Source organism: Typopeltis vanoorti, chromosome 17, assembly GCF_054136105.1.
Source record: "Typopeltis vanoorti isolate ZY-2024b chromosome 17, IOZ_Tvanoo_1.0, whole genome shotgun sequence".
Lineage (NCBI taxonomy): Eukaryota > Metazoa > Arthropoda > Arachnida > Uropygi > Thelyphonidae > Typopeltis > Typopeltis vanoorti.
In genome coordinates, this window is record NC_143565.1 from 32108761 (window position 1) to 32252939 (window position 144179).

At 35.6% G+C, this 144179-nt stretch overlaps 2 protein-coding genes across 8 annotated transcripts; both read left to right on the forward strand.

Moving 5' to 3' along the window:
• Positions 1 to 12747: 12747 nt before the first annotated feature.
• On the forward strand, positions 12748 to 106155 carry Syx8 (syntaxin 8). Of its 4 annotated transcripts, none has more exons than XM_090407004.1 (9): positions 12748 to 12854; positions 24670 to 24769; positions 27336 to 27430; positions 42303 to 42419; positions 48194 to 48318; positions 66455 to 66547; positions 87949 to 88050; positions 99794 to 99869; positions 106011 to 106155. In XM_090407004.1, exons 1-8 carry the CDS (start codon positions 12820 to 12822, stop codon positions 99859 to 99861), a joined length of 735 nt encoding a protein of 244 aa, XP_090263130.1. In that variant the 5' UTR covers positions 12748 to 12819; the 3' UTR covers positions 99862 to 99869; positions 106011 to 106155. The 4 variants fall into 4 exon arrangements, with proteins under 4 accessions (XP_090263130.1, XP_090263131.1, XP_090263132.1 ...); XM_090407005.1 differs by having other exon boundaries at positions 12761 to 12854; positions 42303 to 42410; XM_090407006.1 differs by lacking the exon at positions 12748 to 12854 and adding an exon at positions 13211 to 13319.
• Positions 106156 to 119790: 13635 nt separating this feature from the next.
• LOC150097275 (transmembrane protein 186) lies at positions 119791 to 132539 on the forward strand. 4 transcript variants are annotated; one of them, XM_090407338.1, is made up of 2 exons: positions 119791 to 119810; positions 131744 to 132539. In XM_090407338.1, the coding sequence occupies exon 2, from the start codon at positions 131778 to 131780 to the stop codon at positions 132477 to 132479; it is 702 nt and encodes a 233-aa protein (XP_090263464.1). In that variant the 5' UTR covers positions 119791 to 119810; positions 131744 to 131777; the 3' UTR covers positions 132480 to 132539. The 4 variants fall into 4 exon arrangements, with proteins under 4 accessions (XP_090263464.1, XP_090263463.1, XP_090263462.1 ...); XM_090407337.1 differs by lacking the exon at positions 119791 to 119810 and adding an exon at positions 119932 to 120067; XM_090407336.1 differs by lacking the exon at positions 119791 to 119810 and adding an exon at positions 119950 to 120087.
• Positions 132540 to 144179: the final 11640 nt, after the last annotated feature.

Genomic DNA, 144179 nt, shown 5'->3' on the forward strand with positions numbered 1-144179 from the left:
AGTTTTACGACCGGATGCCCTTCCTGACATCAACCCTCGCATTTATCCGGGCTTGGGACCGGCACCTATTGAGGCTAGTTTGCCTCCTTTGGTGGCTGCATAAGACGAAATGACTTAGCAAGATAGGAAAGACTCACCCCTAGCCCTCGAATACTCTAATAGCATCAGGGGGAAGGAGCAAGGAGAGGAGAAAGAAGCAAAGAAAGAAGAGGAGGGACCAGTCTACAGAATAATATAACAGATATATATTACATGAAGTAAGGCATGGTCCAGCATCAGGTACCTCGGGTTTGCCATGCCCGTACTCACTAAAGTGAGCTCTTAAGTTAAGAATTTCATGGTCTAGAACAGATCATGAAATATGTCTAAGCGAGGACAAATTAGTTATAATATTGGAAAGAGATTTCAATGTAATACAGCAATTCACGATATGCAACGCCTGCAGGTTTTTGCACTTCATTATACATTCTTCTAAGACAGTAGGATTTACCCAGTGACATTTATTGAAATTAAGTGTCTTGATGCTAAGCACACTTACATTACCAGAAAAAATAGCCTTAATATTTGCCTCTGACATTACTTCATTACTGAGAAAAAAACTTCCTGTAGACAAATTTTGTTGTCAAAGAAGCTGGCAAACCATTGATTTAATTCTCTGACCTTCAAAAGTTCGTGTGGGGGCAAATATGACAATATTTTAGAAATTACATCGTCGAAGAAAATCATTAAAGATAAATCATTCTTACATTCCTCTTTTGTATTCTTACTTGTCTCTTTTTTATACTTACTTATCGCTGTTTTGTATTTACTTGCCATTATATTCTTAATACAAAATAATGATGATAACATAAAGGCTTAGTTACGTCGATAATAACTGCATTTTTAATATTTTTCAGTGTCAAGTACCTTTCGGACACAAAACGTTCAAGTAATAACAACTGAGTTTAGCTAATTTCTCACAATTTAAATATATCTAGCACAGCCCAAATTCCAATAAATAATCTTAATGCATTATAGGGTTTTTTTTTCTCCAGGAAACTCGGGTTTTTCATCACGCATACAGACAAATCGGCCCTTCAGAACACACGCAATTTACAGACAAAAAATACCAGCAGTGGTAGTGATGGAGGTGGGCGGTAGATGGCGTTGATGGAGATGATTCGTAGTAGAGGTTCGGTGTAGTGGTTGAGACAGTTGTAGGTGTCCTCCCGCGATGAGTCTTCGGACTCCTTGGAGGTGTCACGAATTACAATAATAATAATGATCCAACACTTTGAAACGTTCTGAATACATGGTTTCTTTGCTGCTCCAAATGCGCTCCCTGGTGATCAATAGTTATTAAAATATGATTACCAGGAATGCAAATGAAGGAATTCAATCATTGACCAAAAGATAGTCTCACATATAGACACCAGTGTTCCTTCCATAGTTACAAAATACACTTACGCTATTATAAAACACTAATTAACCACATTGACAAATATTTCGCATTAAGTCTCTTATGCTGAAGAACAATAATAGAAATTTCAATATAAAATAACACCTGGAACGTTTGCTTTATAACAGAATGCTTTTAGACGTGTAGTCAGGTACTGGACAGGATATAAAACACTGCTGGAAAATTAACAACCACCCACAGAGAGAGAGAGAGAGGCCTCTGTAGCCCTGTGGATATTCATCCATAGCGCAAAGCCTTCCGAAGTAAGATCATTCCTCGTGAATATCAGCACGTGTGCTACACTTTCAGCTGAAATGGCTTGGCTTTAATATTTCTGCATAACTAGATTCAAAGCTTAGGAAACATTCCACACGAATCGAAAGAATGCATGATCGTTCCGTTGTAGAAAGGGTGCTGCAAAAATTGATGTTTCTGACTACCGCAGCATATATGCATATCTGGAGTGGTAGTGAAGATTTTACAGAAATAATTGGTAAGTAGTCGCACACAGAAATGATTTGACCGATAAACTGTACTTTGCAAAGAACAACATCGGTTTATTAAAGGGAGGTCATATTTTAGCAATTTCTCGTACTTTATAATAATTTTCGAGCTAACTTAGATAAAGGGAATGGATGGATTCTGATACAGTAAAACTTTGTTAAGGCATTCGATAGGATAACACATGCAGGGTTGTTGCATAAACGGAAAATACAGGATTGCAATTAAATTGTATAGCTTGGCTGCTGACGGATAGGTATCCGAAAGTGGTGTGTTGTGGGTGTTCATGTAAAAGATTTAAGGTGACAGTGATGTACCCCAAGGTTCAGTCCTTGGACCGATGTTGATTCTGTACATTAATGTACATTAGGAAGGATCAAATAGTATATGTTCAATTGTTTGTTGATCGTGCAAGGATATGTAGGTTCATTCATAGATGCCACTGATATACAGCACATATAGAATGATTTAAATAATCTGGAAGAGAGAGGACAAATGATAACACTAGCCAATTCAGTGCTAGTACTGGTAAAGTTTTCGCAATGAGATTTTCAAGTTAATGAAGTTTGGGATTTTGGAATTATCATAGTGGCTAGGAAACTGACATTATAAAAATTTCAAATGCAGTCAAACTCAAAGGATACTTGCGATGTTGAAACAGACATTGATATATCAGGAGAAGGAAGTCATTTTCCTCTTCACAAGGCTGTAATAGGACCGCGCCAGGATTACTGTGCATATAATGGTGAAACGATGAGTAACAAATATAATATCGCGATTGTGGAATGCAGATTATGAGAACAGATTGAAAGTATGTAGATTGCAGAGAGTAGTAAACAGGAGAAAGAGGGTATATGATACAGGTCTGAAAATCTCTGAAATTTGCATACTTTTAATCTGTTTCAATATATCATTAGTGAATATACAGGTTATACACTAATGATAAATTTTGTTATGTGGAAAGTGGGGGTGAGGAAAATGGGTCATCCGTGGTCGCTAATTGTGAGTGCCGTTAAACACAAAGGGTGAGAGCAAGAGTCTTCTGACAGATCATTATGTGAGTGGCACAATTTGGCTGTTGAAGTAGTGGGTGCATCTTTTGTTAGCGAGTTTAAGAGATGATATCACAGCTGGTCTGGGTGATGTGCAATCTCTCCTGATGAGTCCTGGTCTTCCTAAAAGTCTGTGATGAGGATGAAGAGGGTGATGATAAATTTTCATTCCTCCGATCTCTCATCATTGCCGACGTTTAGTGCATTCTTCAGTGTTTTAGTAAAGAAACGGTCTTCGTAATACTCCCAAAGGATTTGGCTGTCCCAGAGGGCTACCAAGAATTTCTCGCGGAGCCATGTGAGAACAGATTAAAATGCATGTATCTGCCACTGAATTAAAAATTTTTATTTAATACTGGACCTTTTATTGGATCTTTTAGCCGAAATTACAGCACATATCGATTAGCATAAACTCCACAAGGTGTTGTATTGTATCTGCGTCTGCAACATACGTCGCATTCACCAGATAGTCATTTAACTGGCTCAGATTTGAGCTGAAGAGGACTTTGCTCATGTATCTATTTTTAACATATCCCACAAATTCATAATGGGACTCAGATATGAGTATTCTGGTTGCCAGGGAAGATGATGGAAATCGTAGTTATGCGCACTGAAACACTTCTGAATGCTAATCGTGCAATGGGGGCAGTACCATTGTCGTCCACGGAGCAACTGTCACCTTCTGGGGAAAAAGTCAACATTGCAGGATGGACTTGATTAGCAGTAATATTCAGATATTCTTCGGAGGACACCGATCTTCCAGTAATATCAGGGGAACTCGTTCCCTACCAATAGATCCTGCCCTACATCATGACACCGCCTCCACAAACTTGAATTGTGTTTACAACGCAAATTGGGTTCATGGCTTTATGAGGCTTCTGTCAAACTCTATGCCTACCATCAGTAAAGAACAAGGTGTATAATCATTTGCGACCATATGACTTTCTTTTTCAGTCTTTCGGTGTCCAGTCACGGACTTTTCGGTCCTTCGCAGAAATCACTGGTTTCCATATAGACATGCAGCTGCCAATACCGATCCAGTTCAATTTCCTGAGCACAGTTAGGTGGATATTGATCGGGAAAAACTTTCATTAACCACGCTACATGCCAAGACGTCTACAGACATGAAGGTTTATCATGGAGGCGAAGTGCATAATAAAATTGTAATACTATTGATATTACATTGAAATATATGATGGATACGAAGCGTATGATGATTTGATCCATAATTGCCGGATAGGTGGTGAAAGTATCAAAATGTACTTGAGTACATTCAAAGTATTTTTTTTATATTCATTGACGAGGAAGCTAAGATCTGAGGCGTTATTTTATTGTCTATCAGTTAGATTTATTTTGGGTACTTGGTCCGTTTGGTCAGGGGAGATCTGTATTTTGTATTGCAACTTATCACCTTCATATAGGAATCAATAATGAAAACTGTGTAGTGTGCATGATCGATACCTTTCATTTTGCATCTACAATGGGCACGAAATGGTATTGTTTTCATCTGTATTGGGTAATGCTCCTGATTTCAAATGATGAGTTCAACCTCGGCAGGAAAAAATATTTTCTCATATAATATCAAGAAGAAACTCAAGTTCTTTATCTAGCTTAATCGATCATTCAAAATTGGGTCATCAGGATAGACCAATCATTCATTTGACTGCTCAGTACTTATTAGTGAGTAATTTCGATCCATTATTTTAGCTATTTGCAGTTAAACGACATATTTCAAGTCCAGTCTATCTTCTGTAGAAACAAAAATATGAATTTCTGGCATTAATTCAAATGCATCAATAAATAAATAATCAGCTAACGCCTTTTATTCCCTTGTAGGGAGTGACGAGGCATTTTCACCTTATCTAGTTTTTGGTGACTGAGTGGGCAGTTTAATCTCCACGAGTAGCCAATCAGAAATAGCTGGCCAATGACTAATTGGCCAGCTTAAGCGGCAACCGATTAAGAGACGGGAAAACAATTGCTGGCATCTCTTGGAACCTAACCCTAACAGGATATGTTACTATCTGAAATGATGTGTGTGATAGGGTCGATTTTCTTGAGTTTACGGGACGTTCAACTCGAGTTTCCAGAAGAAAATATTTCGGGCGTTAATTCATTAAACAACAATCCTACATTTCTCTTATTAGAGACAGGATTTAACCGCAAGTGCTTTTTTCCCTCCAACTAAAGGATACTTTAGCGAAAGCTTTCAATGACTTGAAGCTGAGAAATTTATCTGGTAATTTTTAGGTTCAAAGTTGTGTTTCTGGTGCTCTGTGCATAACTCAGGTTATTTGTTCAGTGCGTTACTATTAAAATTCACGGATCTTTTTTATAGGTGGTCTTATATCTGCACTTCAGAAGTAGCGAATATCTTACATTAGGAAGCAACAGGTCTAGGGGTTGGTTTTGTCGATAACAAAATTCTGAGAAAATCCGATGTCTTGGAAGAATGACTTGGAACGAATTCTGAACAGGTAATGATACATACTTGATCAAAAATGAAATATATTACTGTTTGTTGCACTGGGTTCACTAATGCGTGGGAGCAGCAAATGAAATCTGAGCATTCAGATTCTGAGGAGTCTAGCCATTAAGGTAATAGTAATGTTTTCAAGAATTTCCATGATGTATTCAAACAAAGTCACCATTATTTTGGGAATCGTTAAGTAGGCTTCTTCTAATCTATAAACTGATATCTGTATTCCAGATATTAAAATAATAATAATGATGATTTTGATATATTGTTAGTTGCCGTCTTCTGGTAACTAACAATATATCAAAATCATCATTATTATTATTTTAATATCTGGAATACAGATATCAGTTTATAGATTAGAAGAAGCCTACTTAACGATTCCCAAAGTAATGGTGACTTTGGTGACGGAGAGAGAGAGTTTCTTTTCAAAGTATCCGTATAAAACTGCTAGAATTTTATTTTCACTCTGATATTAGTATACAGTAAGTAAAAGAAACTGTACAATGAAGGACAATGTGATATTACTGTATACACAGATACTGTTGATCATTTCGAGTATGTGCATGTAATAATTTTCATGCTCATTAATTTTGGTCAATGTTCGATATTAGTTTTATTCAGTGCAGATGTGGCTATAGGTGTAAGGAATTTTATAAATTCCAATTCTTCTAATAGAAAGGCTGTAGATCTTTTCCTAACATTACAATTGAATTTATTATTATTATTATTATTATTATTATTATTATTATTATTATTATTATTATTATTATTATTATTATTATTATTTCGTGACACCTCCAAGGAGTTCAAAGACTCATCAAGGGTGGGCACTTTCTCTACAACTCTACGTGCCCACCACTTAATCAATTACACCGAACTGCCACTCCCATCATCATCTACACTAACGCCATATACTGTGCACCAACACCACTAGTATTTTTTTTTGTCTATAAATCGCGTGTGTTCTGATGGCCAATTTGTCTGTATGCCAGATGAAAAACCCTGTTACCCCCGTATGAGATGAGCTAACTCACCTTCAGTTGAAGAAACCCATATAAAGAACCTCTCTTCACGATGAGAATGGAACTTAGGCCTTTTACAATCGAAGGGCGCAACGTACCGTCGTTCTCCCAATTGCCTTACTGAGGTGGTTTAAAAATTTGTTGAGAAGAAAAAAATTCCCATCTGGAACAATTTTAAGATTTTCAAAATATATCTTAGCATGCCAGATATATATGAAAGAAATTGTGTCCCGAAGATATATATACCGTTCTTTGATAAATACTGTCTTTCTTATCCAATTTAAAACATCTTCAAATAGTAACAATTATATCCCTTCTAGCACGACGATTAGCAACCCATCCATCTCAGGTGTTGATTTGGTCAATCTCTGGGTAAATGGTGGATTAGGCATGAAAGAATATTTATGCCAAGCAAATTTCTGCAAGCAATTTGACTAACTCGGGAACTGGTCAAAGAAAGGCTTAGAGAAAGATTTCTCTACTGAGCAACTAGAATCGTACTCAAAAACTCTTTCTGTAGGCAGATTAGCACTATAGATGCAAACTCATTTCTACAGGGCTACAAAGTCAGAAATTATGATAAAAAAAATTTCTCTAAGGTCGTTCATTCCATAAAGGGAGTAGACGAAGCCATTTAAGCCAACTGGTCAAGATCATCAATGATTTAAATTTACTTCCAGGTAGAAGAGTATGGCAGACAACTGCTGTTATCTCGTTAACAGTACACATTTTCTTGTATGAAACTGCGAGTTCTACACTGAACCATTTGAGATTATGGGGTGAAAAACTGAAGTTTCCGAATTACAAATCCTACTTCCTGGAGTCAGTCGAAGAAAGGTTTTTAGAAAAAGTTCTAGTTGTAGACTAGAATTGAATTTGAAATGGTTTCTTTATAGCAGCCTAGCACTATGAATGCAGATGCCTTTTCCACAGAGCAACACAGGCCTTGACCATCATGTAGTTATTAAATATTAATTTCATTTATACAACGTTATTCTTATTGCAATAACAATCAAGTTTAACAAAATCCGATTTTGAAGCTAATGGATGCTATGTTAACATGTGATTTAAACTCCTAAATTCAATATCTATGAATATCTGCCTTGAGCAGCTTCCGATTTTTTAGCGTGTATACATTACATGCTGAATATGTAAGGGGACAAGTCCTGTCTGTTATTTCTTTCACATGTTGCAATGATATGCAGTCTGTGTGCAATTGAATTTATTTTTAAATGAGAGCAAGAAAATATTTTCCTATTTTCCCAATATTATTTCTTTCCTCTGCCAGTCCATTTCAAAAGTTCCCCTCACATTCACTAAAAATCACTATGGAGAGGATTCCGCAATTGGTTATCGGGCTATTTTTCTTCGAAGAAATCCATATAATCACGGTCAGCTGCGCGTTATCAACACATGCTGAGAAGTTTCGTCATCCCGAAATTGCAGCAAAGAAGATGCTTGAAGACAACACTGTTAATAAAAGATAGATGACCTCCCCACATAGGATATCCAGTCAATAATTATTGCTTCAAAATTTCACAGAAGATAAAGTAATCATGCTCATTTTCTTTGAAATGGACACCACATTCAGCCGACCTTAACTGCTGTGACTCTTGGCTTGGGGTTACCTCAAAAGCATGGTGTATCAAGGAAAAATATTTTTCACTTGTCAGATGTGAAAACCAAAATCGCACATCATATACGCAGCCTTTCGACATATCAGTTGAATTGTTCTGTAGACATTATGGCAGTATTAGCTATTAATTGTGCACTAAGGCCAAGGCATTGATGTCAGCTCCCTTGATCATCGAACTTCTTGCAAGATATCAGCTGTATATGATGTTTTATATCACATTATTTATGAAATTAACGAAATAAACTTCATCGAACAACTTCTTTTATCGTTGTCTGAATCATTTCACAATCACATACCATCACGATCACGTTAATATAATATTTTCTCACTCAAAGCGCCATATTTTCCCTATCGGTCATTTTTAAACTATTTTTTTATGGTCGAAAACACTTCCCCGTGATCTGGTCAGGTCATCCACCAAGTGTTTTCGCATTTTTTTTTCTTCAAAAATCTGTGGACTAATTTCCCTTTTCTTTCGGTAATACTTTATTAGTAATACGTGTAGCTCGATATTTCAAGATTGCAAAATATTTCATTTAAATAATGAAATGTGTTGGCAAGAACTTTCGCTCTCTGTAAAAATATCTGCGAAACCGTATAAGTCCTGTCTAACTTTGGAGCCTGAGGAGTAGTACAACTCCACCGTTAGCCAATCAGAGATAGCTGGCCCAAGACAAACACCTCGACAAAGGTGTTTGTCTTGGGCTAGCTGTCTCTGTTATGGATATAGGTCCTTCTGATAATGTGTAGCATTATAGACATCCGCCGATAATTGTCTGGACACCCTGTTATTTGTAGATATGCAACATTCCAAGTTTGTTAAAACACAAAATCCGGTGTACAGATAGTAAGAAGCAGTATTTCATCTCAGCAGTTGAATGCAGGTGGTATGGCAACACGACATGAACTCAGTGACTTCAAAAGAGATTGTCACATTGGTGGCATATCCATGTGCCATTACATAAGAATATAATTTCTTATCAGTTATAGAATATAATTTTTTCAGAAAATAATATTTCTTTTCTGAGCAATTTGCTCTTATTTTATAATAATTAAGATTATGGCTAAATTGGAAAAATGGAATGGATACACCATAATACTCTTGGCCTTGACTAAGGCAATTGATAGGACATCACATTAATGGCTATTGCATAAATTGAAAAATATGGGAATGGAATGTATGCTATTGGCTTGAGTAAGTGAGTAGCTGACAGGCAAGTATCAGAAATAGTATATTGTGGTGTGAATTAGTCAGAATTAAGGTGACGATGGGTGTGTCCCAGGATCACTCTTTGGACTATTGTTGTTTAATCTACACATAAGTGATATTGGTAAGGGCCCGACAGCAGATATTCAGTTGTTTCCTGGTGAAGCAAAGGATAGTCAGGAGAAGGACAATCCAGATCTCTACTGACACACAGTGCATGCATAATGATTTGAATAATCCACACGTATGGGCAAATTGTCAATTCAGTGTTAGCAAGTATAACGTTAAGCACTTTGGCATGCTTAACGAGAAGATATCCAATGGATATTGGTCGGATTATGGAAAAAGTGTTGAGGAAGGGGGTATTGGAGTTACGGTAGATAGAAAGTTGATTTTCAGAGATCACATACCAAAAAATTGCAAATACATCTCAGAGGAAATTTGCGATGTTGAAACGAACATTGACATATAACTATATAGAAGTCTTTTTTTTGACTTTTTTCAAACCTTGATACAATCGAACCTAGACTACTAGACTAAGGATATCTTCATTGGGAATGAAGAGATCGAGATCACTGAGGAAGAGTTATAAAAACGATATTGAGACTTGGGAATATTAGATTACCAGGATAGATTGAGAGTATGTAGACTGTAGACACTAGCAGACATGAGAAAGTGGGTGTGATATTAAGTAGTCTATAAACTTTTGCGAGGGTGTGATAGGATGTCGGTTGATGAAAATTTTCATTATATGGAATATGAAAAGAATGTAAGGGGATATGAGTGGAAATTAAGGTTGGGTATTGATCCCCTAGTACGAATAAGTTTGATAGCTGAATGAATAAGGTATGACTATTATTGTAGGTGATGTATGACCATCCTCGATGACTCCTTGGCTTCCTGTAGGTATAATAATATTTTTCTTACTAAGCAAAAAACAGTTGATACAATGCTAAAAGAGATTTTATTTTATCTACCTTTTTGATAATTAAAACGTTTCTCTATTTTTGTTATTCACTGAAATACCCTTAGTGAAAAATAATAAAACAGAAGGTTTTTTCTATTAAAATTATACAATTGCCTATGTAGCTTAGTAGATGTGGCGTTTGCACACCATGACGCTTGACCGCACGAGGGAAGACTTTTTAGTTTCGAATCTAGTCGGCGACTAGAAGAAATTTTTCTAAACCTTTTTTTGACCGGTTCCCGAGTTAGTCGATCTCTGGCACGGGCAAGCGGTTTTTTTCTCCCGGAAACTCGGATTTTTCGTCCCGTAAACTGAAGAAAATCGACAGTAGAACCCACATTATTTCAAACATTAAATATGAGGGTTAGGATTAGGGTGGCACTTGTTGAGCCGTCTTTCTTCACTGCGTGCCGCTTAATTAGTGATAGCCTTGGGTCAGCAATTTCTGATTGCGTACTAATGGAGATTGAACTGCCCACTCAGTCTCCAAAAGTTAGATAGGGCTAAACGGTCTCACCTACTCCCTATATAAAAAGGAATATATAAAAAGGAATGAAAAGGCGTTAGCTGATTTTTTTTCTGAAATTATACAAGAAAAATCATTCACTCTCTTAAAAGTTTTCATTTGAACTCGTAATTTTCCTATAAAGGTATTTCTTCTTATTTCTCATCCGCCAGATGATGGGTTGAGTTTCCTGTGAACAAATCTTTGCCATCTCTGTGATCTCTTTCTGTGGCTGGATAATTGTGATCTTTCCTTCAAAAACTAAATTCTTTCTTCAAAGACCAAGAGCCAAGTTCTTTTTGGTCTGCCTCTTGATCTTCTTCCTCCAATGATTCCATTCAAGACTATATTTGGTAATCTCTGAACGAATATTCTACAGAGGTGTCCAAACCATCTTAATTGCTATTTAAGAATTATAGGTATAAACATAATAGAAACAGAGTAAAAGAAAATAACCTTTCACAATGTAGGAAATTAAAATACATGGAAAATACATGGTAAGTGCTGCAAAAGAAACATTTGGTACAACAATTAGAACAAATACTCGGTAAAAAATATATAAATTGGAGATGCCTTAGAATAAAAAAATAGCAGCCAAATTACTTTGAACAGATAGCTGTTGGAAGTTTTTCCACTTGGTTATGCTACAAATTAAAGATACCTAGAAATTATATACTTGGTTTAATCTTCATTCGAGTGTAAGCAAACAAGTTTGCGCCTGAACTATTTTCAGGACTGGGGCAAGTCGTATATAAAAGCTTGTAACTTCACATTACTTGCCTCAGCATCCCATAATGCAAAGCACATATGGGATAAGCAGGGATGTTAGAAATAGATTTTTTGCTTGGATAATGGTAAATGAGTGGAATAGGTTGCAGTCTGTTGTAGATGTCTGTGGATGAGTTCAAAGTAAAGTATGATAGATACTGTTTAAATGTTGGACAGTGCTTGGCATGATATTTAGGGCCTCTCTCGATGAGCGTAAGGATTCCATTGAGTACCTGTAATAATAGTAATAACAAATAATAATACCGAATAGTTTTCCAGAGGGAAGAAGATTGGAAAAACACAAACCAAGAGACAGAGAGAAGAAAGCACCATTATAATAAAAGAAGACATTTTGATTGCATCAAATGACTTTATTTAAGTCACTTGGTAATGATGAACTTCCTACTGCACTGTGTAAAAATGAATGACATAGCAGCCATCAATTTCATTTTTGAGCTTTATTACGAAATTCTGGGCAGTATTCGATTTAAAAATTTCATCTGTTAAAATTCCTGATCACTGGAAGACAGTCATCATAATATCAGTTTTGTAAAAAGGAGATAAACGAAAGTGTTTATCTCCTTTTTTATATCCCATACCGTTGCTAAGTAATTGCTACAAAATCTTCATACGTATTATTCAAAATAGAATCCAGACTTTAATGAATTAGACTCTTTGTAGAAGATCAAGCAAGCTACAGACCTGGAGGGTCTGAAGGTCTGGAAGATCTACTATCGACCATATTTTTAGAGTTAATAACCTGGCTGAAAAGTACTGGGCTATATACAGCTTACCTATATACTGCAGTAGTTTCATTGACTTCAAGCAAGCATTTGATTCCAGTGACAGGAAAGAAATAATAAATATCTTAAAATCTATGACCTTAGATTCGGAACCATAAGACTGTATTACTAATTATTATAAAGATACTAAATTTACTGTCAAATTTAAAAAGACATCAGCAAACGTCAAATTTAATAAAATAAAATAAGCGTAGGCTTTTATTCCCTTATACGGAGTAGGCGAGGTCTATTAACTCTATCTAACTTTTGGAGACTGAGTGTCCAAATTCAGTCCACCTGTAGTCAATCAGAGATAGCTGGCCCATGACTATTACTAATTATAAGTGGCAACCTATGAAGAGACGGGCAAAAAAGTGCTGTATTCTCTTTTTACCTAGTCCCAACATGTGGTTAGGGCTCTCTTGTTACCTAACCCTAACAGGATAGGTTACTGTCTGATAAATGTGGATTCTACGATCGATTTTCTTGAGTTTACGGTACGAAAAAACGAAAAACCCGCTTATGTGTGCCAGAGATCAGATTAATTCGGGAACCGGTCGAAAGTGGAATTCGAAATGAAATGTTCAAAAATAAAAAAATAAAACTCACTGGTCAGAGCATAAAACAAATGAGCATGTCAAAAACAAATTAAACTGTAGAGAAGATATCATAGCTAAAGGCATTTGGATTTATTATTATTATTCCAGTCAATTATTATTATTATTATTTATTTATTTATTTTTGTCTGTAATGAAAGGAATACAAATAATAAATAAGTCAGTTAATGCCTTTCATTTCCTTATAGGGAGTATTAATAATAAATTTTTTAATCAGTCACGAGGCTCGTATCCATCTAGCGTAGTATATGATTTCTGATATAAGCATGTCTGAATCTTTTCGTGATTGTTGATAAGTATCGTATATATTTTGACAGAAAGAATGGCTTTTAGTGGTGATCCTTGGTAAGTGTGTAGATTTTTGACACGGATAACAAATAAAAATACAGATTCTCCCAAGCACATGAAGTATACATAAAATGATATTAAATTGAAATATTAGTTTCTTGAGTTCTGTTTAGTAGTTTGTGGATCATGTGATGTGATGTCCTGAGCGATAATTGACTTGAATATACTTCAGTGGTCAACGGTATAATTTTATATCTCCTACCCGGAAATGGAAAGAGAAAAAAAATGTGTTATGACACGCACAGCACTGAAGGAAGGCTCGTGTTTTTCTTTGCATTGTGTTAATTCGAATTGAGAACTCTTAAGATTTTATAAAAATTGAGTAATAAAGCACTATCAGTAATAAGTGATGGAAAGAATTTTATAAGCATGTAGATGATAATTATCAGTCAGGAAGGTAGCAAAATGTTCTGGAATCTTTTGAAAAAGCTTAGAAATGGAGGAGAGAGGATCTTAAAAAGAATCGGAGATGCTAAAGGTAATGTGAAAACTGATATCTGAGATTATTATTACGTTATCCCACCAAGGAGTTAGTGCAGGAGGGCACTGCACTCCATAATCCACACTTTATCTTCTATGTACAAAAAACACTACTATCCATCTATATATAGTACCATCTACTCTTAATAATAGTTTTTTTTTGTTTTGTTTGTTTGTCTGTAAATTGCATGTATACTCTCCAATTTACTGGTTTGCAGGATAAAAAAACTCAGTAATCTGGAGAAACTTGAGTTTTTCATATGAAATTTGCTAACTCGCATTTGAAAACCCATATAAAGATCCCTCTCATCACAATGAGAATGGAACTCGTGTCTTTTCCAGTCAAAGGGCACAATGTTTCATTGTTCTTCCAGAGACACTGAATATTAACATTGTCAAGTTCCTTCATAACATCTTTAATATGATTCCCCAGAGGAAGACCAAGATCCAAGTGGATTGATGCAGCTAGAAGTGCCTTTAGGAGACCAAATATGAGATCTGATAATATTGGGGTTCTGACAGAGTAGTTTGGAGGAAAATATTTGATAGTAAATTAGTAGTAATGTGAACTTTTTTTTGTATACCAGTGGCAGCCCGTGAAGTTTTAAGTGGTGATTTATTTATTAATAAATTGGTTACTGATTAGGAAAAAAAAGAATGATTTTTTTATAATTTTGTATAGGCAGCACCCCCACTTAAAACTTCACGGGCTGCTACTGTTCATGATATCCTGTATACATTTTGAGGGTATACATATAAGGAATTTAATGCTGATGATAAATCAGCATCAGATAGTTTTAAATGTTTAAATGCACATTTCTCTATTTTACACTGGGTCACAAGAACAGTTTGGTATGACAGCTGCACTTTCGCTACCACATAATAATAATGCAGTATTGTCAAAAAGTTTGCATTTATGGACTGTGCTGTGAATGGAAGCAAATTTGTCATTGCAGGCACTCTACATAGCATTCATAAACAATTTTGAGTAAATTTAAACTATTTTAAAAATAACTGTATTATTATTACTTATTATTACTTCTTACCTTTCTGACAGTTATCCCTTTTTCTGTTCCCAACATGACATTGCTTCATTTTCAGCATCCATACTACTTGCTTCACTTGGAAGGACGTATACAAACAGAGCATAGTAATTGACCATTCTTGTACTCTATCTCCCTTAGCCAGTTTTTATAGGGAGCATTTTAAAAAACATGCTCTTGATTCCACCATCAGGATGCTGTTATAGTCCAGGGAATGCAGAGAATACTGATTGTGAAATGTTTAGGCAAATTAGTTTGGCATGTAAAAAGAAGGTGATCCTTATGGGAGACTTTAATTATAAGAATATAGACTGGAAGGAGGAGATGGTGTATAGGAACAAGGAGAGTGAGTTTATGGAATTTCTGAGAGATAAGTATCTTAAGCAGCATGTGATTGAAGCAACTAGAGGCTTTAATGTTTTGGATTTGGTGATAACATCACAAGATGTAGTTGTTAATGAAGTGTTGATACTGCCTATAAAGTAGGTGATTATAGGAAGCTCTGTAGTCAGTTAGCATCAGTATGTTGGGTAAATGAGCTGAGCAGAAAAGATGGTGACAATGCATGGAAACACAAAGCAGTATCTGATGAAAACAATGTATGATTGCATACCAAGGGTTAAGTGAGTAAATAGAGTAGGAGTGAAATGGATGAACAGTGAAATTAAGCAAGCTGTGCTGGAAAAGAAAATGTTATGGAGGAGATAAGGCGGTTTGTGGTGTTTGGACCCATGAAGAGTATAAAGTGCAGGCTGGAAAGGTGACGAGCATGGTAAAGAAAGAAAAGGTGCAGTATGAGAGGAGATTGGCTGGTCTCAAGGGAATTTTTCTGCTACATGGCAAGCAAGAGGAAGAATAATTATAGCAGATTAACATTGGTAGATAGTCATGACAGCAGACTAACAGCTGCAAAGGATATAGTGGAATTATTGAATGAGCACTTAATCAATGTATATCATATTGTAAGAGGCAAGTATTAGGAGAATTAGAAGTGAAACAGAGGTGTATCAGATGTTGGTTGGGTTAGATGCGAATAAGGCTGTGGGAATGGATGACATATCACCACCTATTCTTAAGGAATATGCACCATGGTTAACTATGCTCATGACCTAGTTATTTAATGAAAGTCTTGCAGTGGATATGATTCCTAAGGAGTGGAAAGAAGGCAAAATAGTACCACTTCACAAGCATTGTTCTAAGACAGAAGTCTCCAACTATAGACCAGTCTGTATAACTGTGGTTGTGGTCAAGGTGTTGGAGAGATTGGTAACGCATAGAATACAGGATTGGGTTGATGGACATAGCATTCTTTATGATGGCCAGCATGGATTTGTAAAGGGTAGGTCCTGTTTTAGTAATTTACTTGCATTTATGATAAGTGATACGTGTGTTAGATAAGGGAGAATCATATACAGTGATATTCTTAGACTTTGCAAAAGCATTTGATACATTACCACATGATAAGTTGGTGTGCATTTGTATTTATTCGTATGATGATATAACGGCCGTGAGGCCTTTTACAGGAAAGTATGGCACCTCTCAATTCCCCAAAATTTTATCCGGACCGGCATAGCTGATGAATCAGGCATATGGCTGGGTATTAAGTATTCCTGACTGTAATCCGTGTGTGTTCAAGGGGCCAGTTTGCCTGCTTGCCAGAAGAAAAACCCCAGATAAACCGGGGAGAAAAACCCTGCTGTCCATACCCAAGACCAGCTAACTTGGCTATTCTGAGAAAGATCCTTAAGCTCCTCATGTCGGTGACGAGAATTGAACCCAGGACACTCCTTTCCCAGGCACATGGTTGTAAAGTGCATAGCCACTCGGCTAACCGTGCAGACCAGTTGGTGTACAAGCTGCAGAGGATGGGAATAGATAGTATATTGGTTAGATGGATCAGAGATTGGCTCTCTGAACGATACCAGCAGGTTGTGTATGATGGAGTATTGTCTCAAAAAAGGAGGGTAACCAGTAGCATGCCCCAGGGTTCTATTCTTGGGCCCTTGCTGTTTAACTTATTTGTAAATGATATATCATGTGGACTGACTGGGTATCTTCAGTTATTTGCTGATGATGCAAAGTTAGGAAGAATTGTAAGTAGCACTGCTGATGTTAATTCCCTTCAGGAAGATCTGAATAGACTTTTGACTTAGACAAAGGCAGAATCAGCAAAATGCAACACCTTGCACTTAATGTTTTAATATCATTAAGTGCAAGGTGTTGCATTTTGGAGTGCAGAAGGCTGTGTACTAATATCGATGGTGTCATACTGCAGGAGATTAGATTAGAGATTTGTGAGTGATGGTTGACAGTAAAAGTTTAGAGGGCATATTGCTAGTGTTGCAAAGGCTGCACATTATATGCTGCCTATGATAAGAAGTACTCTAACATGGAAGGATAAGGAAGTGGTTGTGCCACTGTATAAGGCACTGGTCAGATCACGTTCGGATTGTGCTCAGATCTGGTCACCTGTTTTTCAATGTGATGTGGAGACATTGGAGAGGGTGCAGAGACGAGTGACTAAGACAATATTGGGACTTTGGAATGCTGGCTATTGTGAGAGAGGTTGAACAAATGTGGATTGCAGAGCTTGTTGGATAGGAGGAAGAGAGGTGATATGATAGAGACATTTAGTTAGTGAGAGGATTTTATCAGATTAATTCAGAGGGTATTATAAAACAAGTAGGTGGTGAGAAGGGAAGAACCAAAGATCATTCCTGGAAGTTCTGTAAAAGTGTGGTGAGGAGCAGATTTTTTACATGGAGAATTGTCAGGGAATGGAACACATTACCAGAACGTGTATTTTTAATTCAAGGAGTGTTAAGGATTTGAAGATTCTGTATGATAAATATGTTGTCAGTTGAATGAACCTTCCACGATGAGTCTGTCAACTCCATGGAAAGTGTAATAATAATAAGCTCTTCTTCATTTGGCTACATGGCTCATAGAGATCACATTAATTTCTCTCCACCTCAACAGCCAGTACATCTGAATCAAGTTCACTAGGGCTTCCCATAATGCATAGCAGTATGCACATCCAAAGACAGTTATGTGAAATCATCATCTGTACACAAGCAGCCTAGTTATGAAGATACTTCACCTGCAAACCATGTTTGCATCCACTTGGATAAAGGATTAAACAGGAATATAATTTCATGGCAAGTTTAATTTCAAAAAAGAAAATAGTCTGCCTTTTCTAGACACTTCGGCAACATGCTCCTAACAGTGTGTTTATACTGCAAAATAAAACCTACCCTCCCACCCCTTACGGTACTATGGTATTATAAACTCTTATAAACAGAACCATTAACCTCTGTTCCAACCAATCTTCTTTCACTACTGAATGTACTCTTTATTCATTGTACCTTATTTAATGACTACAATGACAATAAAATTTACAAAATACTTGTATTTCCCTCTTTCCCATTCACAACCTTCTCAATGTACAGATTAAAGTGATACTATTATTATACCTTACATCCAGGGTAACTAAAACTTTCAAATCTGATATGAGGTGGGCTGTCCCTATTTGCACTTCACAGGATCACTTTTCCCTCACTAGCCTGGTTGGCTGAGTGGTTAGCGCATCTGCTTTTCACCAGGCTGTGGCTTTGAATCCCATGAGGGGCATGGATATTTGTGACCATCCGATTAACCATTCACCATATGTACTGCTGTAACCCGTGTCCTGGCGCAGTATGACCTTTGGTGTCTTGCACCATAAAAATATAAAATAACTAATTTCTCTTCCCCCCCCCCCCACCTTCCATTTTCTTAGTTCCAGCTATATACAAGGTTCCTTATTCTTGCAGCTTGTTATATTATGGTAACAAACTGGAAGATATACCAACACACCTATCTTAAAAAACAAGAATATATTTGCCACCACAGTGTTTTGGTCAGTCAGGTCTACCAAACCATACCTTGAACACCTTTTACAGAATGAAATGAAAAAAAAAAAACAACTACTATGCTCCACTGGAGTAAATACAAATATGAAAGACTGTTTGTTTTGGGACAGCAGATCTGAAAAAACCAACTGAACCTCAGTAATTACGATTGTGTGAAACTTCTTCAGATATGGTAAACAATTTTTAGATCTCTACTCCAAAAATTAAGGCTGCTATCAGAGTCCATAGAGGATATTACACTTCTCTTAGGTCTAATCTTGTTCATCATCGTGTTCTTCATCATAATGATGCATCATCATCAAATTCCTGACATCATCCACATTAAGGAATATGGTATTAAACCTGATATCAAAATTGGAGATATTAATGTAAGCTCTTTGCTTTATGCAGATGATGTTATACTTCTAAAGAAATCCATTACAAGTCTGCAAGATTCCCTGACTAAATTGAGAAGGTCAGCAATAACAAGACAAAGACATTGAAAATAGGCAGAAGCATTGAAAATGTCAACTGCATTATGAATGGAGAACCTATAGAACAAGTAAAATCTTTCAGCTACTTAGGCACGTTTTTTTAGTGAAGATGGTAAATTAAATATGGAAATAGACAACAGAGGGACATCAACAAAACTGGTATGGTAGGAAGTCAATTGAATAAATTTATATGGAATAAGAGAGAAATTAGTCAAAACATTAAATTAGCTGTATACAAGACAGTGTTCAAACCAATTTTAACATACGGATCTGAGAGTGGGTTAGAAGTAAAACACTTGGCCATAGACTAGAGACTGCAGATACGAGAGTCCTGAGAAAGATTAGGGGTGTGAACAGATGGCATCAACGACAATATCATAATTAAAACGAGGATATTAGAAAAGAACTTGACATTGTTAGCATCCAGGAATCTGCTAGCAGAGCTAATCTCAGTTGGTATGGTCGCTTAAACAGAATGGGAGAGGAAAGATGATTAGTAAAACAAGTGTTCTCTGCCAGGTTGGCAGCAAAAAGACCCAGAGGAAGACCAAGATGTAGGTGGATTGATACAGTAAAAAGTACCTTAGAAAATAGAAATATAAGATCTGATAATTTGGAGTCTTGACAAATAGAAGATTGATTTGGAAGAAAATTGTAGATAGGAAATTACTAATGATGTAAATTTTTCACGTAGTACTATCATATCCTGTACACCCCTTGAGGGTACATGTCAGGAATTTGATGATGCTGACGACTCATCTACATAAAGCAAAGAGCTGACATTAACATCTCCAATTTTGATATTAGGTTTAATATCACTTTCCTTCATAATGGGATCGATATAGATAATAAATAACAGAGGGCATAATGAACATCCTTGTTTGACAACAGATTTAATATTAAACCATACTTCCTTCAGTTCTAATTGTTGACTTACAACTCAAATAAAGACTAAGTATTGTTTGATGTAATGCCTCACTGACACCATACAACTGTAACATTTTGAATAGCTTCTCTCTTGGCACCTTGTCATATGCCTTTTCGAGATCTACAAAACTTTAATACAGATCTTTGTTATATTCCCATGATTTCTCAATTATTGTCGTCAAATGAAAATCTGATCCTGATAGCCTCTATTTGGCTTGAATCCAGCTTGTTCTTCACCAAGCTTCTCTTCCACAATAATTCTCAACCATTTCTCAAATATAATTGCATAAATCTTACCAGGAACACTCAGTAGAGAAATACCTCTGTAGTTCTCACATTCAGTTTTATTTCCCTTTTTATATATGTGTACTATGAGAGCTTTACTCCAATTATCTGGTTTTTGTCCCTCTGTCCAGACCTCTCTGAACTATGCAGTGAAGCTGCTGTAAGACTTTTATACCTCCATACTTGAGCATTTCTGGTCGAATATCATCTAAACTGCTAAATGAAACAAACTTCACTGCTTGTTTCATTTAGCAGTTTTTCAAAGTAATTACTCCATACTTCAAGGATATCTTTTTCTACCATTTTCTTGTCACCTTTATCATCTCTAACTCCTTTTACAGCACTCTTTTCTCCATTCCTAAGCTTCTTCAACAACTTCTTCTTGATATTTATTTTCTGTTCTTGCCAAAGTCCTCCCATGACTTTTGTTTAGCTAGTTGTACAGTGTTTAGCTTTCTTACATTTGTCTCTGTATTCTCTAAGAGCACAAGCTGACTTATTTGCCAGGAACTTTTGATATGCTTTCTTCTTTTCCTTCACTGCCTTTTTAATTTCCTGTGTCCACCATGGAGTTTTGATTTTTCTATCCTTGCACACAACCTCACATGCCTCTCTGGCTGAATCAATCAGTGTTTCTTCAGGGCTTGCCACTGAATCTCCAAAGTTTGGTTCCTGCTCTCAAACTCTTTCATTTTTTCTTCAATAATGTTTGTGTATTTCATTCTACAGTTCACATCTGAGTGCTGATCAACTTTTATTCACTTTAAAATTTTCTTACATGTTCTCCTTTTCAGTATTAAATTCAATTTTATCCTGCTCAAGACTAAATGATGATCACTTCCAATTTCTGATCTTCTGTACACTGTAGTGTCCTGAACCAGGGAGAAAACATCACTATCAACAATAACATAGTCAACGAGACTTTTCTTATTCCTTTCCTCTTTTCTCCATGTGAATTTGTGCACATTTTTATGTTGATAATAATTGTGTTAGTAATAATCAGTGTGTCTTGAGCAGAAATCCAACAGGTATTTGCCATTATTATTAGCTTTTATCTTTTCTCCAAATTTTCCCAAAATATTTTTGTATGTCTGACAATCATTTCCTGCTCTGCTACTTAGATCCCGAACTCTTCATTGTGTCAGTTGCTTTCTCTAAAGCCTCAAAAAATTCCTCCACTTCTACCTTAGTAGAACCTTCTGTAGGACCATTATGTTATTATTATGTTGAATACTATGGCCACTCCTTCTTTTCCTTGGTTGTCATTGCCTGAATATAACAATTTGTATTTATTGCTCAGAAAGATCTCATTAGTTTTTTTTTTTTTTTTTTTTTGTTTCAGTCACCTGTATTATGTCATTCTTATCTAATTCATAAGCTTTCTTTGCTATTCAGGCTTCTTATATTGACAGTACCAATCTTGAACTCTGGTGATGTTGAGTTGGGGTGTGTTTTAGGATTTATTCTAGTAGCTGACTTTTTGCTGTTTTGCCCTTGTTCCCTGGCGAAAACAATGAGGGGGGGGGGTCTTGTTTAACCGGGTGATGTCCCGATCTGGCATGAAATTCTGTCCTGTTGTACCATCATTTTATATTGTGGTTTAATCCAATAAGAATACAATTTGGTCTGCTAAATCCCAAATTTCCAGTCCATCCTCGTTCGTTCATATCCAGGTGGATACCTAACAGGGTGCACCCTGAGTAGGTGAGGATTGGACATTAGGTCAGAAGCCCTGGTTGGTTCTCCTCATTCCTTTAAAGGCTATGTGGAGGTCTCCTCTCAGTTATAGTTATACAGCTTTGACCCGTAAGCACAGCACCCCAGTTTATATGCATTGTTATTATTATTTATACTGGTACTCCACCGAGGCTCATCAAAAGACTCTTCAAAGTAGACCTTCTATCCATTAACTGTCCATTAACACAATACCTATCATACATGTCCTTAAACTTGTTCACTGTTGAGGTACTCGCAACCACCTCTGGCAATCCATTCCACTCATTCACCACTCTCCAAGTAAAGAATCTAGTCTGCACACCCTTACTAACCACACTGTTAGACAACTACAACTTTTTAAAATTCTTATATTGCATCTCTGATGATGTCTCTGTGACAGATGCAATATTGGTAATATCAGAATCATTAACACTGTTTATTCATTTCTTGTGTTGTCTTCATTCCATTAAACCATAATATGAACTTTAACTTACACTTATGCCTGAATACATGATACATGAGCATACTTTTCATCTTCCAGTAGATGTAGGACTAATTGAGAGGCAATTTTATCCATTAAATTAATTTTTCTATGTTGACACAACCTGACTTGTCTGCTTTGAAGACAGAAATGCCTATTGAAAATCCCATCACTTCATTGCTTTTAGTTGACTAAACCTTTATAAACGTGTGAAGAACATCAGTGTGAAGAACAAAAGGTGTATATTACATCATTATTCCACCTCTGCTATGTTTGAATATTTATTTCAATAATTCTCATTTTCACAGTAGTTCTATGTAAATAATATAATATATTCTAGAATACATCAGCAGAGTTTTTCCTTCCAGAAAATTATCATATTATAGCTAATATTTCATAGTCTCAGATTTATTTTGGTTACTTACCATTGTCACTGTATGTGCATTATAGTAGTCTAAATTGGACTTTGTTTTCAAGGCATTATTTACTAGTAAAATTCTCTTCATCTCCGATAAGTGAGATAAAGACATTATTATAACAATCTTATACTGTGTTTAATACTTTTGTAGTTGTGCATTCTGAACTTCATTTCATTCACTTTCTTTCCTGATCTCTTACCTCTACTTCTTGGTATGGTCTCAGCAGTTTATCCCACAAATGTTCCATCGGGTTTTGGCTGGACTCTATGCTGGCCTTTTTTTAAATCATGTGTCTTCACTTTTTGCTTTGTTACATGGCATGTTATTGTTTTGGAAGATGTGAGGGCCTGTACTGTCAAATTGCTACAATGTAGGAAACAAACAATTATTCAGAGCATCACTGTAGGATCTGTCAGCCATGATTTTGTGTACCTTGACTAGTGGACCTAATCCATATCATGAGAAGCAATCCCCACATCATTATATTGTTATCTCTAAACTTCATGTTACAGCAACATGCTCAGGCCAAGCACATTTTTTCAGGCCTCCTCTGTACTCAAAAACATCCATAAAATTGGATGAACATGTAGCTTGACGTTTTGCAGGGGACTGATATCCATTGTCTCTGGTCCAGGTTTTGTGCATCTTGGTCTCTGTTAGTTGATGATATACATTTATTGTTGTGTGCAACTTTCTGGGCTGTAGTTCTACTATGAAAATTTATAACGCATAGTTCTGATTTTGTTGTGGAAGAACCTTATGGAATCACTATTGGCTGCTTGCTTCAGATTAGGTGTTAAGGCAAAATTGAGATAATTAGTTTTGTCAGGGAGTGTTGGTTCATATCATCATTATCTTTGGCACACCTGCAGACTTCCATTTCTTGAGTGTATTGCTAGCTGTCAACTTGGGAATTCTTAATTGTTGTGTAGTAGCACACACATTTTGAAAAAATTGACATATTGCTATCATTTTCCTGTGAAATTCTGTTAACTCTTTTTCATGTCATCAAAAAGTTTGACATGGTGGAACTAGATTTATAACATGAATTTTATATTAGACAGATTTTAGGATACCTATAACAGTACAATAAATTCAAGATGCCAAGAAATTATATTTGTGGAGTAATCCTTTATCTAAGTGTAAGCAAACAAAGTTTTTGCCTGACATATTTTCAGGACTGGGCAACTCGTATACATGGAAATATGACTTCTACATTACTTCAACTTGGGTATCACCTCTGGGTCTGGCTCCCACTGATGACACCTCAATAAAAGTCGAAACTGGTCTGGGTTGTGACCCTTCCCATGATGCATAGCATTATACATGTCCGTAAGGAGATGTGCTTTGCATTATGGGATACCAAGGCAAGTGATATGGAGGTATTAGCCTCTATATATGAGATTGCACCTGAAAATATTTCAGGTGCAAACTTTGTTTGCTTACACTTGGATAAAGGATTAAACCAAGAATATAATTTCTTGGCATTTTTAATTTATAGTATAACCAAGTAGCAAAACTGTCAGTAGCAGTACAATTTTTGGAATGTTAACTGTTGATAGCATGAAGATTTAATATTCATGCCTGAAATAATAACATATTTTTATTTCAGGCTTACTGCTTATGATGCCTGTGAAGGAAAGGTTCGGGAAATTATGGAGAAGATTGCTATTCGTAATCAACAACAGAGGAACAGTGCCCAGTATGCTAAGGTATTTAATAACGAAATTAATATGAAAAAATAAGTGTTTTTGCATGTGAACGTATACTCTTCACTCAAAAATATAATCATCATCCTTATAGCTAATAAGCTCTCTCTCTTACCAGGACTACTGCTGCACCATGGTGTGTTTACTAGATAATACTTTTGAACATTGCTGGATGTATGATGTACCATGTTGTCTGGATTGCCTCTTATAAATTTTTGAGTGTTTGGGTTAGAGGATTCAAATGCTGGATCTCTCAATCTACATAATCTCCGAGAGGTTCTTTAAAATTCACATCTGGCAAATTTGGTAGCAGTGACATCTCTCAGATGCAGATTGTAAACGTAGTTGATGAATTGCTTAAGCATGATATATCTCGACTGGGCTCCTACCACAGACTCACATGAAGGAGGAAATGTTAGATTGTGGTCAGTCATCACCCTGGTTCTTTTTCACAGTCAGCCATTCCAGTTTTTTGTCTAGAGGCTGGCACAAAGTGGAGCAACCTGCATTTTTCATGAGTGAGGTAAGGATGTCCATTATTGGGCCAGTGACTTGTTCTGCTAAAACACCTTAAATGCAACACTCTCTGAACATTCTACAATGCAGGGAGTTTCCTAGATAATGCCACTGTTCATCTATCCCCTACAGTCATGCCTTTTCCAATGCCTATCGATCACGTTCCTGAGCAACTTAGAATGATCAGTATATCATCTCCCCAGTATTGTGTAAAACGATTTTCGCCATGACACAAGCACCATCTGGTGGAGTGGAATGATTGCAAAATAAATGGAGATTATCATTACATATTACATTTGTCCTGTTTAGAAAAGAAATTTAGAAAGCTTAAGTAGTATGTCATTTATTCTTTCTTTTATTACTTTAACAAAAATGCTTGTGAAACAAAACACCTACAGCTTCCCCTTTTAGATCTTGAACATTTATCATCCCCAAGCTTGTGTAGTTGGAGTTTTAATGGATGTACACTTCTTTCCAAGCTTTTGAATAAAAATAAAACAAGATATGCATACTTATTTTTATTATTGAAATGTATATATACACTGGTGCTCAAATAATATGAAAAAATGTATTCAGAAACAAAAATTCCTGAATACTATTTCTGAAAATTACAACTGCAAATTCAGACAAATCAGCTTGTGGCTGATTTTTTATAACTGAGCAACAGGTGTTGGAAAAAAGGGAACATGACTGATGAACAGTATTGCAATGAAGATTTTCAACATCATGTTTGATTGTTCCATGGTGCTGTAGGCGATGAATTCATTTTTATGGATGATAACGCCACACCACATTGTACATGAGTAGTGAAGATACTTTTGGAGACAAGGATATTAATTAAGTCACCAGCACGCTCCTAAGATCTCAACCCCATAGAACATGTTTGGGATGCAATAGGGATATACACTGCTGCTTGAAATTCCCTCCAGCAAACAAGGCTTCATCCTTGCTCTGAAGAAGGAATGGGCCAGTTTGTCTCAAGAATTCCTGGTGCTAAGAATTGTATGACATCTTGTGAGAGCTGCATCGCAGTTCTTGGTGGACATATTCCATACTGAAGTGTATCTCCGTATAGTTTTCTGTAAACACTGTACATTAATTCCTTAACTACATTCTTAGGAAATTTATAACACATTTTTTATGTAATATACTTTATTAGTATGCTGGCAATAAAGTTATGTCCATATTTGGCTGTAGTCAAGAAAATTTTTGATATACAGGTAAAAATGTAGTTCGTCCTTAGTTTTGGACACCAGTGTATAAGAAATATTACAAAAATCATAAATAAGGTATAATGCATCTCTTTTCAGTTATACCAAGCAGATTGTTCACTATCGTTCTGAAAATCCCAGATATTTCATTTGTTTATAACCAACCCCTCCTTAACAAAAAGGATTGATATAAGTGACTGAAGTATTCCCCCCCCCTTCACATATAAAGTATGAAACAAGTACTGTGCTGTTTTTTTCTACATTATAAGAGGGTTGATTGAGATGATGATGATTTATAGTTTTAATGGTGCAAGGAAAGCAAAGGTCATACTGTGCCATACCAAAAGTTATAGCAGTTCACAAGGTAAGACAATCAGAAAATTAATTCCCTGCCTGCACTGTGATTCGAACCTGCAACCTGTTGTTTGGGGAGTTGCTTTGCTAACCTCTCAGCCAACCAGGCCAGCATTGATGGAGGAGAACTTATGTCCAACTGATTGAAATATCGCCCTACTTACCATTGGTCTAGGAAACTGAAGTTCTGCCTAGAGAGTATATTTTACAGCAAGAATCGATTATAAGAAATGAGAGTTTTTAATATAATTCCAGTATGTAAATTGTATAGAACAAATTGGTAGTAAAAATATATTTATTTATTACCATTTTGTTCTATGTGATTTATAAGCTGGCATTATATTAAAGTCTTCCTACCATGGAAGCCTTTAAAATGTGAATTTTTATTTTATCCATTAACTTATTTCACTGTGGAAATATTTTTAATTTTTCATTTTATAATATTTAAAAGTAATTCCATCTTGTTTTATATATTTACATTCTTTTAGCTTAATGCCACCTTGAGGCAACTGATAAAGCAGTTTTCTAATGATGTTTCCTTCTTACATGATGACCTTGTCAAATCTACAAACAAATACCATATGTATCCTTTATTGTGATGACCATTACAGAATGGTGTTATTTTCATGTAATTGTTATTGGTGCTGGATTAATGCATCACGATCAAGGCAAAGTGGTTGTTTTAGATTGCTATTGCATATTCATCTGTTTTGATTATTATCAGATGAAAATTACTATTTACAAATAATATTCACGAAAGCAGAAGTAACTTCAATATTTTAAAAACAGGAGAATTTTCCTTAATTTTTGAATGTTGATATCATTCAATGTTAATTATTGAATGTTGAGATTGATTTTAAAATTTTACTTCTTTGACCAGTTGTTATATTCTAATCTTTAAAGGTACCTGTGGAATAACTATAAATAAAAAATTACACGATAACCACAGTAATTAAGTTTAATGAAATAAAAGTACAAATATTTTGTACTGAAATTTTCTTAAAAACTATTTCTTTGACAGTTTCATAAGATAAGAATCTCCCAAACTTTTGGAAGAGAGAGAGAGACGATCATTTAGATTCAGATTTGGCCAATGTAAAAGAGCTTTGCAACTTTCTTTAAAAAGGCGTTTATATTTAAACTTGCACCTATGGGGAAGACTAGCTTTATCCCACTGGATATTGTGTTTAGTATCAATACTATGTTGTGCCAGAGCAGATTTTTGAGATTTCATGTATTCGATATAATATTGATGTTCATTAATTCTTTTTTTCCACAGAACAGCCTGTTTGTCCAAAATATGTTAGATTGCATACACATGGTATCTGGTAAACGCCAACTAATGATAGGGTTGCCAGTTTGTCTTTTGTAGATGGCAACAGATGAGAAATTTTGTTGATCAGAAAATGTGGGAATGAGATGATACTTCTTCAAAATTCTGCCAATCGGTTCCGAGATGCCAGAAATATAAGGGATTGAAACCCTGTGGTCTGTTGAAGAATCCTGAGGTGTTGGAACATAGGAATAAATTATCGGTTAGATTTGATTAGGGTTGTAACCATTAAATTCCATTAATTCTTGTTGTAAGCTTGAGGGAGAGCAGCACACTTTATGTGCTCTATTAATTAAACACTTGATAACACCAATTTTTTGAGAGTGTGATGAGCAGATTTTTGATGAATGTTTCTGCCAGTAAAGGTAGGTTTTCAATAAACACTGGTTGATAAATTACCAGAGGCTGTGTCCAAGGTAACAAGGATGTCCAAGAATGGTAAACTACCAGCCCTTTCTTTTTCCATGGTGAACTGAATGCATGGGTGAAGGCTATTGATCTGTTGTAGGAATGTAGTAAGTTCTTCAGAATGCGGCCAAATAGCAAAGACATTATCAACATAACGAAACCAAAGAGATGGTTGGGGATGAATGGATGAGAACAAGGTGTCTTCCAGGTGGTTCAAAAAATAGTCTGCGAAAGGTGGAGACAGAGGGCTACCCATTGCAGCATCTTCCACTTGTTTTTTCTAGCTGAAATATCCTGAATGAATAACGAATTCAAAAATCTTTGCAATATCGGGAAGGTAATCATCATATAGTAAATTAACAGTGTCAGATAATGGAATATTGGTAAAGAGGGAAACAATATCAAAGCTGACTAACAAGTCTGATTCTTTTATTTGAACATCCTTGATATGAATTTTTGATGAAAGATCTGGATTGTCCAGTATGGGCAGTTAATAAACATAACAGAAATTTAGCAATTCTATAAGTGGGAGAGTTCAATACAATTCACGATGGATCTTACTGGATAACCTTCTTTACGAATTTTTGGATATAAACGAGGAGTTCTTCCAAAATGAGTGCGTAACTTGTCCACAGTATTTTGATCCCAACTGACAACTTCATCAAGCAGCTTATTTAATTGTTTAATTTGCATTTTTGTAGGGTTATGATTCATTTCTTGATAGGTGGAGGTATCTTGCAGAAGGCAGTCTACTTTTCTCTCATAGTTAGCCTTATCCATTACCACTACCGCTTTATCAGCTTTCGAAATAGATATATTGCTATTTTTTCTTAATGAGGTTAGACGGGTTTCAGCACTCGATAAATTACATGGAGGTAATTTGCTTTTAAAAAGCAAATTAAAAACTTCAAAGCGTAGTTTATATCCTTGAAGTGTCCTTGAATCCAAATATCCTTGAAGTATGGAGTAATTACTTCGAAAAATTGCTAAATGAAACAAGCAGTGATAGCACAGTGGTAAAAAACACTCAACAGGCATACAGTCAGGAATACATATCCATATTTGAAGTAGAAAAAGCCATCAAAGGCTTGACATATGGAAAGGCAGCAGGAATAGATGATATTCAACCTGAAATGTGCTGAAGTATGGTGGTATAAAAGTCTTACAGTGGCTGCACTGCATAGCTCACAGAGCCTGGACAGAGTAAAGAATTCCCGATGATTGGAGTAGAGCTCTAATAGTACCCATATATAAAAAGGGAAATAAAATTGAATGTGAGAATTACAGAGGTATTTCCCTACTGAGTGTTCCTGGCAAGATCTATGCAAGTATACTTGAGAAACAGTTCAGAAGAATTGTGGAAGAAAAGCTTGGTGAAGAACAAGCTGGATTCAGGCCAAATAGAGGCTGTCAGGATCAGATCTTCACTTTACGACAAATGGTTGAGAAAGCATGGGAATATAACAAAGAGCTGTGTTTAAGTTTTGTCGATCTGGAAAAAGGACAAGGTGCCAAGAGAGAAGCTATTCAATATGCTACAGTTATATGGTGTCAATGGGACTTTATATCAAGCAATACTTAGTCTTCATTTGAGTTGTAAGTCAGCAGTTAAAATTGAAGGAAGTACAGGAAGATGGTTTAATGTTAAATCTGGTGTGAGACAAGGATGTTCATTATCCCCTCTGTTATTCATTATCTATATGGATCACATTATGAAGGAAGTGGTATTAAACATGATATCAGAATTGGAGATGTTAATGTCAGCTCTTTGCTTTATGCAGAGGATGTTATACTTCTAAATAAATCCGCTACAAGTTTGCAAAAGTCCCTGACTAAATTGAATAACTGTTGTAATAGATATGGTATGAAGGTCAGCATTAAAAAGACAATGAAAATAGGTAGAATTGTTGAAAATGTCAACTGTGTTGTGAACGGGGAACCTGTGGAACAAGTTAAACATTTCAGCTACTTAGGCACAATTTTTACTGAAGATGGTAAATTAAATATGGAAATGGAGAACAGAATCAACAAAGCTGGTATGGTAGGCAGTCAATTGAATAAATTCATATGGAATAAGAGAGAAATTATGGAACACTAAATTAGCTGTATACAAGACAGTGTTCAAACCAGTTTTAACTTATGGATCTGAGAGCTGGGTCAGAAATAAAACACTTGACCAAAGACTAGAGACCGCAGATATGAGAGTCCTGAGAAATATTAGAGGCGTGAACAGATGGCATCAATGGCAATATCATATTAAAAATGAGGATATTAGGAAAGAACTTGACATTGTCAGCATCCAGGAATGCATTAGCAGAGCTAATCTCAGGTGGTATGGTCACTTAAACAGAATGGGCAAGGAGAGATTAGCAAAACAAGTGTTCTCTGCAAGGTTGGCAGAAAAACGACCCAGGGGAAGACCAAGATATAGGTCGATTGATACAGTACAAAGTGCCTTAGACGATAGAAAAATAAGATCTAATAATGTTGGAGTCTTGACAAGTAACAGACTGATTTGGAGGAAAATTGTAGATAGGAAGTTAGTAATGATGTAAATTTTTCATGTGGTACTATCATATCCTGTACACCTTTTGAGGGTACATGTCAGGAATTTGATGGTGATGATGATGCGTAGTTTATTAGCATCTTCATTGGAAAGTTCTGACAGATTGTGTTTGATGTTATGCAAAAAAAAAAAAAAAATCAAGATATGGGATGCATTTAGGTTCTATGGCAAATCCAAGGCATTTGGCTAATGCACTAGTTTCAGCATCAGATAACAGTGTCCAAAAATATTCACAATCCATTTATTAATTGGAGTGTTGTCAGAGGTAATTTTTTGCTTACAGTATAAAGATTCATATTTTTGCATCAGTTTGCAAGAATGTCTTTCATAAGAATGGATTAAAGATTGTTTAGAAACACGAGAATGATATCCAGTAATTCGTCATCCAGGATAGCTGAAATTCTTCTTTCAAGATCTAAAATAGACTGAATATTAGATGCTAAATCTTTTTAGTTGCCCGAAGTTGGATATTGCAAAGATTTTTGAATTTTTTATACATTCAGGATATCTCAGCTGGAAAAAACAAGATCTATAAACAAGTTGAAGGTATGCCATGGGTAGCCCTCTGTCTCCACCTTTGCCAAATTATTTTTGAACCATCTGGAAGACACCTTGTTCTCATCCATTCATCCTTAACCCTCTCTTTGGTTTCATTATGTAGATGATGTCTTTGCTATTTGGCTACATTCTGAAGAGGAACTTACTACATTCCTACAACAGATCATAGCCTTCACCCACGCATTCAGTTCACCATGGAAAAAGAAAAGCCGGTAGTTTACCATTCTTGAACATCCTTGTTACATCCACAGCCTCTGGTAATTTATCAACCAGTGTTTATCGAAAACCTACCTTTACTGGCAGATACATTCATCAAAAATCTACTCATCACACCTCTCAAAAAATTGATGTTATCAAGTCTTTAATAAATAGAGCACATAAAGTGTGCTCCTCTCCCTCAAGCTTACAACAAGAACTTTTCAGTATCAGAAGTTAATGGAATTTAATGGTTACAATCCTAATCAAATCCAACCGATAATTGACTCCTATGTTCCAACACCTCAGGATTCTTCAAAAGACCACAGGGTTCCCATCCCTTATATTTCTGGCATCTCGGAACCGATTGGCAGAATTTTGAAGAAGTATCATCTCATTACCACATTTTCTGATCAACAAAATTTCTCACCTGTTGCCATCTACAAAAGACAAACTGGCACCTCTATCATTAGCTGGCGTTTACCAGATACCGTGTGAATGTAATCTAACATACTTTGGACAAACAGGCCATTCTGTGGAAAAAAGAATTAATGAACATCAATATTATATTGAATACATGAAACCTCAAAAGTCTGGTCTGGTCTGGCACAACATAGTATTGACACTAACCACAATATCCAGTGGGATAAAGCTCATCTTCTCCATAGATGCAAGTTTAAATATGAATGGCTTTTCAAAGAAAGTTGCGAAGCCCTTTTGTATAGCCAAATCTGAATTTAAAAGATTGTCTCTCTCTCCCAAAAGTTTGAAAGATTCTTATCTTATGTAACCATCAAAAGAAATAGTTTTTATGAATAATTTAATAATATTGTTTATTAATATTAATTTCTAGCATGCAGCAACAGTTTTTAATTGGTAATCCACCGTCTGTTATGTACTTTGTATTCCATTCCTTTGAATTGCTGGTTGTCTACACTGTTAATTTCAGTACGAAATATTTGTACTTTTATTTCATTAAAGTTAATTACTGTGGTTATTGTGTAATTTATTATTTACAGTCATTATATTATTCTTCCTATAATAATGCATTCATTGTCATAGTAATACTGCAACATATATATTCCTACTAAAAATCTTTCAACAAATGAAAAATGATAGCAAACAAGCCCAAAGCTGTTGTATAATGAATGGAAGAAAGAGGGAGATAAAAGCTGGACCTAAGTGTTTGCAGTAATCAGATACAAGCATGCTTGGCAGGTATTCAGGGTATTAGAAGGAAACTGGATTGTTGCACAAAATTGGACCATATAAGATGAAGACATCAGAAGACAGCTAAATATATACAATATAAATGAAAAGATCAATTAATATAAAGAGAAATGGAAAGAGCATCTCTTTAGGATGGAAAGATATCAGCTACCAAAAGAGATGGATAAATATTGACCAACTGAATTCATTCAAGAATTTAGTCATTGAAAACTATAGATCAGAGGCTTTTATCTATCTATCTGCTATCTCATGTACAGTACAGATTCCCTAAGCAGTTAAGTGCTGCCTATTCTCTGTGGGAAGTGTGGGTGGCATACTTTATATTTTTTTTATAATTTATCATACCATGATAGGCTGTTAACCTTTTATAAAATAGTATCATGTGCGGGTTAAGGATTAGATAATATGGAAAACTTTTTCTAAAGACCAAACATGGAACTTAACATTTCAAGCCACTTCAGACATTCAGTGAGCAACTGCTGGTCCCATATCTGCAATGAAATCAATCTACCACCTTTCATAGAACATCCACACTGTTGTGGGAAGTGAACTAACAATCTATTGGTTGCAAAGTGGTTATACTATCTCCTTGGATAGCCATTTATATATATATATATATACATACAGTAAAACCCTGTTTTTACGTTCCTGCAATTTATGTTTTCCTGCCATTTGCGTCATTTTCCGTTGGTCCCATCTTAAGGCCTATTCTTACGATATATTGTTTTCCCACCATTAACAACTTGATGTGGACGTTATTTCCCATGGTTTGCGTTTTTTTTTTGGGTGGCAATACTGATTTTCGAATCGATTTCTGCAGAAATCTGCACATTGCTGTTCCCAGATGGCGTTGCTTTCGGCTGTAGTTTCGTTTCCACCATCACGGTGACTTGCATGCTTGCAGCAGTAATGTAGTGATGAGCGATACCGTGATTTTTCAATCACAGTACGAATTGATATTGCAGAATTTCTGCTACGTAATTTAGCATGTGAAAGTTGCTTTCAAGTTGCGGTTGTGGATTATCCATGGAAAAAAAAGACAGAAAATGTATTTCGGCTGAAGAAAAGATGGCAATTCTGCTACGTGTAGATTGGCATGCTGGAACACATGTGCATTTAGCAAAAGATCTTGGATTGTCCGTGTCCACTTTGAACATGATAGTAAAAAACAGGTCAAGCATTGAACTCAATGCAAAGCAATCTGGCGCGTGTCAAGGAAAAAAAAAAACGAAAAGCAAAAACAATCGACAATTAAAGATTTTTTTAAATAGATAAATGTAAGTAATTGTAAATTCATTTATTTTCAGTTATTAAATTTTGTAATCGAGTATGTAGACTCAAATACTAGTGAAAAGTGTAAAAAAAAAAAAAAAAGGGGGGGGGGGGTTTACTGTATATATATATATATCACTGATTATGGTTAGTGCTCATTCAAGAATCAAGTGAAAAATGACCTGGACAAAGTCGATATTATTATCTGGGTACAAGGCAAAGTGTACCTCCATGAAGTCCATAGACTCATTGCAGGCATCCTGCTGCCATTTCACCATTAACCATCATTTGTACAATACCTGTCATATTTCTCTTTGGACTCATTTACTGACAAAGCACTCACAATTGACTGGCAACTCCTTCCATTCATTCGCCACTCTCCAAGCACCACTCCTCAGTTCTTCCCATAGTGCAAAAATTTTCTGTGTAATAATCATATAACCTTTTAAGTAACCTATATGTCTATCAAATCCCCCCTCCCCTTTCCTTTTTCTGAATTTCAACCAATTTCTGTAATACAAATCTTCAGGCTATCCTCATAAGGAGCATTCTATAGAGCTTCCACCTTCTTGGTCACTTGCCTCTGGATTCACCTTTTCCACTTCTCCCACAAAAAAAACCAGATGACCAGATTGGTACATAATAGTCCAGATGGAGCTATATCGAAGCCTTATAAACATGTATAATAACTTTCCTATCTCAGCTTATTAGTGTGTTTGAATAACCAGGTAATCCTATGAGCCACTTTTATAATATGCCCTCAGAATTTTAATACTCTGTCTCATCCAAAACTCCCAAATCCTTAGTCTCATTACTTTCCTATAGTCCATTTCCATCAGTGTTGTACACTGCTGGTAATTTGTTTGTCCCAAAATGCATAACCTTACACTTTACCAAATTAAACTGAACAACCATTCTCCATTGTCCATGCTGTTGAATTGTTTAAATCATCCTGCAAGATCTCTTCATTATTAACTATTTCTTTATTCCCATTTTGGGGTGCTTAAGGGTCAAAGCTGGATAACTGGGAGAAGACCTCCACTTAGCCTTTTAAGAATTGACCAGACCTTCTGACACTTAATGTCCAATACTCACCTTCTCATTGTGCACCTTGTTAGGTATTTACCTGGATACTGAATGAATGAGGATGGACTGGCAACTTGGGATTTAGCTGAAATAAATTTATTCTTATGGGCATCATAATGCAAAATGATGGTACAACATGACAGAACTTCATGCCACGTGGGGGGTGCCACCCAGTTAAACAAGGCTCTGTTATCATCATCATGGAACCAGGTTGAACAGCAAAAATTCAACTACTGGAACAAATTCCAATGTAACGTCAGCAGAGTTCAAGATGAGCACCATCAACATAATGGACATAGCAGAAGAATTGGATAAATACCAGATCGACATAATAGGTGTTACCGTAACAAAGAAGACAAACAACAGGTGAGATCTTTCTAAGCAACAAATACAAGATGTTATATTCAGGCGACAACAATCAGAGAAAAAGAGTAGCTGTAGTATTCAATACTAAATACAAAGATAATATTCTTGAATGGCAGGCAATATCAAAGAGTAATGTAGCCAAATATCAGAATGGGGGAACTATACAATGAAATATATTTGTATCTGTTATTCCACAGAAGGTTCTACTAAAGAAGTGGAGGAATGTTTGAGGCATTACAGAAAGCAGCTGACACAATTAAGGAAAGTTGGTCCTTGTTGGAGACCTAAACAGCAGAGTGGGAAATTATTACCATACATACAGAAATGTTTTGAGAAAATTTGGAGAAAAGAGCAAATCTAATAATAATGGTATCTGCTAGATTTCTGCTCAGGGCATGGACTAACATTGTTCTAGCATAAAAATAAGCACACAAATTCGCATGGAGAGAAGATGCAAGAAAAAAGAAGTCTCATTCACTGTGTTGTTATTGATAGCAATGTTTTCCCCCACTGGGTATACAGATGATTTAAAATTGGAAGTGATCACCATTTATTCTTGAGCGGGCTTGAAATTGAATTTCATATTGAAAAGAAGGGTGTGTAAGAAAATTTTAAACTAATCAAAGTTGAACAGCTGTCAGAGTTGAACTATAGACTCAAATACACAAACATTATTCATGAAAAAATTTTTGAAAACCAGAACCAAATCTTGGAGATTCAGTAGAAAAACCTCCAAAGAAAACATTGATTGATTCAGGCAAGTGGCATGTTGAGGTAATTTGCAAGAATAAAAAAAGGTGGACTCAAGAAGTTAGAGACAGTTAAAGAAAAGAAGAAAGCATATTGCATGTTCCTTGCAAGTAGGTAAACTTGTGTTCTTAGAGGATACAGAGAAAAATATAAGAAAGCAAAGTATCCTATAGATCAGCGTTTCTCAACCTTTCTATGCCCAAGGACCAGTAAAATGCCTAAAACAATTCTACGGACCACTAAGTTACAGAGGCGTAGTTGGGGGGCAGGGGGGAGATCTTCCCCGGGCAGCACTTTTTTGGCGTTTAAGAAATCTTGCCATACTGTCTATAAAACAGCAACTGAGTGATGAAATAGACTTCGAGAATGTGATTGACGATTTTGCGAACAGAAAAGCAAGAAAAATAATTAGAATGTTGGAATTAAAGTTTTACTTCAAAAATAAACATACTATTTTTTTAATTTATTTCCCTATACATGGTTTTGATTTTTTGTATTTTTTTTAAAAACCTATGTAGAAATTACCAACATTTCGGAAAAACTGTGCCATTTATAACATAATAAATGTAAAGCATGTTTTGAAAGATATGGCAACATAATTAATTAAATTGGAAGTAAACGATTAAAAGTGTATCATCATTGAACAAAGTTTTAATTTTTATTAAACAAATAAATAAGATGATATAATTATGTTACTACTTACTTTTAATGAGATGGTTGAGCTTCTCGGCCCTTTCAGAGCTGCTGGGTATCTGGCTCAATATTGGTCAACTTCAGTCAAAGATCGGCACACACACACTAAGACAATTTCTGTATTTTATTTTTATTTGAAGGAGCGATGAAAATCCTTTCTCACAAAGATAGGTTGTAGAAAACTGCATGACAATTTTTAATGCTTCTTCCGATGATTCAGGAAATTTCATTCTCACTGAAGGTGAGATCCAAAATCGAGCCAAACCAAGATCACGGAATTGCATTTTAAGTCCACTGTCACTTGAAAGCTCAATTAACTGTTCTTTTTTCGATAACAAAAGGTCGTTCTCGTGACTGCAAGCCTGAAATGGATCGCAAACCCACAGAAATTTCTTATAAAAGTTATTCGGTAAATATGTTTCAAAATTCCGTTTCAGATTTTTGAGGTGGTCACAAACCCTTTCCAGAAACTCAGAATCAACAAAAATATCATTTTCCACTAAAAAGGATTCCAATGTTGGAAAGGGTGCAAATTGTCTATCTTGTACATAATTAATCCATAAAACCAGTTTTTTCTTGAATGCCTTTATTTTGTCGTAGGCATCAAGAACGGTTAAAGAATTTTCCTGAAGGGAGGGATTTGGTTCATTTAATTTCAAAAAATGTCTGAAAGATAGGACAGTGTTGATAACCAAACTTCGTCAACAAGGAGTGATGCAAAATCAGAATTACGTTCATTTACAATGATAAAACTTCATGCCTTAATTGAAATAACCTTGTTAGTACTTTGCCACTGGAAAGCCAGTGAATTTCAGAAAGAAGCAAAAGTTGCATATATTCACTGCCCATTTCATTGCAGAGTACTGAAAATAACCTGTTATTTAACGGTCGAGCTTTAATAAAACTAACTAACTTTACAGCGTTGTATACCTCAGTTTTAAATTCTGGTGGCATTCCTTTGGAGGCTAACGCTTTCCTATGTATGAAACAATATATCCGATTCATATCCAGAGCTATTTCCTTGACCATAGAAACAACCCTACTATTCCGGCCTGTAAGGGTGCGAGCTCCATCCGAACAGAAGCCTATGTGTTTTTCCCACTGGATCCCTTTGTGTGTTATGTACTTATTGAGAGTGTGAAATATTTCTTCTCCAGTTGTTCAGGATGACAAAGTTCTACAAATCAGAATATCATCATGAATGTTGTTATCATGCATATATCTTACGTAGCATATTAACTGTGCATCATCTGTAACATCAGTAGTCTCGTCTATTTGTAACGCATAAGGGCTCTTCCTAACTCTTTCGATTAACTGAGATTCTACGTCACCTGTCATATCATTAATTCTGAGACCGACAGTGTCATTTGAAAGATTAATCAAATCAACATCTTTTAGTAACTTCTTGCCAAATATAGCTTTTACCACATCTTTTATAGCTGGAAGTAGTAAATTTTCCCCGATAGAATGAGGGTTCCCTGTTTTCGCTATGCACAAACTTAAGAGATAGGATGCTTCCAGTGCCTTGCTATTAATGGAACCCATGGCCGAAATGATATCTTTTCTATGATTTAATGTCCCTAAGCGTCACTGAAAAAATTCATTTGGCTTATTTTTCACATCACAATGTTTAGTTTTTAAATGTCATCAGAGTTTCGCAGGTTTCATGCACTCGTTTGACAACACTTCATAACACAAAACACATTGAGGTTTCTGTTCACTTTCATCTCCACACCAAGTAAACCCGAATTCCAAATATGAACTGTTATATTTCCTACTGTATTTTTTCTTTGAACTTCTTGTTTCGCCTAAGCCTAATATGTCAAGCCTAATTTTGATACACAGATTTATTCGCCGTTACAATATGTGTATCAAAATTAGGCTTAACGTCACCTGCTTCATTTGCTTTGCTTTTCAAAGTCATAGTTCTAAGCCACTTTTTCATTATTAAAAAAAGTTTCTGAAAAATATATTAATACTGGGGTTAACTCACGACACACTTTATCCAAGTATCACTTAGCACTTCTGAAGATATACTGAGCCTTGGTTGAAGGAGGGAAACCTTCAGTAATAAAAATCAATAAACAACAAGCAATTGGTTGAAGTGTGGATAACACATGTTCACTTCAAATCTGATAAAACAGCAAGGGAAGGCAGAAGCAATAAAACTATATTTTTGTTCACTTCACCATCTTTTGGTATTCGTCATTCTACCGCTAAATTTGTAATGGCAGAATAACAAATAATAAAAGAGGGATAAATCAAACAACAATATTGTTTTATTGCTTCTGCCTTTGAACATTCTGATGCTATTTGTTGGTTTTTTAAGTCTCCATCTCATTTGATTTTAATTTGATTTCAATAACTTTTACTTACTTATTCAATTTTAATTTATCTTGTTTGGATAATTAAAAAATATATATTTATTTAATTAATTTAAGCATGCCTGCGGACCACCTGTCGTCCCATCGTCATGGACCACAGGTTGAGAAACACTGCTTTAGATCATTTCTCATACTATGAACCTTTCCCCTGCAATTTTGTATGCCATGGTATCATCCCAAGCAGTCTCCTGAGTTCATCAAAATTATCAGCTCAGTAATTCTATATATACCCTTCCTTATCTGAAAATTTCATTTTTAGCCACCTCCCAAGTCAAAATTGCAGATTTGTCCTAACCAGTTGGTGACAGTGTGGACACCTTGGTTATAGACAGATTCTTTGATGCATTCACAAGAACCAGCAATCCTAGTATCTTGGTACCTTCCATCACATTCTGCCTCTGGAAATTATTCCTTAGTAGTTATATAAATTCCATTTCCTCCAACCCATATGACCTTTCTTCCAATCTGTGTCATTGTAGTTGAAGTTCCCCAGCAAGTATTCCTGCTATAAAGGGATACATTCCTGGTTGGAGGAAATGCTAACTAGACCACTAGGTGATAGATGATCTTCATCTTCAACTCTTTACAATATACAAATCCACTTATACTTAGAATATTGCTCACATGTTTGGGTGGAGCACCTGAAGCTTTTCTAAAAATTCTTGATGCTCTCCAGAGGAGAGCAGTTTGACTCATAGATGATTCCTCTCTCTTACAGATTCATTTTGACCTCAGTCTTACAGAGGTTGAAATGAATGGACAGTGTTTCAGCACTGTGTCTATTCTATAGGTACTTCCATGGTCATTGCTCCACTGAACTGGCAACCATAATATCTCCACTTTCTGTTGCCCCTGTTAATACAAGCATCAGCTGCTCAACATCCATTTACTGTACAACTGCAAACACACTGAACCGGCTTTCCTTCTTCCTCTTTAATTCCATCTACCTCTCTCCTCTGGAACAGCCTACTACAAGAAGTATTTCCAAACAGTTCTTCAAAAAAATATGTAAGTAAACTTCTGAGTACTCACTTGTACCTCTTTAATCTCTCTATGGGATAAATATTTAAAAAAAGAAATTAAAAAAAAAACTGGTCAACAAAATTAACAGACTAAATGTGTTTCATGAATATTTAGCAGTGTCTTCAAAGATGACTAATTGGTATAGTAGTCATTCTGGCATGCAAATTTTGAGTATTCTGTAGAAATTAATCTACCGCTCAACAAGCCCACACACAATGCAAATTACTCATTTTGTTTCAGGAGGCAGGAACCATTACACGAAGAGCTGGCCAAGGTTGCTGATGTCGGCGTCAACCAGAACAGACTGGACTCCACAATGTCCTATCACCTCGAATGTCTTTTGAGGTTGCGCTGGCTACAGGTGAAAACACTTTGAAAACTAGATGGAGGCAGTGTGCTCATGTGGGGTGCAGAATAATGGTCAGTGGCTGCACCCGTTTTCATGTTTTTGATAGGGATACCTTAACTGCAGAGGTACTAAGAACAGATCCTCAAACTCTATGTACGACCTTGGGGGGGGAGTTGGCTCAGATTTACTTTCCATGCATTGCATTGCCACTGCTTATAAAGCTTAAATGGTGAAGAAATATCTTAACTCAAGATATCCAACAACTGCCATGGCCAGCATGATCACCAAACTTAAATCCAATCTAACATATGTGGGTTACCCCTTGGAGTTTGGATTGCATGCTGACAGCCGCCACATGGTGAACTAAATTCTGACTTGGTGGATGAATGGATTTGTTGCTAAATAAACTTGCATCTAGTATGGTTCACCACTGTCAGCTTGTTTAGCCATTAGAGGTGGGAGGGATCATTTTTGAGCATATTTTGTTGACTTCTGTAATGTGATCTTTCTTTGATTTTTATGCCCCTCTGTGTAATGCCTTTATACCTCTCCTTATTTTATCCTCGTTTCATTGTTATTCTGATGTGTACCACCATACCAAATTTTGTCCTACTTCATTGCAAACTAAACTGCACACAAGTTACACCACATTTTCTAAGTATTTTGTTAATTTTGTCAAGCATTATATTTATTTGCTCTCCAGCCATTGATCTTATTTTTCAGTGCATACTGACCACATCATCCTTTGCAGTCCCTGGCCTATAACAACAACCAGCTATATATCTTGCTGGTAGGCGACGACAAATAGAAGCAGCTTATAATTTGGATCCGGATTTTAATACTGGCAGGCCATGGATGTTAGGCCATCTATCTCATATCAGATAGATGGCCTAACATCCACTACCATCTCTTGGACCTGTTGCTGAACTCCTAATCTTTTCAACTGCAAAAATGAAGTCACTCGGGAAATAACTGAAAAATCATCTAGACAAAGTTCCCATATTCCCTATTATATTTTCAGTCCATATGACTTGTAATTAAAAACATTGGTTTCAAATGCTTTGCACGGTAACGTATGGGTCTGTGTGTAAGTGTACATCAGGAAGGAATTAAAAACATAAAGAAAACTTTAAATTTTGTTTTTAATTCTTACTGTGTGGGTTGTTGAAATATCTTTTTTCTTTTAATATAGCAATTTAAATGTTTATACAATAATTTTCATTGATTCTTAACTCACTGAAGCACACAAAAAGAAGCTGAAAGAAGAGAAAGGATGTTGGATCATCTTGCTGGTAGGCGACGACAAATAGAAGAAGCTTATAATTTGGATCCGGATTTTAATACTGGCAGGTTAGAAAGGTGGGATTATATAATTTGCATGCTTTTGCCTGGGATACTGAACTTTGTTATAATCGTAATGTTCTGGACTTCACTAGTTCATTGTACGTAATATTTTTTGTAATACTTCTTTATGTTTATCTATAATGTTACATGATCATTATAACCACAGCACTTTCAAGAGGGAGGGAATTATCTGTATAGTTCAAAATATGGCATGGATATTTTTTGTTAGGTATGAAAATGTTAATGTAGAGAAAACATGTCTCTTAAAGAAGTGTAACATGTTATCTTGCAGAGTTTCCAGATGATGATGTTCAAATTTTACTTCATTGCTTTTTTTATGTTTGCTTAAAATGTGGTGTCTGTTTTGCTGATCAATGATAAGTTGGTCGGTCTCTATTTGGTGGTGAGCCTCTGTAGCTCAGTTGGTACAGACGAAGCACTTTGGTCAGAAAGACCTGGGTTCGATTCCCATCAGTGACGAGATGTCTCACACAGAGGCAGAGGGTTTTTTCTCCCAGAAACTCGGATTTTTCGTCCCTCAGAACAGAAAAATCGGCCTCATGAACACTCGCTGCTACAGTCAAAAATGCATACTTAATTCCCTCATTAAGAGGGCTTAACCAGTTCTAAGGGGCAGTCGAGGAATGGGGGGGAACCCCACATGAATAAAAAAATGTTGGTGGTTCAGGAGTTGGTTGTTGATGACCTTCTCTATAATTTTAGAAAGAACAGAAGTGAGACACTTGGACAGTAGTTCGTTGGTTGACTTTTATCACCTTTCTTTGGGATGGGCTCATTTCCATGCAATACGGTAGATGCTTGTTCAGTAAAATAGATTGAAGAGGCAATACAGGATAGGTGTTAGTTCTGGGACACGTTTTTAACACAATAGGTGGATGCCACCAGCACCAGATTCCATATTTGTTCAGGTTATTAAAAATTGGTAGAGTGGAGGAAATTTTTCTGAAGTCATCAATGCAAGAATTGGAAGAGAAGAGTGATGCCAGTAAGTCAGCTTGGCCTTGTCTTTAGGTGATGTGGTGACTGCAGTACCATCTGGATGTGAGAGTTCTGAAAAACCTAAGTGTGCAAAAATTGCACCCAATGGCCTTGGCAAAGGATCAGAAGGAGTGACTGCTGTTCGGACAGGAGGTGGATTTGCAGCATTTGTCCATTTCAAAGTCTGATTTGGTAACGATTCTTTTACAGCTGTTTTGAGCTGCATTGCAGGCAGGGTGAGCAGCTGGAGTTTTGGTCTTGAGCGGTGTGTGGTATGCAGCAGTTCTTTTCCTTTACTGAATTGGCACATTTTTGCGAACCTAACCTTTGGATGGTGGCTGCAAATTTGAGGTGGAATAAGGTATGAAGGCCTTCATTTCTGTGAGGATGATTTCTGTTATTCAGTCTGAGCAGGTGTTTAGATCAGGAAAACCAAAGTAGTATTCGGATCATGGGAAGAAGAAGAATTAGAAGTCACAGAGGTCGTCCCATTTGGAACTCTTCTAGTGCCAAAGGACACAAGACTGAGAACTAGTGGGTGAAGGTTCTGTGGCAAAAGAGACTTGTATGAGGTTGTGATCTGACATCCATAATATACTTGAAGAGGAAGCTGGTTAGGAAGAGATCAAGTGTGTTGGCAAATTGGAGGGGGTTGTCATGTATTCTGGTAGGGAGACTGATGATCTGTGTTAGGTCATTTCTAATTGCAAACACCTTGGCATCCCTGCCTGCTTGATTGGTATGTTATCTTAGGTTTTGCATCAGCTCCCTGACATTATTATCCAAAATTTTTTTTCCATTTGAGGGTAGTATATTCTGTGTTTTTTAAAGATTAGTGATGAGTTAACTCTGATTTTTAAGTACAGGTAGTCCTCGACTTACGACGGGGGTTCTGTTCCAATGTCTCCATCGTAAGTCGATTCTGACGCAAGTCGAGGACTTTTTTAATTCTTGATTTGTTTGATTTCTGTTATAATAGTTTCATAAACACATATCAAAAATGGTGCACTTACTTTAATTTGAAATTCCTTTGAATATTAGTTAACATAAAGATAAACCAAAAACTTATTAATAGTGTCTTTAATTAAACAGGTGAGTAACTGTCACTCATTTGTACAATATGATTATTTCTCACAATCAGGAGTAGCTTTTTAATCAGAAAATTGGTTAATGTTGTCTGTTGGGTTTTTTTCTTCATATATTTTGCAATAACATCTGACTGCTTTTTGACTTTGGTGAAGCGATCAGTGTCTTGATCCATATTTTCGAGTAGCTGAAATCCTTGATTTAGTTTAGAAAATACTTCAGCTAGTCCTTTTACAGTAAATTTTTTAACTATTTCTCTTCTTCATCTTTCTCATTATTCCTTTCCTTTTCTACAACTCTTTCATTTTAGAAAATCAAGTCTTGATCAGTTAGTTCACCTTCTTCGTGATCTGCTAATTCTTCTATATCGGTAATATTGATTTCTAGATCCAGTTTTCTTGCAATTTCAATGATTTCTTCACCAGTTTGTTCTAACATGCTATGCTCATTCTACTCTTCAGGTGTCTCCAGTGGTGGTAACTTTTTCCGATGCGTATACAAAAGCAATGTGATATATGTATGTATATGCTGGTGGCAAAGTTAAATTAGAGAATTTTTAATAATAATTTTTGGCCGTTGTAAGTCGAGGACCACCTGTATTTTGGATACAGATTAAATTGCACTGTTTCATTATTATTGATTTTAAAGTTTGGTTCCATGATCTTATTCTAATTGGAATATGCTGTTAATTTTTTTTAATATACTTCCTTGATAAGATGTGTCGTGATTTCCACAGCACCAAAACATCCGGAAGCATTACTGTCTTTTCTATGCTTAGAATTTTTTTAAAGTCATATAAATATTATTTAAATTAAGGGGATACTAAATCCCACATTGTTTTAAAACTGAATAAGAAACTCAAAGATTGGAATCAGAGAGTTTCATGCCGAATATAGTATAGTAAACTATAAACTATATATAGTTTATATATAAACTATATATAAACTATATTATATAGTTTATAGTAAACTATAAACTATATAAAGTAAACTATATACCAAAGGGTATAGCGAAAAGAACTTATATGCTCTGCTATACGAGTTGTCAAAAAAGTGCACCTATTAAGTTACTTAAACATAAAGAGCCAATAGGCTTTATTTCGGCGATATAAACATTATTTAAATTAAGGGGATATTAAATTCCACATTATTTTTAAACCGAATAAGAAACTGAAAGATTGGAATCAGAGAGTTTCATGCTGAATATAGTATAGCAAACTATAAAAGTATCGGCGACTACTAGCGTGAGCCAATGCACATATTCCAAGTATGTAGTACAAACTCAGCCAACTCGCAGCAAAGGTGGTAAAGTTCTGATCGCTATTCTTGGTATTTTCCATAATGTAAAACACATTTCCTAGGAAATGTATGCTGTTATTACATTATGGTGGGAGGTCACTACCCAGACCGGTTTCAGCCTTTATTGAGGCTTCGTCAGTGAGCAGCTAGACCAAATTAATTTACCAAAGGGTATAGCGAAAAGAACTTATATGTTCTGCTATATGAGTTGTCAGAAAGGTGCACCCATTAAGTTACTTAAACATAAAGAGCCAATAGGCTTCATTTTGGCGATATAAACATTATTTAAATTATGGGGATATTAAATCCCCATAATTTAAAATAATTATCTATTAAAATAAATATACTATATTTATTTTATATATTTAAATATTTATTTTAAATATATTTAACATATTTAAAATAAATATATTAAAATAAATATACTATATCGAATATAGTATAGTAAACTATAAAAGTATCGGCGCCTACTAGCGTGAAACAATGCACGTAGTCCAAGTACGTAGTACAAACTCAGCCAACTCGCAGCAAAGGTGGTAAAGTTCTGATCGCTATTCTTGGTATTTTCCATAATGTAAAACACATTTCCTAGGAAATGTATGCTGTTATTACATTATGGTAGGAGGTCGCTACCCAGACCGGTTTCAGCCTTTATTGAGACTTCGTCAGTGAGCAGCTAGACCAAATTAATACCAAAGGGTCTAGCGAAAAGAACTTATATGCTCTGCTATGCGAGTTGTCAAAAAGGTGCACCCATTAAGTTACTTAAACATAAAGAGCCAATTGGCTTCATTTCGGCAATATAAACATTATTTAAATTAAGGGGATATTAAATCCTACATTGTTTTAAAACTGAATAAGAAACTGAAAGATTGGAATCAGAGAGTTTCATGCCGAATATAGTATAGTAAACTATAAAAGTATCGGCGACTACTAGCACGAGCCAATGCATGTAGTCCAAGTACTTAGTACAAACTCGGCCAACTCGCAGCAAAGGTGGTAAAGTTCTGATCGCTATTCTTGGTATTTTCCATAATGTAAAATACATTTCCTAGGAAATGTATGCTGTTATTACATTATGGTAGGAGGTCACTACCCAGACTGGTTTCAGCCTTTATTGAGGCTTCATCAGTGAGCAGCTAGACGAAATTAATACCAACGGGTCTAGCGAAAAGAACTTATATGCTCTGCTATGTGAGTTGTCAAAAAGGTGCACCCATTAAGTTACTTAAACATAAAGAGCCAATTGGCTTCATTTCGGCGATATAAACATTATTTAAATTAAGGGGATATGGGGCATGAAACTCTCTGATTCCAATCTTTGAGTTTCTTATTCGGTTTTAAAACAATGTGGGATTTAATATCCCATTAATTTAAAAATAATGTTTATATCACCGAAATGAAGCCTATTGGCTCTTTATGTTTAAGTGTCATAAATAAATCGCAAAAACTATCGTGCTTAAAATACTGCCTTGGGCAAAGTTTGATTAATCTTCAGTTTTTTTAGATACAGTTATATTTAATTCTAGTTGTTCAATTTCTTGAGAAGATTTATTTATTTTATAATTTTCCACTAATTCCAGTTTTCCAAATTTTATGAAAAGCACGACCAAAGTCAGTAGATATTGCTATAGTTGATTTTCGTGTCACTGTAATATCACACTGTTGATTGTCAACCTTTTGGACACTTGCAAATACAAAATGTATTTTGCAATACAAAAATATGTAATTGACTTGTGGAAAAAAAATTGTAATGAATACATTTTTTGTGTTTTCATTATATTAACTGTGATATAATGAAATATAAGAAATATAGTGATATATTTTCAGAAATTCTACTACTTCACTGATTAATGCGAATTCTTGAAGGGTTCAGCATTCAAAAAAATTTTTTTTTCATTACTGGAGAGAGGAAAAAAAAAACGTTATAATTTATAGATGTATATGATATTAGATTTGCTAGTTTCTATTCATTTTTTTGAATTGTGCCATATAGTGCTTTGCGAAGTTTTTCATTTCTGCAGCTCCGCAAAAATGTAACACACACACACATGCATGTGTGTGTGTGTGTGTGTGTGTGTGTAATTTTTTTTTTTTTTTTTTTTGGACTGAAATGAGCAGGATTTTTTCTCCACAGAATTATTTAAGAGTTAGGAAAGTATGTGGGGGTAATTGAGATCCTAGTTTTCTTTGTTCCACTGGTTTCTTTTTTTTTAAGAATTCATATAATAAACATAGTGAATAAGAAACAAAATTCTTATTCCAGTTATATGATTCATAATTGTTGTTGTTTTATAATTATGCTTAATTTTATTTAAGATTCTGTTAACAATTTCATTATTTTTGAAACTATAAATACAGACTTATATTTTAAGTAATTTATTGTCTGTTACTTTCAAATCCCAGATCTGCATTACTGGGAACAAACTTTGGACAACCATCATCATCCTCTCCTTGGATTGAAGAACCTGAAGAAACAAGAAATTTAAGTTTAGAAGAAATTAGGAAACAGCAGCAAAAAGTACTCATAGGTATATTTTATCATTGTTTGTTATAAAAAAAAAATTGTTTATATTATTTAAAAGTGTGTTCTATGTTAATCTGAAATGTTAATCTATGTTAATCAAAAAGTACTCATAGGTATATTTTATCGCTGTTTGTTATAAAAAAAAAATTGTTTGTATTATTTAAAAGTGTGTTCTACGTTAATCTGAAATACACATTATTGAAATAATCATAAATGTTTATTTTAAAATTTTACATTGATTCAAAGTCTTGATTCCCATTTTAAGAGAAACTTGAATTATACATTGCTAGATTAATAAAGTAAGAGTTCATTTTTTTCCAGTTTGTGCAATAATGCTTTGCAAAACTGAGCGTTATTCCAATATTTGCAGTTTTAAAATTGATATTGCACATTTTGAGCATTATAGAGAAAAAAAAATTCAACATATGGACTTGAATTGTAGACCAGAAAATATATAAAAAAAAACCAGTTAATATAAACTGTTAATCAAAGTCTACAGATGAAGAGTATTAAGAAATATGAAGAAAGTTAGGAGCATGAATAGATGACATAGTGGCAGAACTATATTAAAAATAATATCATAAAGTGTTTTGTTATGTTTAATATTGTGTAAGTAAAAATGTTAGTCAATGACTATCTAAAATGGTTGTAAACCATGTTGTAAACCTATAGCACATCAACATACTATATGTTGGCTAAGGATTAGATAATCTGGGAACCCTACTCTTGAAACTATCCTAGACCAAGCTTTCAAACATCTGTTTTGAAGCAGAAACTAATGAATGCAGTCAGCCTTTTTTTTTTAAAAAGATAAAAAAAAGGAACACAAGCTAATCAATGTTCACAACACTAACTGGTTTTCCACCTGGACAGGTTAAGTAGGTACAGATGCTCAGATATTTGCGGTCATCAGTGAACCTACAGGAATTGTTCACATACCTTCAGATAATCCTAATCATTCTCCAAATACTTTAGACCTCTTCCTTACCAGCGATCTTTCTAAGTACACTGCAAAAGTTGTTTGTCCTCTATGTAATTAAGACCATAATATATTGCTGATCTCTGCTCAAATATAGCATCACTCACACAGCCACTTTATCCATTGTTGTCTAGCTTTATAAAAATGCTAAGTGCAATATCTTTGTAATTTCTATTGCTTATTCTTCCCTTGGTCAGACTTGTTTCCAGCCTTTCCATCCAAAAATATATATACTGAGTGCATCACCCAAGTAATTTTTTTTTTTTTCCCACATTAAATTTCCACTCCTATTGAAGCTTTGGTTCTATGTAAAGTGTGTACAAAACAGGCATACCGTGAGTGGTTTTATCCAAATCTCCATCCTCTCCTACTGCTTATACCAAAGAGTGGAATAGCTGAAGAAAGCTATCAACGCATTTAAAACTGATTTTAAAAGAGCTAAAAGGAACTTTGCATGCTATCCAAATGTTAACATCTTTTGTTCCGTTGCCAAATTATCAGTTGTGACTTCAGTATACAACATTGCTCCTACTCCTTTACACTCAGCTGGTTTTGTTGCATCATCATCCTGAGAAAAAGCATCAGCTGATCTTCAGGGTTCATCATTTTTTAAATATTTTTTCCCATGCATATTTACACACAAGCACATAACACAGTCATTATGATTAACATTGCCAAATTACATGATTGTAATACATATTTTAATTAATCTAGCTTCCAGTCTCTAACAATTACATAATATTTTTTAGTCATTGCATATTTAAAAACTTCTTCCAGTTAGTTTTGCTCAATCAGCTGGTGGCTTCTTCAGGGTTTATAAAAACCACAAAAATAGATAATTACAGAGTTGTTCAATGTTGAAAAAAATCCACAACAGTCATCCATTCATATGGATACCTTAACAGAAACTAAGGACTTACATCAAATGATATCTGGTAATCTCTTATTAGATTTTTTAACATGTCAGATTTTTATTTTCCTAACAATTATCTTCAGTGTTTATCAGGTGTCAGTTAATGCATGTTGTGCAACTCTGCATCTTGTTAGGATAAATTTATTCATTTCCTGTTGTAACAATTTTTTTCATTGTTGAACGACTTTGTTGTTATCTGTTTTCATGTGATATTTATAGACCCTGAAGAAGCCACGAGTTGGCTGTGAGAAAATAGTTAGTACACATTTTTAAATTTATATCAACTAATAAAAATCATTCATTATCATCACTTATTTTATTTATTAAAAAAAATTTCTGAAACTAAAATTATTTCTTAAGTTACATAAATTTGTCTCTTTTATAACTTGTTGCTGAGTGCCATTTCATGTATTATAATAATATTAATATTACAGACTAAAAAAAAAATTCTGGAACTGGATTTGGGCCAAGTAGAGGTTATCATAATTAGGCTTTCATTTTATGACAAATTGAAATATTGTAGGAATATAACAAGAATCTGTATGTAAGTTTTGTAGATCTGGAAAAAGCATATGGACAAGGTACCAAGAGAAAAGCTGTTTAGAATACTGCAGTTATATGGGATAAACAGAATTTTATACAGAGCAGTACATAGTTGAAGTTGTAAGTCAGCAGTTAGAATTGAAGTAGTTGTACAGGCAAGTTATTTGACTTAAACTCAGGTGTGAGATATGGGTACTCTTTGTTTAGGAGTACAGCATATAAGTCTCCAGGATTCTTTAATTAAATTGAATAAGGGGGTGTACAGGAAATAGCTGAAAATTAGCAATAAAATGGCTAAAACTATGAAAATAGGACAGAAACATGACAAACTTCAACTGCATTCTCAATGGAGAAGTTATATAACAAGTAAAATATTTCAGCTATTTACACACAATTTTTAGTGAAGATGGCAAATTAAATATGGAAATAAACAAAAGAATACATACAGATGGTATGGCAGGAAGCCAGTTGAATAAAGGTGGACTAAGAGAAATTAGCCCAAATTGTAAATTAGCAATATTTAAGATGGTATTCAAACCAAAACTTATGAATCTGAGATTTTGGTTAGAAATCAAACAGATGATCAAAGACTGGAGATAAGAGATATGAGAGTTCTGAGAAAAATTCAAATGAACAGATGACTTTAATGCCAGAATCATATTAAAAATGAAGATATTATGAAAGAACTTCATAATTGTTAGCATGCACGAATGTGTGAGCAGAGCTAATATGAGGTTAGCAAAACAGTTTTTTGCTAACTATGACATCTGGTCCCATTCACTGAGGATTTGCATAGGATGTGTCATGCAAAAAATATTTCAGTACTATGACTAACCTATGACAAGGTGATAGGGAAAAAGACCCAGCAGAAGACTAAGAAGAACTAGGTGAATTGATGCAGTCATAAGTGTCCTGGAAAACAGAAATATAAAATCTGACGGTATTGGAGTTCTGACAAGTGATATTCTAGTTTGGAGGAATATTGTTGACAAGAGATTAGTAATGTAAACTTAATCATGTAATACTGTCATGCTTAGTATCCTATACACCCTTTGAGAGTACATATCAGGCAGTTGTTGATGATGCCTACTTATCTATCATTCTCTCTCTCTTTCACTGACTAAACACCCACAACTGCTTCTGGCAATCCATTCTGCTCATTCACCACTCTCCAAGTCAAAAATTTAGTTCTGATACGATTGTTCACTGCATTTATGTGATTCCAGGAGAGGCCTTTTGTTCTCTTCTGTTCTTCATCATTTACTTCCTAAAACTCCTTTGGTAATTTATATGTTTTTATTACATTTGTTCTTTTCCACTTATCAACTAAGCTTTGTAATCCATTAACCTTAAGTCCATTCTCATAAGAAGTACTGTATAAACTAGTCACCATTTTGGTTGCTCTCTTCTTGATCCTCTTCAACACTTTTACATCCGAAGAATTCCAGGTGATTAAATTTGTGCATCGTAGCCCACATTATTAGTCCTTATAAAGAGGAATAATAATCTTATCTCTCTGTTTGTGTTTGTCTGTGTGTTCTTTATTGCTGCAATTCTCTGAGCAATTTTGCCCATTTTGAAGCTTCAAATTCTTGCCTGCCATCCATTGTCATCCAGATTCCTAGCCTTGTTCATTTCCTGCATATTCACTTCCATCAGTATAATACAATAACCTTTAAACTTGCAGCCATTATCCTTAGTCCTTATGTATTTAAATCATCCTTCATGATCTCTATATCTTTATTAATAGCTGTCCTCCTCAGTTTTCATCATATGCAATCAGCTTGATATTCCCTCAGATCTGCAGAAGACTGAGGATGGAATGAATAATTTGAGGAGATGAATAATTCTCTCAAATCATTCATATTTTATATAGCAAAGACCCATGTACTGATCTCTGACACATCACCGGTTGGGCCTTTGCTATTTGAAATAGGAATGATTTGAGAGAATCATTCATCCCCTCAAATCATTCATTCAATCTCTTTCTCTTCTCTTCTCTTCAATTTTACTTTTCCATATATAGTATGGTGCAAAAAACAACAGTACTGAATAACTACAATGATATATGTTGTGGAGTAAATGGGTTCATTAACAAAGAAATATATGTTTGCATCTGATGATATGTACATCCACAATGATCGCTGGAATCTTGGTTGAATAAAGCATTAACGATGGTAGATTATGTGCTCGAAATGGGCACCTTACCTTGTCTTGCAAGATGGGTTTTGTAGCACATGCAAAGGTTCTCTGTCATCTTGGAGAATAAGGGTTGGGACATATGCTGGGTATATCATATAATTTTATCCCTTAGTTCATCAAGGTTTGAAGGTGGGTCATGGTAGAATACCCATTCATTCAACATATTCTAAATGAAGGCATCAAGTGATGTGAGATCAGAAGTATCTGAAGGATACGGGAATTCTGTGAACCTCAAAATGAGCTTTCCAGGGAAGTGCTCTGATAAATACTCTCTAGAATCACATGACGTATGACAGGTTGCTCCATCCTGTTGGAATACCTGTGCATGAAATGAAATATTTTTTGCATGACACATCCTATGCAAATCCTCAGTGAATGGGACCAACACATTTTCAATGTAGCTTTTGCTATTCAAGGTCACAGTTACACCTCTCTCTTCAATGAAGTAGGGCCCAATTATGCCATGCCTGGAAATTACACACTATTTGGTGATTTTCTCACTGTGAAAAGGTTTCTCTTGGACAAATTCAGGTCTTGAGAAATCAAGAAACCTGTAGGTTCATCTGATTACATGACCACTTAGATGGAAATGCACTTTATCTGAGAACCAGATATTATGGAGGAAGGACAGATCTTCATAGACATTCGCCAGCACATGGGCACAATATTCTTGCTGTGTAGCGTAATCTGTTGCTGTTAAACACTGATCTACCTGAATGATGTATGAAAAGGCACCCAGCTCCTTAAGGATTCTCTGTAGTGACCGTTTCGAAGTCTGTAACACATGCTCCAGCATGCATCCATGATTCACATTTGTGTTAACAGTTAATAGTCTCCTCGAATGCCCTTTGCATTGCAGCAGAACACTTCCAGTATATCAGAACCTCTCAATTAAGGCAATGATGACACTATTGCTTGGGACATGCTTATGGAAATGATGAACAAACTGCTGACAAAGACATTGCAGGCTTGTACCATTTGCTCTACCACTCCTTATGAACAAAAATAATGCTCAACAATAAACGTCTTTTCTTCCAACATAAACACCATCGCTACAGCTAAATGTAATGGCATAACTCTACACATGTTCTTCTATTAATGTGCATGCAGTTGAATGGCATACCACGTTTACTTAAAGGGGTGTCAAAGTTCAGTGTGTGTGTGTGTGTGTGTGTGTGTGTGTGTGTGTGTGTGTGTGTGTGTGTAGAAAATTTTTTACCTTGGGTGTACTATACGTTAAAGATACCAAGAAATTTTATGAACTTGGTTTTAATCCTTTTTTCCTAAGTAAGCAAACAAGCAAGTAAGCTAAGTTGGTGCCTGAAGTATTTTCAAGTCTGAGGCAACTCATGGCAAAGGTAAGCACCTCAGACCTGAAAATACTTCAGGTGCAAACTTGGCTTACTTGCTTGTTTGCTTACTTGGGAAAAAAAGATTAAAACCAAGTTCATAAAATTTCTTGGTATCTTTAACATATACAGTAAGGCAAGGCCCCCATATCAGCAGGGTTTGGTTCCATGGTCTTCTGCGGATACCTGAAACCGTGGATAGTAGTAAGCCACTAATGAGACCCAGATTTTTGCACATATATAGCAAAATTGAAGCAGGAAATTATTAGTAAATTGACTTAGTCTTGCACACTAGGACTGTAGGGTTCTTTAGTGAATATGTTATGTAGTTAATATATAATAGTAAATTTAGTTTAATCCTTTATCCAAGCATGAACAAACAAAGTTTGCACCTGAAAATATCTTCAGGATTGGGGTAAGGTAGTACAACACCGGGCAACTTGTAGCAAAGATGGACTAAGCTAACATCACTTCTATCTCAGTATCTCCCATAATGCAAAGCACATCTTGCAGATATGTATAATGTTATGCATTAAGAGAAGAGGCCACTACCCAGACTAGTTTTAACCTTTATTGAGATCTCTTCAGTGGGAGCCAGGCCCAGAAGTGGAGATACCAGGCAGAAGCAATGGCAAGGTCATCTTTACCTATAGGAGTTGCCTAAACTTTCAACATCTTTCTCTAAATTCAGAGTAATTTAATAAAAAGGTGGCACACCTTTTGCAACTCCTATAGGTAAAGATTTCCTCACCATTGCTTCTGCCTGGTATCTCCACTTTTGGGCCTGGCTCCCACCGAAGAGACCTCAATAAAGGTCGAAACTAGTCTGGGTAGTGGCCCTTCCCTTAATGCATAACATTATACATATTCGCAAGGAGATGTGTTTTGCATTATGGGAGATACTGAGATAGGAGTGATGTTAGCTTGCTCCACCTTTGCAACGAGTTGCCCGGTGTTATACCACCTTACCCCAGTCCTGAAGATATTTTCAGGCACAAGCTTTGTTTGCTCACACTTGGATAAAGGATTAAACCAAATTTATTATAGTCTAACCAAGTGAAAAATAAACTTTAATATATACACTAAACTGTATGGCTAAATAAATAATAATAAAAAGAGTTATTTGTTTATTAAATGAGGTAATTTCTAGACTACTACTTCACCTGTACTATCCAGGGATGCTATCTATCCCATTTGGGCACACATTCCATTGATCCTCAATAATAATATTACATATTTATTTAAAATTATCATGAAACAATTTTTACTCTTTAGAATCTACAAGAAGCAATGGAATGTGTGCCTAAATGGGATAGATAGCATCCCTGGATAGTACAGGTGAAGTGGTAGTCTAAAAATTACCTCATTTAATAAACAAATAACTCTTTTTATTATTATTTATTTAGCCATACAATGCAGTAGAAAGCACCCCTGAGTAGTACGGTTGAAGTGGCAAACCAAAAATTTGCCTCGTTCAATAAAACTTTGTCTTTAGATAAATAAAATTTAACCCACATAATAATTATGTAGAACAAAATGAGAAAACATGCTAATGAAAATGCAATTGTTAATAAAATCTTAACATTTTTATTCTTATTAGGAGGAATCAACTGAGATCAGAACACCTCGTTGTGTTCAGCTACATATTTATTCATCTTCCGAATCTTTGGCAGTCGGCTGGTTGCTTGCCTACTGAGCAAATGAAGTGGACGGCTGAGGATCATCGATAGTAAAAGCTTTGTCGACTTTTTTAAAAAACATTGTTATGGGAAGCTGCCATTTTTGTCTCTTCAATTCAGTAAACAGATTCTGCAAAGGTTCCAAAGCTTCTGTTATTGTGCGAGTAATTTTTATGCTGTGCTCCATCATTGAATCATAATTCATTATCTGTTCCTTTAATGTTTGAGCCATTCGAAATATCGTGACCAATTTTTCGAGTGTCCGTGCTGTTAGTTCTTGTTCACTTTCATCCTCATCGTCATCTTCTTTTGTAGAAGATTTGGCAAGATCTTTCAACTCTTCGTTAGTGAGTACCTCACAATGTCCATCTATGTAATCATTCAATTCTTCTTCTGTCATGTCATCAAATCCCTCTCCACCTATTTTTCGTGCTGTGTTAATTATCATTATTATCTGTGAGTCGATATCAGCGATGTCTTGGGAATTATGAACGGCATCACTCCACAAATTCTTCCAGCATGCAGTTACTGTTTCTGGTTTCAATTCGCCATTGCTCCCTTGATCAATACAATTGCATCTGTAATTATGAATGATTTTCAGCATTCCATGACTCCAACATCAGCAGAATCCTCAACCATTGCACGAATCATATCGAAAACCTGCCGAGCATATGAGGCTTTGAAGCATCTAATGACACCTTGATTGAGTGGCTGAAGCAATGAGGTCTTATTAGGTGAGAAGAAAACCACTTGAACATTTTCATCTTCGGTGACTAGTGACTCAGGGTGCTGAGTCACTAGCCCTGGAGTGTTGTCTATTATCAATAAAACTTTAAATGGTAATCCTTTCCTCTCAAAGTATTTTTTCACCTCCGGAATAAAACATCGATGGAACCATTCCGTAAATAACACGGCCGTGACCCACGCTTTCAGATTTGATTGTCAAAAAACAGGCAGACAACTTTTGTTTTTGTTTTGAAGGGCACGTGGATTCTGTGCTCAGTAAACAAGGCCAAGTTTAATTATATGACCAGCTGCGTTGCCACAAAGTACCAGCATCAATCTGTCCTTAAATGCTTTAAAGCATAAAACTTGCTTCACAGCATAAAACTTAAATGCATGAAACTTGCTTCACAGTTTTATGGATGTAGGTCCTTTGGGGCATTTTCTTCCAAATGAGGCCGGTTTCATCACAATTAAAAACTTGCTTACGATGATAACCTTTCTCTGCAATAATTTTTTTGAATTCTACTGGGAACAATGCAGCCGCTTTCTCATCAGCCAATGCAGATTCTCCCATAATTTTTATGTTTTTAAGATTAAACCTAGTTTTGAATCTATGCAACTAGCCCTTGCTTGCTGTAAATGACTTTTCTTCCTCTTCTGTTTCGTCTTGCGGCCGCATATCTTCATATAGGATCAATGCTTTTTGCCGTAACGTGCTACCATCAATAGGAATCCTTTTTCTTGTCATGTCTTCCACCCGCAAATTTAAACCTTGAGTAATGTCTTATCATGCACTGTACCCGTAACTTTTGCCGATTTGGGCGCAATGGAAAGACTGGCACGAATTTTTTTCTTTCTTCTTCAACACTTCACGTTTCGAAGATTCGTTTTTATTATAGATCTTGGCAATGGTTGCAATTGACTTTTTTCCTACTTCAATCATATTGATAATTGATTTTTCACTAATACTGAGCACTTCTCTTCGGTTTTGAAGCCATTTTTAAATTTTTCACAATTTATTTGCTTGAATTTAAATGCAATTTTTAATTGCAATGACAGACAATTGACTGCTTTCTTCGACAATTCAAGTAAAACTAAACATGAACAAACATGCAGGTTTATGTCCATGCGCCTAGCAAAACAAGCGTGTTTTGACAAGTTTTCAGCCTGCGTCTATGCATGTTTCAACTGGCGTGGTGCTCGACCGTTTTGCGTGCTTTTTTCAAACAACCGCAAATAAGTGAAAACGCTGATACGAGGGGCCTACTGTATACACGTATGTGTGTGTATATATGTATATAAGTATATATACACACACACATGCCATACTGTGTGTGTGTGTGTGTGTGTGTGTGTGTGTGTGTGTGTGTGTGTGTGTGTGTGTGTGTGTGTACACACATCATATAAACACACTATTTTTTTGACATCCCTCTATCATTTGCCCTGTTACCATTATTTCTAGTATAGTGCTCCTTTTCAAAGTCCAGCATTATCATTGTGTGGCCATTTCATTTATTCCTCTGTCACTATTACAGATGGTGAGTTAATCTGGTGTCACTTTTGTTATAGACAGTAAATATATTATTAAGGCAAGACATTTTACAAAGCTGTACTACTCGCATAGTGTCATATTTCTATCGTGATTTCTGCCCTTAACCATATTTTTCAATACAATAGACTTCATTCTCTTTGACCTAATTAGTTCATGGAAGGCTATTTTTAAACAGGCTGTTGTAAATCACTATTGGCTCATTGTCATGTATTCATGGAAATAAAGTTTGAACCAGAAAATACAGCTGAAATGGCCATCAAATTAAAATATGGTACTAAATAAATCATAAAGAAAATTTTTTTTCTCAAAACTTTTCAGAATACAGCAGTGTCTTGATCTGTGAGGAAAACGACAGAAATTATTAGGTGTTCATTCTGGGGTGGGGTTGAATGATTTAAAGACCATGGGAATATTTTTGGCACTTGTATAAGTATCGAAAGCCAAAGACTGATTTCATTATGTGTTTCCTTTGTTTGACATTCAGGAATCCATGATCAGAGTTCTATCTGCTAATTGGATTCTAAGTAATATACATGCTGTACATTTCTATGGCTTTTTTTTTTTTTTTTTTGTTAATAATTGGAAATGTCTTGTTGGCAGTGGTGTATTTAAATACTGTTGGAATTAAGTTTGAAGGCCATAAAATTCATAAACATTTTTAAAATGTTTAGAAATGAAACCAGTGGAAATTCATGACATTAGATTGGTTGTGTGCATGAAGGGTATTCCAAAACTCCCATGAAGGATTTTTATGCCCTAAATGCCTGATTGAGCATTTCTGTGTGAGACTAAGATTTTTGTATCACTTGTTGTGTATCTTTCTGTGTAGTATATGAACTCATATCTTGTAGATGTCCTGTCATTTTTCTAAATGCACTATGGAGGCATTAAAATATGTACATGGTAAGAGGAATACTCTGTCTCGTGGCTTTAAACACATCATATTTGTTATTGGATAATAGTATTCTGCTTATTCATAGCCAATTATTTTTTTTTATTAATTTTCATATAATTTTATTTCAGAGGCCTGTGTAGCTCAGTGGAAGTAGTGCTTGCGTCCTCTGTGCTTGGCCTCTCGTAGTTAGACCTAAGTTCAAGTCTAGTTGCTGACTGGAGGAACTTTTTCTAAGCCTATCTTCGACTGGTTCCTGAGTTAGTCTATCTCTGGTATGGGCGAGCGGGTTTTTCCTCCCGGAAACTCAGGTTTTTTGTCCCATAAACTCAAGAAAATCGACCGCAGTACCCACATTATTTCAGACAATAATATATCCTATTTGAGTTAGGCACCAAGAGGTGGTAGCACTTGTTTGCTAGTCTCTTCATCAGCAGCCGCCTATAATTAGTGATAGACATGGGCCAGCTATCTCTGATTGGCTACCGATGGAGATTGAACTGCCCACTCAGTCTCCAAAGGCTAGGGTATAAAGGCCTTGCCTACTCCCTATTAGGGAATAAAAGGCGTTAGGCAAGGAAATGGAGCTAGCTGAGGAATTAGATAAGTACCAGATCAACATAATAGGGGTGACTGAAACAAAAAAAGACAAAAACTGGTGAGATCTTTCTGAGCAATAAATACAAAATGTTATATTCAGGCAATGACAATCAAGGAAATGAAGGAGTAGCCATAGTATTCAACACAAAATATGAGGCTAATCTTCTTGAATGGCAGTCAGTCTCAAGTAGAGTAATGTGGGCAAATATGAGAATGGGGAACAGGACAATGAGACTTATTTGTGCCTATGGTCCCACAGAAGGTTCTACTAAGGTAGAAGTGGAGGAATTTTTTGAGGCTTTAGAAAAAGTAACTGACACAATGAAGAAGGAAAAGTTGGTCCTTGTTGGGGATCTAAATAGCAGAGTAGGAAATGATTGTGAGACATACACAAATATTTTGGGAAAATTTGGAGAAAAGAGCAAAGCTAATAATAATGGCAAATATCTGTTGGATTTCTGCTCAGGACATGGACTGGTTATTACTAACACCATGTTCCAACATAAAAATGTGCACAAATTCACATGGAGAGAAGAGTCAATGAATAAGAAAAGTCTCATTGACTACGTTATTGTTGATAGTGATGTTTTCTCCCTGGTGCAGGACATCAGAGTGTACAGAGGATTTGAAATTGGAAGTGATCACTATTTAGTCTTGAGCAGAATAAAATTGAATTTCATATTCAAAAGAATAACATGTAAGAAAGTTTTAAAGTGAATAAAAGTTGAGCAGTTCTCAGATGTGAACTGTAGACCAAAATACACAAAGATTATTGAAGAAAAAATGAAAGAGTTTGAGAACAGGAACCAAACTTTGGAGATTCGGTGGCAAGCCTTGAAGAAAGCCCTGATTGATTCAGCTAGAGAGGCATGTGGTAAAGTTGTTGAAGTTGTCTGCAAGGATAGAAAAATTAGAACTCCATGGTGGACACAGGAAGTTAAAGAGGCAGTGAAGGAAAAGATGAAAGCATATCAAAAGTTCCTGGCAAATAAGTCAACTTTTGCTCTTAGAGAATACAGAGACAAATGTAAGAAAGCTAAACAGTGTGTAAAACTAGCTAAACAAAAGTCATGGGAGGACTTCGGCAAGAACATAGAAAATAAATATCAAGGAGGTGGCAAAATATTCTGTAAGTTGTTGAAGAAGCTTAGGAATGGAGGAAAGAGTGCTGTAAAAGCAGTTAAGATGATAAAGGTGACATGAAAATGGGAGAAAAAGATATCCTTGAAGTATGGAGTATTTACTCTGAAAAACTGCCAAATGAAACAAGCAGTGATGACAGCATAGTGATAAAAAAAACACTGACCAGGCATGCTGTCAGGAATACATATCCATCCTTGAAGTAAAAAATGACATCATAGGCTTGTAATGTGGAAAGGCAGCAGGAGTAGATGATATTCGACCAGAAATGCTGAAGTATGGTGGTATAAAAGTCTTACAGTGGCTGCACTCCATAGTTCAGAAAGCCTGGACAGAGGGACGAATTCCCGATGATTGGAGTAGAGCTCTCATAGTACCCATATATAAAAAGGGAAATAAAACTGAATGTGAGAATTACAGAGGTATTTCCCTACTGAGTGTTCCTGGCAAGATCTATGCAAGTATACTTGAGAAACTGTTCAGAAGAATTGTGGAAGAAAAGCTTGGTGAAGAACAAGCTGGATTCAGGCCAAATAGAGGCTGTCAGGATCAGATCTTCACTTTACAACAAATAGTTGAGAAATCATGGGAATATAACAAAGATCTGTATTTAAGTTTTGTTAATTTGGAAAAGGCATATGACAAGGTGCCAAGAGAGAAACTATTCAATACGCTACCGTTATATGATGTCAATGGGGCATTACATCAAGCAATACGTAGTCTTTATTTGAGTTGTAAGTCAGCAGTTAGAATTGAAGGAAGTACAAGAAGATGGTTTAATGTTAAATCTGGTGTGAGACAAGGATGTGCATTGTACCATCTGTTATTCATTATCTATATGGATCACATTATGAAGGAAAGTGGTATTAAACATGATATCAAAATTGGAGGTATTAATCTCAGCACTTTGCTTTATGCAAACGATGTTATACTTCTAAATAAATCTGCTACAAGTCTGCAAGATTCTTTGACTAAATTGAATAACTGTTGTAATAGATATGGTATGAAGGTCAGCAATAAAAAGACAAAGACAATGAAAATAGGATCATTGTCTTTGTCATTGAATCATTGAAAATGTCAACTGTGTTGTGAATGGAGAACCTGTGGAACAAATAAAACATTTCAGCTACTTAGGCACGATTTTTATGAAGATGGTATATTAAATATGGAAATGGACAACAGAATCAGCAAAGCTGGTATGGTGGGAAGTCAATTGAATAAATTCATATGGAATAAGAGAGACATTAGTTGGAATGCTAAATTAGCTGTATACAAGACAGTGTTCAAACCAGTTTTAACTTATGGATCTGAGAGCTGGGTCAGAATAAAACACTTGACCAAGACTAGAGACCGCAGATATGAGAGTCCTGATAAAGATTATAGGCATGAACAGATGGCATCAATGGCAATATCATATTAAAAGCGAAGATATTAGGAAAGAACTTGACATTGTCAGCATCCAGGAATGTGTTAGCAGAGCTAATCTCAGGTGGTATGGTCACTTAAACAGAATGGGCAAAGAAAGATTAGCAAATCAAGTGTTCTCTGCCAGGTTGGCAGGAAAACGACCTAGAGGAAGACCAAGATATAGGTGGATTGATACGGTACAAAGTGCCTTAGACGATAGAAATATAAGATCTGATAATGTTGGAGTCTTGACAAGTAACAGACTGATTTCTAGGAAAATTGTAGATAGGAAGTTAGTAATGATGTAATTTTTTTTCATGTAGTACTATCATATCCTGTACACCCCTTGAGGGTACATGGCAAGAATTTGATGATGATGGTGCACTGGCCTCATAACTTGAGTTACTTTGACTGCAGATCTAAATAAACTAAACCAAGCTAACCACTTGGCCAACGAAGCTGGCACAAACAGCATTTATTTACACTTTTAATTTATTTATTTACGCTTTTAGTGTAAATGTGATGAAAGGTGATGTTTCACACTGATGGATGTAATCATCACCAAGAGAATTAAATTGATCTAAAAATTGTTATCAGTTACTTTTAGTTTCTTTTCTGTAAAAAATAATTAAATATTAGAAAATATTTATTATTTTCTAATGTTAAGAGGATGTTGAAATTAATGTCCCTGTTTTACTTATATTTTATTTTTTCCATGCTGTGAAACAAAATCACATAACAGGCTGAACTCTATATTTTTCATTTTATTATTTCAGGAAAATCTACTTAAATCAGTAGATTTTTCTGCACTTTGGTTGAAAGTTTCATGAATTATAGTACAAAAATGGCACAATGTGAAAAGATGAAAGATCTACTACAGTAGATCTTTCACGGCCTGAAAGTAGGAGATAGTCTATAAAGTGTCATCATAAAGATATGCCAGCACCAAAAGAGCTCAGCATTGCATCTCTGCCCTCAAAATGATGCCCACTGCTTTTTGGGGATGTAATTTGTAGTGTATTCAGAATTTGTGCCTGCTGGTGCCACACCGTTAACTCTGAACACTATATTGAATTTTGGTGTTGAGCTCAGAGTTAATGTTGGTACAGAAATTGAAAGCATGTTTGAAAATCTCCATTCTGACATGTGACTGCATATTTGCCAAGAAAGCATTGTATAGTATCATAAAAGGACAAAATGTTGCACAGGTTGATGGTTTTGCTATTCTAAGCCATCCACCATATAATGTTCAATTTCCACCATCTGATTATAACATTTTGAATATTGTTTCTCTTGACTACTTGTTATATGCCTTTTTGAGATCTACAAAACTTAAGTGCAGATCCTTGTTATATTCCTATGATTTCTTAACTATTTGTTTATCTTAAAGTGAAAATCTGATCTTAACAATACAGGGGTTCCTCGAATTATGTCAGAGATCCATTCCTATGGACTGACGTAAGGCGATTTTCGATGCAAGTCAGAATTACCATAGTCTAAGTTACTTACCTAACCTAAAACACCCTAAAGTCATACATATATATATCAAGAAACAACAGAATTAGGCCATAGGGAAATGAAAGGGAGAACATAATTACTGTATAGTACAGAAAAATGACAAAAATGAAACTGTAATAAAAAAACAAACATAAAAATAAGAACAATCCCCAAAATGACAAATGAAACTGTACGTACAGGTGATTAAAAAAAAAAAAATGAAAACAATTCTTTACATTTTATCCTGTGGTTGAAGAGACAGTTGAGGTATCAGCACCTGCTGCATGCCTCTCTACCTTCGTGAAAAAACGTTCTAGGCTAGTCTGGAATGATACCATCCTCTTCTCCTCGTATATCTCCCTATAACACTGCAGGCAATCCATAACCCCTCGGAAAACTTTTGTGTACCTAGCAATGTTGGGATCCTCAGCCTCAAACTTGGCCAGCTCATCCTCAGTGAGGGCAAAACCTTCTGCCAAGCCCTTGGTGGTGAATCTCCTGTGTTCAGGGGTTGGAACCGTTTCTTCCTCCTCAATGAGCTGCTTCTCTAACTGAGTGAGGTCTTCTGCTGACAACTCCTCCCCATGAGATGCCAGAAGCTCTGTGACATCTTCGGCCTCCACTTCAAAATTCATCTGCTTCCCCAGGGCAACAACGTTCTCTGCGACAGCCTCAACTGTCTCCTCATAGCCATGGAAATCATTCACAAACTGGGGACACAATTTTTCCACACACCATTCAAATTTGTCTGCTTCACTTCATCCAAGCATGCTCAATGTTTTGTATGGCATTATAAATGCTATACAATTTCCAAAAGTCTTTGAGGGTTAAGTTCCTGTCTTTTTCAGTTGTCCTGAAAGCCATAGCAAATGTCCTGCGCAGGTAGTAGGCCTTAAAGGAAGCAATAACACTCTGGTCCATAGGCTGCAAAAGGGCTGTGGTGTTTGGTGGAAGGTAAACCACCTTAACATTAGGGTGAAAGTCATCCAAGTGGGCAGGGTGACCAGGGACATTGTCTAGCACTAACAATGCCTTAAAGGGCAGACCCTTGGCTGTACAGTACCTCTGAACTTCTGGCACAAAATGGTTGGTAAACCAGTCCTCGAAGATTTGAGGTGTCACCCATGCCTTCTTATTGAAGGCATGGGTGACAGGCAGTTGACCCTTCCAAATGCCCTTTAGTGCCCTTGGATTTTCAGCCTGATAGACCAACAAGGGCTTCAGTTTTAAGTCACCAGCAGCATTAGCCCCAAGAGGCAAAGTCAGTCTCTCCTTACCAGCTTTATGGCCTGATGCTGCCTTCTCCTCGTTGGCGATATAGGTATGATTAGGCATATGTTTCCAAAATAGGCCTATCTCATCCACATTAAACACTTGTTGAGCACTGTAGCCCCCCCCTCCCTTATTATCTCAGCCAACCCCTCAGGAAACTCACCAGCTGCTTTATCATCACTCTAGCAGCTTCACCTTGTGCCTTAAGGTTATGTAAATTGCCCCGAGCCTTAAACTGCATAAACCAACCTTTACTAGCATTAAACTCTTCACCTGCACTCATTTCCCCCCTTTCACTTTTCAATGCCTCAAACAATCTTTTCGCCTTTTCTTGAATTAACATGAGGCTAATTGGTATTATGGCGTTGATGCTGGTCTTCCAGCCAAAGAACAAGAAGCCTTTCCATCTCAATCATGCGTCTACTATGTTTTTTCATAATCACAGTCGATTTCATGGGTGCCAATCCTTTCACGTGTTCAAGGATGCAGACTTTATCCTTGATAATAGTCCCAACTGTGGTATGACTTAAGTTCAACGCCTGGCCGATGTTCGTTGGCGTTTCTCCCTTTTTTGCCCTTTTAATAATGTCTAATTTCACTTCTAATGTAATGGCTTTCCTTTTCTTCGACACATTGCCATCGGAAGAGTCTGCCTTATGTTTGGGAGCGATATTGAAGGGTAAAAAGTCACAAATAAACACAAACACAAAAGTGAGAGAGCGGATGTAAACAAAGCACGCGGTACCCAAAGAGTGTATGCTGGGACCCAAGCGACGCCACTTCTCCCAAACAAACGCCGTGTAACGGCATAGTCTTCTGCTGTGCTCACAAACAAGTTCGCCCGTGACGTTTGAATTTTACGTCGCGCTGCTTCAAGTTGAAATTTATTTTTTAAATTATTTATGGGATTACTGCCGTAAAGTCGAAACTACGCATGTCGAGGATGACGTAGGTCGAGGACCTCCTGTAATCTGATCTTAGACTTGGTTTCGTCTAACTTTATTTTTTCCTGAAATTAAAGGAAAACATTTGAGAAGCTGGTACTGAAGTGGATGATGAAATCATGAAAGTAGCAAAGATGTATTCCATTTGTGAGATTTGCATTTATATCATAATGTACAACACCTGAAACTTGACAGAAGTGTGACACAGAAATAAATTGGTTAAAAAAATTGTGCAAAATTGCTTAATAAAATCAAGGAAAGCACCTCTTGGTTTGTTTCAATGAAACAAACTTATTTGTTTTATTGAGCAATAAATTTATCCATTTCTATTATAAAAAAATAAATAAATAAAAAAGAGGCATTACATTTTAGCACATCCTCATATACATGATGACATTCTTCCATTGAGTTCATTTTTATTGACTTGTTTTTATTTTTTTAACAGAGCAGGAAAAAGGACTGGATAATCTACATAGTGTAGTTGTTAGGCAGAAACATATGGCACAAGGAATTGGTGATGAATTAGATATACATAATGGTAAGTTTCATTGTAATAAATTAAAACATCCTTTACTTGGTCATCTCTTATTACAACAGGTTTATTACTGATTATTTGCTTATTATTATTATACTGATTTATTACTTGTAAGCATCAGAAGAATGATGTTCCAGCATCAGCACATCGTTACGTGCTGATGCTTTGGGACGCTTTTTTGATAGTTTGTTGTAGGATGTGAATTCATTATAATGGTTTTACTGTAGGAGAGACGATTGTATATTTAGAGTTAGTAAGATGAACGTGATTAACAAATTAGGATTAATTGCTAGTAATACTGACATAGTTACCCTGCTCCCAGCTATTTGCAATACATTAAAAACATTAATTCATGATTAGATTCCTAATAACTACCCACAAGGGCTTCTTACCATTCCAGCTTTGCTAATTCTGTTGGGTCTTTCCATATTTACTTTTCCATTTTCATGTCTGTTTTCATAGTATTTGTCTTTTTATTGCTGATGTTCGTAACAAATTTATTACAGCAGTTATTTGATTTAGTTAGGGAATCCTGCAGACTTGTATCAGCTTTATTTAACAGTATAACATCTGCATAAAGTAAAGAGCTGAGTTTAATAATTCCAATTTTGATATCAGGTCTAATGTCACTCTCCTTCATAAAGTGATCTATATAGATAATGAATAACAATGGAGATAAGGTGCACCATTGTCTTAAACCTGAATTTACAGACCATCTTCATGTATCTTCTTCAATTCTAACTGCTGCTTTACAGCTTAAATATAGGTTGTACATTGTTCTTTATAATGTCCCATTTCCACCATCTGATTATAACATTTTGAATGGTGTTTCTCTTGATTCATAGTGCAGATCCTTGTTATATTCCTATGATTTCTTAACTATTTATTTCTCTTAAAGTGAAAATCTGATCTTAATAATTGTTAGGCCTGAACGCAGTTAATAAGTTTTTCTTTTTTACAATTTTTCTTAGCCTCTTCTTAAGTATGCAATGATAAATTTATCTGAAACATACAGTAGGAAAATTCCTCTGTAATTCATGCATTAAGTTTTTTTTTTTTTTTTTTTTTTATATGATAGGTACTATGAAAGCTCTACTTCGGTCATCTGAAATATAAATATATTTGAGATGTTTTTCTACATTTTAGATTTTTGAAAGCTTTTTTTATCTCCATATTGATATGAACTTCTGACTGCATTCTTCTTGAATATTTTCTTTCACTGTTCTGTTACTGCTTGTTTCATAGTAATTACTCCATTCATCCAGAATATCTCTGAGTAGTTTTCATGGCACCTTTATCATTCCTCTCTGATACATTTTACATTACTATTATTTCCTCCATTTCTAAATTGTCAGTAATTCTGTAATAGTCTCCAGAATAATTTGCCATCTTCCTTCTTATCTTCCTCTTCTATAGTTATCTTCTATATTCTTACCAAAATCTTCCAATGACTTTTGTTTAGCTACTTTTGCATTGCTTTGCTTTCTTATTTTTTTCAGTAATCTTTCAGAGTACATGCTAACTTGCTTGCTATGAACTTTCTGCGCTTTTCATTTCCACAAGATCAATTCAGATATACAAAACTATATGAGGGAGCAGCAGATGTGATCATAAACTCACTAACAGTTCACATTTACTTCACATAATAACAAAATTCTGAAGCTGCTGATGGCCTTATGGTTTGCTATACTGAATTATTTATTTGATTTGCAGCTTTATATATTTGTATTTACATTTTGATAATGAAGCTCTGTCCCTGCTTCTTTTGTTAACCAGTCTATTATGATCACCCAGTTTGCAGTGGCTCAATAATAATTGACATTTTCCTCCACAAAAAATATTTTTTGAAGACTAGAAGCTTGCAATTGATAGTAACTATGTTCTATCTATTATTATTTCATATTCTGAAAACAGTTTCATTAATTGCACATTCCTAATGTAAATTTTTAATTATGTTTTTAACCTAATTTTCTCTTATGAGTATTTATGAGCATTTAGTAAAACCGAAGCTGCTTTCAACCCTGTTCTTTACATCTTTTGTATTCTTGTAATTCTCTTAACTTCCCCACCCCTTGACATCATACTTTCAGTAACTGTTATATTTAAATAAATTTTCATAATAAAGTGTTAGTTGTAAAATAAAAATGTTAATGTGGTTAGTAGGATAAACACGAGTAGATTTGCATTTTTTAAATTAATATTCTCAAGTACGAAATTTATATTAGTAGTGCAGATAAGCATTAGTAGTGCAGATAAGCTAAGCATTTGATAAGCTGTGAACTATTCTACTCTAGTGAACAAAATAGTACTATTTTATATTTCTTAACCCATTTTAGGCATGCCATAAGCAAGGTAATATACAAAATTACATCATGAGTGAGCAGCAGATGATAAACCCAATAACAGTTCGCATTTACTTTACATAATAACATTCTGAAACTTCTGATATGCACTGCTGATGGCCTTATGGTTTCTAATAGGCCATCAGCAGTGCATAATGATATTTGTTGATGATCATCTACTATTTAAAAACATTCATTAAACAGTGAAATGCAAATCCATAGCAATAAATTAGAAATCGAAAATGCTATCCACCTGCATAGTGTAAGTATAGTGCACACTCATTCTACTTGTACAAAGTGGAAGACATTCTAATTGTTAGTGTTTTTATAATCTCTCTTAGCAGTTAGGTATATAAGACTTAGTTTGTCTCTTGTTTTTCCTCAAGTAACCTACTGCCTTTTGTTGTTAGTTATTCAAAAGTGTAGTGGAATTCTGATGTGACAATACACACGTTTGCATTACTAACCCAATAATCATTGCACTTAGGAGTGTATAGGTTATTTGTAGTGAATATCTTTCCACTTGAGTTAGCACTGGAAGTGAAGTCTTCAACCATTGTGTTTAGCATGCATGCTACTACAACTTTGTTTAGGTGTAGAACCTTTTTTTCTTTTAGATGGATCCATCTACAGAAGGCTTAAACCCATACTACATGAATGCTATTGCTGGGCTAAAGATTAGATAATATGGACTGGCCTGCCTGTTCACCGGATTGTAATCCAATCGAACATTCCTGTCCTGGGATGTTTTAGGTAGACACGTTTCTGCTCAACTGGTGCTGCCACGATTGCTTTAAGAGCTCGAAATTGCGCTCACAGAAGTGTTTGATCATCTTATCCAGTCTATGCAATCAAGATGTACTGCTGTTTTGGCTGTTACTGGAGACCATGCGCGCTATTAAAAATGAACAAAAGCGTGTTTGGCTATTCTTGTTGTTATTCTTGCTAAAATTATTTCACGCAAAAGATATAATTTTTTAAATTTGTCATAAATATCGATTATTTAAACAATATCATTAATTACATCCTATCCACAAGTAAGAAATATTTATTCATGTATAAAGTATCCGATAGCTATAATTGTTTGCAGAAATTTATAATTATCTGACAGAAACTAAAATATCCCTAATTGTTTTGAGCAGTGTATTAGAAAGGTGGCAAAATGTTCTGGAGGTTATTGAAAAAGCTTAGAAATGATGGAAAGATATGGAGAAGCAAAAATAGAATACAAAAGAAACCCGTACAATTGCAAAATGAGAAGTAAGGAAAAAACAGAGAGAGAGAGAGAGATGGAACAATTTTGTAACAGAACTAGAAAAGGATATATTTAAGTCACAACCAGAAACCTGTAAAATAATAAAATACATGAACAAAGAAATAAAAGAGAAGGTAAGAATACAAACAATAAATTTAGGAAAATGGATAACTTATTTTCAGAATCTCTGAACATCATAATATAGAAGTAAAATTTTATGTAACCATCATCACAGAAAATATTGTGATGCCAGAACTAAAAAATATGATAAATAAGATGAAAAATAGGAAGCTACACAAGAAGACAATATAAACATGGAACTGTACAAAAATGTAATGAAATACTCCTGAAATTTTTAACATGGTCTGGATTTTTGGAAAAACTCTAAACTCTTGGGGGTGGGGGGGGGGAGTGCAGGTTATTCCAATTTATAAAAAAGGAACTTAAGAAGACTGACAGAAACTAAAATATCCCTAATTGTTTTGAGCAGTGTATTAGAAAGGTGGCAAAATGTTCTGGAGGTTATTGAAAAAGCTTAGAAATGATGAAATTAGTTTACTAAATTCAGGGTACAAAATATATGCAGGAATATTGAAAGAGAAACTAAACGGTATTATAGAGCAGGGGTGGCCAGAGTTTTTGCAGCAAAAGCCATAGTTACCTACCAGAAATTGTTAAGAGCACAAATTTACTTTTTGGAACATTTTTAAGGGCAACATCAAAGCTTCCTTAATATCAACGCCACGAGTACTATCTTTTAATGCTATTAAATCTAATAAATCTTCTCGCATCACTCCGTCCTCAAGAATGAAACAAATAAAAATTGATAATTGTGGTTGGTCTGTAATGTCAGTTGATTCTTTTGTATCTTTTAATGTATCTTTTTAAATTTCCTGACAAGGTAATATAAATATAACTACATTGCCGAACAGCAATGTAGTTAAAAAAACATTTAATTTTCTTGACCAAAAAGATCTGGATTGACTTTTAATGGGATTATATTGATCAAATGCATATGATAAACAACTTTGTTATACCAACTAGTTTCACCAACTAAGGCTGTTGGCATTTTCAGGGTACATAAATGATGTAAGGCACTAAAAAATAAAAAACTGTTTCAAACTATAGTCAACCGATTCCAATTATATTAAACAAAGAACAGAGCACGTACAATACATGCATAGAGCGTGCATAATATCACTTGTTATTTAGGAACACTATAATTCAGTTCTGGCGAGTTGAGGGATCTAATAAGGGTCTTCCAGATCACAGGCAAGATTAGTCCTTGGTTCTTGTTAAGGTTTTGTATACAGTGGGCAACTGTTGTGGCCTCCTTAAAAATTCGGGAGAAGTCCTCTTCCATGTAAGGAATTGTGCTTCTATCCCACTCTATGGTATGGTTCGTTCTTGAGAAATGAAAAGCTAACCCTGATTTTTCCTCTCTGTTATTATTGACGTCACCTATGTGTTCTTTTTGCCTAATTTCAAGACTCCTTGAAGTTTGGCTGATGTAATTCAAGCCGCACGAGCAGGGTATGTTATAAACTCCAGCATATCGTTTCTGTAGGTTTAAAGGCCACTCTTATTTTATGTGTTTATCAGAATCTTACTATTAGCTATGATAAAGCCTTTACAACAAGCAAATGAAACCAAATCAAAAAATTTAATGATCTTTATACAAAACGTTTTAAGTCAAAACCTTCTCTACCAGACAGCAAAGTTATTTTTAATTTATCCTATCATGTAATAACAAAACCAGAGATCAATATACTTAAGAAAGGTTTCAATTTTGCGATAACACCTCATCATGTCCCTAAAGTGGATATCATTTGTAATATAGAAAAGGCAGTCTCATCGTTACCAGAACCCATAGCTAATGATATTAGATTAAAAAGGAGTATCATCCTGTCATCTTCCAGAACTCCTAACAAAAACATCACTACTCTGGAAAAAAGAACATTGTATAGTTTGAAGAAAAAGAAAGACATTATCATATTGAAGGCAGATAAGGTGATTTTAAACACCAATGATTACGAAGATAAGTTAACAACTTATTGTCGGATACATCAACCTACCGTGTCCAAGTCACAGTCCCAACACTAAAGAATCACAATGACACCAACGATTTAATACGTCACATGGTGAACTGGTCTATAGACTTAAAATGAAGATTGAAATCCATGCATCCACTAACACCAAGACTATATGGCTCTCCTAAGGTACATAAAAACGGAATACCACTACACCCGATTGTGGATGGAATCAATTCACCAACTTATCTTACCTAAACACCTGGCAGGCCTCCTCAAACCACACATCCATAATTTGGATACTTATATACGAAATTCACAACATTTCGTTGAGAAACTGAACAACATCTCTATCTCCAATATGGATTTACTCGCCAGCCTGGAAGTTACATCTCTATTCACTAACATCCCTGTGGAGGAAGTCATCAACATTTTAGGAAGTTTGCTCCCACAAGACATTACTTCTCTGTTCCATCATTGTTTAACATCAAACTTTTTCTTATGGAATAAAACCATATATCAGCAATTGACTGGCCTTGCAATGGGTAGCTCCCTCTCTCCATCTTGTGCTGATCTCTTTATGGAGGATTTTGATAGTAAAATCTTATCTCAAACAGACCCTAAACCCACAATTTGATATGTGGACGATATCTTTATCGTTTGGAACCACACAAAAAAGGACCTGTTCAACTTTCTTAACAAAATCAATTCTCTACACCACACAATCTAATTCGCTCTAGAACTTGAAAAAGATAACCAATTATCATTTCTGGACACTTTAATTAAGAAGCTTCCGAATGGTGGTATCAACCTTTCAGTTTACCGCAAACCTACCAATACAGGACGTTATTTACATTTCACTTCCTGCCACCACATTTCTCAGAAACTTAGTATTGTACACATGTTGAAGAACCATGCCTCTCTCCTTACAACAGATCAACAAGACCTCCAGGAAGAACTATCCCTGATATCCACCCACCTTACCATGAATTGATTTCCTCGATGACTTGTCCACAAGATACTTTTCTCTGAACCCCGACAAAGACAACAAGATGATATACGTTATATTTCTACCATCGTCATTCCATACTTGGGGACAGTTTCCAATAAGATTGCTAGACTCCTTCGACCACATAAAATAAGAGTGGCCTTTAAACTTGCAGAAACGATTAGACAATTCTTAAGATCTCCAAAAGATAGCCATCCTTTCTCCAAATATACTGGAGTTTATAACATACCCTGCTCGTGCGGCTTGAATTACATCAGCCAAACTTCAAGGAGCCTTGAAATTAGGCAAAAAGAACACATAGGTGACGTCAATAATAACAGAGAAGAAAAATCGGGGTTAGCTTTTCATTTCTCAAGAACGAACCATACCATAGAGTGGGATAGTAACACAATTCCTTACATGGAGGAGGCCTTCTGCTCCCGAATTTTTAAGGAGGCCACAACAGTTGCTCGCTGTATACAAAACCTTAACAGGAACCAAGGACTAATCTTGCCTGTGATCTGGAAGACCCTTATTAGATCCCTCAACTCGCCAGAACTGAATTATAGTGCCAACTATAGAACGTTCCTAAATAACAACAAGTGATATTATGCATGCTCTATGCATGTATTGTATGTGCTCTGTTCTTTGTTTAATATAATTGGAATCGGTTGATTATAGTTTGTAACAGTTTTTTACTTTTTAGTGCCTTACATCACTTATGTACCCTGAAGATGCCAACAGCCTTAGTTGGTGAAACTAGTTGGTATAACATAGTTGTTGATTATATGCACTTGAACAATATAATCCCATTAAAAGTCATGCCAGCAATGTAGTTAATTAAAAAATGAAATTAAAAACAATAGAAAATTAAGAAAAATTAAAAATATTTTTTATTTGTTAGTTGAGCTGCAATAAAACTTAAGAAGAACCACATGCGGCTCGTGAGCCGCAGTTTGGCCACTCTGGTTAGAGAGGACAAACTACTAGATCAGAATGGATTACAAAAAGAGCAATCTTGCAGTCTTGATTTTTATTCTAAAATTATTAATCGAAAAGAGAAAAAAATTAAAAAAAAGTAATTACATGTGGCCTTCATTGATTATGAAAAAGTCTTTGATAAAATTAATAGACAAAGATTATTTAAAATATTAACCAATCTAAATATACCAAACCAGCTCTTAAAGTCTGTTTAAGAAATATATACAGGAAATAAAATAGCAGTCAAATTAGAACAAATATCAGAATGGTGACATATCTGACAAGAGGAGTACGGCAAGGAGGTTTCCTATCACCTGTACTTTTTATATTACCAAAAAAAAAAAAAATTGACAGCCTATTTTTCTACCCACTGCAGGGTGAAGGCCTCTCCCATTGCAGGAGGTTTTGGGTCTACTACTCCCATGGCGACCCAGTCCATATCAGGTGAGGACAATCACAAGCATCCATGCCTACTCGGGATTCGAACTCGCAGCCTCTTGGCTGAAGAGCAGATACGCTAACCACTCAGCCAACCAGGCTGGCACTTATTATATATATATATATATATATATATAAGTATATCAATCTGGAAACAGCATAACCCATTTGGTATACAAATAAAGCTATATACATCTGTTATTTGTAGATGATCAAATTGTATCATCTACATAAGATGATCTACAGGGATCAGTAAAATTAAATGAAATTTCAGAGCAATATGAGATATGAGAATATCAAAAGTAAAGACAAAAATAATGGCTTTCAAAGGAGAAAGCCCAGTAGGAAGTAAAATAGTGATAGATAATCAAATATTGGAACACGTAAATACTTTCAGAAACCTGGGATGTGACTTATCATATGAAGATAAAAAAGATATAGACATTAAAATATCAAATTTTGTTAAAATAAATGGCATAATAAATTATATATTTAAGCCATCCCTGGTACTAAAACACCAGAATCAGACTATATAACATCCTGTCTAAATGAACTTTATTATATGTAAGTGAAACATGGATATTAAAAAAGAAGAATGAAAAATGGATTCAAACAGCAGAGATGAAATTTCTCAGAAAAATAGCTGAAAATATCAAGTGGGAACATAAAACAAATGAAGAAATTTTACAATCCCTGAATATAAAACCAATTAACTACTATATAAGTAAATATAAACAGAAATGTTTAGAACATCTGAATTGAATAGACAATAGCAGACTGCCAAAAATACTAAATGGATATAAAATAAATGGAAAAAGAAGAATTGGAGGACCAAGAAAGGAATGGCATGAAACTGAAACAGGCCACTTGGTCTAAAATCATGATAGTGAAAAAGATGGAGGAAAGAATATTGTAAAATAAATGTACAATATTGCTGGCCAGGTTGGCTGAGTGGTTAGCATATCTGCTCTCCAGCCAAAAGGCTGTGGATTTGAATCCCGCTGTGGATGTTTGTGATTGTCTGTGAAAATACTAGTGGTGGTGGTGGTGGTGGCCAGTAGATGGTGATAGCTGCTGTTCATTGTAGTTGGTTGAGACAGAGGTAGGTGCCCCTCCCTCGACGAGTCTTTGGACTCCTTGAAAGTGTCACGTAATAATAAAAAAAAGTAATAATAAATCAGTAATGAAAAATATGGCATAAAAGTTGATAATGGTATTCCAATGTCTGGAGTAGTCTAGCTGGTTGGCCAAGTTGTTAACTTATCAGCTCTCTGGCCAACAGACGTGAAGGTTTAAATCCTGCATTGCACATAGTGATGTTTGTAATTGTCTTTAGGTGAAAGATGAATTTCATCATCTAGTTTGAGACCACTGCTCTGCTTATTGGAAAAAGTGGCTGAAAAAGGTTCCATGTTGTTTTTAGAGCAGGGTTTCTGGATTATGTAAATAATAAATAAAAAAATATATATATAATTTTAATAAATAAAAAAAAAAAAAAGAAGAAAATATCCTTACTCTATTCACAGTATTAAGATGAGAAATCCATATTACATGGGTTTCTCACCTTTCATGTATGGAAATTGCATAAAAAATAGTTTGAAAGGTTGTTAAATGAAATAAACAGTAGAACAGTGGTAAAAACATTTGAGTGAATGCAATGAGCAATATCTATCAATACTCATCATCATCAAATTCCTGCCATGTACCCTCAAGGGGGTGTACAGGATATGAAAGTACTACATGAAAAATTACATCATTACTAACTTCCTATCTACAATTTTCCTCCAAATCAGTCTGTTACTTGTCAAGACTCCAACATTATCAGATCTTATATTTTTATCGTCTAAGGCACTTTGTAACGTATCAATCCACCTATATCTTGGTCTTCCCCTGGGTCGTTTTCCTGCCAACCTGGCAGAGAACACTTGTTTTGCTAATCTTTCCTCTCCCATTCTATTTAAGTGACCATACCACCTGAGATTAGCTCTGCTAACGCATTCCTGGATGCTGACAATGTCAAGTTCTTTCCTAATATCCTCATTTTTAATATGATATTGCCATTGATGCCATCTGTTCACGCCTCTAATCTTTCTCAGGACTCTCATATCTGCGGTCTCTTGTCTTTGGTCAAGTGTTTTACTTCTGACCCAGCTCTCAGATCCATAAGTTAAAACTGGTTTGAACACTGTCTTGTATAGAGCTAATTTAGTATTCTGACTAATTTCTCTCTTATTCCATATGAATTTATTCAATTGACTTCCCACCATACCATTCTGTTGTCTATTTCTATATTTAATTTACCATCTTCAGTAAAAATTGTGCCTAAGTAGCTGAAATGTTTTACTTGTTCCACCGGTTCTCCATTCACAACACAGTTGACATTTTCAATGATTCTGCCTATTTTCATTGTCTTTGTCTTTTTATTGCTGACCTTCATACCATACCTATTACAACAGCTATTCAATTTAGTCAGAGAATCTTGCAGACTTGTAGCGGATTTATTTAGAAGTATAACATCATCCGCACAAAGCAAAGAGCTGACATTAACATCTCCAATTTTGATATCATGTTTAATACCACTTTCCTTCATAATGTGATCCATATAGATAATGAATAACAGTGGGGATAATGTACATCCTTGTCTCACACCAGATTTAACATTAAACCATCTTCTTGTACTTCCTTCAATTCTAACTGCTGACTTACAACTCAAATAAAGACTAAGTATTTCTTGATATAATGCCCCATTGATGCCATATAACTGCAGCGTATTGAATAGCTTCTCTCTTGGCACCTTGTCATGTGCCTTTTCCAGTTCGACAAAACTTAAATACAGATCTTTGTTATATTCCCATGCTTTCTCAACTATTTGTCTTAAAGTGAAGATCTGATCCTGACAGCCTCTATTTGGCCTGAATCCAGATTGTTCTTCACCAAGCTTTTCTTCCACAATTCTTCTGAACCGTTTCTCAAGTATACTTGCATAGATCTTGCAAGGAACACTCAGTAGGGAAATACCTCTGTAATTCTCACATGCAGTTTTATTTTCCTTTTAATATATGGGTACTATGAGAGCTCTACTCCAATCATCAGGAATTCGTCCCTCTGTCCAGCCTTTCTGAACTATGCAGTGCAGCCACTGTAAGACTTTTATACCACCATACTTCAGCATTTCTGGTCGAATATCATCTACTCCTGCTGCCTTTCCACATTTCAAGCCTTTGATGGCTTTTTCTACTTCATGTATGGATATATATTCCTGACTGCATGCCTGGTCAGTGTTTTTTATCACTGTGCTGTCATCACTGTTTGTTTCATTTAGCAGTTTTTCAAAGTAATTACTCCTTACTTCAAGGATATCTTTTTCTCCTGTTTTCATGTCACCTTTATCATCTCTAACTCCTTTTACAGCACTCTTTCCTCCATTCCTAAGCTTCTTCAACAACCTCCAGAATATTTTGCTACCTTCTTGATATTTATTTTCTATATTCTTGCCAAAGTCCACCCATGACTTTTGTTTAGCTAGTTTTACACACTGTTTAACTTTCTTACATTTGTATCTGTATTCTGTAAGAGTAAAAGCTGACTTATTTGCCAGGAACTTTTGATATGCTTTCTTCTTTTCCTTCACTGCCTCTTTAACTTCCTGTGTCCACCAGGGAGTTCTGATTTTTTTTATCCTTGCCCACAACCTCACCACATGCCTCTCTGGCCGAATCAATCAGGGTTTTCTTCAGAGTTTGCCAGTGAATCTCCAAGGTTTGATTACAGTTCTCAAACGTTTTCATTTTCTTTTCAATAATCTTTGTGTATTTTAGTCTACAGTTAACATCTGAGAGCTGCTCAACTTTTATTCGCTTTAAAACTTTCTTACATGTTATTCTTTTCAATATGAAATTCAATTTTAACCTGCTCAAGACTAAAGTGATCACTTCCAATTTCAAATCCTCTGTACACGCTGGTGTCCTGCACCAGGGAGAAAACATCACTATCAACAATAACATAGTCAATGAGACTTTTCTTATTCCTAGCCTCTTCTCTCCATATGAATTTGTGCTCATTTTTATGTTGGAACATGGTGTTAGTAATAATCAGTTCATGTCCTGAGCAGAAATCCAACAGATATTTGCCATTATTATTAGCTTTGCTCTTTTCTCCAAATTTTCCCAAAATATTTTTGTATGTCTCACAATCATTTCCTACTCTGCTATTTAGATTCCCAACAAGGACCAACTTTTCCCTTTTCATTGTGTCAGTTGCTTTTTCTAAAGCGTCAAAATATTCCTCCACTTCTACTTTAGTAGAACCTTCTGTGGGACCATAGGCACAAATAAGTCTCATTGTCCAGTTTCCCATTCTCATATTTGCCCACATTACTCTGCTTGAGACTGACTGCCATTCAAGAAGATTAGCCTCATATTTTGTGTTGAATACTATGGCTACGCCTTCTTTTCCTTGATTGTCATTGCCTGAATATAACATTTTGTATTTATTGCTCAGAAAGATCTCACCAGTTTTGGTCTTTTTTGTTTCAGTCACCCCTATTATGTTGATCTGGTACTTATCTAATTCCTCAGCTAGCTCCATTTCTTTGCCATTCAGGTTTCATACGTTGATAGTACCGATCTTTAACTCTGGTGATGTTGAGTTGGGGTTTGTTTACAGATTTGTTCCAGTAGCTGACTTCGTTTTTCGCCTTGGTTCCGTGGCGAAAACAACGGGGCCTTGTTTAACTGGGTGACGCCCCAGCCGGCATGAAATTTTGTCATGTTGTACCATCATTTTTTATTTTGGTTTAACCACTAAGAATACAATTTGGTCGGCTAAATCCCAAATTGCCAGCCCATCCTCGTTCGTTCAGTATCAAAGTAGATACCCAACAGGCTGCACCACGAGAAGGTGAGGATTGGACATTAGGTCAGAAGCCCTGGTCGGTTCTCCGCATTCCTTTAAAGGCTATGTGGAGGTCTCCTCTCAGTTATACAGCTTTGACCCTTAAGCAACCCCTATCAATACTCGAGGTAGGAAAAAAAAAAAAAAGCTTTTAGAAATCTGAAATATGGAAAAGTTTTATGGTACCTGCCCTGCATAATAAAACACTGTGAGAATTACAGAGAAATCTCCCTGCTGAGTGTTCCACTTAACATTTATGAATGCATAGTTGAGTAGAGGTGAAGAAATATTATGGAAGAGGAACAAACTGTTTCGGTCAAATTCAATCAAAACACCAAACCATTGTCAAAATCAGATTTTCACTTTAAGATGTGTAGTTGAGAATTCATGAGAATATAACAAAGATCTGTATTTAAGATTTGTAAACCTAAAAACAAAACAGCATATTACAAGTTGCCAAGGGGAAGGGAACATTATATAGATGCATAGTCTGTATTAAAGCTGCAAGTCAACAGTTAGAATTGGAGGTGCAAGATGATAGATTGTTGTAAGATTTGCCATAAAAAAGACAAGTGTGCATGCTGTTTCCACAATTATTCATCTTTATATGTCACTTTATGAAAGTAAGTAGCATTAAACCTTATATCAAAATGAAAGTTATCTCACATTTTTACTTTATGCAGATGATTTTAAACTCTTAAATAAATCCAGTACAAGTCTTCAGGATACTTCATGTTCTTGTTTCATATTTAACTAAATTAAATAACTGCCATAAGAGATTAGGCATGAAATCAGCAGTATAAAGGCAAAAAATATGAAAAATAGACAGGAACATAAAAAATATCAACTGCATTCTTCATTGAAAACCTACAGAACAAATAAAATATTTTTTACTGAAATATTTTATTCAGTAATTGTAAAATTAAATGTGAAAATAGACACCAGAATAAGCAAAGCTGGTACTGGTATGATTAGCAGTTAATTGAATAAATTTATATGGAGTAAGAGAAAATTCAATCAAAACATTAAATTATTGGTATGCAGGACAGCATTCAAAGTAGTTTTAACTTATGGATCTAAGAGTTGGGTTAGAAATAATTGATCAAAGCCTAGCAATCACAAATCTGAGTGATATCAAAAATCATCACAAGCACATATATAGCTTAGTTAATGATAATAATATTCATTGGTTGGAATTTCAACTGAAAGCAAGTGAACTGTATTCATACCAAGGTGGTTTGTTTTACCATCTCAGATATTTGACTTGTTTTCCTCTTCGTCACAGACAAACCAGCCAAAATAAGGTCTAGCAAAATGCCAAGCCACTTCGCTATGATGGGCATTGGATCCCACATGCAGTGGAAAATGGGATGGGATAGATACATGGGGGGGGGTAATTGTTCAATATAATCTAGATTTGTGTTCCCATTTTTGGTTATATTTATTTTTATTAGTGTTTCCTCTTGTACGGCTGTGACCGAGACATGATATACACATATTGTATAGCTCGCTCTTGTATTCAGAATTTAAATGTTGTTACCAGTTTTTCTGCCTTCTTCCTGAATGAAGCCCATGACATATTGAGCAAAATATATAGGAGTAATAAATTCTATTTAGTTTCCTCTTACATGTATGAAGCTGTTATTTAAAAAAAAAAAAAAAAAACTTTACGATGTCTGACGTGCATGTCTCTTAAACATCTAAGGCCTAAGTGCTGGGGAGGGTATCATGTTGGAGGTTTAATGGAATATTGACAGCACAAAGAAAGGATTAAAAACTAATTTTAATGCTTCTAATATTTCATCTCAGTCACAGACATCTTCAGGGAGTACAAATCATACTGTAACAAACACTCAAAGGCAACACAATACTCGTTCTTGTAGCTAGGCTTATACGTTAGTTACTCATAACTAATTAATTTTTCAGGAAATAACAAATGTATACTAAAATATTAATTATAAAATACTTTAATTAATACTTTTCTATGTTTCTGCAACATGGAGCCTGTGTAGCTCAGTGGATGTGGCTTTTGCACACCACGGCACTTGACCGCACGAAGGAAGACTTGGTTTCGAGTCTAGTCGGTGACTAGAGGAAATTTTTCTAAGCCTTTTTTCGACCGGTTCCCGAGTTAGTCGATCTCTGGCACGGGCAAGCGGGTTTTTCCTTCCGGAAACTCGGGTTTTTCGTCCTGTAAACTCAAGAAAATCGACTGTAGAACCCACATTATTTCAGACATTAAATATATTGTGTTAGGGTTAGGGACCACGAGATTGCGGCGCATTTGAGCTGTCTCTCTTCCTTGTGTACCGCTTAATTAGTGATAGCCTTGGGCCATCTATATGGGGAGTAGGCGAGGCCATTTAGCCCTATCTAACTTTTGGAGACTGAGTGGGCAGTTCAATCTCCACTGGTACCAATCAGTCTCCAAAAGTTAGATAGGGCTAAATGGCCTCGCCTACTCCCCATATATGTGAATAAAAAGGCGTTAGCTGATTTTTTTTTTTTTTTTTAAAGATTTCTGCAACATTACATTGTCATCATCACGGATCAAAAATAACAATGATATGTGCACACAGGCACCAACACTGGGCAAATGAGGCTGAAGAAAGGCAAAGAAAGTCAGGCCTAGAGTCCTCAATGGTGCTTCCTAGTGGGCTAAATTGGATAGTCTTGGCCTGACAATCTTAGAATGTATGCTTCTCAAATTCAGGACAATCTCATGCACCCAAATTTGTTGAAGTTTGGGAAGTTTTTCAGGGCTGAGGCAGATTTCAGGAATAGTCTTCCATATTTATATTTGCTGCAGTATCCTGTGGTGGGTGTCCAAAACTTGGTCAGCAAGTTCTAAGTTGCTGTATTGGTGGAACCGGATGTATTCCTTGTGTTCAGATATTCTGATATTGGATGTCCTGCCTGTTTGGCCATAGTAGGACAGTCTGCAACTGCAAGTGACCTGGTATACTTAGGTCTAGAGATGTGGCTGGTCTTTGGTGTAGCAGATAAGGGATGCCAATTTCCTATGTGGTTTGTAATGGTTGTAAGATTGTGTTTCCTTAGGATTTTGTTAATTTTTTGGATGTGCCCTGGATATATGGAACTGTGATAGATCTTGAGTAATCTCTGCTCTGAACAGGAAGGGGAGGTTTAGGTTACAGGGTTTAATATTTTTGGGGGAGGTTGTAGCCATTTACTAAGAAAGTGTTGGGGATATGGTCAAGTTCAGTAATTAGGGCACTGTTATCAGAACTGATTAATTTTGCCCTGTTGTATAGGATTTTTATAGTCCCATATTGTTGGGGCTGGGGACTGCTGATGAATGTATCTACCTGTACATGTAGGTTTTCTATAAATGGAGAATGCCAGGGATCCATCAGGCTGGCATGTAATTGGGGTGTCTAGGAATGGGAGACTGTTGTTTTCTTTTCTAAGGTGAACTGTATTCTGGGATGTTGATTGTTTAGATGTGTTAAGAAATTGTGGAGTGCATCCAGGCCTGTGGCCAAATGGAGAACACATCATTCATGTAGCATAGCCAGACAGTGGGTTTATGTGGGCAGAGTTTAAGGCTTTTTCTTCAGAGGTTTCCATGAAGAAGTTGGCCAGGGGTGGAGAAAATGGAGAATCCATGGCTCTCCCCTCTATCTGTTTGTAAAATTTTCCTTGCCAAACAAAATGCCTAACTTCATGGTGAAGTGAAACGGGTGAAATATCGGGAGGAAATGTGGCTTGGATGAGATCTAAGGAATCTTTGAGTGGGACATTGGCGAATAAAGATGAGACATCAAAACTGTCCATAATGTTAGTGTGTTAGAGTGTGAGGGTTTTCTATACTGGCTTTAAAAGTGGACTGAGTTTTTTTATGTGTGAAGGTGTGTTGCCAGTATATTGTGTAAGCACTTTGGCTAAATGTTTGACTAATTTGTATGTGATGAATCAATGCCATCCACAATGGGACGTAATCACACATTTTGTTTATCAATTTTTGGTAGTCCATATATCTAGGGTTTGGGGGGGGGGGATCTAGAGTTATAAAGTTTTAGCCTGTTTGTACTTCTAGCAGGCCAAGAGGTAATCTTTTTTTAAGGAGTGTTCTATGGAGTGTTCTGATTTGTGTTCTGGTGGGATCATAGTTTATAGGGAAGTAGATAGAATGATCTAGAAGAAGGAGGCAAGCTTACCTGAGTAATCAAATTGGTTTAAAACCATACTGGCATTTCCCTTATCTGTTTTTGTAATTACTATTTTGTTATTGCTTTTAATTTCTTGTAGAGCTTCAAATTCTTTTTTGATAGGTTACTTTTTAGTGGTTTGGCTTGGGTGAGTACATAGGGCTACATCCAGTCTGATGTTGGCAATATGTTTGGGAAGGCTTCAGCTACCTCATTTTATTTGGATCATTATTTCTTCTTCCAGAATTTTTTTAACTCCCAATTTATGGTGCATAGTTATGGTTATGTGCGAGTGTGCTAATTGCTTTCTAAACCTCAACAAATTTGGGTGCATGAGACTACCCTAAATTTGGGAAGCATACATTCTAAGATCGTAAGCCACGACTACCCCCCGTTTAGCTCACTAGAGGATATTGTTTACTCTAGGCCCACTTCTGTTGCCTTTCTTCAACATCATTTACCCAGTGTTAGTGCCTGCATTCACATTACATTGTTTTTGTTGTGATCCCTGATGATGGCGATGTAATGTTGCTGAAATGTAGGAAAGTATTAATTAAATTATTGTTATTTTCTTCAAAATTAATAGTTATGTTTAAACAGTACTCACTGAAAACACGTGGCTATGATGACGCCTATCTCTTGAGGTCCTATCTATGTGGTGTGTCTTCTATGAATGTTTGTAGGCAGTTTAAGATGTAATTTGGGACCTCTAACAATGCATGTTTCCCAATTTTTGAGAAGTTTCTGATGTAACAAGAGGTAGCCTAAAATCTTTGTTCTAGTGGAACATCTCTTTCAACAAAACTGCTGTATACACAACACCTTTGACTATCCAATGACTACAAGTGCTTACAGAATTAAAAAAAAAAAATAATTACTCCTGCTCCCAATCCTCAGCCATCCCTTCAGAAGGATTTCAGAAATGCCATCACTATGCCTTACATTTGGAGTACATTGGAAAAATAGCCAGGTCATTCAAAAAGTTCAATTTCTACACAACTTTTAAGTCCCAGTGGTAACTTGCTTCCCTTATCCCTTCTGCCAAGGATCAGCTTCCCTCATTTCTCAGTACCTGGAGTATACAAAGTACCCTGTTCCTGCAAGCTGGTTTACTTCGGACAGACAGACAGACAGATAAGCTACCATCTGTTTAGATGAACACAAAACTTACATCTGCATTTACGACTATGAACAATCTGGTCTTGCAGACAATGTATTAGATACCACTCACTGAATGTTCTGGAAGAAAACCACCCTGCTTCATCATGGTAAATTTAAAAAATGAAAGATTATTTTTGGAATCTACAGCAGCACTCAGAAATCAAGCAAATTTAAACAAATACCGTGCAAAAAAACTTCCCAAAATTTGGGAAACATTAATTGCCAGATCTCAATTTTATATGATTGGCAGCTTACAGATGCCCATAGAGTGCATACCACCCAGATAGGACTTTAGAGTCATTATTGTCATTTGTTTCATTGTGTGTGTGTGTGTGTGTGTGTGTGTATGTTGCTAATGTCACTTATACTCCCTGAAGATGTCTCAGTGACTAATATGAAATTTGATGACATTATCAGATTATTCAGGTTTATTATCAATGCCATTTATTTTATTTGGCTTTGAAACAATGGGTAGTCCTATATATCACCTGCTTTGGCTGATTATTTTATGGACCATTTAATGGATCACATTTCTAACAGTATTTCTCTTTGACCTCACATTTGGTTACATTTTGTGAATGACATCTTTGCAATCTAGTCTCATTCTGAAACAAAACTACTTCAATTTCTCGATGAAATTAACTCGTTATATACTCTCATCAAGTTCACTAGTAAATGTGAATCTAACAACTGTCTCTCCTTTTTGTATACTTTAATACATTATAACTATGCTGGTAATATTGAATTTTCTGTTTACAGGAAGCCATCCTTTAGAGCAGATATATCCATGCATCTTCACATCATCACCTTTAATAAAAAAATAGGTATTATCAAAAGCCATGTACACCAAGCAAGCACAATTTCTTCTTCTGCATCTCTTCTATTAGAATAATTAAATAAAATAAACTTACTCTATTATTTCATGGATACAGTGAGACCTTAATACAGAAAATATTTGATAATTATCATTCCTTTTCCAGATTGCTATCTGATATTAAAAGGACCAGTATACCCTACCTTAAAAGAACATCAGAACAAATAGCAAAGAGGATCCTTTGCAGATATAATTTGTATACCATCTTCACACCAGCCAAGAAGTTATCTTTCTTACCAGCTATCAAAGATACATTATCACCTCTATATTTGCCTGGTGTTTATCAAATACCCTGTTCTTGTTATCTTTGCTACTTTGAACAAACTGGCCATTCTGCTACTATTAGAATCCAGGAACATAAAGATTATATACAATTTTTGGTATCTGAAGGTTCAGGACTTGCTTCTCATGCCATTGACACTAGACATAGAGTTCACTGGAACCATACCAAGATGCTACACTACAGTAGGTTCATATTTGATTGTCTAGTTTTCAAATCGTGTGAAGCCCTATATCACCATCCTAATTGTACTTGGTCTAACCATAAATACTGTTGCAACTTGAACAGCACATAAACCTTTATCAGTAAATAATTTATAGCATTCAGCATATACAAACCACATGTATAACGTGCATATAGTAGCACTCAATGTTCAAAATGTCCCTCTTTTGCCTTCACTTATACCCGAAGTCTGTGAGACCACATATCAATGGCAGCATGCACAACATCCAGCAGAAACTCTGCCACTGCTTGCTCCAATTTCACTTTCAGACTGGTGATGTTGGGGTATCATTTCTTGCAGGCTAACTCTTTCAAGCTCCAACCACAATTTGAAGTCCTACAGATTCAGATCAGGACTTCCAGATGGCCAATCAAATGCTGATATGTTTGGACACATTCACCTCCATCCACCGTTTTGTAATCCTTGCCTTGTGTGCAGGGAGCTGAGTCTTGTTGGAAGGTCTTCTGCTCCTACTATGAAACAAGGTATTATTCAGGGACAATACCACAGGTTCCAGCACAGTGTTTTGATAACTTTGGCAGAGGTTTTGACCCCTTTTTCATAGAAATGCAACTTGGACCCCCCCTCCCTAATATGTCACTCTCCCACCAAACCATCACTGACACTGAGTGATAATCTCTCTGAATCCTGGGTTCTATTCCATGTACAGTGCAACTATCTGGGGTATATACCTGATCATTTTGGCAGCTAAACGACTCTTCATTGTTGAAAATCTTATCTGTGAAGAGGATAATCTTTGTGTCTGTTGTTTGCTTACCAGTGGAGAAGTGCCTTTGATTTTATCATCCTCTCGCACATAAGTTGTGGTGTTAGGAAGTGTCCAATAGAATGATGTAGGCTGAACCCTAGGTCTTTAGTTAGTACATCATTCTCCGTGAAACATTCATCTCTCATGACATCACTTTCTGTGTGCATGCCTCAGGATTACAGCAGAGACATGCCCTCTCATGCTGTTGCATCCTAACGCAGCGTGGTCAACCTCTTCTTTGGCTGGTATACAAACATCCTACTGATCCTGAGTGTTTTTTGCATGTTGAAATTAACAATTGGCTGCATTCCAACTTTGTGAAGTGCTATTACAGCTACACGGTTCTCATAATCTCCCCCACTGCATTATTGATAAACATGCGAATATTGGCTGCACACAGCACTATTAATGGAACTGGGCTTGCACAATTCTGTGGACAGCACAGGGGTGTGTGTGTGTGTGAGAAGTTGTAATAGTATTTATTGCAAGACTGTATAATCAGACAGATTGTATGTCTATCTCTAAGTTTTGGGAAGTGATTGCTGCTAATTGCTTGATTTAAAAAAAAATGGATTAATTATTATTATTATTACATAACACCTCCAGGGAGTCCAAAGATTCATCGGGGGAGGGTACCTACTCTACAACTCTCCATCTCCACCAATCGCAACTACCTTCATCATCTATATTCATCGTCTATTATACATCTATCCTTATATCTCTGAACTTTAATAGTGTTTCTTCCTACTTGTACAGCTGCAACCGAGACACATGATATTAAACGTGCTGTATTACTCGTTCTTGTATTCAGAATTTAAATGTTACCAGTTCTTCTGCCTTTTTCCCTGAATGAAGCTCATGACAGCAAAATTTAGCAAAATATAGAGAAGTAATAAATTCTATTTAATTTTCTCATACATGTGTGAAACCACTATCTGTGTTGAATAGAGACACATGTCTCTATTCAACATCTAGTAATATTTAGTTTTCTTTTTCAGAAATACTGGATGATATAGCAGACCACACAGATCGCACAAGAGAGCACCTTATTAGAGAAACTAGAAATGTAACAACTGTAACAAAAAAGTCAGGTGCCTGTGGTATGTTGCTTTACTGTGTTTGTACCTTTTTGAATGCAAATGTAATTTAAATGCCTATCATCATATATTAAAAAAAAAGCTTACATATATAAAGGAAAGTTTTTTATGACTTTTTTGATCCAAATGACCATTTGAAGCATTGAATTGCACAGTAATGTAAATGTAACTTATCGACTGTCCCAACCTGTGGTGATGGATTTTGCTCATTCAGTTAGTCTCTTGGTGATAGTCTCCCATGGTTATGGTAGTGTAGAGGGGATAGCCTCCCTTCAGTTGTATAACTGCAGCAGATTGTGAATAGTCTCTCAGATTTATATTTACATCTGTGTATAGATTGTACAGATTTATTGTTACATCTGTGTCCCCCCCCTTCAGTGTTCAGATTGACACAGATCATGTTCAGTGGGTGTGAGGAGACTTCTCTTTTTTGAGTGACTATTTTTGGGATCTGCCATAGCTCTACCAAAACATGGAAGATTATCATCATGAAACCATCAGCTGAATGATCAAGATTCTTCACGCCACCCACAGATTATATCAGAATCATATGGTTACACTGTTTTGAAGTCATCATCATCAAATTCCTGACATGTACCCTCAAGGGGGTATACAGTATATGATAGTACTACATGAAAAATTTACATCATTACTAATTTCCTATCTACAATTTTCCTCCAAATCAGTCTACTACTTGTCAAGACTCCAATATTATCATTATCAGATCTTATATTTCTATTGTCTAAGGCACATTGTACCGTATCAATCCACCTATATCTTGGTCTTCCTCTGGATCGCTTTCCTGCCAACCTGGCAGAGAACACGTGTTTTGCTAATCTTTCCTCGCCCATTCTGTTTAAGTGACCATACCACCTGAGATTAGTACTGCTAATGCATTCCTGGATGCCGACAATGTCAAGTTCTTTCCTAATATCCTCGTTTTTAATATGATATTGCCATTGATGCCATCTGTTCACGCCTCTAATCTTTCTTAGGACTCTCATATCTGCGGTCTCTAGTCTTTAGACAAGTGTTTTACTTCTGACCCAGCTCTCAGATCCATAAGTTAAAACTGGTTTGATCGCTGTCTTGTATACAGCTAATTTCTCTCTTATTCCATATGAATTTATTCAATTGACTACCTACCATACCAGCTTTGTTGATTCTGTTGTCTATTTCCATATTTAATTTAACATCTTCAGTAAAAATTCTGCCTAAGTAGCTGAAATGTTTTACTTGTTCCACAGGTTCCCCATTCAAAACACAGTTGTTGAAAAACAATTGTTGAAAATGTTGACATTTTCAACAATTCTACCTATTTTCATTGTCTTTGTCTTTTTAATGCTGATCTTCATACCATATCTATTACAACAGTTATTCAATTTAGTCAGGGACTCTTGCAAACTTGTAGCGGATTTATTTAAAAGTATAACATCGTCCGCATAAAGCAAAGAGCTGACATTAACATCTCCAATTCTGATATCATGTTTAATACCACTTTCCTTCATAATGTGATCCATATAGATAATGAATAACAGAGGGGATAATGTACATCCTTGTCTCACACCAGATTTAACATTAAACCATCTTCTTGTACTTTCTTCAATTCTAACTGCTGACATACAACTCAAATAAAGACTAAGTATTTCTTGATATAATGCCCCATTGACGCCATATAACTGTAGCGTATTGAATAGCTTCTCTCTTGGCACCTTGTCATATGCCTTTTCCAGTTTGACAAAACTTAAATACAGATCTTTGTTATATTCCCATGCTTTCTCAACTATTTGTCATAAAGTGAAGATCTGATCCTGACAGCCTCTATTTGGCCTGAATCCAGCTTGTTCTTCACCAAGCTTTTCTTCCACAAATCTTCTCAACTGTTTCTCAAGTATGCTTGCATATATCTTGCCAGAAACACTCAGTAGGGAAATACCTCTGTAATTCTCACATTCAGTTTTATTTCCCTTTTTATATATGGGTACTATTAGAGCTCTACTCCAATCATCAGGAATTCGTCCCTCTGTCCAGGCTTTCTGAACTATGCAGTGCAGCCACTGCAAGACTTTTGTACCACCATACTTCAGCATTTCTGGTCGAATATCATCTACTCCTGCTGCCTTTCCACATTTCAACTCTTTGAATACTTTTTCTATTTCAAGTATGGATATGTATTCCTGACTGTATGCCTGTTGAGTGTTTTTTACCATTGTGCTATCACTGCTTGTTTCATTTAGTAATTTTTCGAAGTAATTACTCCATACTTCAAGGATATCTTTTTGTCCTGTTTTCATGTAACCTTTATCATCTCTAACTCCTTTTACAGCACTCTTTCCTCCAATTCTAAGCTTCTTCAACAACCTCCAGAATATCTTTCCACCTTCTTGATATTTATTTTCTATGTTCTATGCCAAAGTCCTCCCATGACTTTTTAGCTAATTTTACACAGTGTTTAGCTTGCTTACATTTGTCTCTGTACTTTCTAAGAGTACAAGCTGACTTATTTGCCAGGAACTTTTGATCTGCTTTTTTTCTTTTCCTTCACTTCCGCTTTAACTTCCTGTGTCCACCATGGAGTTCTGATTTTTCTATCCTTGCAGACAATCTCACCAAATGCCTCTCTGGCTGAATCAATCAGGGTTTTCTTCAAGGCTTGCCACTGAATCTCCAAGGTTTGGTTCCTGTTCTCAAACTTTCATTTTTGCTTCAATAATCTTTGTGTATTTTAGTCTACAGTTCACATCTGAGAACTGCTCGACTTTTATTCGCTTTAAAACTTTCTTACATGTTATTCTTTTGAATACAAAATTCAATTTTATCCTGCTCTAGACTAAATAGTGATTGCTTCCAATTTCAAATCCTCTGTACACTCCGGTGTCCTGCACCAGGGAGAAAACATCACTATCAACAATAACATGGTCAGTGAGACTTTTCTTATTCCTTGCCACTTCTCTCCATGTGAATTTGTGCACATTTTTATGTTGGAACATGGTGTTAGTAATAACCAGCCCATGTCCTGAGCAGAAATCCAACAGGTATTTGCCATTATTATTGGCTTTGCTCTTTTCTCCAAATTTTCCCCAAAATATTTTTGTATGTCTGATAATCATTTCCTACTCTGTTATTTAGATCACCAGCAAGGACCAACTTTTCCTTTTTCATTCTGTCAGTTGCTTTTTCTAAAGCCTCAAATAATTCCTCCACTTCTATCTTAGTAGAACCTTCTGTGGGACCATAGCCACAAATATTTCTCATTGTCCAATTCCCCATTCTGATATTTGCCCACATCACTGTACTTGTGACTGCCTGCCATTCAAGAAGATTAGCCTCGTATTTTGTGTTGAATACTATGGTTACGTCCTCTTTTCCTTGATTGTCATTTCCTGAACATAACATTTTGTATTTATTGTTCTGAAAGATCTCACCAGTTTTTGTCTTTTCTGTTTCAGTCACCCCTATTATGTTGACCTGGTACTTATCTAATTCATCAGCTTGCTCCATTTCTTTGCCATTCGTGCTTCTTATGTTGATAGTACCGATCTTTAATTCTGGTGATGTTGAGTTGGGTGTGCTTTCAGAGTTGTTCCAGTAGCTGACTTTTCGCTGTTCGCCCTGGTTCCCTGGTGAAAACAACGAGGGCCCTGTTTAACCGGGTGATGCCCCAGCCGGCATGAAAATTTGTCATATTGTACCATCATTTTCTATATTGGTTTAAGCCAATAAGAATACAGTTTGGTCGGCTAAATCCCAAATTGCCACCCCAACCTCGTTCGTTCAGTATCCAGGTAGATACCCAACAGGGTTCATCACGAGAAGGTGAGGATTGGACATTAGGTCAGAAGCCCTGGTCGGTTCACTGCATTCCTTTAAAGGCTATGTGGAGGTCTCCTCTCAGTTATACAGCTTTGACCCTTAAGCACTCCACTATTTTGAAGTTTATTTTATTTTATTTATTTTTTTATTTTTTGTCTTGGTTTATTTTTGTTATCCTGCTGTTGTGTTTGCATACACATATATATATATCATATCCTTGTGCCTATGAACATGTCTAATTGCAAAATATTAGTTGTTAATTTAATAACTCAGCAAGAAGACATTTAATCTTTAAAGGTATCTGTCGCATAACTATAAACAACAAAAATTACACAATAATAACCACGGTAATTATACTTGAATGAAAACATTAGATATTTCATACTGAAAATAACAGCACATCATCAGTGTGTAGCAAATCAAAGAACAGGAATACATGGTACATACAACCAGTCAGTTTACCAATTAAAAATGGTTGCCATGAGCTAGAAATTAATATTATCTGTACTTTCATTGAAGTTAATTACTGTGGTTATTGTAAAGTTTGTTGTTTAAATAAATAGTTAATTATTATAACTAATTTTTTTGCTTTCTTTAAACAGAATTTGTTCTTGCTTTCTATCTTAGGGAAGAAAAGAAGCAATGATGGCTGTGCAGTGGGTTGGGATTCACTTTGAAGCAGTGTTGAAAGTTTTTTGATATAACCTCTATGAATCTGTTTGTCCGGCCAGTCATGAATTGTATGGAACATGCAGGTCATGAAATACTAGAAATATTAGGAAACATTTTTCCTAACATTTTGAGAAAGGTTTTCATGGATAGATGATGGCGGTATATTTTTCATCCATGCTGCCTTCTTTGCTGAGGTCACATTCTGGTAAGGTACACTGACATATTGTTGATTTTGGAGAAATGAAAGTACATTCTATCAGATCACAAACACGATGGGTCCCAAATGGAATGCATTATGTGTCTTGAATTTGAATTCCATGATTGGGCCATTCTTCTTCTTCCTTGTGGAAGTTATTGTAGTAGGATTAGTGTGTCCACACTGCAGAATTATGCACTTATTTCATTACACTGTGGTTACTTCTTCCAGTACATTATACTAGTCTAGAAAAGAGATTTCTTTTTGTGGGATATGTATAAAATCTTGTGTACTAAGTTGCAGCTGAAAGAAGTGGCAGTTTAATTAGCAAATAATCATTGCTTTGTGATTCCATCACATTCAACATATTAAAATCACTTGATAAAAGTATTTGAGTACTGTCTTGTTATTTGTTAAGTCATCAGTGACATATGTTAAATCTGGGGGGGGGGGCTCTTTCTCGTTATAATTTTATTTTAATACTTGTATTCATATATATATATCTTTATATTTATCCTCTGTTCTGACTTATTCCTTTAAATAATTTCTTAAGCTAACATCAGTGAGTCATGTCTTAACCATCAATCTAGGCCAATGAGTAATTTTACAAGATGTGCACATGGGCTATGAAGACAAAGGAAATGTCGTTAATTGGCACCAATTCCTTTGTTTCAATACTGGTACTGGTTCTTTGTTAATTTTAGGGAAAATTTATATTTTTACTGCGCCACCCTAAAATGTATTTGATGAATATTTATTCATGGAACCAAAGTCTAGATCAGCACACTGTCTCATAATTTTTAAACAATTAGCAGAGTATTCTCAATTAATCTCACTGTTAGCATCTATCTCGCAGTCGTAGCCCCCTATTTTATGTTTGGCTCTTCTTACCTCCTGCCTTGGTTCGAACTTTTATGAATGGTTCAGTAAAATGAAAATCAGGCAAGTCTTCATATTCATTTCAAAAGAAATTAACATTTAATTCACTGAATAGACATAATACATGTTATAAGAAAATTTTTACTGACATAAAATTAATCTTGATAATATTGGGAAGTGAATTGTTTCACTTATGATTGCTAACTCTCCTTTAACATATTAGATCATAATTTCATACCATTGATTCTAACAAACTAACAAAGATCTAACTCTCATCTATATATGACACCATTAAAGGCTATTCTTTCTATAATTCACATACATTCACAATTATCTTCACACTATTATTCCAATTAAAGTATAGAGTTCCTAAGTTTCATCAGCATAACTCCTAAAGTTCTTTCAATGAGGGCTCAGTCCTGAGTTGAAGATTTACCTATATCTAATTATTGTCCCCTACACAATTTTACATTAACAAATAAGAGTCTACATTACCAGTAGTTGGGGATGCACTAGGCCTTCATGTGTATCCCTATAGCACCTTCAATTTCCAGATTACTTTCCAGATTTATCTCGGCTTTTCTACATATCAGTTGAATTTGGACTTGACACATCGCTGACGGGGGGAGCAATTCTGGCTCCCCACTCGCTCATCAATAGGCTGGGGCATGGGTCTTCAATCTCTGCCGTGATCTTGAACTTTACCGTGTCAGGTTATTCCATAGCCTAGAACTGCCCATGGACACTGCCGATTGCTGTGATGACCTCATGATGGACTTCTTCGCCTATGACCACTCCAGTACAGGGAACGAGAAAAAAAAAGCCATGAGCTGGCACTGCAGCACCTTTTAAAATGCGCACCCTATGTTTCTTGCCTACGTCATCCTGATTTCTCCCTTTCCTCATGGTGCATCACTCCTTTCAACACCTAGCGCTAATCTCTCCCCTAGCGTTCTCTTCTGAGGACATCCATGTGGGCATTCTATTAGGTGCACGTGTATGACTTCAGGCCATTGTTGTATAATCGGATTGTCCTTTGCCTTCACCATTGTAATAGCACTTACATAGTTTAAACTTCACAAAACACCTAATTATTTTCAATATGATGCATTAGGTAAAACTTTCTTAAATATTAACGGAACTGATAAATTACAATTGGTTATTTTTCTCTTGATATATTAATACTGGCTCCGGAATTGATAAACCGTGTTAAATCTGAATGAAGGCAAAGGTTTTGACTTTTCCTTTCATTCAGAGTATAACACATATGTATCTACTAGAAAGCAGCTAAAATTTAACAAATTTATGTCTGTCAGTGAAATCAACATGATTATGTCCCTGTTAAGTTATTACAACATATGGCATTTTATTATTAGTACCTGTTCCCAGACATGGTGTAAGTGCTACATAATATTTTTTACTTTTTATGTGACTTCTACCCACAAAAGGTTTGTTGTAAATTTATAGCACATTAGTACCATATTGGGAATGGGTGTGGGCTAAGAATTTTTTTTTTCTTTCATTTTCTTATTAATTTATATATATATATATATATATATATATATATATATATATATATATATAAAAAATTTTTTTTCTTAATTTATTTTATTTGATTTTTATTCATTTTTACTTAGTTCAGAAACTTTGCTCCAGAGTCCAAACATGAAACCTTTTCAAGTCACTTCAGACTTCCAGTGGTGGGTCGGGCAGTGGTTTCACACTGAGCAATGAAATTCTTCTCTCACCTAAAGACATTCACGAACATCCATGCCCATGGCAGGATTCAAATCCATAGCCTGTTGGTTGGAAAGTGAATAAACTGACCGCTCGGCCAACCAGCCTGGCATAAATAAAACATTGTGTGTGTATATTTGTATGTGTATGTGGCAGAGTATTTTGCAGAAGTAAATAATTCACCAAACTACTGGGCTATCTGATTGGCAGTGACTTCTGCTAAATTGTCATCTGTCAGATCCTGCTTGTGCTGAATGAGAGATATGGTTATTAGTAATTCGCGTAAACAGAAATAACTTGCTAATCTCTGCATTCCGATCTTGAAACTACGCTATATAAAGGAGAATGTTTTTGAACACTTTTTTTTCCCTAGTAGAACAAAGAAAAAAAACTTATCGCAATGTATGATAAATTGATATTACAGCTACTGGTATGTTTAATAGTGATAACAAAGTGATTTGAAAACCAAATATATAAATAGAAAATAACAGGAACAGTGCATAACTAAGGAACATGCTTCAGAACTTTGAAAGAGGTACATATCAGTTTTGTTAAAATTGGGATTGTTTATGAAGATATGATAAAATTCTTTTAACCATGCTTCAGAATAGAACTTGCTTTTATATAAAGTTCTTATGTATTTTCATTTCATATTTGGTCTGGTGTCAATAATATAGTCTACCAGATTGCACTTCCCAGTTTCCAGAAAAGAGATGAATATATGCAGTTTGATTTGCATTTCTACAGATTTGCCTGTCTGTCCATAACAACTATTGCAAGAACGTTATATCTAGTAAAGATCCAAATAAGATAAAGCTTAGGAAAAATGCTGAGTGCTCAGTTTTTGTTCAGAATGCTCAGTTTCTGGAGTTTTTACTGCATATGCAGAGGTTCCTTTAATGTATTTTCTATGGAATCAAGAAATTTTGTTTCATCTCTGAAATTTTAAATTAGTTGATGATTGCATCCTTATTAACACGTTTATTAGTTTTTTTAATGAGCAAAGTCAAGTTGTTTATTCCCCATTTTTGAGAAAAATTGTGAATTGAAGATTTTTAACATCCAAATAACTGTATTGATGAAATTTATCTAATCTATTTGTCTTTGTGATTTCACTGTTAGTCAAAGGTTATTTTAATTTATAGACCAATCAGTATATCAGGCTTGGTGGTAAAAGTACTAGAAAAATTGGTAAAAAAGAGAATTCAAGAATAGATAGATAAAAATATGATACTGCATGAGAGTCAGCATGGCTTTGAGAAGGGTAGGTCATGCCTTCATAATTTACTAACTTTTTATAATAGAGTAACAGCTGAGTTGGATAAAGGAAATGGCTATATGATGATTTTGCAAAGTCATTTGACAGAATAAATTAGAACAAACGGGGTGGATATGACACTGGTTAAGTGGATAAGAGGGTGGCTGCTGGGCAGATATCAAAAAATGGTATATGGAGGGTCAGAATCAAGGCGAAAACAGGTGACTAGTGGTGTGCCACAAGGTTCAGTGCTGGGACCATTGCTGTTTAATTTGTACATAAATGATATAGGAAATAACCTGAAAGGAAATATTCAGTTGTTTGCTGATGATGTGAAATTAGGTAGAGTAATAGTTAATCAAGGCGATGTGGAGAGCTAACTTTCAAAACGATTTAAATAGACTGTCAGTATTGGCATAAGTTAATGGCTGTCAGTTTAATGTCGAGAAATGTAAAGTTATGCACTTTGAGATAAATAGATTACAAGTCGTTTATCACATTGATGGCACTGTATTCCAGGAAATAGATGAAGCTAGAGATTTAGTGGTAGACAGAGTTAGTTTAGAGGACATATTGCTAAGGTTATTTGGCTAGTAAAAAACACATTAACAAATAGAAATAAGGAAGTTGTAATTCCTCTTTATGAGGCTTTGATATGCCCACATCTGGATTACTGTGCTCAAGTTTGGTCTCCAGCGTTTCTTGGGGATGTGGTAGCAGTGGAGAGGATTCAGAGGCAAGTGACCAAGATGGTGAGTGGCCAGTGGAATGGTCCCTATGAGAATAGATTCATGGTGTGTGATTTGCAGAAGCTAGTTGATAGGAGAAAAAGAGGGGATATGATAGAAACATTTAAGTTGCTTAAAGGGTTTTATAGAATAGATGCAGGGGAAATGTTTCAGCCTTTGGCTAGAGGGACCAGAACAAGGGGTCATCCCTGGAAGTTGAATAAAGGTGTGGTCAGTAGGGGTGTGAGGTCTAGATTTTTTGCTTCGAGAGTGGTGAATGAGTGGATGGGCAGCCAGAGTCAGTTGTGAGTGCTTTTTCTGTTAATGGGTTCAAGGAAAGGTATGATAGATTGGGTCTTCCCCAATGAGTCTTTAGACTCCATGGAGGTGCCCGTATAATAATAACTTCAGTGTTCACTTTGCATCCATGTAATTATTTATGTGTAAACATGTTAAAGCCAGTACAGTGACAAATGTGTCTTCTGGTATGAGTCAGCATCCTGAAAAATGTAAAATGTTTACAAAAGGAAACTTGCTTCTTAAGTTTTTTAAGTTAGAATATGCTCGTGATGGCAAATGCATCACTAGCATATTCTAACCAGAGATTTCAAGATTATGGGAGAGAAGGGGGAAAAATGCAATTTATGTTCATAATATTTAGGCCTATTCTCAAAATATAAAACTTCTCAACTTCCATGGGACTATGCAGTATTTCCTTATTTTGCACACATCTTGTTCCAGTCATCGTCACTGTTACACTGAGTTTATTTATTCTTACCTCAGGCAATTTAATTACAAGACTCATAAATCACAAATTCATTACCAGAGGAAAAAAGAATTTCTTTTACTTTCTTTTAGCCAACCTAATTTGAAAGATTCAACACAAGTCAGGACTCTAGCCAATCTGCTATTATTAGAAACCATTCCACTCCAACTGGCTGGAATGATGTTAATATAATGTTAATATATGTATATAGTAGACAACACAAATAATAGGACTTTAGCATTGATGTATAAATTATTTTTTTTTTTTTTTTTTTTTTTTCACCAGAGGTCAGGCCAACAATTGTGGTAGCGGTTAGTCAGTGTCTTTAACGAACCAGTATGATTGTAGTATAGCTTGTTTCCTGTGTATATTTGTACGCTCCAGAAGATGACCTTGACATAAAGGTCGAAACGTCGAATTGTAAAATTTTAGTAATAGTAAACTAAAGTTTTTATTCAAACACGGTAGTTGCCTCCATAATTTCCAAAAATGCAATTTCTTTTACTCTTTTATACAATGTATCAAAATAGAGCCTTTTCATTAAAGCCACATTACAGTTTCAGATTTCACTAATTCTCTCACTTGTTCCAATAAAACAATTAATATCGCAGGCATACTTGAGACAGAGGATGAAACTTTCCATTTGCGTTTCTTTGAACGTCTGAATGAATGTCTACTTAATATCTCCTTTTATTTCCAGTTTGAAGGATTTGCCTTGTTATGATTTCCTTTTCAAAATCCTGCATTAATATATTCCAACTGTCAAGTTTTCTTAAAAAATTTCTAAAACATAATTCTCTGGTTTGCATTCTCAAACTTCCATTCTCTCTTCTTGTTTTTTTTTTTTTCATTAGCCAGATATCAAATGCTTTCTCTGTTAGCTGTCAATCACCCGTCAGTCTCCTCCGTGGCTGTTGTTATTGGCAAAAAGATAATATCTTTACGATGAACATAATAAAATAATAATAATAAATAATAAATGTTTTATTTTTTCCCTATTCTGATTTGTCACAGTTCTGTTTCTTCGCTGTTCTGTTCTTTCATTGTTCTTTTCTTCATATTTTGTACTTTCCTGTTCTGTTATATCATGTTCTGTTCTTTCATGGAACCTAAACATCACTGTACAACAATCGTGAATTATATAAACAACAATTAAAATTTTGACAATTATTTTCTATCCTATAAGTACAATAAATCTCACATATTTTACATTTCATTTTAACAGATATCAGCATTGGACACATCACAAATGCCAGTTATACGTGATTACACAATTACAGCCACAATTGTAAAAAGATTCATAATTATAAATTATGACTATTTTTACATTGGTGTTTGTTATAGTGAAAGTTCTGTATTTTGATAACACCTTTCAATGGTGTTATCCATTGAAAGGTGTTAAAATTTTAAATTACAGGACTGTTAATACTGTTAATTATGGGAATTAAGCACGATTCCGCAAAATTTTGAAAGGTGCATACACTCAACATTACAGATATTTGTAGATTTGTCAGTTTGTCCAAATAGAAAAGTTTACTAGAATAAGGTAACTTGTTAAATATTACCTGAGTGAGATGGAAAACAGTTTAAAATTGCTTATATGATTCAAAATTTATAATGCTTCATGAATGATGTTCACTGAAGATGTAATTATATATATATAATTATATGTATGTTTTATTTTATTTTTTTGATAGGTTATTGGGTTGTAATAGTTCTTCTTCTCATAGCAATTATTGTTGTGATTGCAGTTCCAAAACCATAGAGATTAAGGTATGTAATCTTGTTTATAATTATTTTTGCACTCTGTATATTGCATTTATCTTCTGACATATCAGAAGAATACAATATACTGCAGTGTTCAAGCCTCTCAACTCTCTCTCTCTCTCTCTACCACTACTGATCCCATACACACTTATTTATGAAAATACATTTCATTAAAAGATAATTGTAGCTAGTTTTAATAAGATACAATTACAGTTGACTCTCATTATAACAAGCTCATAGAGACCATAGGAATAATCTGTTACAATGAATTTCCTTTGTGCATAACACCTTTCTATGGGACTTTAGTCAGGATTTTAATAGTTTGTTTTTGTGAATGAGGTTGTTATAATGGTGTTTGCTATCTTAAGCATCACTTGTATATATTAATAAACTTAACATGTTAATAACATGGATCTTAAAACTATTGTTACGCTATTGGGGGGAGAAGCAGTGGCAGACTGTTTCATAATTTTTGTTAATGAATTTCTTCATAAAATATAAAAATTGTGCTGCAGTTGGCTTTTTCTTTATTTTTTATCTTAGGTTTGTTTTATGTTTCAGATCAGTTTCATGTGTAAATTGAATATTATCTGATCTGCTTCATTACACTTTTTCATATTTTTCTGTTTACTTCTTTCTTCTTAACACGTTCGCTGCCAACTACGAGTATACTCGTAGTGGGTAAACCTGCTTCACAAGCCAGCTACGAGTATACTCGTATGACGCTTACCTCCGGCAACGAGATTATTGTAGTGACCTTGAAGAAGTGAAAATCCTTGGCTTGTGGGGCTAGCATCAAAACTATGTATTCTCATAGACTGTATATGCTCTGTACAAGCCAACTACGAGTATACTCGTAGGACGTTTACCTCCGGTAACGAGATTATCGTACTGACCTTGAAGAAGAAAAACTGCTCGGCGTAGGGGAACAGACCATGCCAAAGTAGCGTTGGCAGCGAACGTGTTAACTGGTGCTGGTGAGGTGGGAAAATGTAACAAAAGTGGTAAGGTGGAGTCCCACAGACCCACCCAAATAATGTAGCGTATTATAGAAATCCGTATATTTTTAATTAATATTAGATTACATATATTGTTTAAGTGTCCTGTAATTTTACAGAATAAAAATGCAGATCCACAAAATTAACTCATGGTTACTGATTAATTCTAAATCAATTTCACTATTATCATCTCCGCTAAATGGCTCTTCATCTTTCAAAGAGTCATCTATAAGTTCTGTTCTTCCTGCTCATAACTCATCTGGTAAAAAAAGATATTATTCTCAAAATATCCTCTAAATATTTACGAAAACGTATTTGCTTATAGTTGGTATGTAAAAATATAGAAGACACAGCAGTAACTATAATATTTTAGTAGAATATTCATGAAAACAACTTATGTTTCGGAAGTAATATAGTCACACTTTTGGTAAGGTGGACTAGCACACTTTACACCTCTGCACATTAAATTTGCTTGCACGCAACAGCCTATCGTCTATGGCGTTGAGTAGTGGGTTATGGGAGGAAAAGCTATACTGAGACATGACTCACTGCCACATGTTGTTAAAAAGTTTTAGTCAGTTTAAAATCTTTGACACCCCACCTTACTATGCCGGGTTAACCTCTTAGGTTCAGAAACTTGCTGAACCTCTAAGGTTCTTTGTTGCAAGTACCAACCTGTTCCATTCCTTTCTCTGATTTCATCAGATAGAAGTGAGGATCTATGGAGTTCATGTAGTTCTTAATTATGTCTGCTTCTCCATTCACCTATTGTGTTATCTCTTAAGGTCCAAAGACTTTTCTGAGGATTTTATTTTGAAAGATCTGAAAGTTTTTGCATCTTGATCTGTTATGCTTCACATAAATCAGTAGGTCTAATAATTGTCTTGTATATTTACATAGTAAACGATGTAGTGTCTACTTCTTTTGAATACTGTTAAATAAATTGATCTAATGCATCTTCTCCTCTTGCTCTTCTTTATATAATTTCTTCACTTTCCTGACTTGTTGAAAGAGTTGAGTGTTTTGGATATTGAACATCATCATGATCAAATTTCTGACATGTATCCTCAAGAGATGTTCAGGGTGTTATGGTACTTCATGAAAAAGTTATCTCATTACTAACTTCCTATCAACAATTTTCCTACAAATTAATCTTTTATGTGTCAAGACTCAAATATTATCAAATCTTATATTTGTCTTCTATGGCACTTCTTACTGTATCAATCCACTTTGATTATTATTATTATAAGTATCCCAATGATGTCAGAGGACTCATTGTGGGATATCTATTATTTACACACTAGCCATTATTCACACAATACCTATCATACCTCTCCTTAAACTCATTCACTGACAAAGCACTCGAAACTACCTCTGGCAACCCATTCACCATCCTCCAAGTAAAAATCTAGGCATAATACCCTTGCTAACTACACTCTTACACAATTTCCATGAGTGACCCCTTGTTCTTTCATTATCACTTCTTGTTAGTAAGTTCTTCAACAGTCATGTAATTTGATGTGCTGTTTTGGCAATATGCCCTCTAAACCTCAACTCCCTGTCCAAATCAGTCCCTGGCCTCTCATTATACATACCATGAGAATGGCATATACATATTATGAATAACAATAGATTATCTACAAGAATTTCAGTCATCATTTCCCAAAATGTTGAAATTTTTAGGTCATTATTACGATTTAGTTGACTGTGAAGAAAACTTCATAGCATTATTTGAAGAGCATTTGAAAGGATTTTTGTGATGAATTTTTGTATTATCTTGTAGGATCCTGTGTCTAGTAGAAACTCCATATTCTTTTACTGGATTTATTTAGAAGTATAATGTCAATCTGCATAAAGTAAAGGGCTGAGATTAACATCTTCAATTTTGATGTCAGGTTTAATGCCACATTATTTCATAATGTGTTCTATATAGATGATGAATAACAGTGGAGGTAATATGCACCCTTGTATCACACCTGATTTAACATCAAACCATCTTCCTGTACTTCACTTCTAACTTACAACTCCAAAAATATAGACTAAGTATCGCCTGAGAAAGGCTGTTCAAAACACTTCAGTTTTGAATAGCTTTTCTCTTAGCACCTACTCATATGTCTTTTCCAGATCTACAAAAAGTTAAATGCAATTCCTTGTTATATTCCCATGATTTTTCAACTATTTGGCTTGAACCTTGGTTTGTTCCTCTCAAAGCTTCACTTTCACAATTGCTTTTAGCCTTTTTTCAAGTATACTTGCATAAATCCTATCAGAAACCCTCAGAAGGAAAATTCCTCTAATTCTCACGTTCAGTTTTATTTCTCATTTTATAGACGCTTACTATATATGTGGGTAGCGCTACATAGATGGCACAGTAATAAAAAATGCTCAACAGGCATGCAGTCAGAAATACATATCCATACTTGAAGTAGAAAAAGCCATCAAAGGCCTGAAATGTGGAAAGGCAGCAGGAGTAGATGATATTTGATCAGAAATGCTCAAGTATGGAGGTATAAAAGTCTTATAGTGGCTGCACTGCATAATTCAGAAGGCTGGACAGAGGGACGAATTCCAGATGATTGGAGTAGAGCTCTCATAGTACCTATGTATGAAAAGGGAAATAAAACTGAATGTTGAGAATTACAGAGGAATTTCTCTACTGAGTGTTCCTGGTAAGATTTACGCAAGTATACTTGAGAAATGGTTGAGAAGGATTGCTGAAAAGCTTGGAGAAGAAAACAAGCTGGATTCAGGCCAAATAGAGGCTTTCAGGATCAGATTTTCACTTTACAACAAATTGTTGAGATATCATGGGAATATAACAAAGATCTGTATTTAAGTTTTGTAGATCTGGAAAAGACATATAACAAGGCATCAAGATAGCTTTTGAATAGCTTATTCAAAAGCTCTTCAGTGTATGAGCAAGTTCTCTAATCTCTGGTCTTTATTCTGATCAGCTGTTTTATTTCTAATCTTCAGTTTAATTTTAGTTTTTTGACTAATTTTTGTTATTCCTTAAAAGTTTCTTACATGGGCTCCTGACTATACCAGTCTGCTTATTCTATATTTAATTTGCCATCTTTACTAAAAATTAATATTTAAATAGGTAAAATATTTTACTTGTTCTATAAGTTTCCCATTGAGAATAACAGCAGGGATTAAGATCTACATTTATTTAGGAACATAGCATTATCTGCATAAGAGCTGTGCTGAGTATTTCCAGTTTTGATATTAGGTTTAATGCACTTTCCTTCACATAGGTGAAGAATATCAGTGATGATATTATGACGTTATTCAAATCATCCTCCTGCATCTTCAGTTCCACTAGATAGCCTACAACTTAAATACTGCATAGACTACATATTATTCTGTATTACATCCCATTTATTCCTTATAAAAGTAGGGTTTTTTTATTTATTTATATATATAACAGCTTTTCTCTTGGCATATTATCATATTCCTTTTCCATGTCTACAACACAATACATATCCTTGTTATATTTCGATTTTTTTTAACTGTTTGTCTTAAAGTAAACATCTCTTCCTGACAATATCTGTATTTGGCTTGAACCCAGCTTGTTCTTTTTTTCTTCTGTTTCTCTTTCACACATTTCTTATCTTCACAGGTATGTTGAATAAAACTTACCTGGAACACTTAGGAAAATTTCCTGGTCATTTTCACATTCAGTTTATATCCTTTTTTTTATAGATTGGTTACTCTACTTTAGCCATTTGGAATTTGACTTTCTGACCATGTCTTCTTGATTATGTGCATTATAACCAGTGTAAAACTTTTGTACCTTGACATGTTGAGCTTCACATTTCATATTTCTGATGGCTTTTTTCTGTCTCATATATTGTTAGATTCTCCTGAATGTATTCCTCTTGAATATTTTCTATGACTGTTCTGTCAGTGTTGTAGAAAATATTGAAAAGGAGTGCAATCAAAAGTGTAGATCAGTACTTAAGGTAGTAAAAGGCCTTCTGTGTGACTGGTTGCTCTAACTCAGCAGAAAAAAAAATATAATAATAATAATGAAGGAAAAACAGGAAGTAGCTTCAGGTTGGTCATTAGAATTGCATTGCCAAATATAATCAAAATCTGGTTGTGGAGATTTTAGGGGTGTAATAGAAATTACTGTGATGCATTATCTTTTGAAGCTTTGGTTCTTATTGATTTTAATTTTCTATCTAAAGCCAGTTTTCACTATAGCAAAGGCTGCTGTAACGAAGTGCAGCAAACCACTTACAGTTCCCACTTTGGAGCCTTATATGCACAATGCTACTACTATTCACTATGGCAAATGGCCACTATGACAAACTACAGTTAAACTTGGTTATAATGTGCACCAGGAGACCAACAAAAGTTCATTGTTATAATCATGACTCATTATACCAGTGATGAGTTAAATCTTCCTCATATATTTTTTTAAAATTTTTATTTATTTATTTATTTTAAATTCTCAATAAAAGACAACTTTGGCCACCTTCAACATTTTTCGCACCACATTTTAATTCACGAATAATTCAACAATTTCATGAACCGAGAGAAACTTTCTTTTAATAAACATCTTTCCAACAGAAGGGAAAGTTTTTAATTGATTTTACAGTTGTGGCAGTGTTTGAGTAAAGCAAGGGAGGAGGGTAGAGGCTAGACACTGAAGAGGTAGGTAGAGTGGGGTTGGTACCATAGGTAAGTTTAGGTTATAAACTGGCCTGTAATCTGATGCAGGCAAAAGCTAAGTCGCTCCCTTCATTTTTTTCTATTCCAAGAACTACCTGAGCATTTAAGAATGTTTGTATAGTTACCAAAATTTGTGTCGTATATCTGTAATACGCTCATTATAAAAGTGAACACACATTCTCTGTTGTATGGACAATATATTTGTATTCTCCATGCAATGGTGAAGGTCAGCTGTCCTTCATTTAGCCAGCAACATATATACATTTATGTAGAAAGTTTTTATAATAACTCTAAATTTACAAATTTGATCATTTGTTCATTTATTCCAAATTTCTATTTTCAGAACTTTAATTCATTATAAAAATTTATTTAATTTATAAAAACTATTCTTATATTACTTTTTTTTTACTTTTGTGGAAAATTTTCTATGTGGGTTATACGTTTTCATATATATGCATATATATTTTAGGTGAAATCGTGTAATCATCAAATTTCCAGGATTCCATCTTGTGACCAAAACTGTATAATATTTGTAATAAAGACAGTCTTATTATGTATTTTTCATTACTTAAAAAACAGCCGATAAAAAAAATAAACTGTATTAATTGGTTGTAGTCTGTTATCTCATTCTTATTGTACAAGCAATCTCACTGAATGCACAAACCTGTGTACAATGATCACATGTTCCACAAATGTATTACTAATGATTTTGTCCATTATCTTTTATAGAATGTAGCAACATACTAGACACTATGACTAAACACAAGATTTCTTCTATGTTGTCTGCCAAAAGGCATGATATTTGTGTATAAATCATGCCAAAGACAGTGTACTAATTATAATAAATTTAGTTTAATCCTTTACCCAAGTGAAAGCAAACAAAGTTTGCACCTGAAAATATCTTCAGGACTGAGGTAAGGCGGTACAACACTTAGGCAACTCGCACCAAAGGTGGAGCAAGCTCTCGGCACTTTGTCTCAGTATCTCCCATAATGCAAAGCACATCTCCTTGCAGACATATATAATGCTATGCCTTAAGGTAAGGGCCACTACCCAGACTGGTTTCGACCTTTATTGAGGTCTCGTCAGTGGGAGCCAGACCCAGAAGTGGTATCCCAAGGCAGAAGCAATAGGAGAGGTCATATTTATCTATATGAGTTGCCAACAGGGGTACCACCATATTATTAAATTACTCTGGATTAAGAGAAAGATGTTGGAAGTTTATTTTGCACTTGGTTAGATATAATAAATTTAGTTTAATCCTTTATCCAAGTGTATGCAAACAAAGTTTGTGCCTGAAATTATCTTCAGGTAAGGATTGAGGTAAGGTGGATGTACTTTGCATTATGGGAGATACTGAGACAAAGAGTGATGAGAGCTTGGTCCACCTTTTTTGCGAGTTGCCTAAGTGTTGTACCACCTTACCTCAGTCCTGAAGATATTTTCAGGCTCAAACTTTGTTTGCTTACGCTTGGATAAAGGATTAACTAAATTTATTATAGTCTAACCAAGTGCAAGATAAACTTCCAACAATGTACTAATTATTTACTTATTTGTTCCAGGTCAACTTGCAGTGTCTTAAGCTATCATGGGTAAGTATACAATTCAGCAAAGAATGCAGCTTGTGGAACAGTACTTTCTAAACAAAGCGTTAGGGCATAACTGAATTTTAAAATAGTACAATGGGTGGCCAGCACCTATTTAAAAAAAAAAAAAAAAGTATGATGGAATGATAGCCACATAGTGTAGTTTAGTGGCAAAGTCAGACTATTTAAGGTCATTAAGAACTGTTACAAACATTGCAGATGGCCAGGAACAGAAGATCTATCTATGACTACAGTCTACAGTTGTAACTCTACGTACAATTAAAATAAGTGACTATGCAGTCTTATCCTGGGAGGTTGCTCAACATGTGGAAATTTCAGTCAAGAAAGGGTTTATGTGGATCTATAAAGCTGGCGATTATGAAAAACTTAGGAGGCAACTTGGAGCAGTGTCATAAGAAACTACATTGAATGAATGTCATAGGTGTATGCAAAGTGGTCAAGGATTATTTGAGTGCAGTATCAGAGTGCATACCGAAGGTCAGGAGGATAAACCGAGTAAGGATTAAGTGGATGACTAACACTGGAGCTGCCAAAAAAAGCGTTTTGGAAGGAATATAAACAGCAAGATGATTAGCAGGCCCATGAGCAATATAAGGCACAAACAAGAAGGGCAACTAATATGGTAAAGAAAGCTAAATCAGATTTTCAGAAAAAAATAAGCTTTTTTCCCCACTTGGCGAGTAAGAAGAAATGATTATGAAAGATAACTTACTCAATGCAGAAGATAGGAAAGTGACAGAAACAGAAGAAGCAGTTCAGTTACTAAGTGATTACTTTGCAAGGGTACATCATCCAGATGGTTACTTCACAGTTACTGAGGTATCAGAGAGTAACGGGAGCATTGAGGAACATTAACAGCAGGTACTATATATTGAAAAATATCAATGTGAATACAGCAGTGGGCCTAGAAGATGTGTTATCTCGTTTGCTACGAGAATGTGCAAGTGAATTGGCAGTTGTGCCTGTGATGAACTTGTTTAATCTGTCTCAACTCTGGCAAGGCTCCAAGGGAGTCGAGAGAGGATAAGATAGTTCCATTACATAAAGGTGGCTCCAAGACAGAAGCAGCAAATTGCAGACCAATTAGTATATATGGAATGGTGGTTATAGTATTGGAAAAGTTGGTTAAAAATAAAATTCAGGAATGGGTGGATAGGAATATGATACTCTATTGAAGGCAGCATGGCTTTGTAAAATGTAAATCCTGCTTCATAGTCTTATCTCCTAGGTTTCTTGAGCATCAGGAAATTGTAGACAGCATTCAGTGGCGACCAACCAAGATTGTGAGTGGTCTGTGGAATGTTCCCTATGAGAATAGACTGAGGGTCTGTGGAGCGCAGAAGTTCGTTCACAGGCATAAAAGAGTGAATATGATAGAAACGTTTGTCACTTAAAGGATTTTATTGGATTGATGTTGAATGTTTCAGCACTAGACTAGGGTGAGCAGAACAAGTCCCTGGAAGGTGAGTAAAAGTATGGTTACGAAGGGTGGAGGACTTTGTTTCTCGTTTGGAGGGTTGTGAATGAATGAATGAATGAAATAGGTTGCCAGAGTCAGTTGTGAGCACCTTGTCTGTTAGTGGATGCAAGGAAGTGGTACGATGGTTACTGTGGGTAGTTGGAGCTCCTCTTATGAGTCTGTGGATTTTATGGAGGTGACTATACAACATCTCAATCTCAGCTATTCATTGATGATAATCGGACTCATACCTAATATACTTGTTTGCACCAAAGGAGATATATCACACATTGCCAGCCTGGTTGGCTGAGTGTTTATTGTATCCGCTCTCCATCCAACAGGCTGTGATTTGGATTTCAATTGAAGATATGGATGTTTCTGATTGTGTTCATTTGCGAGATGAATTTCATCACCTAGTGTGACACCTCTGCATATTGGAGGCTTGAAAAAGTTCCATGTTTGGTCTGGTCTCTAGAGAAGGGTTTCTGAACTGTGTAAAAATATAAATGAAAAATGCTCTCTCTCACACACACACTGCTTGGAAAGAAGCCAACAGACACCATAATAGGTAGAACAAAAACCCATGGCACCCACTATAATGTGATGTAGGACCTCCTTTTGCTGCGAAGCATGCCCCCCCCCAGGATTGCTGCATTGAATGCAGCAATCCTGGGGGGGGGGGCATGCTTTCCACAAACGTACGATAGCGATCAGCAGAAATTTTGGACCATTCTTCCTGTAGGTATGTAATGAGGTCCTAGATTGTGAGGCTGACTTCTCTTTACCTCAGCTTTACGCTCTAGTTCATCCTACAGATGTTCAATACAGTTGAGGTCAGGGCTTTGTGGAGGCCAGTCATTTGTGGTGACGTTCATGTCCACAAATCATGCAGTTACAGCAGTAGTTTTATGATACAAAGTATTGTCTTGCTGACTGAGACAACGGTCAGTTCTGTCCAGAATGTTCAAAATGTTGATCATTTGAATAGGGTAGAAGTGTGAGAAGGTAAAATGACTGTCATTTCAATGTTGGTGCAAGCACAGTTATACACTTTGGTATGATGAAATACGTCGAGTCATGTTATATTGGTGGATTATGCTTGGAGTAGTTGAAGTTACAGATCTTGTAGGTATAGCAAGTTGAACTGTAATGGTCACATTGCAAAAACTGAAAATACAACTCAGAGGATAATTGCCATGTTGAAACGTACATTGACATGGGTGGACATGAAAGTCATTAGTCTATAAGTCCTTGATATGAGCGCAGCTGGCCTACTCTGCGCAGATATGATATGTGAGTTCGAAGATGTAATGATGCTGTGGTAAGATAGAAAGGAAAAGTTACGAAGATAGAGAATATGGGGATACAGACTGATAGGAGAAAGTGGAGTGATACGATAGACTGCTGTGAACTTCTCAGTGTGTAATAGGATATCGTTTTATGACAATTTTCATTATATGGCAGAGGAAGAAACCAATAGAAATTAAGAGAGTGGTTAAGAAAGATGTGAGGACGATTTTTTTTCCTCACAGAACTTAGATGTAGAGATATTTGTCCATTGAAGTAGTCAGTGCATTTAGTGTGAATGATATTAGAGAAACTGTGGCAGCTACCCGAGAGGTAAAAAAAATTAAAAATCAGCACCTCTGTCGCTCAGTGGAGATGATATGTTCCTTCCACGGAGTTAAATAGTCCGAAAAGAGAGTGTCGTAAGTTCGATTCCAGTCGCCGACTAGAATCGAATTTTGACTCAGCCTTTGTTTGACCAATTCCCGAGTTAGTCGATCTCTGGTATGGGCAAACTGGTTTTTCTCCAGTAAACTGAAGAAAATCGACCACAGAGACCACGAGATGGCGGCACTTGTCACTCGCATATCTTCACTGATGCATGTATAATTAGTGATAGTCTTGGGCCAGCTATCTGATTGGCTACTGGAGGAGATTGAAATGCCCCCTCGGTCTCTAAAAGTTAGATAGGACTAAAATGGCCTTGCCAATTCCCTATACGGGAATAAAAGGCGTTAGCTGATTTTTTTTTAAATCAAAATCAGTTATTGCCTTTTATCACCTTATAGGGAGTAGGAGAGGCCGTTTTAGCCCTGTCTAAATTTTGGGGACTGAGTGAGCAGTTTAATCTTCATCGACAGCCAATCAGAGATAGCTGACCCAAGGCTATCATTAATGATAAGCAGCAATAGATGAAGAGACTGGCAAACAAGTGCTGCCATATTGTGGTCTCTAACATGATGTGTTATTGTCTGAAATAGCTTGAGTTCTATTGTCAATTTCTTGTGTTTATCGGATGAAAAATCCGAGTTTCTGAGAGAAGAAAAGCACTTGCCTGTATCACAGATCGACTTACTCTGGTATTAGTCAAAGAAAAGCGAAAATGTTCCCTAGTCAGCGACTAGAATCGATCTTAATATGCTCTTTCTTTGGGTGGCCAAGTGCTGAGGAATGCAGACGCCACTTTCACTGAGCTACACAAGCTCATATACTACAAACATTTAGCTAAATGTACATAAAATGTTGTTATTCATCTCCTTGGTACCTATCCTTACAAGAACCTTGATTGGATATTTAGCTAAATGTACATAAAATGTTGTTATTCATCTCCTTGGTACCTATCCTTACAAGAACCTTGATTGGATAAATTTAAGAACATCTGAGATATAATCGGAAGTTAAAGTTCAAAAGTTACATGCCAAAAATTTGTAATTTAACTAAGAAGATAATTTCGATTCTGAAAGGAATTTTGATGCTTAAGGATAAGGAAATCATGTCATTTTGTCCTTGATATGTCCTTCTTAGATAACAAAGCAACAATCTAGTCTCCCGAATCTGGCGAGATAAAGAAGCTGTGAAGAACATGCCAAGAAAGGTTAACAAAGATGATCTTGGCATTATGACATGAAAATTATGAGGACAGATTCAGAGTATATAGACTGCTACCACTAAGAAAATGATTAAGAACTAGATTTTTTCTATCACAGAGCAGTGAGCATGGAATAGTTTGCCTGAAGTGGTTGTGCATCTAGTGTGGATGAGTTTAAGAGAATTTATGACCACTGGTGTGGGTGATGCATAGTCTCCACTGAAGGGTTCTTGATTCCCTGGTGATCTCTGATATCTCCCGGAAACTGGGATTTTTCGTCCTGTAAACTCAAGAAAATCGACGATAGAACCCATACTGTTTCAGACAGTAACACGTCCTGTTAGAGATGGCAGCACTTGTTTGCCAGTCTCTTCGTCGGTGGCCGCCTATAATTAGTGAAAGTCATGGGCCGCCTATCTCTGATTGGCTACCTGTAGAGATTGAGCTGCTCAATTAGTCTCCAAAAGCTAGATATACCTCACCTATCTAGCTTTTGGAGACTAAAAGGCCTCGCCTATTCCCTATAAGGGATTAAAAGGTATTAGCTTCTTTTATTTATTATTAATAAAATGTATTATCATGTAATGAAATAAGGAGTCTTTCATAATTTAATCATTATCATTTCCTTTTAAGTACCATCAAGAAGGGACAATAGATTACTACTAATCTATTGTCCCTTCCTCCCTAGATCCCCAAACTCTGTGATCCAGGTATTTCATCAAGCGTTTTATTTCTCAAACAAATCTAAGATCCTAAGATCCTTAAGTGAAACTGATTCGAATACTGTCACTCACACACACACACGAAGACTTACTTTCGAATCTAGTCTTGCATACCACAGCGCGAAGACTTGCTTTCGAATCTAGTCGCGACTAGAGGAAATTTTTCTAAGCCTTTTTTCGACCGGTTCCCAAGTTATTCGATCTCTAGCACGGGAAAGCAGGTTTTTTCTCCCGGAAACTCGGATTTGTCGTCCCATAAACTCAAGAAATTGACCCTATCACGAACATTATTTCAAACATTAAATATATTGTGCTAGGGTTAGGACCACGAGATGGCGGCACTTGTTGAGCAGTCTCTCTTCACTGTGTGCTGCTTAATTACTGATTGCCTTGGGGAAGGCTATCTTGATTAGCTACCAGTGGAGATTGAACTGCCCACTCAGTTTCCAAAAGTTAGATAGGGCTAAACGGCCTCGCCTACTCCCTATATGGGAATAAAAAGACGTTAGCTAATTTTTTTTATCTCAAAAAAGTCTATCGTAGAACTTAACTGTTAGACTATTATTATTATTATTATTATTATAGTTAGAGTGTTAGGGTTTTGAGTTTGCCTGCAGATGTTATTTGCAAACATATAGTATATTTTGTACCGTGGGTGGGCTTAGGATATTATCCCTCTCTTACTATAACAAAAAAAACAGCTAACGCCTGTTTGTTCTCTCATAGGGAGTAGGTGAGGCTGTTTTAGCTCTATCTGACTTTTGTAGACTGAGTGAGCAGTTCAATCTCCACTGGTAGCCAATCAGAGATAGCTGGTCCAAGGCTATCACTAATTAATCTGTACTCAGTGAAGAAGATGAACAGTGTCGTCATATCATGTTCACTGGCCCTAACACAATATTTTTAATGTTGTCTGAAAATACCCTGGGTTCGACAGCTAATTTTTCTTGAGTTTAAGGGAGGAAAAAAAAAACCCCGCTTGCCCGTGCTAGAGATTCACTAACTCAGGAACCGGGCGAGAAAAGGCTTAAAAAATGTTCCTCTAGTGGGCTACTACTAGATTCAAACCCAAGTTTTTTGTCGTGTAGCGAAGCATCGTAGAGAGCAAACCCACTTCTACTGAGCTACACCAGCCTTCTTTATAAGAGAGAGACACACACACACACACACACACACACACACACACACACACACACACACACACACACACACACACACACACACACACACACACACACACACACACACACACACACACACACACACACCAAGCTATTTTATAAATAAACCTGGTTTTAATCCATTTCCCTAGTAAGTCAAGTTTGCGCCTGCAAGTAGGGGTTACCCCGTACATAGTGCAAGTCTAGGAAACTCATGGTAAAGGTGGAATAAGCTCTGATCACTATTCTTAATATTTACCTTAATGCACAGCACATCTCCTGGAGGAGATGTATGATGCTATGTATTAAAGGCAAGGGGCCAATACCCAGACCAGTTTCGACCTGTATTGAGGTCTCATCAGTGAGAGCCAGGCTTAGAAATACTAAGATTTAAGTAATACAGAGCTTATAAGTAATTTATCAAAACAAGTTACAATAAGGTGCTTTGACCTTATGAAATAAAAATCTCACGATGAGAGATAGATGTAGAAAGTTTTTTACCTTGGGCATAATACGTTAAAGATACCAAGCTTACAGGTGCAAACTTCACATACTTCTCTGTTTGCTTACTTGGGAAATGAATTAAAACCAGGTTTATTTATAAAATAGCTTGGTATCTTTAACGTATATTATACCCTAGGTAAAAAACTTTCCACATCTATCTCTCATCATGAGATTTTTATTTAATAAGGTCAAAGCACCTTATGGTAACTTGTTTTGGTAAAATACTTATGAGCTTTGTATTACTTAAATCTTAGTATTTCTAAGCCTGGCTCCCACTGACGAGACCTCAATAAAGGTCGAAACCGGTCTGGGTAATGATCCCTTGCATTTAATACACAGCATCATACATCTCCCCCCAGGACATGTGCTTTGCATTAAGGGTAAATATTAAGAATAGTGATCAGAGCTTATTCCAGCATTACCACGAGTTGCCTAGACCCGCACTATGTAGGGTCACCCCTACTTGCAGGTGCAAACTTGATTTACTTGTCTGTTTGCTTACTTGGGAAATGGAGTAAAATCAGGTTTATTTATAAAATAGCTTGGTATCTTTAACGTATATTATACCCAAGGTAAATAACTTTCTATATATATATATATATATATATTGTTGAAATTAGGATTTACTCGGGATGTATACATTTATAAAAATAAATTTAACTGACTAGAACCCGAGAAAGTATAACAAAAACCTTTAATACATCACAACTAGTTTCATCGGTGCTCCGACTTCTTCAGGTGAGAAATAAAAACATAAGATATAAAATAACACGGTAAAAAATGAACTTTACAGCTTAATAAAAAGCAGAATAATAACAGTCATATTTGAATAGGTGACCGCGTGCTACCGTTGGCATGAGTAGAATGTGTGCGACAGCTAATTTTTGAGTGCCAGTACTGGATTACTGCGCTATGGGAATCAGGTAGATTGTAGCTAAGATTATTGTTTAAATGTGAAGGGTCCAGAACTATTTCTTTTGATTCGATATTTCTTCTTTCGAATTCATCCTTGCAAATATGTAAATTAGTAGTGCGTTCCCAATCAACTTGATGTGGCTGTTCTTCAAGGTTAGAGTTTGCTGAGAAAAAGACATGACTGGAAAGGGAGCGCCCTTTCCAGTCGTCCTTTTCTCAGCAAACTCTAACCTTGAAGAACAGCCACATCAAGTTGATTGGGAACGCACTACTAATTTACATATTTGCAAGGATGAATTCGAAAGAAGAAATATCGAATCAAAAGAAATAGTTCTGGACCCTTCACATTTAAACAATAATCTTAGCTACAATCTACCTGATTCCCATAGCGCAGTAATCCAGTACTGGCGCTCAAAAATTAGCTGTCGCACACATTCTACTCATGCCAACGGTAGCACGCGGTCACCTATTCAAATATGACTGTTATTATTCTGCTTTTTATTAAGCTGTAAAGTTCATTTTTTACCGTGTTATTTTATATCTTATGTTTTTATTTTTCACCTGAAGAAGTCGGAGCACCGATGAAACTAGTTGTGATGTATTAAAGGTTTTTGTTATACTTTCTCGGGTTCTAGTCAGTTAAATTTATTTAAAAAAAAAAAAAAAAAAAAAAAAAAAATATATATATATATATATATGAAGAATTGCATGACTAGAACCGAGATATAAGTAAAAAGGTTTTAATATAAAAACACTACTAGTTTCGGCCTGCAACAGCCTTTATCAGGTGTCATTATAAAAGAAAGAAAAAAGAAAAAACACTAAACACTGATGGTTAAAAGACTATGAACATCATAGAGAGTCTCTATGCATAATTAGCATGAAAACATTGTAGTTGTGTTTAAAGCTGTTCTTTTGTTTGTTGCATTGTTGGAAGAGTTCTTGCTTGCAGCATCACGTGAACGCCAGTACGTGATTACAGCTGAATGACTATCTGGGAGGTTGTAGCTCAAGTTATTATTTAGATGAACAGGATTGAAGATGATTTCTCTAGATTCCACGATTTTTCTCTCAAGTTCATCATTGCAACGGAAGATGTTAGTAGATTTGTCCCAGCAGACTTTGTGACTTTGGTTTTCATCATTAGGATTAGCCGAGAAAAGGATATGACTTGATAATGCACTGGCTCGCTGTCTCTTGTAAGTAATGTCCCTCATGTGTTCTTCCATATGCAATGTGACAGATTTGTCTGTCTGCCCAAAATAAGGAATATCACAATCACATAATATTTTATATACACCAGGGTATTTGAGTTGATGATGACAAGGTTTTGGATGGCTTATTAAGAAACGGATCTTTGGAAGTGGAGTGAACAAGGTTTTGATATTGTATTTTCTTAGAACTTTTGCGAATTTATGTGAAACTGTACTTATGTAAGGAATAGATATATTGCCTTTGTTTATATCTATTTGTTTCTTCTGAGTGATGTCTAGGAAGATTAAGAAGGAATTTTTCAATGATCCTCTTGGAATATCTATTAACTTCAAAAGAAGTTTTCAGATGGTTTATTTCTGTAAGAAGTTCATTTGGGTCATCCAGAAGAGAACGGGTTCTATGCACCAAGGTGGAAATTATTTCAAGCTTATGAGGAGGAAAATGATGGGACTGACTATGCAGATATCTGTTGGTATGTGTAGGCTTTCTATACATCGATATTTTGAGTTTACCAGAAGAGCGGGTCAGTTTGAATCGGGGCAATTATCCGATTCAAGCTCGGAAGTAAACTTAATACTTTGATGTCGGCTATTGAGATGTTCGAGGAAAACCATAAGAAATTCATGTCCATGGCTCCAAATAATGAAGATATCATCTAAATAGCGTTTCCAAACTTTAAGTGTTAAAATAAAGGAAGAGATAGCCTTGGTTTCAAAATCCTCTAAGTAAATATTTGCTAGTACATGGGATAAAGGATTACCCATAGCCAGTCCATGATTCTGTTTGTATATATTATCTTGAAATTTGAAGTAACCGGACCTGATGCAATGTGTAAGCAAGGACTTTATCTGTTGGGACATTAGTGAACAAAGAAGTTGTCCAAGCTAGCCATGATGTCATCTTCATTAATTGTAATATCCTTGAGGTATGTAACAAATTCTGTAGTGTTCTTGATAAAGGATGGTGACTTGCCTGAAAAACATTTTAGGTATTTGGTAAGATATTTTGAAAGATTGTACGTCGGAGAATTGATACCTTCTACAATTGGGCGTAATGGGGTGTTATCTTTATAAATTTTAGGAACACGATATATGCGAGAAATTAACGGATGGAGAGAGCGTAGAGATAAGCGAACGTTTCGGGCTAATTTAGTTGTTGTTTTTAATAAGTTGTTTGTACGATTTTGAAGTTCACGAATTGGATCTCTCTCGAGTATTGAGTAGGTATCATTATATAGTAATTCAAGCATTTTATTCTGGTAATCTTCAGAATTTAGAATGACTGTTGCATTGCCTTTATCCGCAGGGAGGATATTTATATCTCTGTTGTTTTTTTTAACTTTTAATAGCTTTGCGTTCTGTTGAAGTAATGTTATCTGCAGGTGGTTTTGCGTTATTGATAATAAAGATCGATTCAGTACGTAGAAGTTTTGGATCTTGTGGAGGGAGAAAAGAAGTAGCTTTTTCTATTTTTGTAAGTACTGTCTCCTTTGGAATTAATATTGGGAAAGGAATAAAGTTTAGACCTTTACTAAGGATGCTTTTTTCTACACCTGAAAGTATATAAGAAGATTTCTTGATAACGACTTTGTCAATATTGATGTGTGGTTTTGAGAAGTTCCTATTATTTTGTAATCTTTTTAATGTTTCAAATTTACTTATAACATTTGCTTTGTTATTATATTGTATTGTGGCTGCTTGAGATTCACAGTATGCGTTAAAGGGATGCCAACTTTCATTATCTAGAGATTCTTCCAGTTTCTCCGCTATAGTTCTTTTTTTATTGAAAAAAAAAACGAGAGTGCGTTTAGTATCTGAGATTCTTTCAGACAGCAGGTCTAATTTAGCTTCATGATAGATTATCCTCGCACATTCAGTTGTTATGTTTTCTTTAAAGCACATAAATTTAGGAAAGACAGCGTGGAATTTGCAACGTTTCAAGAAGACCAACCTGTTGATGCTTAGTCCAATCCTCTTCAGTGTCTTGTTGAAGTTTCTTTTATTATTAATAATAGAAGCCTCGTCATGAAGGTTATAGATGAAAGAATGATCATTAACTCGGTTAACTCAAATACCCTGGTGTATATAAAATATTGTGTGATTGTGATATTCCTTATTTTGGGCAGACAGACAAATCTGTCGAATTGCGTATGGAAGAACACATGAGGGACATTACTTACAAGAGACAGCGAGCCAGTGCATTATCAAGTCATATCCTTTTCTCGGCTAATCCTAATGATGAAAACCAAAGTCACAAAGTCTGCTGGGACAAATCTACTAACATCTTCCGTTGCAATGATGAACTTGAGAGAAAAATCGTGGAATCTAGAGAAATCATCTTCAATCCTGTTCATCTAAATAATAACTTGAGCTACAACCTCCCAGATAGTCATTCAGCTGTAATGATGTACTGGCGTTCACGTGATGCTGCAAGCAAGAACTCTTCCAACAATGCAACAAACGAAAGAACAGCTTTAAATACAACTACAACGTTTTCATGCTAATTATGCATAGAGACTCACTATGTTGTTCATAGTCTTTTAACTATCAGTGTTTAGTGTTTTTTCTTTTTTTTATAATGACACCTGTTACAGGCCGAAACTAGTAGTGTTTTTATATTAAAACCTTTTTATTTACAAATCAGTTCTAGTCATTCAATTCTTCATAAAAATATGTATGTTAACCGAGTTAATGATCATTCTTTCATATATATATATATATATATATATATATATATATATATATATATATATATATATATATATATATATATATATATATATATATATATATATATATATATATATATATATATATATATATATATATATATATATATATATATACATGTAGAAAGTATTTTTACCTTGGGTAAAATTATGTTAAAGATACCAAGCAATTTTAAACTTGGTTTTACTCCATTTCCCAAGTAGGCAAACAGACAAAAAGTCAAGTTTGCGCCTGCAATTGATGCAAGTCTAACTGATCCTACAGGTAGTGCAAGATCAGGGCAACTCGTGGTAAAGGTGGGGCAAGCTCCGATCACTAATCTTAATATTTACCCTTAATGCCAAAACACATCTCCAAGAAGGGGATGTATGATGTTTTGTATTAAAGGCAAGGGGCCACTACCCATATGGGTAGTGGCCCCTTTTATATTAAAACCTTTTTATTTACATATCAGTTCTAGTCATTCAATTCTTCATAAAAATATGTATGTTAACCGAGTCTAACTGATCGTATCCATATACTAATAGTACCCATATGGGTAGTGGCCCCTTGCCTTTAATACAAAACATCATACACCCCCTTCTTGGAGATGTGTTTTGGCATTAAGGGTAAATATTAAGATTAGTGATCGGAGCTTGTGACACCTTTACCACGAGTTGCCCTGATCTTGCACTACCTGTAGGATCAGTTAGACTTGCATCAATTGCAGGCGCAAACTTGACTTTTGTCTGTTTGCCTACTTGGGAAATGGAGTAAAACCAAGTTTAAAATTGCTTGGTATCTTTAATATATATATATATATATATATATAAAAGGGAAGCGGGAATAACGCGTAGTAGAAGAAGAAGAAGTTGAAGTTTCTTTTATTATTAATAATAGAAGCCTCGTCATGAAGGTTATATATATATTATATATATATTTGAATTTATTTTATCCTGTATTAGAGACCAAACGTAGAACCTTTTCATGCCACTTCAGTCTCCCAAAAATCTATGCCCACGGCGACGAACCCGACTCGTGCAAGTTGGTGAGCGGGTACGTCAATTACTCGGACAACAAAGCCGGCAGGAGTAGTTGAGTGGTGTTAGTGAAGTTATCATTATTTTATTTTATTTATTTATTTTTTTTTTTTGTTATATAAAAAGTATTCTATTTTGTTCAGTCTGCGGTTACTTGCCAGCTAAGCAAAATCTACTCTCCACGGGCGAATGGATATGTCGTGCCTTGATCATACTCATGTCTTTCCAATCTTCTTTCCAAATGAGAAATGGAACTACGAGTTGAGGGTTCTTACAGAGCAGTTGGCAGCACTGTCGTTTATGTGCATGTTCCTGAAGCGTGTGAGTGAAAAATTTTCTAGGTGGGCTTAGAATTGGTTATCATTTAGATATCAGTCGGATTATCAAACATTCTCCGCCAAATTAAGTAAACTTATTTAGAAAAAAAAAAAAAAGCTTATGTGTGAGCCCTGTAATGATTGCGGTTAATTTAAAAGTTGCCCGTATTTCATTCGAAACCAAATCTTGCATGAAATATGATAAGTTTCCTATTTATAGGCGTGTATCCCACTGATTTGCTGACTGATCACAGTAACTGTGAAACTCATATTTCTTTTTTGTTTAATTTTTGAATATTTGGAGGTACTATGTAATAACCGACGAAGCGTGGTAGTTTTTAATCCCTGGAAGTTTCTGGAAAGAAATTGATTAATTCAAAACTAAGGATTATCCCAAATTCCAGTTATTTGCGCTGTGACATAGAAAAGATAAGATATTGTCTGGGATGCAATTTTCCGGGGGAATTAAAAACCGCTAATACATAGCCACTTTGCTGCTAAACCTTCTCTGACATTACTGCCTGTAGCCATAAAGTGCTAAACTCAGCATGGGCCACTCCCATGCTCACTTTTTGCTCTGGATATGTCTAGTCCATTTTCATCTGAGTTGGTATCTGTAATTTTATGATTTTTTTAAAAGCCTGTCAAAATCCAAGCATTAAATAAATAAAAAAAATATTGAATTAAGTAGGCCAAATCTTTTAAAAAAAAATTGGCTGGCACATACAGTTTCAGGACTTTGGTACCTTGGTATGCTGATGTCACTGGATGAGAGGAATTGTAGACTAATGTATACTGTTTTTATTCCAAGAATATATGTTTTCTTGGCTAGTCACAGGGATGTTTTTGGAAATACTGTGATATTTAAAGAATTCTGTTTTGTGAAAATGAAACAGTTGGGTTTTAAAGTTTTGGGTTTTGAAGCAGGCTAAGATTTCTTTTCTCATTGGAGAATGGAAGAAAACTTGAATGGATTGATTGGATAATGGAGTGGGATTAGTATTTAAAAAAGTTTGTCAGAGATATTCTGAAGGTTTATATACATTGCAAGATTCCTATTAAAAAAAGTGTGCAGCATACTGCCATCATCAGAGTTCATCTTGATGTTCATACTATAAAAGAAGAATGCTTTATATTATTTCTGAGAAAATTCCCATGTTACTCCTCTTAAAAACTATGGCTATTTTTGCCTGCATTTGTTTAGGTGTGACTCTTTCTTTAAAGTCATTGACTTTTTACTCAAGAATTCTTAGGGCATTACAGATGTGTTTTAGAGACAAATATATGCAGAATAATAGAGGAGGAAAATTTGTACATACCTTGTTTAGTTGTCTTTGGTCTGTGATGTGCATACTTCTGCTGTTAGGCTGTTAAAAGGGGAAAGTGGGGGGGATTTGAGGCAAAGTGGGAGAATTAATTTGAAACCCCCCCCCGTTTTTTTTAAAAATAATACTTTATATAATTTTAAAGATGCCAAGATATTATATTCTTGGGTTAATCCTTTTTTTATTCAAATGCAGAAAAAAAAACTTTCAACATGTTTTATCTGATAATTTTATTCATATATCTGCTGCTTTCACTGATATGTGAAAGTATGCAATGTACACAGTATACCAAGTAAGAGATTATGTAAAAGTGTAAAACTTCATACTGTCATAAAGTCTTTCTTCTTAACATATGCATATACATAGTTACTACAGAGAAAATTGAATATTTACAAAAGGTAAGAGGAAGAATATAAAAAAAAGAACTTGCACATTTTTTGTTAGACTTGATCAAATATCTTGCAGAAATGAAGAGCAATACCATTCTTTGAATTTCATCATAGCACTTATTTAGAAATTATTGATATAAGATCTAATTTTTGAATTAGATGAGAAACTTTACTAAGTTTCTTCATTTTATTTTATTGTTTTATATATAGCTCAGGGCTCCCACTGGCTACAGGGGAAATCCTGACTACCATCTCTTGCATATCAGAGCAGCTCTGAATATATTGAATAAAGAGCCGTGGGCCAGCGGACTGTCCATGGCTCTCTATTCAATTTGAGACTGGCGATCCCATGTGAAAATGTTGCCATTCACTGATCCACCGTGGGCCAGCGTGGTGAATTATGGTCGAATCTTCCAAGATGAATTGAACAGAAATAAAATGACCTTCATTCTCCAGAAGCTAGATTGTTATTACCTACAGCAGTAGGCAGTTAAGCATGAAGGCAGAGATTGCTAAGAATACCCAGGTAACTAGATCACACTGCCATTGGAAACTAGACCTTGGAACTTTAAACTGTAGTACTCTGAGCAGTGAAGCACGGCTAACTAAACTAACTGAAGAGCTAAAGCAACTAAAATGGGAGATTCTTGGGCTGTGCATAGTTAGATGTAATGGGGAAGAAATTCTTCAATTAAAAAACGGATACAAACTGTATTATAGAGACCAAGATAAGGAAAGAATCAGTGGAGTTGGATTCATGATTAACAAAAAATTGAAGAAAACATAATAGAATTTGACAGTATATCTGATTGAATAGCAAGTATTCTTGTTCAAATCTCAAAAAGATACACTCGTGAGATCATCCAAATCTATGCACCAACAATGTCATAGTGATGAAGAAATTGAAGACTTCTGTCATGATGTATTCCAACTTTACAATAAAGGAAAACATCATTTTATTAATAGGAGAGTTTACTGCTAGAATTGGTTTATAACAATCAGATGAAAGCTCAATGAGAAAGTTTGGATATGGCATGAGAGATGATAGAAGGGCAAGGTTAATAGAATTTGCAAAAAAAGAAAACCTGTACATCATGAATTCTTTTTTAAGAAAAACACACATAAGAAGTGAGAATGGCAAAGTCAAATGGAAGAACTAGTGAAATTGACTTTATCCTCAGCAATAAGAAAAACATTTTTCAAGACCTGTTCTAAAAATGTTTCGAAGATCAAAGCAAAATATAAATGTACACAAACTATTAAAAAAGATATATTCCAACATGAACTAAACACTAGATTTAAAAATCTCTATAGATAATAATGCTGATCCATCAGAAAGTAATGACATTATTATCTAAAACCTTTTACAATGCTCACTTGAAATAGCTGGCACCACAGAACAGAAACAAGACAAAATTTCTATAAAAACAAAACAGCTTATGAAGAAACGAAGAGAAATGAAACAATCACATAACCTACAGCATAAAATTGAACACACTGAATTGTGCAAAATGATCAGAAAACGTATCACAGAAGAAATAAGAAAATCCAATTGTAAATTCATACAACAAACAATTGAAAAGAACTGTAGTCTCAAAAAAGCCAAACAGCAATAAACAGATGGTTGCAATTAAACTACAAGATGGGACTGTAACCAGAGGTAGATATACTATAGCAAAAAGAATTGATGAATTTTACTTGGTATTATATCAGGTTGATGAATTAAACGAAGAAGACAACTATGAATAGCTGAAGTACTACAGATTCTACCAGAAGTTATGTGGAACATCCAAAGCTTGCAAAATTGAAAGGCTGCAGTTATAGCTTTACTTGTAAAAGCAGGTAGAGAAATGATCTACAAAATCTTAGCAAAACTTTTTATCTAATGTCTGGAGAAAAACGATGAACCAAGAACATGGAAGAAGGCTACCCTAATTCTGATGCATAAAAAAGCTGAGGTAGAAGACTTGATGAACTACTGACCCATCAGTCTACTATCAGTGGTTTACAAAGTATTTACAGTCTTAGCTCATAGGCTTTGTATTCTAGACCTAGCACAACCAAAAGAACAGGCAGGCTTTTGAAGTGACTTTTGTACAATGGACGATATTCAAGTTGTACAACAGAATATTGAACAGTGTAATGAATATCAGTTACCATTAATGTCTTGGTTTTATTGATTAAGAGAAAACCTTTGATTCAGTAAAAACTTGTGCAATACTTAAAGCATTATTAAACATCAAGTGGAGGAGCCATAATCAGGACCTGGAGCATCCAAAATGAAAGGTTGGTGACTGACTGAGAGGAACAGAAGGGTGTTAAAATGAGTGGCACACAGAAACCCGCTACAATCGGCACAGAACATCCATGATGAGTTCTGGAGCGCCAGTAACACCATGGTGAGCACAATTACTGTTTGAAAAGAACACCATTTACTGCTTTCTATGGAAGAGCAGTGACACACAAGCCAAGCATCACAACAATGAACAAGGCAGCTCATCTGGCCTGGTGCAAAAAAACGTGTGAACTGGACAGTTGACCGGTGGAAACCAGCACTCTTGAGCAATGAATCGAGGTTCACCTGTTTCCAATATGATGGCATGGTGTGGGTGTGGAGGCAGCTTGGTGTATGCTTGTTACCACAATGTGTTGTACCCACAGTAATGTTTGGTGATGGAGGAGTAATGATGTGGGTTGCATTCAGCTGGTTTGGAGCGTGACCACTGGTTGTTGTCTTGTTCCAAGAAAGCAGCTGAGTATCTTGATATTCTGGGTAATCAGTTGCTGCCTACACTGAGGAGTTTTTATGGGATGGACCTGTGTTACTATCAAGACGACAATGCCCCATGACACAAAGCTTTAGTTGTTATGGAATGTTATGAAGAGATTGGTGTTAAACAACTGCTCTGGCCTGTGCAGAGTCCTGAATCCCATCGTACACCTGTGGGACAAACTGGAGCAGCGATTGAGGTCCAGAGCAGCACATCCTCGATCTGTCACTGAACTCAGTGCTGCTTTGATGGAGGAATGGAGACAAATTTCACCTGATGTCTGCCTCACATTGGTGAAAGCCTCTCTCAAAGGGTGCAGGAGGTGGTAAATCCAAAGGTGAACATAAGGTTCACCTGCTGGTATCAATTGTAAATTGCTCAAGTGTCCTGACAATTATTGGTAGATTGTGTGTGTGTGTAATTTTTTTTGTTTGTTTTTGTTTTGTAATGCGACTCACAGCAAGGAAAGGTTGCAGACCTTTAGTAGTATGGGCTAAGGTTTTAAAATTTTTATTTATTATATTTATTTTTTTATATACAGTATATAATCTGGAAACCCTGCTCCACTGACTAGACAGGAAACTTTTTTTTCAAGCCACTTCAGGCATAGAGTAAGCATCACTTGAATTGAATCATTGTAGCAGGATGTGACCCTTCAGTGTATTCGTTGGAGAACAGATACACTAACCACTCAGCCAGCTGCCATAAAGTAGAAATTGACTATTGATGGATATGTCTGTCATTATGGATAATTATTATTATTATTACCCCAAGCCTCATGGAGTCAAAGACTCATCTGGGAGGTCCTTTTATCACACACACATCTCATCATACCATGTCTTAAACACACTCACTCTCCTTGCAGACACCACACTCTCAGGCAAGGCATTCCAATCATTCACAACTCTGCATGAAAAAACCTGCCTCTCACTCCCCTACTCACACACTCTTTATACAGTTTCCATGGATGACCTCTGGTTCTCCCCTGATCTCCCACTATTCTCTGTAGAGCTTCTCCACCATTGATCTTATAACAACCCCTTACCAACTTGTAGGTCTCCATCATATCTCCCCTCTTCCTCCTCTCCACCAGACTCTGCAAATTACATCTTCTCAATCTTTCCTCATACTCAACATTCCAGAGGTCAGAAACTACCTTAGTCAGTCGCCTTTGGACCCTTTCCAACATCTCTTTATCCTTCTGAAAACCCGGTGACCAAATCTGGGCACAATGGTCCATGTGTGGCCTAATCAAAGCCTATACAACAGAACAAGAATCTCCCTATTTCTACACGTCAGTGTCCTTCGCATCATTCCCAGAAGCCTTTGTGTTGTCTTCACAATTTTGGTGATGTGTCCCCTAAATTTTAGATCCTTATCCACTATCACCCCCAGATCTTTTATTTCCTCTACCTCCAACAATATATTCTCACTAAGCATAAATTCTGCATCCAATCTTTGTTTTCCAAATTTTAAAACTTTACATTTTTCAACATTGAACTTACATCCCCCATTTCTGTGCCCAATCACTCAATTTATGCAAGTCTTCTTGCAAGGCCACAACATCTTCACTACTCTTTATGGTTTGTCCCAACTTTGCATCATCTGCAAACAACTGAATATCTCCATCCAAATCTTCACCAATATCATTAATATATAAGTTAAATAGTAATGTTCCTAAAACAGACACCTGAGGCACTCCACTAGTGACTTTCCTTTTCCTGGATATCGCACCCCCCATACACAACTTGTTGATACCTATCAGATAGCCAGTCTCCAATCCAATGCACTAATCTAATATCCAATCCCATCTGCTCTAGTTTGACTGTCAACTTATCATGAGGTACTCTATCAAAAGCTTTTGCGAAATCGAAGTATATTACTGTGTATCCTTCTCCTCTGTCCAAGGATGCAGTCACTTTATTGTAATAAGTAAGTATTACATGGTCAAGTAAAACATGACTTCCCTTTAGCAAATCCATGCTGTTCATCAAAGATTATACCATTGTTGTCAACCCAACTCTGGATCCTAGTTCTCACAAGCTTCTCCAACAATTTAACCACAACACCTGACACACAGATAGGCCTATAGTTTGATGCTTGAGTTCGATCACCTCCTTTATGAAGTGGCACAACCTTGCCCTCCTTCCACGCGTTTAGGAATTTTTTTTAATAAGAGTCTTGCACTTGACCAAGTGCAAGACTCATATTAAAAAAAATGTCAAGGCAGGTGTCAACTATCTGGCACATTCTTTCAGAATATGCGGTGATATATTATCAAGTCCCACAGCCTTATTTACATCTAGTTTACTCAACTCCCCAAACACCTCTTGCTCACTTACAGTCAGTCTCCCCCTCCCCATCATCAACTGCTCTCAATCTCTCCATGAAGTCACATTCACAAGATTGAAAGATCTTTATTAACTGCTCATTAAGTATCTCCACCACACATTCTGCAACAGCTGTCTTTATACCATTTTCTCCAATCAATGTCATCCTTCCATAATCATTCTTTCTTTTGCTGGCTACATATCGAAAGAACTCCCTAGGATTCTTTTTGGCTTCATTAGCTAACTGCTGTTCATACCTCTGTTTTGCTACTCTCACCAACCAAGTCACCCTCCTTGCCTGGTCCTCATGAAATTGGTTATTTCCACTTCTCTTATGCTGCCTCCACAATGCCCTTTTTTTCTGTATCGCATGCTTAATATCTTTATTCATTCATCTCACCCCTACCTTATTTAATCTTCTCACCCTTGGAATACATTTAGACATTGCATCTACTAGATAGTTTTTGAAAATCCCCCAGGCTGCATTGATATCTTTTCCAGCTAACTCCTCATTCTACACTACACCCGCAAGCTGTCTCCTGAGCTCTTCATAATCACCCCCACATGTAGTTCCACATATACTCTTTTCTCACAGGGGTCCTTGCACTGCTGGCAACCACCCAGGTAATCACCTCATGGTCACTCTCAATTGGTGGATGATTTGACACCTCATTTATAATTACATCCTCTGATGAGATGACCAAATCCAAGACCCTTAATCCTTGTGTGTCCTCTGTTACATACTGTCTGAGGTAGTTATCCCTCAAGAACTCAAGAAACTCATTTTCTTTACTTCCAGTTGCTATCTCATCATTTCAGTCTATATTGCCATAATTAAAATCACCCATAATGATCACCCTTTTCTTATTTGCTTGGTTAATTTGACTATACATTTCACTATCACCACCAGGTCTATAACAGCATCCCACCAAGTATTTGATTCTATTCACCTCTATCACACCATGCTGCAAAACCACTGGCCCTATTTCCCTCTTGCATCTCTACTTTGTATGGACGTAACTCTTTCTCTATCATCAGTGGCACTTCCCCTCCCCTTTTACCCCTTTTATCGTCACGAAACATATCATACCCTTCCATTTCTATTCCTGTCAGGATGTCGTCCTCATCTAACCATGTCTCACTTATTCCGACAATCTTTGGGTGAACAGACGCAATTAGTGCAACCATTTCATCTGCCTTGTTTCTTATACTTCTAACATTGGTATAAAAACACAGCTTATTTCTAGATCTACAGCTAGTTCCACTGATACCACTCACTCGATGTGATCTCCCTATGCTGGACTGGGGCCATTTCCCTTTCTGCTTCTTCATTTTAGAACCCTTTTCAATTCCAGCTGTCTCCTCTTGACCCCTGAGGCACTCCACTAGTGACTTTCCTTTTCCTGGATATCGCACCCCCATACACAACTTGTTGATACCTATCAAATAGCCAGTCTCCAATCCAATGCACTAATCTAATATCCAACCCCATCTGCTCTAGTGAAGGAGTAATGTGAGTGAAATCTGTGGGACAATAAATGATGGTTTATTAGTATTACTTCCAAGTTTCTGTGGAATCTGACGACTCATCACAGGAGATTGAACACTTGCTAACCACTCCAGTACTTGGCATGCTAAAAATCTCTACTTCACTTTCTTATTCACATGACCTTTGTTAGTGTCCAGAGATGACTTTCCATTTCCCCATTAACCTGTACAATAGTACAGGTTAATGGGGAAATGTCAGGACTGGCAGACCGTGCTCTAGATACCCCTTCAAATAGGATTAAATGGAAGATGACATCATTATTACATCGAAGTTGCTATAGTCTGAGAGACTATTTTTAAAATCAGCATTGGCTGTGAAGCATTCCCCAATCTCAACAAGTATGGGTGCATTAATTTGCCAAAGATCTTTGAGACAGTCATTCAAACACCAGATAGCATAGCTTTTCTAGATTAACTTGATAGTTATCCATCCCATAGAGGGCAATGTGGTGAGACAGTAGTTCAATTTCAGTTACAATTTAAATTGTTTCTGAGAGATTTGACCCTTGTGCTTGTTGCAGTTATAATTTGTGCTCCAAAGATGCTAGATAGAAAAGCAGCAAAATATTAGTAAATTTCAGTAAATTATTTTTAGTTTTTCATCTGTTGGTGTTTAGTACTATGAAGTGCTAGTATGAATTTGCACAATTGGATATTCCTTTCCACAATCATCTATAAATCATCAGATATCATTGACTTAAACTGTCTTTCCATGTTTCAGCTTTTTGATAGCTTTATCTACCTTACATGCACTCCTGATGGCATTCCTTATAGATATTTTATACTGCTGTTCTATCATTTTCTACACATTTACAACTTTTTCAATGTAATAACTCCACATCAAGAATATATTATGTTTATTTTATATTGTCTTTACAAACTTTGATGCCTTTTGTGGTGCTTTTTTCTTCATTTCTTATTTTTTTTTTTAAATAGCCTTCAAAATATTTTGTGACCTCATGTTGCTTATTTTCTGTATTCTTTTCAAAATTTTCTCAATGCTGACTTACTTGTTTGGGATTAATTTATGTTTATATTTGACAAGCAATTATATTCTTATGTAATCCTTTCTCCGAGTATAAGCAACTACTGTTTGTGCATGAATTATTTTCAGACTGAGCTACACAGGCTGTTTTACTTAACATCAATTGTCTCAGTATCCTATAATGCAAAGCACACTTCCTTTCATATGTGTATGTCACTATGTATTATGTGAGGGATCACCACCCAAATCTGTTTCAACCTTTATTTGAAATCTCATCAGTTGGATGTTCCACAAGTCAGACATCAGTTTAGTGGAGTATGCTATTATTATAATGCATGGAATGTTAAAATAATTATAAAGCAATATCTTCTGTTCTTTATTGTTTTCTCAGAGTGCGGAACATGTTTATCACCAACTAAATTAAACAAACTTGCATAGATACTTTGTTTTTGGTCTATTAGTAGAGCTTCTACTAGTAATGGCTCATGCAAAAGTTAAGCAAGTTTGAGCACAGTTAGTAGTTGGAAGGGGTTCAATCATTCGATGCTGTTGGCACACTCTCCCTCGATGAGTCTTTAGACTCCCTGGAGGTGTCACATAATAATAATAATACTTTGTTTTTATGCAAGTTTATTATAAAAGTATCTTGTATTTTATATGTTGATGTTTATGCATACTACACCCCTTAATATTTAAAAAATACTCCAAAGTGTTTAATATCCACACTGTTGATGGATATTAACATACAAGTTCTAATTGTATCTCAGTTCATTTTTTTTTTTTTCCAAATGCGATATTAGAATTAATGAGACAGAATAGCATTAACTTCAAGGATGTAAACTGTGCATAATATTGGGTTTCTAATTTCCCTTGCATATGAACATCTAAAAAAAAAAAAAAAGAAAAAAATATTAATGTAAAAGCTTGTACACACAGCTACTTTTTTAAATATCTTTACCAGATGCATGTGACCCCTGTTTTGTTAAAATGATCACTTAGCACACTCAAAAATAGATAATGGATAGTTTATCGTTAGTGAAAGTAAACCATTTATTTTCATCATCTGTTTACTTTTACACTGTTTAATACTTCTGTTTTTAATTAATATTATTATTTAATTTTTGAGTTAATTTTTTTAATTAACTCAAAAATTTTTAATTTTTTTATTCTTCAGATAATGAAGAATTTGACTAAGTAAATTATTAGAGAGTAAGCCACAAGTAGCTTTACAATTTTTAGTGCCTTTAACATATTTTCTATTAGTTGCATTATTATACATTAATATCACTGGATAGTGATAACGGTGATTAAGTTTTTTTTCACTGTTATTGTAGTCATAGTAACATGACCTTTACCTGAAGTGCTTTTCCATTATAGTAGTAATAGGATCATTACATTTACCAGCAGTGCTCCAGCAGAAAAAACAGTAATATTTACTGGTGATAAGCAAGCTTTTTGGTTTCATGAAACAGTCTGCTATGTGAGTGCAGAGAAAGTTTTGTACACCCTTAGCAAACAGTGGTACAGGAACTTTATTTTGACTGGATGCATTGTTAGTCACACAAAGAAGGAGTCTGCCAACTGCGATTGAGAAAATTTTGCCCAAATAAGGGCACACTTTGCTTGAGATGCATAAGTATCAATTCTGTGTGGAGTTGTGAACTTAGCATTCCATAAAAAATACATGCAGTGTGTTGAGAGGATATTTTAGGTTCAAATCCTACAAATTATGCATACTAGCAATGATACTGATAAGTTGCAATGTAACATATTCTGTACAGAAATGTTATAGCAAATAGGAATTTTTGAAGCATTTTCTGGAGTATGTGATCTTTAGTATGCACATTTCATTTGTTTAAAAATGAATAGACACATTGTAAGGATTTGGTGAAAAAGTGAATGGCCCTATAAACATGTTTTGATTCTGGAGATTAAGAAAGATGATCCAAAGAACCATTCAATTTTGTAACAAGATAGCACAATTCATTTTCATATTGATGATGGCATTGTATTTGCACAGCTAGCATATTTTACAGATTTAATCCCACCATGGACTTATATGAATTAATAAAGAACGTTGTGTTCTCACTATTGCCAGCCTATGGTGGAAGTGATGGATGCTGTTGCAGACATCACGTGGCATATTGCATGGTGTGTGAGAAATGATTGATTATCATTAGGGAGGATGTCACATTTTTTGGTACGAAAGCATGCTGTTAGGTTATGTCAGTACATTTCTGTCTTTTTTAAAAGTTGTAAAGCTATTTTAGGCTCACCCTGTACTTTCCTATCAAATGATGCAGCTATTTTAATTATTGTTTTTTGTTTGTAGGTATTAACCAAGGTTATGTCATAAATGTGAAGAGATGTGGAAATATTGCATAATGCTGTCTTACAGATGTAATGCTCTTTTTCAGAGATGTCAAATTTTACCTCGAGTCATATCATCAGCACCTTCCAGTACCAAAGACATTCTTAGATGGACTTGTGTAAGAAGACATTATAGGTCATCTGTTAAACTTTCACTAGGCTTTCACTCATTTAGAACATGTAGCACTCAGCCTAGTACACAAACTGCTAACAGTGATGCTAGTCAAGAGTGGATTATGATTTATAAATTTCCCTACATTGTATATGCAAGGCTGCTAAATCGTTTCAAACTATTTCAGACTTTAATTACAGTTGGGATTATTCCTCCAGTTTGCTTTTTTTATCTGACAGAAGTCATCACATTTAATGATTTAAAATATTACATCGGTGTATCTATGCTTGCATGTACTATGTTGTACATAATGGGCCACTTCTTTCGTCGTCTTATTGGTATTATGTATGTAAACAAAAATCATGACTTGTTAAAAGTAGCTCATCTGACTTTTTTTGGACAACGTCAGGATGTGATAATTTCACTTAATGATATTATACCATTCTCAGGTTCTGATGAATATCCTAAAGATATATATGTAAAACTTCGTCGTTATAGCACAAATGAATATTTTTACTTCAGTTTAAAGTTTGGAGGAATAATCGATCCAGATTTATTTTCTTATGTTTTTGGAAATACAGATTAAAAAACTTCTGTATATATTTAAACACTGTACATAATAGGCAAATTAAAGTAATATAATTTCTTTATATAAATTTTAGTTTATTTTCCAAAAACACACCATTATTTTTACTTTTAAAAAATAGTTGACTGTCCTTTAAAATAGCAATTTATATGTTATTAAACATACAATTGTTGCAGATAAACTTATACACCTGGTTGTCGACTTACGACCGTCCGCACTTAAGACCACAAAAAAAAAATGTAACGAATAAATTAATAATAAATCAGGCAGCTGTGTGCATGATAACTATGGGATACGATAGTTATCGTACGACAACCCATGTACGATAACTATCTCTCACATACACTAAGTTGCTTTCAAGCATCTGTTGCGTGTGGTGTATTAATTAAAATTCTACGGAAATACTACCCATAAAATGTCTAGTAAAAGGAAAATGTCTTCATCTACAGATACTCCAGCTAAGAAGTCAAGGAAAACTATTGATTTAGAGTGTAAAATGAAAGTTATTCAGAAGTATGAATGCAGAAAGAAAGTGAATACGATAGCACGCAACTTGAAGTTATCACATTCCACAGTATCGATGATGCTTAAGGACAAAGAAAGAATTCGGGAAGCTGTGAAAGGTTCCGCACCTATGAAGTCTACAATTTTAACCAAACAACGACAGGGACCCATCCATGAAATGGAGTAATTGTTATTTATGTGGATGGAAGATTTAATACAGAAAAGTTCACCCATGAGCCTTTGCACAGTGAAAGCGAAGGCTAGAAGTCTGTTGCAGAGTTTAAAATCATGCGCTGGAGATGATTATGCAGAAAATTTTCAGGCTAGTACTGGAATGGTTTAAGTGTTTTAAAAAATGATTTGCTTTGCATAATGTACGTTTCACAGGAGATGCAGGAAGTGCAGATGAAGATGAAGCCCAAAAATTCGTTGATAGTTTCGACTCTTTAATCAAAGAAGAAGGTTATCTACCGGAACAAATATTTAATGTAGATGAAACCAGCTTGCAATGGAAACACATGCCTAATCGTATGTACATACATCAAGAAGCAAAAAGGATGCCAGGATTCAAAGCTTTTAAGGATTGGTTGACTTTGTTGCTTGGTGGGAATGCCACGAGTTTAAGCTGAAGCCTTTTCTCATTTATCATTCAGAAAACCCTCGTGCATGTCAACAAGCACACACTCCCTGTTTACTACCGTTCAAACCCTAAAGCTTGGATGACCCAAGCACTGTTCGAAGACTGGTTCATGAACTGCTTTATTCCCCAGGCTCGTGAATGTTGTGCGAAGAGAGGTACCCCTTTCAAGATTTTGTTGCTTATGGACAATGTCCCTGGCCACCCTCCTCATCTGGACGACCTTCAACATGATGTTAGAGTGTTTTTTATGCCACCTAACACAACCACTCTCATTCAACCCATGGATCAGGGTGCTATTTCAGCATTTAAGGCTCACTACCTCAGAATGACACTCGCACAAGCCATCGAAGCGATAGATTCTGATGCTGGTTTGTCTTTGTGAGACTTTTGGAAGCAGTACTACATTCTTCAGTGTATCAAGAATATTTTGACCGCATGGGAATGTGTAACAAAGAATTGTATGTCGGGAATTTGGTAAAATCTGGAAGTGATTACAGAAAAAAATAGTTAAACTTGCAAAAAATCTTAAATTAAAATGTGAAAGAGAAGATGTAGAGGAGTTGCTAGATTGTGAAATAAAAAAAACTTTTGGATGAAGAGTTGATTGAATTGGAAGCACAGAGAGAGACAGAAGAAAAAGCGAGAGAGGAAGAAGAGGAGCCAGAAAAGAAATTCACTACAAAGAGTTTATCAGATTCTTTTTCGCAACTGAATAGAGCTCTCGCCAGTTTTGAAGCAATGGACCCTAATGTCAAACGATTCACAAAGGTTGAACGTATCATTCAAGATGCTGTGCGTTGTTATCGTGAGATATATGAATTAAAAAAGAAACAAACTGTTCAAACAAAGTTCAGCATGTTCCTCATCAAGAGAACATCTCCTACCTCAACCCAAGAACATGATCCTGGCGATTGACAACCCAGCACAAGCAAAGATTAAAAATTGAATTTGTAAATTTCATTTGTATTAATTTTTACATTAATTTTAGATTGTATTTTTGTGTTTACAGTACAGTATGTACAGTATTATTTTTCACATTATCTACAATATACATAATTATAAATTTAAAAGATTATAAAAATAAATTATAAAGATGATAAAAAGATTAAAAAGGTTAAAAAATATTGTTAATAAATATATGGCCGACATACGACCAGGTCGACTTGCGACTTGTCAGCCAGAACGGAAATTGGTCGTAAGTCGACGACCAAGTGTATGTTGGTGATACATAACTGTCAGATTTTTAGGGAAAGACAATGTATACTATAATATTAATTAAAAAATTTAATTAATACTTTCTATATTTCGGTAATGTTACATTACCATCTTCAGGAAACATGAAATGAATGATATGTGCATGCAGGCATATGACTGAAGACAACACCAGGAGTCCTAAAAGGTGCCATCTAGTGGGCTAAATTGGTAGTAGTCTTGGCTGTTGGGATGATGTTCTAAGAATGCAAGCTTCACATAGTCGGGGCAGTCTCGTGCATCCAAATTTGTTGAGGTTTGGGGAGTTTTTTAGAGCTGAGGCTGATTCCAGGAATAATCTCTCATATTTATACTTGCTGCGGTGTAGAAAAGTGGCTTTCTTCTAGCATATTTTGGGCGGGTGTCTAAAGCATGGTCAGCAAGTCGTGAGTGGCTGTATTGGTGGAAACGGATATAATCTTTATGTTCAGAGCTGTCCTGCCTGTTGGGCTGTAGTAAGACAGTTTGCAAATACAAGGGACTTGGTATACTCTAGGTAGGTCTAGGGGAATGGCTGGTCCTTGGGTGGGGGAGGGAGAGCAACCATCTAAAGAATTCTTCTTTAAATGGGTTGCTTTTTGGAGGTTTAGTAATAAACATAGTAATAAACCTGTCATCCCTTACCTTGAAACCTGAAGCAATTAGCACACTCTCTCTACACCACAACTTTGCCATAGTACCGAAAAAAATCCCTCCTGAAGAAATAATGATTCTGGTAGAACGTGGTATCCACAACCTTCCCAACCATGTTGCCAACAATATCCCAAGCTAAACCTCCAAAACACAACCTATCTAAAGAAGAATCAAAGCTCTACAGGAAATAAAAAATAACAGTAAAATAATAATTACTAAAGCAGATAGGAAATGCCACTATAGTTCTAAACAAAACTGACTACACAGGGCAAGCTTTCCTCTTTACTGTTAAAGATTGGTCTGCCTACCTCTGTATAGAATATGATCCCACCAGCTCCCAGATCAGAACACTCCTTCAGGCTCCACAGGCGAAGAAGTAACCTTCAAGGTTACTTCTTGGCCTGTGGAAGTGACTAACAAACTAAAACTTTTTAACTCTAGACACCCCAGAATATATGGACTTCCAAAAATCCATAAACGGAATGTGCCGTTACGTCCCATTGTGGATGGCATTGATTCCCCCATATACAAATTAACCAGAGTGCTCACACAATATAGGCAACACACCACACATAAAAAATTCAGCACACTTTAAAGCCAGTATAGAAAACCTTTCACTCCAACACACTGACATAATGGTCAGGTTTGATGTCTTCTCTTATTCACCAATGTCCCACTCAAAGATACTTTGGACCTCATCCAAGCCAAATTTCCTCCTCATATCTCAGCCCTATTTCAGTTCACCATGAACTCGGGCTGTTTCGTTTGACAGGGAAAATTCTGTAAACAAATAGAGGGGAAAGCCATGGGTTCTCCACCTTTGGCCAACTTCTTTATGGAGACCTTTGAAGAAAAAGCCCTAAACTCGGCTCCACTTAAACGTACTGTTTGGCTACACTGTGTAAATGATGTATTTGCTATTTGGCTGCATGGCTTGGACACACTCCACAACTCTTTATCACACTTAAACAATCAACACCCCAGGATCCAGTTTAAATTGGAAAAAGAAAACAATAACAATCTCCATTTCGTAGACACTCTGTGTACACGCCAGCCTGATGGATCCCTGGTTTTCTCTGTTTACAGAAAACTTACACATACAGGTAGATATATTCACCAGCGATCGCCCCCCCCCCCCAACAATATGGGATTATAAAAACCCGATCTAACAGGGCAAAATTAATCAGTTCAAATAACAGTGCTCTTACTGCTGAACTTAACCATATTCTTAACCCCTTTGTAGCCAATGGCTACAACCCCCATGAAATTCAAAAAATATTAAAACCAATTAAACTCCCCCCCCCTCCTCCATAACAGGAACTACTCTAAATCTATCACCATTCCTTATATTTAGGGTACTTCTGAAAAGCTAAGAAAAATCCTAAAAAAATTTGACTTGACAACTTGTTACAAATCATATAAAAATTTGGCTTCTCTTATCAGGCCCCCTCAAGGACCAGCCATTCCCCTAGCCCATAGGTTCCCAAAGTGGGTGGTCCCACTCCCCAATGGGCGCTGAAGCCTTCTAGGGGGGCTATAGTGGGATCAGAAGCATTTGGGGGCATTCAGGTGGTCTAGGGGTTGGTGGCTCTTTATAGAAGAAATTAATAATATATATTTAAAAATTTATTATTTTCGTGATTTTGTGATTAGATAATCATTTAAAATTTAAATATTGAATTTTAATTCATCTTGTGCCCGTCTTACACGATCAATTTTTTTTATCAAATTTCTATTTCAATTATTTAATCATTTGAAAATTTACCATGTCAGATAGAAATAGATGTCAGTTTTCTATGTCAATGAGAAAATAGAGCATGTATATATGTGTGTATAATAGGTTATGTTTACAGTAGCAAATATATTCGTTATATTTCATTTCAAAATATATATAAAATATATAAAACCACTTTTCTAATTGATTTGTACAAAAATAAACCCACTTTTCTATAATTTAATATTACAAGTAAAAATAATAATTGCAAGAAAGAAATAAAATCATAAATTTTAGTTAGCCTAGTTAGTACTAACTTATATTGTTAACTAGAGGGGAAAAAACAAAGCAAATATTATTTGAAACTTATTATACTGTTTTCTGTGGTTATGTTTTGTAGGTTTGTTGTTTATATCTTGTGTAATTATTTTATTTATTAATTATTATTTATAATTATTCGGACAATGTTGTGGTCGGACGAACAAAATCTGCTTGCATGCAAAATAAAAAATTGAACGTGTCATACAGGATATTTTAACTTCTACTTTTTATATACTTAAAAAATGTATTCATTTTTTGCTGTTGTAAAAATTGATCGTGTCATACAGGCTTTAGTCTACCCACGCAGCAGACGAGTCTTAATTAGTAGTATATCGGTCAACTATTACATAGGTAATTCACTCAATTCAGCATGTTTTGACAGGAATATGTTTGCTTGCAGTGACTTGTTCAAAGCACTAGTACGATGGTATCGCAAACAAGTCAATGCATGTAAGTCGATTTGAGCTAGATTTCAAATCTATAAATACCAGTGGTTTAAAATAAGTTTCATTACTTTTTGTGTGCTTTGCCAACAATCATCAGTCGAAAGTGTGATAGATAAGTGGAGTCATACAAAGTGTAAATTAAATCTTTTATTTTGTGAATATTTTTGCAAATTTTATTACTTCATTATGTCTGAATATAAGAAGAAATGTCGACAGTACAGTATTGAGTATTTGAAATATGGTTTTATTCAAACTGTTATAATGGGAGGGCGTTACAAAATTTATGTCTTGCAAAGTGGGCGGTGGCCCGATAAAGTTTGGCAACCTATGCCCTAGACCTACCTGCAGTATACCAAGTCCCTTGTATTTGCAAACTGTCTTACTACAGCCAAACAGGAAGGACAGCTCTGAACATAAGGATTATATCCGTTTCCACCAATACAGCCACTCGGGACTTGCTAACCATGCTTTTTACACCCGCCCAAAATACGCTGGAAGAAAGCCACTTTTCTACACCGCAACAAGTATAAATACGAGAGATTATTCCTGGAATCGGCCTCAGCTCTAAAAAAACTCCCCAAAACCTAAACAAATTTGGATGCATGAGACTGGTCCGAAATATGGGAAGCTTGCATTCTTAGAACATCATCCCAACAGCCAAAACTACTACCCAATTTAGCCCACTAGGTAGCACCTTTTAGGACTCCAGGACTGATTTCAGTTGTTGTCTTCAGCCATATTTTCTTAGTGTTAGTGCCTGCTTGCACATATCATTATTTTTATGTTCCCTGAATATGGTAATGTAACATTACCGAAATATAGAAAGTATTAATTAAAGTTTTTTAATAATATTATAGTATACATTGTCTTTCCCTAAAAATCTGACAGTTATTAAACATACAGATCCCTTAAAAAAAAAAAAACAGAAAAAGGGCCACCCAACTTATTTTATTTATTTTATTTTTTTGTGCTTGAAGGTTTGTGTGCTTTTCTCAATGTCTTTTTTGTAAAATTTAGTCAATATTTTTCTCGTGGATATATTTTCCAAATTCTTTAGGGTTTAGGAAGGAAACAATTCAAGTCAGTTAAGTAGGATTATTATTACTACCAGACCTCCATGTAGTCAAGTCTCATTGTAGAAAGCAAACATCTGGTGAATGCAGATACACTGTATGAGTTTAAAGCACAATTTCATGGGCTTTGTGTGTGTGCATCTAATGCACACACAAAGTTACCTGGTGAATGCCAGGTAACGTATTGCACTTGCCAACCACTCCATGCAAAGAACCAGAACCTTATGCTTCTGCTCATACTCTCCTTATACAGCTTTGCTTCCAGGTATATCCCCTTGTTCTTCCCACCTTACTCTCCCATTCTATAAAAACTTTCTTCCACATTAGCCTGGTAACAACTCTTTACCAACTTAAATGTTGGTAAAGGGTCTTAATCATATCCTGTCTCATTCTCCAAAGGCTTTGCAAACTACATTCCCTCAATCTCATATCGTCTCTTTCTCCAAGGCTTTTCAAATCTGTCCTATGTCTCATATCCTCAAGACCAGTTAAACCTTAGCCAGTCTTCTCTCGACCCTTTCCAGTATATTTCAGCCTGGTTGGCCGAGTGGTTAGCATATCCGCTCTCCAGTCAAAAGGCTGCATGTTCGAATCCTGCTGTGGGCATGGATGTTTGTGATTGTCTGTGAAAATACTAGTGGTGGTGCTGGGCGGTAGATGGCATTGGTGCAGTTGTAGTTGGTGGATTGAGTGGTGGAGAGAGTTGTAGAATAGGTGCCCTTCCTCGATGAATCTGTGGACTCCCTGGAGGTGTCATATAATAATAATATTCTTATCACCATGAAAAACAGGGAACCAAATCTATGCATAATAATCCATACAAAGCCTGAACAAGATCATATACAATGGAACCAGAACCTCTTTATTTCTAAAAGCTAAGTTCCTCTACATCATTGCCATAATCCGATGTGACGTATTCACAGTTTGTGCAGTGTGACCTCTAAACTTCAGATCCTTGTCCTCTTCAACTTCCTCCAAAATTTCTCTGCCAAAATACTTTGCATCTCATTGTTGCCCACAAAATTTCTGAACCTTACTTATATTCAGATGTTAATCCTCTCTTATTTCTCCAAAGATTTTTAAGTTCAGAAAGCACTGCTATAATGCTTACAGTTTTACTGCAGCTTTATAATATCTTCATATTAAGCCAGATTTATGATAATTTCCAAACCTTGCACTGCAGTATTTGGAACATGTTTGGTATTGTTATCAACTGATCAAGTTTTATTCTTCATAGAGAGAATTCACAATCCCTGTCTGCTGCACAAAGTTCTGTATTCATTCAATGTTTTCATTATCAGCATAAACCATAACAGCAGATATAGAGTAATCATCAGTTCTCTACACTTGGTTTCTTAAACAGTTTAGCTCACAATCCATTTTTATTATTATCATCATCATCAAACCACTGGAGAGTCAATCACAGGTGGGTCCTACTCTCATACACACTGCTCATCAAACTGTGCTAAAATTTATTTGCTCTTTATGCACTCTCAGGTAATGCATTCCTCTTACCAGCCACTCTTCAATGCAGTAACGTTTTCCTCACTACCTTGATCGCACACCTCTATATCATTTTCAGGGATAGTTTCTTGCTCTTTCCACCACCTCCATTCTATGAAAAATCTCTTCACAGATATTGTAACAACCAGTTATCAACTTAAGTTTCATTCAGTCTCTTCCACCTTTTATCCAGAGGTCCTGCATATTACATTTCCTCAGTCTTTCTTCATAAAATGTTCCAGAGAGAAGAAAGAGTTTTAGTCGTGTGAATCTTTTCCAATATGTTTTTGTCCCTTTTGAAAACTAGGTGACTAAATCTGCACACAGTATTTTGTATGGAACCTGATCAGGGCTTTACACAGGGGGATACCTTTATTTCTACATGTTAGTGTATCAATGCTATACTATAGTGATGTCCTCAAAATTTTAGCAATGTGTTTCCAAAATGTATTTAGCTCCTGAATACCGTATCCTTCAGATCCCTTTTTCCTCCTGCCTCCTGTAAGATATCCTCACCAATTATCAATACTTCACCAATACTCAGCATCCCATCTTTGCTGTTCAATGTTTAAAACCTTACACTTTGCAACATTGAATTAGTAATTCTCTCCATTTACCCACTTACACTGTTTATTCAGATCTTCTTTATTCACATCCACTCTGCTTCTCATAGTTCTTCCCAAATTTGCATAATCTACAAACAACTGCCACTTCCTATTGAATGATTGCCGGCAAAGGTTGGTTGATTGGTAGAGCCTCTGCTACTAATGGCTCAGTTAAGTAAGTTTGAACACGGTTAGTAGTTGGAAGGGGACCAATCGTTCAATGCTGTTGGCACACTCTCCCTCGATGAGTCTTTGGACTCCCTGGCAGTGTCAAATAATAATAATAATTAAACCCTCTTCCAATATTATTAATACAAGTTAAAACAGCTTTGTTTCCAAAACGCACCCCTAAGGCATATGGCTAGCTAGTGAATTTCCTCTTAGTAGACCCAACACCTTAATCAAAACTTGCTGATATATATCAGACAATCAATCCAGTGTATTGATCTGCTATCCAACTTCATTCTTTCCAGTTAGCTATTTGTACATGATAATATAAAGCAATGTTCCTTCTAAGTTCTGTGCATGCCTGACAACATAGTGGCCATCACATACCTGCACACGAGAAAGGATCCCATTCACTGTCAAAGATGATTTGCTAAATGAAGTGTGTTGTAAAAATATGACAAGAACAGAAAAACCTACAGTGCCTAAGTTACTTTTTAAAATTGTTTAGATAAGTATATGTATATTTTATCTACAATTATATTTTCAATTGAATAAAAATGTGTAGCTTCTTATGTAACACTTTTTTTGAAACTGCCCCACTTCGGCCTATGGTTGCCCATGTGAACCCATTTGCTGCTTAGAAGACCTCATGACTTGTACATTTGCCTCCCAGACTTATAGGGAATAAATTTATATTTAAATATAAATTTATGTTTAAATTTATATTAAATAAATTGATATAAAGATATTTGAATTTAAATATGGTATTATATATGCATCTCTCTCTCTCTCTCTCTCTCTCTCTCTCTCTGTCATGTTCAGTACATTTGTGTGTTGTTATATGTAAAGAAATTGCTAAAACATGATCTCCCTAAAAGCACATCTATGTGACCATCAAAGAGAATGCTGCTGTTATCAACCAACACAGATTGGTTCATAATTTGAAGCTTCAGTTTTATTATCTCCTTTATGAAGTGGAACAATATTGTCCTCTTTAGGACTTGGCCCATCACAAGACTTGTCAGTTAAGCCTGTGAAGTCTGTCATTAACTCACAGAAACACTTCCTGTAAATGTGATCAAGTCATATTGCCTTATTAACATCAAGTTTACTTTATTCATCATATACTTCCTGCTTGCTCATCATCAGTCACTTCTTTTTATTCTTATTATGCTTGAGCTCTTCATGATATTACACTTATGAAGATGAAATATCTTGATGAATTACTCATGAATTGGCCTTGATTATTGCCCAGTGCAGTATTATTCAGTAACTTATTTAAAATTTGATTTCATAGAAGACATTGAAAATAACTGTCATCAAATGAGAATATAATGGTAATCACTTCATAAACTTCAAATTTTTAATTACATTCAAAATAGTTTTGTGTTTTTTACTCCCATCTTCCTTTATATATTAGTCCCTTGCCATTTACAGCCAACTAAAAGTGGCTTTCATAAATTTAATTGCAGCCAGTTGATCCTATATTTACAGTTTACTATGCCAATCGGTGTGTGTCTGACCTGTTTGTTCACTAGAAGAAAAGACAGGTTGTCTGAGGGAGAACCCTACTATCTTCCTGTCAGACTGAATAACTCAAATTCACGTGAAAAGCCCTTAAATGTTCCTCATGTCCTAGATGGAATTCAAGTGCAGATATTTTCAAACAAAGGGCATTGTCACTTGCTGAAAGATTGTTATAGTCTCCAGTCTATAACAGACTAATGAAAGCAAATTAGCTTTGTTATAATGTGTTTCATGATTTGAAATTAGAATTGGTTAATATAGTCAATAATGATGTGACATTCACTAGTAAGCAGTCATAACTTCTAATACTATAATTTCCAATTTACTTTTAATGGATTTTATAAAGGCTATATTAAAAATGTTTGAAATATTAAATTATCTTCATGTTAAAATTGCCCATTTAATCAGTGTCCTTTTAAAATTACAGTTGCTTAGGAATTTCTGTGTGGTTGTACTTGTACAGATATAAATCCAAGCAATGAAATGAAAATTGGCTTTTCATATTGCTGAAGTATCAATAACAGCATAATGGTTATATCAGAAGAGATTAGTAAGTGAAGTTATTCTCTGGCAATAACATTCTTTAAATACCTTAATATTAAGAAAAGTTCGGAAGATTTTCTTTTTGTAAGAAGTAAGGCAAGATTAAATTGTGTTGAGATAGAATTAAAGCTGCAGCCTGTGTAGCTCAGCCATTTTTGAAGAATTCCTTGGAAAAGACTTGGGTTCAAATTATGTCTAAGAAGTCAAGAAATTACCAGGGCTTTTCAGCTGAAGGTGAGATCTGGTTTGACACAGAGGCAGCAGAAAAATTTTCCTCCCCAGGAGGACATATGCCATTTAATCACAAACATATTTAGGCATAAAACTATCCACCTTTTCCTGATATTATGATTTTGAAAAAAAAATAATATGGGCTGACTTGAATTTGGCCTGTTAGCACAGTGAATTATTACTGTTAAAATTAAAGTTGGCTGAGCTATATACCCTCTCTCTCTCTCTCTCTCCTTTTCTTTTCTTTTTTTTCAATTCAAGACTTGGAATGTTACTAAAACTAAAGTCAATAAATACACTAAAAACCTGTAAATGCATTTGCTTTAAATGTGTTTAATAACTGCTGTTGATAAAGAACAACCCAGTTATAAATGGTATAATGTAATAAATATATATTAGATTTTACCATTTGTAATAATTTCTCTCTATTTCTTGTTCTCTCCCTACCTCTTTCCCCCATTGTCTTTTGTTTCCCAAAAAAAGGATCTTTCAACCCTTATATTTTGGGGCTGAAAGATCTCAGAAATCAGCTAGCTTCCTA

Bases quoted from the DNA above. Each gene is read 5' to 3' on its own strand.
- Syx8 (XM_090407004.1), top strand. From the start codon at position 12,820: ATGTGGATTCTACGATCGATTTTCTTGAGTTTACG. The intron at 42,420-48,193 runs GTGGGATTATAT...TTCAAATCCCAG, and splicing joins AATACTGGCAGGTTAGAAAG to ATCTGCATTACTGGGAACAA. The intron at 88,051-99,793 runs GTATGTTGCTTT...TTTTTTTGATAG, and splicing joins AAAAAAGTCAGGTGCCTGTG to GTTATTGGGTTGTAATAGTT.
- LOC150097275 (XM_090407338.1), top strand. From the start codon at position 131,778: ATGTGGAAATATTGCATAATGCTGTCTTACAGATGTAATGCTCTTTTT.